This window comes from Pantherophis guttatus, chromosome 11 (genome assembly GCF_059756535.1).
Source record: "Pantherophis guttatus breed Tessera chromosome 11, ASM5975653v1, whole genome shotgun sequence".
Lineage (NCBI taxonomy): Eukaryota > Metazoa > Chordata > Lepidosauria > Squamata > Colubridae > Pantherophis > Pantherophis guttatus.
The window spans coordinates 23,640,412-23,771,246 of NC_142073.1; the positions used below are offsets into that span (position 1 = coordinate 23,640,412).

At 45.6% G+C, this 130,835-nt stretch overlaps 2 protein-coding genes and 1 long non-coding RNA gene across 5 annotated transcripts; 2 read left to right on the forward strand and 1 right to left on the reverse strand.

The window, feature by feature from the left end:
- The first annotated feature begins 4,315 nt into the window (after positions 1–4,315).
- WDR59 (WD repeat domain 59) lies at positions 4,316–82,700 on the forward strand. Of its 3 annotated transcripts, none has more exons than XM_034425539.2 (26): positions 4,316–4,433; positions 14,448–14,497; positions 20,124–20,259; positions 21,312–21,397; positions 22,704–22,784; positions 24,492–24,529; positions 26,985–27,073; positions 30,079–30,195; positions 31,701–31,778; positions 35,061–35,217; positions 37,789–37,868; positions 40,503–40,635; positions 43,211–43,335; positions 45,398–45,562; positions 47,027–47,122; positions 48,480–48,636; positions 50,330–50,399; positions 52,872–53,025; positions 67,041–67,174; positions 69,152–69,233; positions 70,969–71,081; positions 73,043–73,184; positions 73,287–73,359; positions 73,846–73,969; positions 77,422–77,564; positions 81,444–82,700. In XM_034425539.2, the coding sequence occupies exons 1-26, from the start codon at positions 4,380–4,382 to the stop codon at positions 81,677–81,679; spliced, it is 2,913 nt and encodes a 970-aa protein (XP_034281430.1). In that variant the 5' UTR covers positions 4,316–4,379; the 3' UTR covers positions 81,680–82,700. The 3 variants fall into 3 exon arrangements, with proteins under 3 accessions (XP_034281430.1, XP_034281432.1, XP_087733233.1); XM_087877107.1 differs by having other exon boundaries at positions 4,344–4,433; positions 14,455–14,497; XM_034425541.2 differs by lacking the exon at positions 14,448–14,497 and having other exon boundaries at positions 4,341–4,433.
- Positions 82,701–82,913: 213 nt separating this feature from the next.
- LOC148112307 (uncharacterized) lies at positions 82,914–85,886 on the forward strand. The gene is made up of 2 exons (XR_015729576.1): positions 82,914–83,429; positions 83,532–85,886. It is a non-coding gene; the product is annotated as an uncharacterized LOC148112307 (long non-coding RNA).
- An 8,569-nt stretch (positions 85,887–94,455) lies between these two features.
- Positions 94,456–98,997, reverse strand: LOC148112308 (uncharacterized). Its single transcript, XM_087877401.1, has 3 exons — positions 98,980–98,997; positions 96,300–96,517; positions 94,456–94,656 (listed from the first exon to the last, which is right to left on the reverse strand). Exons 1-3 carry the CDS (start codon positions 98,995–98,997, stop codon positions 94,554–94,556), a joined length of 339 nt encoding a protein of 112 aa, XP_087733527.1. The 3' UTR covers positions 94,456–94,553.
- Between the last annotated feature and the right edge of the window lie 31,838 nt (positions 98,998–130,835).

The window sequence follows — 130,835 nt, forward strand, 5'->3', positions numbered from 1 at the left end:
GCAGGGATTTCTTTATTTCTTTATTTATTGGTTCGATTTATATGCCGCCCTTCTCCGGAAACTCAATAGCCTTCATACTTTTGTATATTTTTATTTATTTATTTTTTATTTTTATTTATTTTTATATGCCACCCTTCTCTGGAGACTCAGGGCGGCTTACACTGCGTTAAGCAATATATACCTGCTTAGTAGGGCTTTTTGGCCCTCCCAAGCGGTGTTCTTTTTTATACAAAGTCAGCTTATTGCCCCCACAATCCGGGTCCTCATTTCACCTACCTCGAAAGGATGGAAGGCTGAGTCAACCTTGAGCCTGGTGAGATTTGAACTCGCAGTAATTGCAGGCAGCTGGTGTTACTTAACAGTGCTTTAGTCTGCTGCGCCACCAATGTGCACCACATTGCACATCTTGGCTTGTGGGGTGGAAACTAGGGTCTGTCTGGGGCTGGAGGGAATGGGGGCATGCAGGCCCCATGGCTAATCGGGGTTTATGGATTAGCACGTTGCGCCCTCTCATAGTGGGAGTCCTCGATTTACAACACTTTGTTTAGGGACCGTTCAAAGTTAACAAGCAGACTGGAAAAAGTGACCTGCAAATGTTTTTCACACTTAATGACCGTTGCAACATGCCCGTGGTCGCGTGATCAACATTCTGGTGCTCAGCAACGGACTCATTTTTATGACGGTTGCAGTGTCGGGGGATCCTGTGTTCATATTTTGCGACCTTCCGACTGACAAGTCAACGGGGAAGCCAAATTCACTTAACAACCGTGTTACTCATTTAACAACCCCAGTGATTCACTTAACAGCTGTGGCAGGGAAGGTCGTAAAATGGGGCAAAATTCGCTTAAATGTTTCACTTAACAACAACAATTTAGGGCTCAATTGTAGTCGTAAGTCGAGGACTATCTGTACAGGCTCCATTACAGGATGCATCAAATGAAGCCCTAATAGAGAGAACATAGTGAAACTTAGTTTTGGATCAAAGATGTATTGAATAACCTTGAAAACTGTTAGGGTTACATGACGTGTATGTCTTCAGCACATTTACGTTCTGCTGCGAAGAGCAATATTTCTTCATCTCACACTTGATTTTATCTTTACAACAACCTCAGGAGATACATTTTTGGAAAGAGGACAAACCACAATTACAGGTTTTCTACTTTGTGGCTTGCATGATTTATCAATTTCATCAATGACTTGCCATTTGTAGTTTAATAAACCATGGTTAACAGATTTTGATTTGGCACAAAATATGAATCGGCTCTTGTTCCATTTTTATCATCGGTTATGTTAAAATCTCATCTTAAAAATGTCGCTGCCTCCTGATGCATGAATCTCACAGCTTGAGTACATACATTTCCAGAGACAACTGCCAACGATCAGTTGATACCCATAAAATGGGTTAGGCCCTAACCCCTGGGGGAGAGAAGAATATGAGACAGGCTAAAGAAGCAGATATAATCCATTGGTGCAGAGGACTCTTTGGCAGGCAAAAACAGAAGCCTACAAAAGACCTCTCTGGAGGTCTTTAAGAAGAGACTGGACCGACACTTGTCTGAAATGGTATAGGGCAGTGATTGCTAACCTTTTGGCTGTCGTGTGCCAAAAGCGGGGGGAATGGGGGGGTCGCGTGCGTGCACATGCCCACACCCATAATTCAATGTTCCCCATGCCCGTGCATGCGACCCCCCGCGGTCCCCCCACTTTTGGCACGCGACGGCAAAAAGGTTACCAGTGGGCCTGGTAGGCCCGTTTTACGCCCTCCCCAGGCTCCAGAGGCTTTCTTGGAGCCTGGGGAAGGAGAAAACAGCCTTCCCCCCCGACACCCTCCAGAGGCCAGAAACGACTCATTTCCCAACTTCCAGTGGGACCGGAAAGCCTGTTTTTCGCCCTCCCCAGGCTCCAGAGGCTTTCTTGGAGCCTGGGGAGGGTGAAAATGGCCTTCCCCACCCCTCCAGAGGCCGGAAACGGCCCATTTCCCAACTTCCGGTGGGCCCAGAAGGCCCGAAAATCAGCTAGCCAGCACGCATATGCACGCTGGAGCTGAGCTAGGGCAACGCTCGTGTGCCCACAGATAATGGCTCCACATGCCACCTGTGGCATGCGTGCCATAGGTTCGCCATCACTGGTATAGGGTCTTCTGCTTGAGCATGGGGTTGGACTAGAAGACCTCCAAGGTCCCTTCCAGCTCTATTCTGATTGAAACCTTTTTTTCTTGCTAATGTTCAACATGCACACAAATACAATAAACTAGCACTTTATTCTTTTATACACTAAAATTGAGATATGTTGCCTGTTGATGAATAACACCTAAAGGGGTGTCTTCCTTTGTCCAAGGGTGTTTGAAGTGGAAACATTTGTGCATAATGAATCCTGACTTTGCTCCAGATACTTTGCATTCTGTTTGGTGTTCTGTTATCTTCTGGACAGGTGGCCATCACTCCCTACTTCTGAAATAAGAATCTTATTCTAGGTTCCATTCTTTTCAAGATTTTGCACCAGGCTAGTATGTTAATTCACCCAATGTAATTCCTTTGCACTCCTAAAAAAAACCCCACTATCAAGATAAATCATACTTCCACATTTTGAGGGTGTGATGCCAAGTCAGACTTTGACAATACAGTCTGGGGAGTTCTGGGATTGTAAAAGAAAGACAAAAATGGACAAAAAACGGTAGAAAACGGTAGAAAACAGAACCAGTTTTCAACCAATTTTTTACAGTGGGCTGCACAAGCCTTAACACCAATTTCAGGTAAGGGGTTCTAAAATTTTGAGCACTGTCCGCCGAGAAGAGAATATGCTTGCATCCATTTTATTTGTGCTCTTTCAGACAATTCCAGACATAGGAGCTTTTGAAATGTGATGGTACAAACTCCAGGAACTCCTTGGGATGGGACACTTGCTGATCAGTAGGCAGCCAGGAGAGTTTTTTCCCAACTTGTAAGAACCTGATTTTATTTAGGAGTAGGCCCAGGGATATTTGTTTGGAATAAAGCTCCTGGAGACATGTCATTTACAACACCCTTCATCTTTTGTGTGATTAACTTGGGTGATGTAATTGAGGTGGCAGTTGTGAACTTTCAGCCAAAGTTATACTGTGCTATCTAATCAGGAATGGAAAGAGATTCATATCTCACATAGGTAAAGATTGACTAAAATCCTTATTCTAAACTTGAATAGAGGGTTGACAGATCCCTTCCCAGTCTTTGTATGAGTAGAGATATGCATCATTAGGAAACATGTCCAGAAGAATTGTGCAAAAACACAGCAGTGGCGTGGATAAGTTCCTTCCAGAGATGGAAACAACACAGTTGGTATAGCTTAATTCAGATCCACTTCTGAAACTCAAAGGTGATCCAGGTGACTCACTGCCTCCAATGTCTATTTTGGATTGATTGATTGATTTGGAGTCTGTCTACATAGAAATAATAAGAGTTGGAAAGGATCCTGGATGTCTTCTAGTCCAACCAGTGGTGGGATTCAGCCAGTTCGCACCACTTTAGGAGAACCGGTTGTTATTTTTTTGAGCAGTTTGGCAAACTGGTTGTTGAAAGAAATCATTAGGGCACAGAACCGGTTGTTAAATTACTTGAATCCCACCACTGAGTCCAACCCCCTGCTCAAGGAGGAAACCCCATTTCAGATAAATGGCTGTCCTGTCTCTATAATGTAAATACGTATTAGTAAATATGCATATACTAAATAGTGATATAGATTAACGAAAACAGCCACTTTGCAGTCCTCTAATCTAATCCTTTGAACAGGTATATACAAAAGTATGAAGGCTATCGCTTAACGCATTATAAGCCGTCCTGAGTCTCCGGAGAAGGGCGGCATATAAATCGAACTAATAAATAAATAAATGAATGAATGAATGAATGAATGAATGAATGAATGAATGAATAAATAAATAAATCTCCCCCTCCTTCAACATTATGTTCACACAAAGTTGCATAACTCAGGCAAGAATACAGTGTGTGCACTCATAAGCACGGTAAGCTTTGTTTCAATTTACAAGAGAGGGATTTGTGTGTGTGTGTATGTGTGTGTGACTTAGCCTGTTGTGCAAACCCAATGACAAAGGTATGCAAGGAAAGAAAGAAAAAGAAGAAGAGGGTGGGGGGGGGGCAACTGGGAGGCACGCTGCCTTAAGAGAGATCAAAACAAACCGACGTCGCACCACGACTCCCAGGGTTCCTAGCCAGGCGAGGGGCGAGTCTGGGAGTTGAAGTCCAACCCTGATGGAAGAAACGGAGGTCGGCCTCTTACGTAGCTCCGGCTCCTTTAAGCGTCGAGAACTACGTCTCCCGGCAGGCCCTGCGCTCCGAGCGCGACGACTTCCTGCCCGCCGTCGCGCCGCCGCCTCCAGGGCAGCCAAGATGGCGGCGCGCTGGAGTAGCGAGAATGTGGTGGTGGAATTCAGGGACTCTCAGGTATCCGGGGCCGTTTTTGGGGCCGCGCGGTCGCCGTTCCCCGGGCGGGCGGGCGGGCTGCCTACCTGCCTTGCCGGCAGAGTTCTCTCTCTCTCTCCCTCTCCCGCCCCCTCCCGTTCCTTGACACTCGGGGTGGTGGGAGGCATCCCTGCCGCGCCTCCCTCTTGGGAGATGCGGGGAGCCGCTGAGGGGATGGGAAGGCTGCCTGGCGTCGCACGAAGGGCCGCTGCCCCGCGCCGACTGGCCTGGATCTCGCCCCGGCAGTCTTCGGGAGCGCTGGACTACAGCCCCCATCATCCCCAGCAGCAGGAGGGGAGGAGCAATAGCACTTAGACGTATATACCGCTTCACATTAGCCCTCTCTAAGCGGTTGACAGAATCAGCCTCTCGCCCCCAACAATCTGGGTCCTCATTTTACCCACCTCGGGAGGATGGAAGGCTGAGTCAACCTCTTGAGCCAGTGAGAATTGAACTGGCAAGGAAGGGAGGGAGGGGAGGGGAGGAAGGAAGGAAGGAATAGCACTTAGACTTATATACCACTTCACAGTGCTTTTACAGCCCTTTCTAAACGGTTTACAGAGTCAGCCTCTTGCTCCCAACAATCTGGGTCCTCATTTTACCCACCTCGGAAGGATGGAAGGATGAGTCAACAACCGCTTGAGCCATTGAGAATCGAACTCTTGGCAGTGGGCAGAGTTAGCCTGCAATATTGCATTCTAACAGGAAGGAAGGGAGGAAGGAAGGACACGTAGACTTACATACTGCTTCATGTGGGAAAGAATATCAATATCGATATCACTTAGATTTAAATACTGTTTTATGAGGGAAAGAATAGCAATAGCAGTAGCACTTAGACTTATATATCGCTTCATGTGAGAAAGAATAGCAGTAGTAATAGCACTTAAATACCGCTTTAAGAGGGAAAGAATAGCAATAGCACTTAGACTTATATACCGCTTTATGAGGGAAAAAATAGCAATAGAAATAGTACTTAGACTTATATACTGCTTCAGATGGGAAAGAATGTGGGAAAGGATAACAATAGCACTTAAACTTATATACTGCTTTACAGTGCTTTGCAACCCTCTCTAAGTGGTTGACAGATTCAGCCTATTGCCCCCCAAAATCTGGGTCCTCATTTTACCCATCTCAGAAGGATGGAAGGCTGAGTCTACCTCTTGAGCCATTGAGAATCGAACTCTTGGCAGTGGGCAGAGTTAGCCTGCAATACTGTATTCTAACAGGAAGGAAGGAAGGAAGGAAGGAAGGAAGGAAGGAAGGAAGGACACTTAGACTTATATACTGCTTTACAGTGCTTTTACAGCCTTCTCTAAGCGGTTTACAGAGTCAGCCTATTTGCCCCCAACAATCTGGGTCCTCATTTTACCCACTTCAGAAGGAGGGAAGACTGAAGGAGGGAGGGAGGGAGGAAGCGCGATAGCAATACCATTTAGACTTATCTACCGCTTCACAGTGCTTTATAGCTCTCTCTAAGCGGTTTACAAAGTCAGCCTCTTGCCCCCAACAATCTGGGTCCTCAGTTTACTTGGAAGGGTGGAAGGCTGAGGAAGGGAGGATGGAGGAAGGAAGGAAAGGAGGGCAATAGCACTTAGATTTATATACCACTTCACAGTACTTTACAGCCCTCTCAAAGAGATTTACAGCCTTATTGTCCCCAACAATCTGGGTCCTTATTTTACCCACCTCGGAAGGATGGAAGGCTGAGCCAACCAGCTGTTATGACTGATTTTTCTCTTGACTGAGGCAATCATAATAGTTTTACTAATGCAACCTCCCATTCCAGCGACCTCTGAGAGGCTTACAAAATATACTCATTAAAACAATAGTAACAATACATTAAATATAATGCGGCTGACCTCTCTGTTAGACTGGGTGGCATGGAAAATATAAAATGAATTTAAACAAATGAAAACAAAAATAAAATGGGCCTGGCCACTGCTTCCAATCTTTTTTCTTCTCCTTCACCACCGTCTCTCTTCCTGGCATTATTATCAAAATTACTTATGTTCTGAGCTTTATTATAAAGAACCTTCCCCCACCTTCCCAAGGAGCTTGGGAAGCAAGCAGTGTAAACAATTGTAAGCAAAGGTTACTTAAAAACAGCCAGACAAACCTGGGATATTTGCTCTAGTCTGGAGCATATCCTGTGAGTAATGGAGCCTCTGTGAGGAACATGGGTGGTTTTAAAAACTGGATAAATAACTTTTGAAATGGCTGTTTTGGGTTTAGGCTGTAGAGGATCTGGTTCAGTGGTGGGTTCCTCCCAGTTCGGCCCGGTTCTGCCGAGCCGGTAGCGGTGACAATATGATGTCACCGAACTGGTTCTGCCAACCCCCACCCCCGCGTTATTCTTACCTTTTATTTGGCCCCCACCCCCAATCTATTGCTGCCTCCTGAGTCCCAGCTGATGGCTAGAGGGATAAAAACTGTTTAAACTCTTGCCTGGGGCTTCAAAGGGCCGCCCTACAGCTGATCAGTGTTAAAAGCAAACAAATGAGTAGACCGGTGCCTGCAAAAATAAATGGGTAGACCAGCGCCTGCAAAAATACATGAGTAGATCAGTGCCTGCAAAAATAAATGGGTAGATCGCTACAGCTCTGCAAGCAGTTAAAAGCCTGGTAGACCAGGACCTCTGCTAAATCCTAAATAATTGTCACATGACCATCAATCCACACCCACAAAATAAGCCACACCCACAGAACCGGTACTAAAAAATGTAGAACCCTCCTCTGATCTGGTTGGGGGCAGCTGCTGTTGTGACACTTGTGTAAAACAACAAAATATTTGTGTATGGATGGGTGGGTTAACAACATTATTGAAGACCAGGAAAAGGACTAGAGGTAGTCCTCGACTTACAACCATCTCGAAGTTACAACAGCACTGAAAAAAAGAGTCTTACGGCCATTTTTCACCTATTGCAGCACCTCCATGATCAAAATTTGGACGTTTGGCAACTGGCATGTATTTATGACGGTTGCAGTGTCCCAGAGTCATTTGATCACCTTTTGCGACCTTCTGACAAGCAAAGTCAATGGGGAAGCCAGATTCGCTTAACAGCTGTTTTACTAACTTTACAACTGCCGTGATTCATGTAACAACTGTGGCAAGAAAGCTCCTAAAATGGGGTAAAACTCACTTAACTGTCATGCTTCACAACAGAAATGTTGTGGTTGTAAGTCAAGGACTACCTGTAATTGTGTTAAACCAGTGTTTCTCAACCTTCGTAGCTTGAAGATGGGTGGACTTCAACTCCCAGAATCGCCCAGCCAGCACTGCTGGCTGGGGGATTCTGGGATTCTGGGAAGTCCACCCATCTTCAAGCTTCCAAGGTTGAGAAACACTGTGTTAAAAACACTTTAAGAACAGTGCTCCAGAGGCTTCTGCAATGACCTGGGGGAGTTAAATTGGGGCAGATTTCTGCTGAGATGATCATTTGCTTTCCCCCCTTTTAGCTACAGCTAAAAGTTTAACAACTGACCCATGTTAAAAAGCTGCCTTGCTGTTCTGTTATAAATTGGACATTTTGAATTTTGGCAAGATTGCTACAGCAGACATTTTATAAGTCCGATCTGGGTTAATTGGATTGTTAGTTGATTGATTCCAACAGGTACATAACAAATGTTATTAAGGGTTTTTCTATTATTATTTTAAAACAAAACATAAAACATAAATCCATCAACCATTACAATTGCAAACAGTGTGTTGGTCGGTTACAAGTCTTTTGTGCTTCCTCACCATATTCCTAACTTATTCCTAACATATTCCTAACATATTCCTAATTTAACTAAATTATCCAATTTCTCATATTATCATAAACAATACTATAAGATATGGGATTTATTTTACCAATGGCTAGATAATAAAACATGGAAATGAATGTTATAATATTTCAAAATAATTTTTACAAAACGAGAAAGCCATAGATGGATAACTAATGAGGATAATATCACAAAGATATTTTTTAGACTGATAACATGAGTTATTAAGGTATTTTTATTGTTCTTTATATTCCTTCTCCTGTACTGTACATTTTTTCCTACCCAATTATGCTAATTATTAGCACCCAATTATGCTAATGTTACAATATCTTATGAACTGCGGTCTTGTCTACAAAACAAATTTGTGCTATGAGGTATTCAGAAGTTTCTGACAGCTAGAATAAGGTTAATAGTTAAAATAATCCATACTAATGCACACAGATTTCTAGATGTATAATATCTTCATAAACACGCCTATAAATCAGTCATCAAAGAAGATATTTATTGGCTGGATTTTGCACATTGCACTTTGGCTCTTTGTGTTTCACATGAACCAACTATTCTAGTTAATAAAATCATATTTATGGTTTAATGCAGTGAAGAAACTTAGCTAATTCTGGTTTAGTGAACAAATTGTCATATAGTGTGATATGTGAACATACATGGGCTGAACTCACAGTTATGCTAAGCTGTGTGTTCTATTATTTACAAGCTTCCACAGGGAAACAAATAAAAATATGATTTAGCATGGTATGTGAATTAGGTTTCTATATTATTTCTTTGAGAATATACTGAGGAGCCTGGATAGCTCAGCAGACTAATGCATTGTAATTAACATCCAGCTGTCTGCAATTACTGTAAGTTTGAATCTTACCATGCTCAAGGTTGACTCAGCCTTCCATCCTTTCTAAGGTAAGTAAACTGAGGACCCAGTTTGTGGGGGCAATAAGCTGACGTTGTATAAATATACAAAAGTATAAAGGCTGTTGCTTAACTCATTGTAAGCCACCCTGAGTCTCCGGAGAAGGGCGGCATATAAATCAAATTAAAACTCTCTTTAAGGATCTTTGAATGCTGGGTGCCAGTGTCATCAAATGGTAATTGCCATCACTCCTGCCTCTTGTTTCCTTCAAAAGACCATGGTGGCAAGGGGAAGTTGAGAAGTAAATATTCTAAAAGGGAAAATTTCATCACTGTTGAAACTTTGCTCATACCAACCAGAAATTCATAAGAAAGAATAACACTATCATTATTCTGGACAGATGGAATCTGTACATTGTTACAACTGGATGTATTCAGTTTGATAAATCCTTTATTTTCCAGTCTTTTTGCTGATAACAATGACATAAGATACTCAAGAGGGTTACAAGACTTAGTAGTTGTGTGTGCAAACTATACTAAGCCTGGTTAATTTTACATGCAGTCTACCTGTTCATTTATGGTTTATGGATATCAAGAAAATGGGTGTGTTTAATAACCAATTTAACCGTATGTAAATCTAGCTATTATTTCATCAATTCCCATGGCAGTGCCCTTGGAAGAAATACCAGCTCTGATCTTACGCTTAGCAATCAGATGTTGTTTTGTTGTTAGGAAAAGAGGTCTTTATTCTTCCCCTTTTGAATAAGGGAGGAAAAATCATATTTTGATAGCTTTTTAAAGAGACCTATAAGAGCCAATGCTTCTTAAATACTGTATATTATAAAACTATGAGAAATTAAGATTTTCTAAATACAATGGGAAGTAATACGTAGTACTATTTTTTAGCCAATTTGCATGAATGTAGTTTATTTATATATATTGTATAACACACATACATACATACGTACGTACCCTGGCTAGGTGGCTCAGTGGCTAAGACACTGAGCTTGTCGATCAGAAAGGTCGGCAATTTGAATCCCTAGTATAGGTCTCCTGCGTGAGCAGGGGGTTGGACTAGATGACCTCCAAGGTCCCTTCCAACTCTTACTGTTACATGCAAACATCATACATGCATACATACATACGCTACATACATACACACACACACACACACAATTCATGCAAATTGGCTATAAAGTACTACTGTGTATTACTATGCCACCCATCTCACCAAGGCGTCTCTAGGTGGTTTACAGTCATTCCATAAAAATACCATATAAAACATTAAAACAATAAACAAAGACCATGAATTTAAAATTTAGTTAAAATTCAGTTGCCCAAGATGGAGAGGAAGGAAGCAAAATGCATAAGTGGAGTAGGTGGGGAACTAACTAATCCATTAACCATCTCTGGGATTTCACTTCCCTATTGTGGCCCTGGGCTAGTTGGCAGAGCCAAGTCTTCAAGGATGTGGCTCTGACCTGGGGGGGGAGGGGGACAGGATGCTCCAGAGGGCCCACACCATGCCAGAATAGGCTCTCCTGGACCCCCGCCAGCTGGAATTTCTTGATTGACAGGGTCCACTGCATGTCTCTTCTACCAGCACAGGTGGGACAGGCTAATCCCATCAAGTTGAGATGGTTCCTAAGATTCGTGCACATAAGTAAGAGTCCCCTTTTAAAATAATGTTTACTAGTGTATTTTTGTTTACGGCTTTTTGTACAGACCCTCACCCAGGAACCTTGTTGGAAATATATCATTACCAACACAGATATTCCTTATTTGAGAATATTACGCTTGTATTTGTTGTTGTTAGTTGCGAAGTCGCAACCCCGTGGACAACGTTCCTCCAGGCCTTCCTGTCCTCTACCATCCTCTGGAGTCCATTTAAGCTCAGGCCGACTGCTTCAGTGACTCCATCCAGCCACCTCGTTCTCTGTCGTCCCCTTCTTCTTTTGCCCTCAATTGTTCACGATTGTATAAATGGATTCATTTCCCAAACTGGGAGCATCTAAAAAAGACAGAATCTCCTCCCAAATGTATTATAAAGTTCAGCATTGAGATAAACCTGTGGGAAAATAGGATGTGTGACAAGTAAATTCTCAAATAAAGGGGTGGGGGTGTTGCCTGCCCATTGATTGCTCTCTTGCAAATTGATCATTATGGTGAAAAATGCAAGAATGCCAATCTTTTTAATTGCCTGGCTGCTGTCTGATAATGAAGACAAGAGAGAGAATTCTTGTTCCCATTCCCATAGGGCTGTGGAGAGAAGGAGGTGCCTGCCTGCCTGAGACATACACTGTATAGAAATGTAAGGGAATGTGCTCTGTATGGTTTCTATATATTTTGCAAAATGGAGAACTGAAAAAGAACAACTTTTCAATATGCCAGTATTTATTTTTACTTCTGTAGCAGCTGTATAAGGGTGATGAGAATGATTTCCTTGGTTCTATAAAATAAACATTTTAAAACTGATTGTATTTGTCAGATCCAGAATGGGGGTGATGATGATGCATCCATCCTTCTGCTCCTTCATCTTTCGGCAGATTTTGATAATGTTGACCATTCTATCTTTCTGGACCTCCAGCGGGGATTAAAAGCGGGGGATGCTATTGAAGGAGTTAGCCTCTTTCTTTAGGGGTTGTTGATGCGGGAGGGGGAGAGATTGTGCCTCAAGGTGATGTGGCACTAAAGAGCCAGGGTGGGATGGAGTACCTAGAACAGTGATGGCTAACCTTTCTGCCATCACGTGCCCAAAGTGGGGGGAGCAGGGGGGGGTCGGGTGCATGCATGCCCGCACCCATTATTCTATGCGCCCTACCCCCACGCATGTGTGTGTGACACACACACACACACACACACCCGTGCTTCCCCTGCTTTTGCCATGCGATGACACGGTGGGCCCGGTAGGCTCATTTTTCGCCCTCCCTAGGCTCCAGAGCCTTTCTAGGAGCCTGGGAAGGGTGAAAACTTCCTTCCCTACCCCTTCAGAGGCCCTCCAGAGGCCGGAAACGGACTGTTTGCCGACTTCCAGTGGGCCCAGAATGCCCGAAAATCAGCTGACCGGCGTGCGCATGTGCACCAGAGCTGGGCTTGCGTGCCCACCGATATGGGTCTGCGTGCCACCTGTGGCACACGTGCCAGAGGTTCGCCATCACGGACCTAGAACCATGTTCATCCTTCTGGCATCTGGTTTTGTACAGGTACAGGCAGGATTATTCCTGTACAGGTAGAACTCGACTTACAATCATTCCTTTAGTCACCGTTCAAAGTTACAGCGGCACAGAAAAAAAGTGACTTATGACCTATTTTCACACTTGTGGCCGTTGCAGCATCCCCATGGTCACATGATCAAATTTTGGGCCCTTGGCGTGTATTAATGACAGTTGTACTATCCTGGGGTCACATGATTCCCCCTTTTGCAACTTTCCAACAAGCAAAGTCATTGGGGAAGCTGGATTCACCTAATGACTGTGTGATTCATTTAACAACAGCAGTGATTGGCTTAATTGTGGCAAGATCGTGAAAAGAGGTGCAACTCACTTAACCCCTGCCTTGCTTAGCAGTGGAAATCCCTTGTGGTCGTAAAGTCAAGGATTACCTGTAAAATGGCTTTAAGCTGCTGGGAGGCTCGCTGCATCCAAGACGAGGGGCAGTGATTCAGAACAAACACGGGTCACAGACACACCTAGGCCTGTTTCCCAAAAGCTCAGGCCTGCCCAGACTGACTGGCTTCTTGAAGCAGGGAACGTGTGAAAGTGGCTCTTGTGGGGAGATTTGGAGGAAAACCTGAACCTGTTCCTGGAGCTCCCGAAACCATATTTTATCTTGTAGCACACTTGAAGCACCCTAACAGGAACCAGCTCTCCCTCACCCATTTAAATTCATTTAGGGGAGGCTTGAGGTGGAGCCCCCTGCAGAGCCTGGCAAGTTTAGCACCGGCTTTTGATTGCTCAAGTCAATAATACTCTGCTTGCCAGACTGGCGTGTGACAGGGAGAGCCAGATGTTGCTGAAAGCAACGGTTTGGCTTGAGAATGTGCAGGTGTTGCAATATGGATTGTGGAGAATCAGCATCATAGAGCCGTGGTAGTGCAGTGGTTAGAGTGCGGTACTGCAGGCTCCTTCTGCTGACTGCCATTTGGCGGTTCGATTCTCACCGGCTCAAGGTTGGCTCAGCCTCCCATCCTTCCGAGGTGGGTAAAATAAGGACTCAGATTGTTGGGGGCAAGAGGCTGACTCTGTAAACTGCTTAGAGAAGGCTGGAAAGCATTATGGAGCGGTATATAAGTCTAAGTGCCATTGCTATAGTCCTTTGAGCCCACAATTTCGGTTGCTAAGTGAAACATTTGTTAAGTGAATTTTGCCTTATTTTACGACCTTTCTTGCCACAGTTGTTAAGTGAGTCCCTACAGTTGTTAAGTGAATCTGACTTCCTCATTGACTTTGCTTAACAGGAGGCTGCAAAAGATGATTGATCACATGACCCCAGGCGTCTGAATTTTGAACAAGTGACCCTGGGGATGCTGCAAAGGTCATAAGTGTGAAAAATGGTCACAAGTCACTTTTTTCAGTGCCGTTGTAACTTGGAATGGTCACTGAACAAACTGTTGTAAATCGAGGATCACTTGCGTTCAATAGTGAAGGCTTAAACAGAACTGGAGATGGAAACCAAAGATTATTAAGAGAGGAGGAGCTGCTGCCCCTCAAGAATTAAAATTTGAAGTGAGGTGTGCATAGATTTCAGACTCCTTGAATGTGAAAATTACTTTGCGTTTGAAATAGGCTGTTTTGAAGCGTTTCGAACACGAGTTGTGAAGGAGAAAAGGCCGTCTCAAAAAAAGGTGCTTCGTGAAACTATGAAGATTTCCGGTCGCTATTCGGAGGGCTTCAGTTAGAACACTTTGAGGAAGTAATTTTAATTCTGCATGACTCAGAAGCAGATGATTTATATATTGGCAGCCATGGGTTTCTGTTCTCTATTTTGTGCTCCAAAACAGCTTGCAGTAGACTTCTATTTATATTTAGCGAAAGGCAATTTCTGTTGATATCACTGAGACCTTTTCCCAAGGAGATGGGGGGAGAAAAATTAGCGCCCCAATCATCCTTTTAGCAAGTCTGTTGTTGTTGGATTGACTTTAATGGTTTAGCCTCATATCCTCCCATCAAATAGGCTGATTTAATAGCGTGTGGCCTCTGATTATCAGATGTATTATTTACAGTTGGAAGGAAGGCAGTGTCAACCCTTTTTCTGTATTGTTGTCAATAACACTACACATCCATATAGCCAGTTGAGTGCTACCCGTGGGCATTTTTGCTACTTTTAATGTATTATTGATAAGCTGGGGAAATTCATTTCTCTCTTATTTTCACAGGCAACAGCAATGTCCGTAGACTGTCTTGGGCAGCATGCGGTGCTTTCTGGGTGAGTGCTAAAACATTCCGGGTGAAATTGCAGTTACTGTTGGCAACACCTGGACTGGTACCTGATGATAGGTACAGAGGGAAGAAGTAAACCTTGTCTTCACATTTCCCAGAACTTTGTCTTCTCAGTGAAGTGGAGGGAAAGGAGATTGAAACACAAGCAGTAGTTGACGAAGAGTGATCCAAAATCAGACTCCATGACCCTAATACAGGGGTCCCAACCCTTGGGCCACAGCCCACTTCCAGGCCTTGAGCCATTTGGAACTGGGCCATGGAAGTGGCGGGCGAGCGTGCGCACATTCACATCCACACTTGTGCGAGCAGCAGGCAAGCACACTGTTCTGACCCAGCTCCCCCCAAAACAACAAACCCTCTGTAATTAAATCAATGATTCCTTTATTAGGAGCGCCAGCAGCCCTGGCAAAAAATCTCTCTCACACAGCAGGCTAACAAGTCTGTCCGGCAGGGAGATAAATAGTTGTCTGCAGGGTGGATTTGATTTAAATCGAGTTGATTTAAATCATGATTTAAATCATGATTTAAATCACTAGAAAGAAGGCTTGATTTAAATCAACTCGATTTAAATCATAATTTTTAAAGAGCCACTGTCATCTCTGCTACTCCTTTGACCCACTGTTGACTCACTGATAGTCCCAGTGTTGCAGAATATACAGCCTCACGCTACATAACTAAGCTCCATTTCATGCTGAATAAACTGAATTATTTATGTATCTTAAATAGAAAACTATCTTACGATAGATTTTTACTCCAAAAGTTTTTTATTAAAATAAATTCGATAAAAATAAAAAAATCCAATTTAAATAAAAAAAATCCAATTTAAATTTAAAAAATCTGATTTTTTTTATTTTTTTTAGAAAAAATCATTGATTTTTATCCACCCTGGTTGTCTGCCATATCTATTCATCTCTGCCCTCTGCCTTTTAGCCCCAGAGCCAGGGTGGGGCTTCGTTAGCAGTGATGGCTCTTCTGTCCCAAGGACCGGCCCATAGATTTCCATTGCTCTCCTCTCATCTGCCTTCTGCGCATCCACGTGTCAGCACTGGACCAAGCTGTTCCTCCTCTTCCTCATCAGCCACCTCCAGACCTGGGGGCTGTTGACTCTCCATCTGAAGGCTGACGGACGGCCCAGGCTCCGCTTCTGTCTCTCTCTCTCTTTCTCTGTGCCAGCTCCATTCCCTCTTCCCCCTCGGAGCTCTCAGATTGCCTTGATGCTGACCCTGTCTCCCATGCCTCCTCCTCTTCCTCCTCTGATTCAGCTGCTTGAGGGCTTGGTTGGCCAACAGGTCACAACACGTGTGCTCCATTTGCACAAGTAGCATGTGCGTGTGCCTGCTGCTCACGCAAATGGAGTTGCATGCACGGTCTTGCCCACCACTCACACAGAATCATCCTCTTCCACACACACTCCAGCCAGTCCACAAAGGGAACACTGGGGAACTCTGCCCCAATAGATCAGTGATCTCTTTGCAGGAAAAACCAGAAGGAATCTGGTAGCAGTTTTTCAGACTGACTCATTTAATAAAATAGCTCATAAAGGTTTACGCCTTTGAATGAAATGTGTGAATTTAACTTTGGTATGAAAGTCAAAAGTTGCTATCATGCTCCTGATTTTTGACTCCCATAGACTAACCTGTTTCTCCTCCTTCAATTTCTAGCAGGAAATATTGCTAGAAATATTTGGCACTAAATATTCCTCATTGTCTGCTCATGCTCTGCCTCTGAAGATTTAGCCTTCATGCCAAGTAGGACAAATCTTCCTTGAATTTATGTGACATTTCCTCTACAAATCTTCTGAAGCCATCTCCGTCATTTCTTTATGGGACTTTTGTTTTGTTTTGGGTGAAGAAACACCTGCCCTTCTTTACATGAAACCTGCGCCATCTTCCCATTGAAGATTCCTCAGTTCCTCTCCTTTTGAACAAGCGTGTGAGAGTAGAGTTGCCAATAAACCACAGGCAACCCCTCTTTTTTGTACCCCACAAATTTTGCCACTGACATTTTCCAGCAAAGCCCCCTTTTAACTCCTCCACAGAAGCTTAATAACCTTTTTTTTTTCAGTTAAGACCACCACAAGCTCCCCCCCAATAAGATAGGTTGAGAATTTTTCATCATACCCTGGTTACATCGGTGTATTGCATCGGCACATCACTATACTCCTTGATCTCTTGTCAAATCATTATTAAAAGTCGAAGTGTGGTTCCCGACTGGATAAAAGTTGCTTCCCCCCCCCCAACTCCACGCCCAGGCAATGATGGAGCAAAGATAGAATTCAGACGTACCATTTAGATCCAACATTGAATGGTACTCTGTGAAGGGATAAGATAAGATTTTTTTTCCTAGCTTCTAGCCGAAACCTCTTCTTTTTTGATAAAGGTTGCCTTTGCTCATCGGCTACAGTAATTGTCTACGCTTTGTCCTTCTCATTCTAGGCCTGCTGGCTTTTTAATAGCACTATTAGTGCCCTGCAGGAGATGGCTTGTTATCAGCATGTAAGAGGAAACCGGGTTATTATCAGCCCGCCTAACAAGACCTGCTTTAGATCGCCCACTGAACTTGGGTCTTCCTTCCAGAGTCCTAGCTCTGTGCTGGGTGGCAGCTGTGATTTCACAGATGTGCAAAAAAAAGTTGAAGAAAGTAGCACTGCAGGTAGTCCTCGACTCACAACAGTTCATTTAGTGACCATTCAAAGTTACAACGTCACTGGAAAAAGTGACTTATGACCATCGTAGCGTCTCCAAGGTCACGTGCTCAAAATTCAGACGCTTGGCAACTGGTTCATAGTTATGACAGTTGCAGCATCCTGAGGTCACATGATCCCCTTTTGCGACCTTCTGACAAGCAAAGTCAATGGGGAAGCCAGATTCATTCAACGACCGTGTTACTAACCTACCAACTGCACTTAACAACTGTGGCCAGAAAAACCGTAAAATGAGGCAAAACTCACTTAACAAATATTTCACTTAGCAACAGAAATGTTGGGCTCAATTGTGGTTATAAGTTGAGGACTATCTATATGCAGGTTTTTGCTTTCTTAGGACACTCTTTTTAAATGAGTAGGTTTCTAATCCTCGTAGCTGTACAGATATTTGACAGTCCTGCGCTAGTGATAATGATGATTAAAACGAAGCTATTCAAAATTCTTTCTTTCAAATATACAGCAAAAGCAGAGCAACAGATGCAAAATTTCTTAATTTTTGTCTAGAAACATTGGTTTCTAGAATGGATTCTTAGGAGAGAATTCAAATGTACTTCATGCAGGAACATGCATCAAATTTCCTCATGGCTGACTTTAAACCAGTTCCGGAACATTAATTATTCTTTCGCAGGAGTTTTTTTATACACACACACACACACACACACACACACACACACACATCACACACACACACACATATATATATCATTGCAACACTTTAATTCAGTAGTAACACTATTTTAAACAATTCAAATATGCCTCTCTCGTAAATACCGCACGTTAAATTCAAATGCAATAATTATTGAGCAACTTTCCCGTGATCAAAAATAGCCCGATAAGCTGTCTCAGAAGCTCAAATCCGGAAGCAACTAAATTGTGGCCTAGATTTGCCAAGTGCAGAAGAGGTGGCGAATCTTTGATCTCTAGTTCTGATGACAATGTGACCGAGTACTCCTCCCTAAACACATTCTTTCTCGTAGGAGAAGAATGCGCCTTGCAAAAGAAAGATTGGCTGAATATTTCTGCCTCGTCTGCTGGATTTTATGAATGAAAGTTGTTGTTTTTTTAATGGAAGAAGACACAATCACTCCTGGGAACGCCACTTGTGATCTGAAAAAGTTATTTCAGAAACTTTCCATAGTCAACTGCTTTTTGCAGGAGCTACGTAAGAAGCTAGATAAATTCTGGTTTATAGTTTCCGTGGAAGACTTCCTGTAATTATAATCCAACATTTGGTGGCACAGAAATGTGCAGCTGAGCCCTATGGCGATCTCTTGCTGGAACAGTACCTGCAGCTGGGCCTAAGTAGCCTTACATTTTGGTAGGACGGGTAGTCCTCAACTTACAACCACAATTGAGCCCAGCATGTCTGTTGTTAAGTGAGACATTTGTTAAGTGAGTTTGTCCCACGTTACGATCTTTCTTGCCACGGTTGTTTAAGTGAATCACTGCAATTGATAAATTAGTAATAGTTTTTAAGTGAATCTGGCAACCCCGTTGGCCTTGCTTGTCAGAAGGACGCAAAAGGGGATCACGTAACCCCGGGATACTGCAACCATCATAAATGTGAACCAGATGCCAAGCGTCTGAATTTTGATCACATGACCAAGGGGGGGGTCTACAAAAGTTGTAACTGTGAAAAACAGTCATCAGTCAGTTTTTTCAGTGCCATTGTAACTTTGAATAGTCACTAAATGAACTGTGGTAAAATGACGACTACCTGTAATCTGAATTTCTGTTCGTTCAGCAGCTCAATCGGTTTCATGGTTGGCATATTTGGGGTCAGTTTAGCCTGAGACACTACTTTACGCAGGTACTCTGCAGTTAGGCAGTTCCAGGGCTTGCTGCATTGGTCACATATGCAAATCCTTGCTTTAAATAACGGTCTCCAAACTTGGCAACTTTAAGACGTGTGTAGTTGTGGAAGTCCACAAGTCTTAAATTTGCCAAATTTGGAGACCCCTCCTATAAACCATGGGTATCCAACCTTTTGGCTAGCCTGAACCGCCCTGAAAAGGAATTGTCTTGGGCCTCATCAAAAATATATAATACCGTTAATGTATATAAATCACATGATAATGTTAAAGGTTTAGAATCTTAGGGGGCTACATTACTGGGTGTCAGGCTCAGAATGGGGCAACTCGGGGCAGTTGTCTCACCGTGGGACAACTCGCAGCGGGACAGTTCAAGTATTTAAAATAATTTAAAAGTTATTTTAATTTTTGTCATTCACATTTCATTTTGTCCCTCCTTTTGCATCCTTTCTTTAATGATTCTGTTCCATTATTTCTTCGATATTAATGTAACTCTTTTGTCTATGGAGATTCTCAGTCATCCGGGTCATTGGCCCAAAGGTGCCTTTTTTTCAAGAGGCAACCGGACTTTCTGGGTTTTCTTTGAAGACGTTTTGCTTCTCATCCAAGAAGCTTCTTCCGTTCTGATTGGATGGTGAGGAACGGAAGAAGCTTCTTGGATGAGAAGCGAAACCTCTTCAAAGAAAAACCAGAAAGTCCGGTTGCCTCTTGATAAGCACCTTTGGGACATAGTATAACTCTTGTCCTACAGCAAGTTGTGTCACAAAGAGTTTTAACACACGCACACACTGCAATATGTGATCATATTTTGGGTGCTTGTGAACCAGCCTGCATTTATAGCTGTTTGTGGAGAAAGGATTCTCTTAATGACCACAGGGTTCATTTAATGTCCAAAGTGATTCACTTAACAACTGCCATATAAAGGCTGTAAAACCAGGCATGGTCATGTAGTGACTCGCTTAGCAACTAGCATGACTTACGACCATAATTCCAGTCTCAATTACCTACCTCAGGATAAGAGTTGCCCCTCATGGTAGTAAATCATTTTGGATCTACTGTAGTAAGGTTCCTTCCTGTGTTTGTGGGCCTTTTCCCAGGCGCCGTTTCCTCTACATTGTGAACCTGGATGCACCAACTGATGGCCACCGCAAGATTTCCCGTCAGAGCAAGTGGGACATTGGAGCCGTGCAGTGGAATCCCCACGAGAGCCACGCACACTTCTTTGCTGCATCGGTAAGCTCTGGGATGGAGGGTGGGAAGTGTTCCTTCCCAACATCCGAAGTACCCAAAATCACATTCTCTTGTTCTGCATTTATTCTGTAAAAGCTATCGCATGGATATCTCATCCAAGTTTTGGATATTTGCTTGTTTGTTTGTCCCGCCTTTATTGTTTTTACAAATAACTCAAGCCGGCAAACATATCCCAACATGTTTTCCTCCTCTTATTTGCCCCCATAACAACAATCCTGTTGTCAGCACTTCAAGCTGCATTTACTCTAGTGCTGACATAAGAAGGAGAAGCGGAGGCGTCTGGAAAGGGACGTTTGTCTTTTCACCTACTTATTTTCCCTGGAGATAATATCCTCTAGGAAATGGGATGGGAGGGGGGAAATTCCTTTGAGTTGGAGCAGTAGATTAGGGGTAGAGTGACTTGGAAGATGGCCAATGAGTGCAGAGGAGCGGGGAAAGGAAAGGGAGGGTTTTGGATCAGGAAATCAGTGTTGGCTGCAATGGAGTCAGAGTTAGAATGTCGTGCTTAATAAATGGGAGTTTTTCATCAAAGACTTTGTTTGAAATGCAATTTATTTGAGACGACCTCGAAACCTGACACCTGTGAGGTGTGTTGGGCTGAGAGAACGACTGACTCAAAGTCACCCATCTGGTTTTCATGCTTAAGGTGGGACTAGAACTCACATTCTCCCAGTTTCTAGCCTGGTGCCTTAACCACTAGACAAAACTGGCTGATATAATCAGAAGAAGCCAGGTAGCACCTGTGAGGAAATTTTCTAACCCAAATATTGGGGAACATATTTCTCTTGGGGATAGGATTCCCCCCTCCCCTCATTTTAAAAGCTATAGGAATGCTCCCATTCTCGAACATTGTTTCTCAACCTTAAGAACTTGCAGATGTGCGACTTCAACTCCCAGAATTCTCCAACCACCCATGCTGGCTGGGGAATCCTGGGAGATGAAGTCCACACATCTTCAAGCTGCCAAACACCGTTTTTGGAAAATGACTCTGTGGTTTTGTTTGTGGCTCCTGATGCTTTCTGTCTTAATTTCAGAGCAACCAACGTGTTGACCTGTATAAGTGGAAGGACGGTAATGGGGAAATCGGCACTTCCTTGCAAGGACACACACGTGTCATCAGGTATGGCTGCCCCAGGGAGCCCCGTGCATTATGAGCCAGGAATACAGTGGTGTGGTAGCTGTGAGGCCTCCTTTCTATCAGACCTCCTGCTGCTCCTTCTTGTTTGCAAGCTCATCGCTAGAAGAGACATGAAAATATCACAAAGAGTTTAGCTTTATAATCTCTAAACTATAACTCTTGTGTTGTCTTCACTGGAGGCCAGGCTGGGATTTCTCAACCTTGGCCACTTGAAGATCTGTGGACTTCAGCTCCCTAGCAACTTGGCTGCACATCTCCAAGAACTCCCAAAATATCACGATCCACATTTCTGCTTTTCACTGCTCAAGGGCATTGGAGTTGCAGAAGCCGGATTCCATAGGGCAAGCTATTTTGCAGTATTTTTATTGGGGAAAAAACTCCTGATTATCTCTGAAAAACTTTGCTGAGTTCTCCTAGAAATCAGCCTTGGCTAAACTGTAGGACCAGAATGACCCGATGTAGGAAGCATAGACTGCATAGTTGTTATTGGTTTTTTTAAAAATTGTTATAGTCTCCCATGAAGATTCCGTTGAGGTAGCCCTGTGCGAAAAGAGCAGCCTAGGAAGGGAGAAGCCAAACGGGGCAGGTTTCCAGATTTTCTTGCAAAATACCGGTATGGTTTTTCCTGACAGTGAAGAAGGTGGTGGCAAGTGACTGCACAAAGCCTTATCATTATAAGCTGTCACTGTTGAGCTCTCCTGTTCATCTATGTCAGGGGTGAACCTAGAATGATTGATTGATTGGTTCGATTTATATGCCGCCCTTCTCCGGAGACTCAGGGCGGCTTACAATGCGTTAAGCAATAGCCTTCATACTTTTGTATATACCTGCTTAGTAGGGCTTTTTTGCCCCCCCCCCCAGTGGTGTTCTTTTTTATACAAAGTCAGCTTATTGCCCCCACAATCCGGGTCCTCATTTTATCTACCTCGAAAGGATGGAAGGCTGAGTCAATCTTGAGCCTGGTGAGATTTGAACTTGCAGTAATTGCAGGTAGCTGGTGCTACTTAACAGCACTTTAGTCTGCTGCGCCACCAAGGCTCCTGAAATAATAGAGTTGGAAGGGACCTTCTGTCCCTCTACCTTCTGCAAAGTTCTCTTCTCCTTCTATATAGTGGTATGCCTTTATGACCTGTGGACTTCAACTCCCAGAATCCCTGTGCCAGCCAAGCTCAGGAATTGCCATGGTTGTGCTGGCTCAGGAATTGTGGGAGTTGAAGTCCACGGGCCATAAAGGGGGGCCATACTTACCCACCCCTGATCTCTTTTTCTCTCTCTCTGCCTTTTCTAGTGATTTGGACTGGGCGGTGTTCGAGTCAGATCTACTGGTTACCAGTTCGGTTGACACATACATCTACATCTGGGACATCAAGTAAGAGTTTTGGTGGTCTGTAAGAAGACAGACATGGTCACGAAGTGTTTGTGGGGAGAGTGGAAGTACCTGTAGGGCAGTGGCCCCCAACCTTTTGGGCACCAGGGACCGCTTTTCCATGGACTGGAGGGGGCATGGTTTCGTGTGTTGCCTGCATCCCGTGGATGGGGCTTTGCTTCTTCACGTGGACCAGTTTCTGGCCTGCCATGAACCGGTGTCAGTCCATGGATTGGGGACCCCTGCTGTAGGGGTATTAAAAAACAGTGGCTGCTGTTTTTAAGTGGGGTGCTTCCATAAGACCTAGGGTATTATTAATGTCGTCTTCTCCTATTATAGCTTAGCGAGTAGGGTTTGCCTTTGCTATGGTGCAAAGAGGTGTTAAATTTCTACCCAAGTTTTTGTTTTTTGGTGTGTGGTGTATGTGTGTAGTTGAGGTGGAGGAGAAATCTGTGAAATTGAATTACAGGTTGTCCTCAACTTATTACCACAATTAGGACCAGAATTTTCCATTTTTAAGCAACGTGGTTGTTAAGTGAGACGCCCCCAATTCTACTACCTTTTTGTCCCGGTTGTTAAGTCAATCACTGCAGTTGTTAAGTGAATCACAGTCATTCAGCAGATCCAGCTTCCCACATTGACTTTGCTGGTTGGAAAAGTTGCCGATGGCAATCACATGACACCCCCCACCCCCCCAAGATGTTGCAACCCTCTTAAATCCATGCCGGATTTACCAAGCGCCTAAATTTTGATCAGGTGACTTGGGGGAATGCTGCAACAGTTGTTAGTGTGAGTATCAGTTGTGAGTCACATTCCAATACGTGCCATAAACCTTCCTTCAGGGTCCTCATGCCAGCAGTGTCCAGGTGGGCCTCGGCTCACAGCCATTTATTTGTTACACAGCCATTCAAGGTTACACTGAAAGGCCCACCTGGACCTTGCTAGCCTGAGGACCCTTCAGGTTTCCGGCATATTTTGGAATAATGTGATCGCTGGAACCAGTTGTTTCCCAGCAGTTTGCCACAAAGGTTGTCCCATGTCCTGTGGACCAACCAAAGAACCCCAGTTGCCTGCTTAATCTCGGCAGTACATGCCAGAGATTTTCATTTTCCGCACTCGAGGCAAATGGTTTTGCTGTGACTCTGGTGCAGATCAACAGGAAGATGGCTGGTCTCTCAGGAGTAGCTCCTGCAGCTGCATCTGTGTGTGAATCACAGCTTCGGGCCTGCCTCTTTTCAAGCAGGGTCTGCCTTGATCAGTGACTCACGCAGAAATAGCAAGGGTGATCTGTGTAGGTGGGTTTATTTTAATCCAGTGCATATGCTATGAAAGTAACTCCCTCCCCCACCCCGGGTTTTAGAGCAACGTATGCATAGAATTCTAATTAGAGTGGTGCGGTGGCCTAGAGATGGGGATCTCACCTCACATTCAGGAGGCTGTGAGTTCGATCCTAGGTAGAGGCAGATATTTCTCTCTCTGGGCACAATGAGAATATATCTGCTGAATATAACACTGCATTGGCGACAGGAAGGGCATCCGGCCATTAAAACGCTCTGCTAGCTCCATTCAGTTGCCCAGACTCCACCCTGCAAGGGATTATGGGGGTCATTAAATGATGATGTATGCATAGAATTCCAATTATTTGGTTGTAGGCATTTAGGAGAGCGTCGTTAAGCTGTATGTTCTTATGGCAGCTTTGTTGTCTTTCAGAGATACCCGAAAACCTACTGTCTCTCTCTCCGCGGTTGGTAAGTACCGGTGGGTGACAAGCCTGGTTGGAAATATTCACTGCTTGCCTTTCATGGGGCTTCTGCACAGGTCATGGACGTGACTCCCATAGATCGTCATTTGGGTTTTCCTCCCCCGGCACCATGAAACCCCTGTCCGAAATTTTTCCATTGCTGCTCTTTCCTTCACCCAAGTTGTGATTGTTTCATTTACTGCTGCAGTATTGTAATAACAGGACACGGTAATATGGTGAACCAGACAGCCCATAGGGGCAGTTGGTGTCTAAATGCCATTACGGTGCTGGATATGCCAGTCATGAGTGGGTACATAGAGCATAGAATTACAGATTGGAAGGGACCTTGTAGGTCATCTAGTCTAGGGGTCACCAACCTTTCGGACTTCAGGGACCACTAAATTCATAATTTTAAATCCCGCGGACCACTAATATGATCTGCCTAATGACTGGCTGGGTGGGCATGGTTAGGTGGTCATGTGACTGGGTGGGCGTGGCCAACTCAATATCACTCATGTCAAGGGGCGCCTCTACTTGCCCCTCCACTCCCAGCCACTCCTCACCTGCCCGCCCGGGCTCCTTAGGGCCCCAACAGGAAGCAGTTGTTGGAGCTAAGCAGCCCCCATGAAAAAGAGTTGGCAAAACAGCTGGCTCAGTTCAAATTGGATCTGGCCGAGAAGGAGGCTCAGCAGAAGCACCTCACTGAGGACTAGGAGCATAGGCTTTCCAAGCAGAGGGAAGACCTGCGGGAGTGCAAGGCCAGGTACCGGCACCTGGAGGCTCAGAGGGCTGAGATGGTCAGCCAGTTCCAGGCCATGATGCAGTCCCACTGGAACGAGGCTCTCCGGCTCTTCGCCACCAGCGGCGCTTCCCTCCAGCCTTCGCCCAAAGCCCCACACCAGGAGGCTGAAGCAGACCCCAAGTCGGAATTTCTGCCCCCCTCCGACCTACACAAAAAGACCCCGAAGGGGGAGATTCTTTGCAGCAACACCAACGTTCATTGCATGTATCCGGCCCAGTGACCGTAGTTTGAGGACCCCTGATTTAGTGCAAAATAAAAAATGCAAATAATTTTTCTGCGGACCACCAAAATTTTCTCACAGACCCACCAGTGGTCCACAGACAACATTTGGTGACCGCTGATCTAGGCCAATCCCCGACCCAAGCAGAAGACCCTACACCATTTCTGACAGATGGCAGTCCTGTCTCTTCTTGAAAGCTTCCACTGATGAAGCTCCCACAACTTCTGAAGGCAACTTCTGTTCCACTAGTTGGTTGCTCTCAGTGTCATTGTATCATAGGCTCACTGAATTTTAGGGCTAGAAGGGAACTCGGAGGTCTTCTAGTCCAGCCCCTGGTCAAGACCTTATACCATCCTGGTCCAATGGTTGTCCAGTCTGTTTTTGAGAACCTCCAGTGATGGAGCATTCACAAATCCGGAAGGCAAGCTATTCCATTAAGTGTTCTCACTGTTTGAAAATTTCTCCTGATTTCTATGTTCACCTTTTTAACAAGCTTCCACCTACTACTTCCGCCTATTTGTCCTGCCCTCTGGTGCTTTGGAGAAGTACTTGGAAGTACCTTGTTTCTTGTGTAAATTAGCTAGTAGCCCATGGCAGCACCTGGCTTATAAGGCCTCAGGAATGTGGTAGACACACATGCAATTCTAGCTAGAGCAGGGGTCAGCAACCTGCAGCTGTGGAGCCGCATGTGGCTCTTTAACCCCTCTGCTGCAGCACCCTGTCACTCAAAATATGGGTCACAACCATCAGTGTGTGACCTGCGGGCACGCAATTTATTGAGCTTTTCAACCCCCGGTAGGCCAACCATGGATAAATCTAAGAAAAGAAAAGTTTCAGAAGAAAACAGAACGTTGAATTCAACTACATTTGCTAGTTTTGTGGCCGCTCAAGAAATAGTCAGGCACGGGAAGGGTTTTGTGGCTCCCAGTGTTTTCTTTTCTGTGGGAAATGGGTCCAAATGTATCTTTATGAGTGTTTAAGGTTGCAGACCCCTGAGCATGAAGTCCGTTCCATATTCCTGGAGACCAAACTTCCATCATGGCACAAAGGAGGGCAGGACAGTGAGAAGGTTGCTTGAGCTTGGAGCAGCAACATGAGCTGATTCCCCTGCAGTGCTCCATGTCAGGGGTCTCCAACCTTGGCAACTTTAAGACTTGTGGACTTCAACTCCCAGACTTGTGGACTTCAACTCCCAGAGTTAAAGTCCACAAGTCTTAAAGTTGCCAAGGTTGGAGACCCCTGCTCCGTGTTATAACTCTGGGCTCTATTCCTTTCTTGGAAACTTCTCAAGTCTACACTAACCATAATCACCATTTGTGCTAGACAGAGCCCAATACTCCCTTGTGCTTTGAATGAGCCGGAGAGGTTAGCTCTATCGTAGTGACCATGTTTCTTTCTGAAAGGCGCTCGTTGACTCCTAGTCCTCTGCTCTTTCTGCAGCTGGAGCCTCCCAGGTAAAGTGGAATAAGAAAAATGCCAACTGCTTGGCAACCAGCCATGATGGGAATGTGCGCATTTGGGACAAAAGGGTGAGTCCTTGTTCCTTTCCTTTCCCTGCTTCTGTCTAAGGAGTGTGTGTGTGAAAGAGAGACAGACAGACAGACAGACAGACAGACAGACAGACAGACAGACAGACCGTGGATATTGCAAACTGGTTAGACCCTTTTGCTCACTGAAGCCTACTTCACAAGCAATACGTTCGATCCATGGTTTGCCTACGGAGATTCTCAGTCCTCCAGGTCATGGTTGTCCCAAAGGTGCTTTTTCAAGAGGCAACCGGACTTTCTGGTTTTTCTTTAAGACATTTCACTTCTCATCCAAGAAGCTCCTTCAGTTCTTAATGGATAGAATATAATGAGAAGTGAAACGTCTTCAAAGAAAAACCAGAAAGTCCAGTTGCCTCTTGAAAAAAAACACCTTTGGGAGATCCATGGTTTGTGGTAAATAGCAATGATGAATGATGGCTTATGGTTTAGACAAACCACAGTGGCTGGGTTCACACAATACAATTGCCCAAATCAAAGAAATAGCATTAAGATTTAGTGGAAAGAATATGGTAACAGATATGTTCTGAGAGATTCCCTGTGCAGGAAATAACTTGTCCCTTAGGAGGGAAATTTGATCATCCTACCATTGCTGTGAAAATTCTTTAGATTCTTACAGCACAGAAATAACCCAATTATCTTTTTTTAAAAAAATCTTACTTCCTGGATCTTGCCATTGGACCCTGGGCCATAACCTCCACACTGTATCCGCAAGAAATGCGAACATGGGCATTTCCTGTTTTGTGCCTCCAAGTTGTCTTGCAATTCCAGCACCGCCTGCATCTCAGGCTTCTTCCATCTGTTGAAGCGGGAGTTGTGGTCTTGTGTGAATCCAGATGGTGGCACCAGTCAGCATTCATGTGTCTCTTGTAATGCAAGAACATCCCTGATATAAGAGGGTAGGGCTTCAGCTAGAACTAATAAACACGCCATTAAGAAGGATAAATCAGTTCACATTAAGTTTTTCTTTGGAATATCTTCAATTGCTCAATCAGAATAGAGCTGGAAGGGACATTGGAGGTCTTCCAGTCCAACCCTCTGCTCAAGCAGGAGATCTTATACCATTTCGGGCAAGTGGCTGCCCAGTCTCTTCTTAAAAACCACCAGTCATGGAGCACCCACAACTTCTGGTGGCAAGCTGTTCCACTGGTGAATTGTCCTCACTGTTAGGAAGTTTCTCCTTAATTCCAGGTTGCTTCTCTCCTTGATTAGTTTCCATCCATTGGTTCTTGTCCTGCCTTCTGGTGCTTTGGAAAATAAGTTGACTCCCTCTTCTTTATGGCAGCCTCTTCAATACTGGAATCCTGCTATCATGTTATCCCTAGTCCTTCTGTCTAGACTAGCCATACCCAAATTCTGCAACCAGTCTTGTTTTAGACTCCAGCCCCCTGATCATCTTAATTGCTCTTCTCCGCTGGGTCTCTTACCAATGGATTTCTGCTAAGTCACAATTCTGGCACCCAGAAAGGAAAGGGAGGGGAAAGAAGAGTAGGAGAGAGGGTTAGAAAGAGAGGAAGAAGAGAGGAGTGGGGAAAGGAGAGAGGAAGTAGAAAAGGGAAGGAGAGGAGTTATGAGGAAAGTAGAAAGAGATAGAAGAAGGAAGGGAAGGGAAGAAAGAGGAAGAGGAAAGGTTGTGGTAAAATAAAGGAGAGGAAATGGTAAAAGAGCAGTCCCGAATAATTAACAAAAGGAAGTAAAACAATAAGATGAATGATTAATGATGAATAAGAGACTGTACATTTAAATATGTTTATGAAAAATAAAAATAAAAAACTTTTTTTAAAAAAAGAATTATGGCACCAGCTAAAGCTGGTTGGCTACACAGGAGAAGCCAGGAATTTCAGGCAGTTTCCCTTGGACAGGAGAAGCTCTGTGACTGAGTTCCAGATATATCTGATATGCGCTATTTTGTAGCCAATGGCAATTATAGCTTGTAGAAGCGCGTGAGATGTTTTGTTCTCAAAACAGCACTTCGGGCATTCTTCGATAAAGTTTCTGGCAGCTGTGTTTTTCAACATCAGGACAAACTCCTCCCCAGAACAGAGCCCTTTCGAGCACTGATATTCGGAGAGTTCCAGTCATTGGAAGCCATCTCCAAGCAGGCTGTTCCAACCCTGGCTGGGGGATTCTGGGAGTTGAAGTCCACCCATCTTCAAGCTACCAAGGTTGAGAAACACTTCTCTACATTAAAAAGAGTTTTGTTTGAGTATTGGAACAGAATCCTCAACATGTTTTGAGTTGTGTTCCAAGAAGATCCATCGGGAATGTTCTGAGGGAACATTTCAGTTTTGCTCCCAGCTCATATTTCTTTTTCCTGTAGATTCCTTACTTCTAATTCCTGCAGAAACATACCTGCCCCAGTATTCCTTTTCTTTTTCAATTAATGTTTCCCCAAAAATAAGACCCAACAGGAAAATAAGTCCTAGCATGATTTTTCAGGATGCTCGTAATATAAGCCGTACCCCCAAAATAAGCCCCAGTTAAAATTGTCAGCCAGATGGATGTATTTGGTACCGTATTTTCCCCAAAATAAGACCTAACCAGAAAATAAGCCCTAATACGTCTTTTGGAGCAAAAATTAATATAAGACCCGGTCTTATTTTCGGGGAAACACGGTACTGGATGCCAGACATGTTCTGTGTGTAGGGCTTTTCAACTTGAATCCATTGTGATCATTTCCCAACTGTGCTCTGGGGAAGACCAGTAAAAGATACCTGTAGGTTTCTTTGAAAGATTCTTGACTTATTTTCTATCACCGTTCTTCTCCATGACTGAAATCCTCTCTTCAAAGGCCTTGATATGCTTTGTGAGTCTTGCTTTCCATTAACACACGGCAGAGAACAGAACACTGTCCTGTGGCTCCGCACCCCGGAATTTGCCGCCGAAGAGAAGCCAAGATGCTTCTCCTGAAGGCAGCCCGTGACCTGCCAGTGGGATTGCTGTGGCCCCTTCTGGAAACTTTCCAACCCAATCGTTCTCTCTGCTTTCAGAAACCAAGCACCGCTGTAGAGTATCTGGCTGCGCACCTCTCTAAAATCCACGGCCTGGATTGGCACCCAGACAACGAAAATATTTTGGCCACCTCCAGTCAGGACAATTCAGTCAGGGTAAGTTAGGGGACTGGGTTGGCTGGGCTAGGATCTGGCCTTTGCAGGGATATCCTGGCAGAGTGGAAGCCATTGGGTGGGTTGGATACTTGCTTAGGCTGGACAGAAAATCTATGGCACCCCAGCAGTGTCAGTCTCTACTGGCCTTCACTTGTTATGAGGACCACCAGAAAATGAATAAGGAGTGCAGTGAGACTGAATCCTGTTTCCTGACTTGAACGACCGGGGGTGGGTGGGTATCCCTGGTGAATGAGGGGTCTGTTTTCTCTGGATCCCTGCCAGAATTCGTTATTGTGTGTTTCAGTGACACACTTAATGCTGTAGGCAAAAGCATCAGACCATTGCAGCCCAGCGATCTTTATATTTGTCTTATACGTGTATTCATTTATCAGCGTTTAGCTGAGGCTTTTTGTTCCTCTGGGAAGCTCAGCAAATCCTGGAAAGTCCACTAATGCAGTGATAATATTCCTACAAATAAAGATGTCATTGTAATGTTTGCTATCCACTGTAAGTACTCAAATGGTGTGTGGTATTTTTTTTTTAAAAAAAAAAACTCTGCAAGCTGACATGAATAGTTCTCCTGAAAACACAGATCATCCTCAACTGATGACCATTTCATTTAATGATCATTTGCAGTTATGATGGCACTGAAAAAAGTGACAGTGGGTCCTCACATTTAGGATTATTGCAGTGTCCCTGTGATCATGTGATAAAAATATGAGTGCCTGGTAACCAGCATATATTTACAATGATTGCAGTATCCAGGGCAGGGGTAAAATCCAGCAGATTCTGACAGGTTCTGGAGAACCAGTAAATACCACCTCTGGCTGGCCCCAGAGTGGGGTGGGAATGGAGATTTTGCAGTATCCTTCCCCTGCCACGCCTACCAAGCCACGCCCACAGAACCAGTAGAAAAAAATTTGGATTTCACCACTCATCCAGGGTCACATGATCACTGTTTATATCTTCCAGAGAGCTTCCAAGAAACAAAGTCAGTGGGGAAAGCCGGCTTCATTTAACTGTGTGATCTGCTTAATGACCACTGCAAAAAATCGAGTGCAACTCGCTTAAATAACCCTATTGCTTAGCAACAAACATTCCAGTCCCAATTTGGGTCATAAGTCAAAAGACAGCTGGAATTTCTAAGCCACATTGTCATAGCCATGAGAGGAGAAATCATCTACTCATTTTAGGAGTACTGGAGATATGCAGGAAATGATCTCTACAGACAAATATCTGCCAATAGGGGAAAAAATGCTGTTCTTCAGATGAGTAATGGGAGGTTTTGCTCTGTGGAATCCTTTTGATACCCGATCCCGCAAATGGAAAGCCAAAGATTTTCACAAACCTTCAATCCTTCCCTCTCCCCCACAACAGCTGCTGGAATTCTCCCTTCACAAATCTTTTAGGGCCTTTTAATTTGTTTTTAACACGGTGGTGGTTTTCTTCTGTTACGCCGGTTAAGCATCTTTCACTTTAGTGGCCTTTTCTCTCTTTTTTTGAAGTTTTGGGACTACCGACAACCTCGAAAATACCTCAACATTTTGGCCTGTCAAGTTCCGGTCTGGAAAGCCAGATATACGGTAAGGAGAGCTTCAGTGGAGCCCAGCTGAGCTGAAAGAAAGGCTGGCCACGGCAATCACTCCCCCATGGGGCACTGGAGGGGCTGTTGGCAGTGGCCAGGTATGAAGAGAGCAACTACATGAGCCGTGGTGGCGCAGTAGTTAGAACGCAGTACTGCAGGCTACTTCTGCTGCCTGCCGGCTGCTGCAATTTGGCAGTTTGAATCTCACCAGGCTCAAGGTTGACTCAGCCTTCCATCCATTCGAGGTGGGTAAAACGAGGACCCAGATTGTTGGGGGCAAGAGGCTGGCTCTGTAAACTGCTTAGAGAGGGCTGCAAAGCACTGCGAAGATGTATATGAGTCTAAGGACTATTGCTATCTTCCTTCCTTCCTTCCCTCCCTCCCTCCCTCCCTCCATCCCTCCCTCCTTCCCATCCATCCATCCATCCATCCTTTGCAATGGTCAGAATGTAGCATTGCAGGCTGACTACCCAATGCCAGGAGTTCAATTCTCGCCAGGCTCAAGGTTGACTCATCCTTCCCTCCTTCCGAGGTGGGTAAAATGAGGACCCAGATTGTTGGGGGCAAGAGGCTGACTCTGTAAACCGCTTAGAGAGGGCTGTGAAGCACTGTGAAGCGGTATACAAGTCTAAGCGCTATAGCTACATGTTTTTTGGCCAGGAGCCACTTATGCTGTGGGGGAGGTGGCAGTTACATGGTGACTTCACTGGAAGGGAAGGGGTGAAGGTTTGGGCCCCATCTGTTTTACTTTTGAGGTGTTTGATGGAGCGGAAGGAAAATTTCAAAAAACAAAATAAGTTTTTTGAGGCTGTTAGCAGCATAGTCCACTTCCTTTATTTTTTTTTTTATTTTTTTTTTTAAAAAAATGTTTTTTTCCCCCAAAATTATTTGCAGTTGCCTTTTGTTGGCTTACACTAAATTTTGGTAGTGTGATCTGGGGCATGTTCTGGGAGCTGCGAAAAGTGATCCGTGGACCCAGATGGTCCCAATTGCCCACCCTTTGCTTGGAGGAGGGATGGCAGCTCACAGTAGATCACCCACATATACACAACCCTTCCCATACCCAACACCGGAGGTTCATTCTCCTGGCAAGGTTGGGAAAGACACAGTTTGTGGCCCGAAACCTGTTGTCAGTTGACGTAACTCCAACTCCTGTGTTTAACTGCAATTCCTGTCATCCTTGGTTGCCCTGGAGAAGAAAGTTGCAGTCCAGATCTGGGAGATACTACGTTGAAGGCTTGCACAAATGGTGACAAGCTACACAAACTGAAAAAATGGATGGGCCCGGTGGCCGCTTCCACTATTCCTTGGCTGGGATAAGCTGGGCAGGGGAAGCCTTAAATATAATTTATTTTATTTTATTTATTTCCAATTTATATACCGCCCTTCTCCCTAAGGACTCAGGGCTGTGTACAGCCAGAGTTAAAAACATGCAATATAAATATTAAAAAACAATTAAAAATATATGTAAATTTGGCCCAAAAATTAAAAATCCCAAAACCAATTAAAACATTTAAAAATTTCTTCTTAAGCCAGCCCGGCTTGCTGGAAAAAGTGGGTTTTAAGGGCACGACGGAAGGCACTGAGGTCTTGGATTCTCCTTATCTCTGGGGGCAGTTGGTTCCAGAGGGTAGGTGCCCCCACAGAGAAGGCCCTCCCCCTGGGGGTCACCAGTCTACATTGATTGGCTGATGGCACCCCGAGGAGGCCCTCTCTGTGTGGGAGCGCACGGGTCGATGGGAGGCGTCGGTAGCAGCAGGCGGTCTCGGAGATAGCTAGGCCCTATGCCATGGAGCGCTTTAAAGGTGATGACCAACACCTTGAAGTGCACCCGGAAGACCACTGGGAGCCAGTGCAGCTCGCGCAGGAGCGGTGTTGTCTTCTGGATCATGTCTCTTGTTTGTGTTCCTATGAGCAAGAAAGGTCCGCAAGAGGTACATCATGGTGGTATGAGATGCCCACTGATGTGGCCTCTAGCGTTGCTTACTATTATACTCACCGTAATTCCACACATGTTTTTGCCTTAAACTTCATAATCTTCAATCTCTGCCTGCTGACCAAAGGTAGAATTGCAAGCTCATGGGCGCCACTGATAGGATGCTTGAAGGAGGCTCCCAGCTACCGAGAAGCAGATTGAGGATGCGAAGGAAAAAATTGTGGAGGAAACCCATAGCTTGCTTTAATTACTGCCCACTTGCTGTGAGAGGTTAGAAAGCTTGTAAACACACTGTCAGCCTCATGATGCCTGCTTGCTTTCGGCTGCCATTGTAATGGGAGGAGGGAGGTATTGCAGGTATTTGGGGGTGGGGTGGAGAAGTGAGCTGGTGGAGATGTCTCGGAAAAGGGAGGAAAATTCTCACTGTCTTCATAGCAGCTGCAGAGAGAGCTGATAGCTGTCAAGGTCAACCGTCCCGGCATATCAGATAGATGGGACCATTTTTTATTTTTTTTAAATTTGATTTATATGCCGCCCTTCTCCGGAGACTCAGGGCAGCTTACAGTGCATTAAGCAATAACCTTCATACTTTTGTATATTTTATACAAAGTCAGCTTATTGCCCCCACAAACTGGGTCCTCAATTTACCTACCTTAGAAAGGATGGAAGGCTGAGTCAACCTTGAGCCTGGCGAGATTCGAACTTACTTTAATTGCAGACAGCTGGTGTTAAATTACAGTGCTTAGTCTGCAGAGCTATCCAGGCTCTTGAAGAAGTACCCTACATGACACCTTGGGGAGATGTGGATTGGACACTCAACCTGGGTCCTTGGGGGGAGGGATTTAGGGATGCTTTCAATATGTAATTTTCGTGCGAATTGCCTCAGACTTTGCTTTTCTTTCACTGCATTCAGTTCATACTCAGCAAAAGTACCTTTTTCTACCAAAATGGAGTCGAGGGTTTTCTTTCTTGAGTTTTGAACGGAGGCAAGCCTGACACACTGTCCTGCAGGATCCCAATCTGGGTCGGTCACCGAGACCAGAGGTTTTGTCTTCCGAGCTTTTGGACTCGTGCTGGAGCCCATCCTCAGGGGACTTCTCTGCATGCTTTGTGCTGTTTTGTTTGTGGTACAGCACAAAGGACACACGGAAGTTCTCTGAGGATGGGTTCCAGCACGAGTCTGAAAACCCGGAAGACAAAACCTCAAATTGGATCCTGCAACATTATCCTGGGACACGGATACACACTACACACTATTCTGCCCAGCAGTCCTGTACAGCTGTAGACCTCCTTGAAAAGCGAAGCGGAAGTGAGCCACTAACCTCCCTTCTTTCCCCTTTCTAGCCTTTTAGCAACGGGCTGGTAACAGTGATGGTGCCCCAGCTTCGAAGAGAGAACAGCCTCCTTCTTTGGGATGTCTGCGATCTCAACACGCCGGTTCACACCTTTGTGGGACATGATGATGTTGTGCTAGAATTCCAGTGGAGGAAACAGAAGGAAGGTGTGTGATTGGGGACTGGGGTGGCCATTCTCTTTCCTTTTTATTGGAGCAGTGGACTCATCTGAACAGATTCCCACTAGATATATATTTTCTGAGGTTTTCGCGGGTATTTGTATGTAGGTCTTTGGTTATTCGGGTTTTCTCCCGCGTAAAACTTCGTCGAAACATTGCCAAGACACTTCCAATTTTACGTGGGAGAAAACCCGAATAACCAAAGACCTACATATATATATATATATGTATATATCCATATTGTTTTTATTCAATGTCACCCATGCCACTTAAGTTAGTTAGCAAAGAAAGTCTCCTGGCCCAGGGGTGAAATTCAGCCGGTTCTCTCCGCCTCGGGCAAACTGGTAGTGGCAGCTGCGGGAGGCTCCACCCACAAGCGCGGATATCATGACGTCACTTTTTTGCGACAATTTTAAGCCTGCGCATGCGCAGACAACGGTGCGAGTGAGCAAAGCGTGCGGGGCGCACGCACATTTGCGAACCGGTAGGGAAGGTAAGTGAATTTCACCCCTGCTCCTGGCCCATTGCTTTCCATTGTTTTTACTGAAAACAAAAGTGGTTACAGAAGTAAGCAAAGCCGATATCTGCCAGTTTGATGTGCAAAGGATACAATTATCTTTCCCTTTCTCCCCTGACCACCCCCTGTTATCAGTCAATATCCAATTAAAAATTCTCGTGTTGTTTAGGGAACGGACCCTCAGTTCGCACCTTCTCCCATTTCCGCATTCTTTTTCTGGATTGGTGTGTTTCACTTTTTAGGCCGGCACAGCTTAGCCCCCAACCTCCCCACCCCCCACCCCCATTGTCCTCCTGCATTCTAATCTCTCTCCCCCCTCCCCCTCCCCAAAATTGCTGTTGTCAGGCTGGCCAGATGCGATGCGAAGCTAGCAGAATGGCAGCCATGACATTAAAACTCAAGGTAGCGCACATACCTAACAGTCCTTCATAGCCTCCTTTTGGACCTCCAGGTTTCTTCTTATCTGTCAATGTCTTTCTGCCAATGATGTTCAGGACGGTACACAGGACTTGTGGTGCTGAGTAATGGCTGAAGTAGAGCTCAAGTCAGAGTAGAAAGCACAAGCCCAAAGAACCGGATCCTTCAGTTCGGCATTGCCTGATTCACGTGGCATTTGTGGTTGGTTGGATCCATCTGTAATGGCCTGAAGGAGTAAGGAGCCGCAGACTGATGCTAGGATGACAAAATGCATCATCATGATTGAAAATGAATATGTACAGCTTTTCTCTTGTGTACCATTTCTCAGGTTTGTGTCTATAGAAATTCTAAGTCATCCAGGTCATGGTTGTCCCAAAAGAGGTAACTGGACTTTCTGGTTTTTCTTTGAATACATTTCGCTTCTCATCCAAGAAGCTTCTTCAGTTCTGACTGGAAGGCGGAGAATGGAAGGATTTATGCTCCTTGCAGACAGCTGGTCATTTGCATGCTTTGAGAGAGTCGTTGAGGCCGCTTGGAGGTTTGTCTCTGTCCTCAGAGTCACCTGAGTGGTGCAAATGGGTGTGGAGCCTTCTTGGAACTGTTGAAAGGACAGTGTTATGTAGCTGTACTTTCTGCAGAAAGCACATATACATTCTTCCATTTCCCACCATCCAGTCAGAGCTGAAGAAGATTTTTGGATAAGAAGCGAAACACCTTCAAAGAAAAACAAGAAAGTCCAGTTGCCTCTTCAAAAAAACACCTTTGGGAGTTTTCTCGGGTTTAGTTCTGCTTTATACTGGGAAACCCTTCCATTTGACAAAAATAAAATGAGAATGTAATACATCCTTTACTAGTTAGAATGGTTAGAGTGGCATTTGGGCAACCCAGATTTGTTTCCACTTAACCCAAGAAAACATAAGGATGTCCTTTGGTGCTGTGGTGGTGCAGTGGTTAGAATGCAGCATTGCAAGCTAATTTTGCTGACTGCCAGCAGTTCGATCCTGACCGGTTCAAGGTTGACTCGGCCTTCCAGCCTTCTGAGATCAGTAAAATGAGGACCCAGATTGTTGGGGGCGATAGGCTGACTCTGTAAACCACTTAGAGAGGAGTGTAAAGCACTGTGAAGTGGTATGTGCTATGGCTATTGTCCTTCCTTCCTTCTTTTCTTCCTTCCATCCACCCATCATTAACAGTGGTTAGAATGCAGTATTGCAGGCTGACTCTGCCCACTGCCAGCAGTTCTATCCTGACCGGCTCAAGATTGACTCAGCCTTCCATCCTTCCGAAGTTGGTAAAATGAGGACCCAGATTGTTGGGGGAAGAGGCTGACTTTGTAAACCATTTAGAGAGGGCTGCAAAGCACTGTGAAGCAGTATATAAGCTTAAGTGCTATTGCTATTGGGCCAACCCTTTTCTCTCAGAATTTTGTGGCAGATTGAGAGGCCCTTCCTGTGTGCTTTGCTCCAAGGCTAAAAGGTGGAAGATCTGTGCAATATTATATACGCAAATATATTGCTGACTCTTTCCTGGTTCATTTTCTATCGATTCTGACTTTCTCCTGCCTTTGCATTCAAAAACAAGGCCTAAGTAGCGTATGACAGGCATTTCCTCTCTTCCTTTATAAGGGTCAAAGGACTATCAGCTGGTCACCTGGTCTCGAGATCAGACCCTTCGGATGTGGCGAGTGGATTGTCAGCTACAGCGGGTAAGTCCTAAGCATTCAGAATTCTTTCCTGGCCCCGGCTTGAAAATGTAAGAGCTCTGTCCATGCAACTGCCTGGGCTGCTCTCTCCCACTGTAGGTCTGACAGGTTACTTCTCCTATGTTGTTGTTAGTTGCGAAGTCATGTCCAATCCATTGCAACCCTATGGACAATGTTCCTCCAGGCCTTCCTGTCCTCTACCATCCCCCGAAGTCCATTTAAGCTCACACCAACTGCTTCAGTGACTCCATCCAGCCACCTCCTTCTCTGCTGTCCCCTTCTTCTTCTTTTGCCCTCAATCTTTCCCAGCATTAGGCTCTTCTCCAGGGAGTCCTTCCTTCTCATTAGGTGGCCAAAGGATTTGAGTTTCCTCTTCAGGATCTGGCCTTCTCAAGAGCAGTCAGGGTTGATCTCCTCTAGGACTGACCGGTTGGATCGCCTTGCAATCCAAGGGACTCGCAGGAGTCTTCTCCAGCACCAGAGTTCAAAGGCCTCAATTCTTCGGCGCTCAGCCTTTCTTATGGTCCAACTTTCACAGCCATACATTGCAACTGGGAAAACCATAGCCGTGGCTATACACACTTTTGTTGGCAGGATGATGTCTTTGCTTTTTAGTATGCAGCCTAGATTTGCTGTAGCTTTCCTCCCCAGGAGCAAGCGTCTTTTAATTTCTTGGCTGCAGTCCCCATCTGCGGTGATCTTGGAGCCCAGGGGTTTCCTAGATATTTCCGTAAATGTGTTTTCCCTGCAGTTGATTTATGGCAGATTCAGGGTCAGAAGTCAAGTAACTGGGGAAGGTAATCTGGGTCAAACCTTTGCAGTGGAAGAAAATGAAAGGAAGGCACCTGTGGAAGATTGCTGTATAGCAGGGGTGTCAAACTCAAGGCCCACAGGCCGGATTTGGCCTGTAGGGTGCTTGGATGTGGCCCGCGAGCTCACCTTGGGAACAGTGGAGGACTGGCCTGTGGTGCCTCTGCCAGCAAAAACAGAGCTTGGGAGGGCCACATATGGGCCTCCCAGGTTCCATTTTTGGCTGCAACGGCCTCCTGCAGCCGTCTGCGGCCCTCCCAGGCTCCGTTTTCACTGGCAGACGGCTGCAGGAGGCCATCGCGGCCAAAAATGGAGCCTTGCTGAGTGACAACGGGCTGGCCACACCCACCCTGGCTACGCCACGCCCCCCCCCATCCCACGAGGTCAACCACAACCCTGATGCAGCCCTCAATGAAATCGAGTTTGACCCCCCTGCTGCATAGTGTTTTTGGACAAACGTCCTTATCATCCTCTGTAGTGTGTTGGCTTTGTGTCCTGGTCACAGCGAGGAGGACAAATGATGGCAAAACGTGGCGTGACGGTTTTGGGAATGTTAGATAGGGAACCGCATCTTAACCTGAAAGACAGGCGAATAAGGAAGGAGAAGGTGAACAAAAGGAACCTTTAATATCTCCAGACCAGTTTTGTGATGTTGCAGAGCAATTAATCAGCTGACAAAGAGGTCGATGCCGTTTCATCTCAGTAGAGCAAGTAGGTAGAGGCAGCCATGAAGATGACCTTGGGGAAAATATTCAGAGGCTGTTGGACAGAAGCATGGCTGGGAAAGGAGGTGGGAACAGATTGAGCTGCATCCTCCTTATTTATTTATTTGTTCAACTTGTATGCCGCCTTTCTCTAAAGACTCAAGGTGGCTTACAATGCATTTAAAAACCATATATAAAACATGAAAAATTAAACCATTAAAAACAATTAAAACCCATTCACACCATTCATGGCCGGATCTCGCCAGATCGCAGCAGCAAGATCAACGGCCCCAGGCCTGCCGGAAGAGCCAGGTCTTCACCGTTTTCCGGAAGGCCAATAGGGTGGGGATGGTCCGGACCTCAGGAGGTAACTGGTTCCAGAGAGCTGGGGCAGCCACAGAGAAGGCCCTCCCCTGCGGGCCCGCCAGCCGGCATTGTTTAGCTGACGGGACCCGGAGGAGACCAACTCTGTGGGATCTTACCGGTTGTTGGGAGCTATGCGGTAGAAGGCGGTCTCCTTGACTCAGTGGGGAACATCAAGAGGGGAGGAAAACATAAGTAGGCTTGCCAAGATCCTGAGCCTGTCTCAGAACATAGTTCTAGTCTTCTTGTAAAGTCTTTTTCCTGTTCCGGACCGACTCAAAGGGGTGAGAGTACAGGGAGTCCTCGACTTTCGACCACAATTGGGCCCAAAATTTCTGTTGCTAAGCGAGACATTTGTGAAGTGAGTTTTGCCCCCATTTCTTTTCATAGTTAAGTGAATCACTGCCCTCGTTAAATTAGCAACACAATTGTCAGAAGGTCGCGAAAGGGGATCGCGCGACCCTGGGACTCGGCAACCGTCATAAATACGAGTCAGTTGGCCAAGCATCCTGAATTTAGATCACAGGACCCTGGGGATGCTGCAACAGCTGTTAAGTGTGAAAAAGGGGTCATAAAGACACTTTTTCGGTGCTATTGTAACTTCAAACCATCACTAAACAAACTCTACCGTAAGCCACAGGCTCTGATTTTCCTTCCAGACTCCTTAGCTGGGGCATGCCTCATTCACTCGCATGGTGTTGGCTTACCTTTGGCTTCGCTTGGCTGCCTTACAAGCTACCTTCACTGCCTCTTATTCCAGTTATGCTCCAGCGACCTCTTGGAGGGAGTGGAGGAGCTGATTGATGGGATTTCCCTCCTGCCAGAGGCAGACAAGGCCCTGCCAGTCCAAGAGACGGAGCCTCAGCAGAACTTCACCCACGGAGAGGAGGAAAGTGAGTCCTGGTATCTGGGGGGGTGGCGTGAGCGGGTGGTGGTGGCAAATGATCAATTCATTTTAGGGTGGGGTGGGAAATTGGAATAGAATGGAATGGAATGGACAGAACGGAACGGAATGGAACGGAATAGAATAGAATAGGGAATGGAAGAGAAGAGAGGAGAGGAGAGGAGAGGAGAGGAGAGGAGAAAATGGAATGGAATGGAATGGAATGGAATGGAATAGAATAGGGAAGGGAAGGGAAGGGAAGGGAAGGGAAGGGAAGGGAAGGGAGAATGGAATGGAATGGAATGGAATAGAATAGAATAGAATAGGGAATGGAATGGAATGGAATGGAATGGAATGGAATGGAATGGAATGGAAGAGAAGAGAGAATGGAATGGAATGGAATAGAGTAGGGTAGGGTAGGGTAGGGAAGGGAAGGGAAAGGAATGGAATGGAATGGAATGGAAGAGAAAATGGAATGGAAGAGAAGAGAAGAGAAAAGAAGAGAAGAGAAGAGAAAGAATGGAATGGAATGGAAGAGAAAAGAGAAGAGAAGAGAAGAGAAGAGAAGAGAAGAGAAGAGAAGAGAAGAGAAGAGAAGAGAAGAGAGAATGGAATGGAATGGAATAGAATAGAATAGAATTTTTATTGGCCAAGTGTGATTGGACACACAAGGAATTTGTCTTGGTGCATATGCTCTCAGTGTACATAAAATAAAAAAACACATTCATCAAGAATCATAAGGTACAACACTTAATGATAGTCATAGGCTACAAATAAGCAATCAGGAAACAATATCAATATAAATCTTAAGGATACCAGCAACAAGGTTACAGTCATGCAGTCATAAGTGGGAGGAGATGGGTGATGGGAACGATGAGAAGATTAATAGTAGTGCAGATTTAGTAACTTGTTTGACAGTGTTGTGGGAATTAGTTGTTTAGCAGAGTGATGGAGTTTGGGAAAAAACTGTCCTTGTGTCTAGTTGTTCTGGTGTGCAGTGCTCTATAGCGTCGTTTTGAGGGTAGGAGTTGAAACCGTTTATGTCCAGGATGCGAGGGGTCTGTAAATATTTTCCCAGCCCTCTTTTTGACTCTTGCAGCATACAGGTCCTCAATGGAAGGCAGGTTGGTAGCCATGGTTTTTTCTGCAGAATCTTTGGACTCCACATGTGTATTTAAAAAAAAAAAAAAAGATGGAACTTTGATCGTACCATCGCTGCCCAAGACAAAAATGTATTTATTTATGTATGAGATTTTGTAATCTAGTCTTTATTATTTTTAAAAAAATAACTCAAGGCTACAGACATACCTGATTCTCCCTCCCTCCCTCTTGTTTTCCCCTCAACAACAACCCTGTGAGGTGGGTTGAGCTGAGAGAGTGACTGATCCAAAGTCATCCAGCTGGCTTGCATGCCTAAGGCAGGACTGGAACTCCCAGTCTCCTGGTGATTGGCCCAAAGTCACCCAGCCAGTTTTCATGCCTAAGAAGGCACTAGAACTCACCGTCTCCTGGTCTCTAGTCCAGCGCCTTAACCACTATCCCAGAGTGGCTGTCTTGTAAAAGACACGTTCAAATTATGCTTGACTCCTGGATATGCCCAAGTGATTTTTATGGCAGTAGGTTGTCAACATGGCTTATTGTTGCTAACTTTCACAGTTGTTGTTCTTAACTTCCTGGGTTAGCCCATTAAATTCTCCGATAATTCCCTGGCAACATTATGAATGGAATGGAATGGAAAATATGGAATGGAATAGAATGGAAAATATGGAATGGAATAGAATAGAATAATGGAATGTAGAGTAGAGTAGAGTATAGAGTAGAGTAGAGTAGAGTAGAACAGAACAGAACAGAACAGAACAGAACAGAAAATAGAATAGAATAGAATAGAGATTGGAATAAATAGAGAATAGAACAGAACAGAACAGAACAACTTTATTGTCACTTTGAATGTACACTAATCGGCATACATTAAAATGAAATTTCATTGCACACAGCTCTCAATATACACTATATGAACATGACTAAATAAATAAATATGCATATGCCCATCTATATTATATGACACAGAGAAACAATTAGAGTCTAGTTTAGATGTGTACATGTCCATGGCAAGAAAAACGAATCTTGCGAGTTTACCAGACGGATGGCTGGCTTAGGGGACAAAGCTGTTCCAGAATCTGGCAGTCCTGCTACTTTGAAACCTCTTTCCAGAGGGGGACAACAGAAACCGACCATGAAGTGGGTGTGTGGGGTCTCTAACAATGCTTTGAGCTCTAAGCACACAGTGTTTAGGAGCAGCATCCTGAATGACAGGAAACGAGCTTCTAACTTCGTCCAGCCCTGCTTAGCAAAGTCAGCCTGGTGCTACGACCTGTAAGCCTAATATGACGATGCTAAGATTCCTTCACAGTTTAGGAAGGAGCCAGTCCCGTTTACCTGGAATGTTTCTTTTTCCTCTGCCGTATTTTGCAGAGCCTGGGCCTGCTCCCCAAACAATCCATTTCCCTTTCTCCCCAATGTTTATGCCGCCTTCTATGCCCAAAGCTCTCCTGCCCTTTCCAAAGATTCTCGTCCCTCTTTTACAGTTTTTAAAGAAGATTCCCAGAAAAGCTTTCTGGTAGGAAAGAAGCTGGACCAGCTGGGGCTGCCTCAAACCTTACAACAGGAGTTCTCTCTGATCAACGTGCAAATCCGCAACGTAAATATGGAGGTGAGAAAAACAAACTTTTATCTGGTTACTGGATAGAACACAAGATTTTGGAATTGCCTATTAATTCCTGGGGATGCAGTGGCTCAGTGGTTAAGACGCTGAGCTTGTCGATCGAAAGGTCGGCAGTTCAGCGGTTCGAATCCCTAGTGCTGCGTAACAGGGTGAGCTCCCCTTCTTTGTCCCAGCTTCTGCCAACCTAGCAGTTCAAAAGCAGGTAAAAAAAAATGCAAGTAGAAAAATAGGGACCAACTTTGGCGGGAAGGTAACAGCGTTCCGTGCGCCTTTGGTGTTTAGCCATGCCGGCCACATAACTACGGAGACGTCTTCAGACAGCACTGGCTCTTCGGCTTTGAAACGGAGATCAGCACCGCCCCCTAGAGTCGGGAACGACTAGCACATACATACGAGGAGAACCTTTACCGTTACCTATTAATTCCTGGAGATCGTTCACCTTTGTCCTTATCGTCCCTGTTTTTCTTTCATTGTGTCTGTCCTCCAGCCACCCTCCATACTAGGGACGTGCAAAACATGTTCTGATTGGCAGCATTGGTTGCCTGTTCGTAGCCTGAGGGATACATGCTGTCCTTGGTGCTGCCTGAGCTTGGTGTTTTTCCTTACAGACGTTTCATTACCCATCTAGGGAACAAAATCAACACTTGAAGAGAGTGGGGTTTACTTTCTGTTTATATGCAACTGACTCATCCTGTGTCGGTGTCTGTGGGAGTGTTCTTGGTGGTTCTTTGATTAGGCTCTGGCTTACTGTTTGTTTGTCTGAGTTGGGCCTTCCTTCATTGGGGGTATTGTTTACTTCTTGATTGTTGGTTTAATATTAATCTTGGTGTTACTCTCCAAGATAAACAGAGGGAAAAGCCCACTCCCTTCTAGCACTGAAGATGTTACCAGGTTGGGTAAAGAAAAGTCTGCAAACGAACCACCAGACTGCGAGAACGTCAAGGGCTCCACAGTTCAACCCTGAGCAATAAATATTCTCTTTTATCGAGGCATACGTGCTTCCACTGTGCATGGATCTGGAGGACGCTTTTTAGTCCTTGAGCTGTATATGTCTTCTGCAGGGGCTTTCTGTGGTAGAAATCAGTAGGGCAAAGCACAGGTGGCTCTTTGGGTTGGCACATGGCAGCAGGGACCCAGACTTGCCATAAGTGCCCCCTGAGACTTCTCTGGATTTCCCTTGGCCAGAACCTGGATCAACCCAAACAATTTGGGTTGCACTTCAGCTCATCCAGGGCCTGTCCAGAATACAGGCAGTCCTCGACCTACGGCCACAACTGACTTCATCCTTCCAGATAATGTCTCATTTCCTTAACTTCGTGTATGTTGTGGCTCCGTTAGTCACAACATACACGATGAGCCTGTGTCATCGGCAGGAGAGGACTCCGAGAGTGAAGGAGAGGAGTTGGCAAGGCCTTCCTCTCCAGGACCCTCCTCTCTGGCAATGCCTTCGGTGTCCGCCGAAGGTCAAGAGATAGGCCCGGGGCCAAGCACGTCCACACAGCCACAGATGGACAGTGATGAGGGAAATGAGTCTTGGCTGGATCCTCGGCAGCGTCGCAGAGATAAGCGCGCGCAACAGAAGAAAAGGCGTGCCAGAGATTAGGCTGAGTCACTGGACCACACCCCACCGGGTATAAAAGGGGGTGAGGTGGCCATTCAGACTCTGTGACGGACAAAACTAACTACTATCGAGTCACATTGCATCTTTGGAAACAACATTATCTGCCTTGGATTTAATTACGGACTGGACTTGACAATTCTTGAACTGTGTGTATTTTGTTTATGAGTAAAGTCTTGGCAAGCAGCTACTGGGTTGCTGCCAATCCTCTTATCGAAAGAATTGGTTGTCTGCCAGTTTATTTAACCCCCGGCTGTCTGTTTGTGTGTGTGTGTGAGATGGGGACAGACAGTGTGTGATCAGTTTGCCCTGCCAGGGACACCTTTGCTCTCCTTTTCTAGCCACCAATCCTTGTAGGGAAATGCCAGCAGAAGGCAGTGTGGACCCAACGTTAGCCTCTCCTAACATTTCTTTCTTGCTTGGCTCTGGCAGATGGATGCCGTCAATCGGAACTGCACGGTCTCTGTGCACTGCAGCAACCACAGGGTGAAGATGTTGGTGATGTTCCCGGCACAGTATCCTAACAACGCCGCCCCCTCCTTCCAGTTTGTCAACCAGACCACGATCCCTTCTACCATGAAGGCCAAGTTGTTGAAGGTAGGTCTGTGCCTAAGCAGCTTTCCTTGAGAGAAGGTTGTTAGCAAGAGCTGGGGGTGGGGGGTGGGAGGCATATGCCAGGGGTAAGGGCCTTATTTTAAAAGCCGTGGTGGCGCAGTGGTTAGAGTGCAGTATTGCAAGCTAATTCTGCCCTCTGCCAGCAGTTCAGCAGTTCGAGTCTCACTGGTTCAAGGTTGGCTCAGCCTTCCGTCCTTCCGAGGCAGGTAAAATGAGGACCCAGATTGTTGGGGGCAATATGCAGGCTCTATAAACCGCTTAGAGAGGACTGTGAAGCAGTATATAAGTCTAAGGGCTATTGCTATTGTCAACAAGCATGTGGTTTGTCTGCCTAGCCATTTTATGGCCCCCAGGCCACATCGGGGTCCCTGTCCAGCCAAATGGATGGCTTTCATTTTGAAGATACCACTAATTTTTTTTTTCAATTTACATATATGTGCATGCACACCTATGCATCTTCACACTTTGGTTCGGCCTTTCACAACAGTCCCAGTTTCTCATCTGTCTGTCTGTCTGTCTGTCTGTCTGTCTGTCTGTCTGTCTGCCTATTGATTGATTGTTGAATGAATAAACGAATGAATGAATGAATGAATGAATGAATGAATGAATGAATGAATGAATGAATTTATATGCTGTCCATCTTGTGATGAATGACTCTGAATGACTCCACAACAGTCCCAGTTTTTGCCTGCCTGCCTATCTATCATCTTATCTATATCCATCCATCCATCCATCCATCCATCCATCCATCCATCCATCCATTGTATCTAATTTATATGCTGCCCATCTTTTAGTGAACACCTCTGGGCAACTTCCATCATTAAAACATTAAAATCTTAACAAACATATTTAAAAGGATAAAAATTGAAATCCCAGTCAAAATAAAATATAGTTAAAAGATCGGTCGGGAGGGAACAGGAAGTGGGGGGGCGGAGATGGGATTGCCTCTTTATTCAACAACCATCTCCAATGTGATTCTCCCCACTAGAGCCCCAGGCCATCCAGCAGAGCCAGGTTTTCAGGCTACTGCAGGAGGACAGAAGGATGGGAGCTAATCCCTTTGCTTGAGCAAGGGGTTGGACTAGAAGATCTCCAAGGTCCCTTCCTATTCTATTCTATTCTATTCTATTCTATTCTATTCTATTCTATTCTATTCTATTCTATTCTATTCTATTCTATTCTATTCTATTCTATTCTATTCTATTCTATTCTAATTTTCTATTCATCTCAGGGGGCAAGGTGTTCCAAAGGGCAGGAGCCACGGCAGAGAAGGCCCTTCTCCTGAACCCACCAGCCAGAGTTCCTTGACCGATGGGGCCCGCAGCAGGCCTCCTCGTGTGGCCCTTTGGGGAAATTAATTGCCCACCCGTGACAGTTCCACAGCTTTGAATTATGGTGTGCAGACTCGGGAAAAACAACTTAGCCCACATCTGGGATCTCTTTCAGATCTTGAAGGACACTTCCATGCAGAAAGTGAAGCGCAATCAGTGCTGCCTGGAGCCATGTCTACGCCAGCTGGTCTCCTGCCTGGAGTCTGTTGTGGTAGGAAGTGTTTGCCCCAAAAGTGCTCTGCCCATATCAATCAAGTGGAAAGCATTAATGACGTTGTGGTTCTTAAAAGGGCAGGGAAGGTTCTGGACAGGCTTTCTAGGTAGGGGAGTCCTCAATTTATGACTGGTTGCTTAGTGACTGTTTAAAGCAGGGGCATCCACTCTTGGCCACTTTAAGACTTTAACACCTGTGGACCTCAGCTCCCAGATTTCTCCACCCTCCAAAAAGTATTTATAACTAAATTTCAAAGTGATGATCCATGCACACTCGCAATGTGAGCTGCTTGTCCATCCTGCTGCCTCTTTTTTCCAGCCCACAGTTTTGTCACAGAGTGGGACAAAACAAAAAACTCCTGATCAGAGTTGAAGACTCTTTTTTCTGGTAGAAGGAACATTAAAATTCTTCTGCTGCTCAAGTGAAACGGACGTCAGGCAATTTGTTTCGTAAAAGAGTTGCATTTCTCTCTTTTTTTTAACCCCCTGAAGGCCTGCATAACAAAATTGCTTAAGCTTGTCTGGGCTTATATCTTTGGCAGGAGTAGGAAACATTTTCTGGTACCCAAAATAAATGGGTTAAGCCTCACAAAGGCTTGGCACTCTTGTCTTAAACTTTAAATGGTTATTGGAGCGGGTGAGAAGTACCACTCCATCACACCACATGACATCATAATTATTTATTTGTATCCTGGTTTTATTATTTTTACAAATAACTCAAGGTGGCAAACATACCCAACGTGCCTTTCTCCACCTATTTTCCCCACAACGAAAACTCTTTGAGAAATGGGTGTGGCCAAGAGAGAGACGGACTGGCCCAAACTCAGCCAGCTGGCTTTCATGGCTAAGGCGGGACTAGAACTGCTGATTTCTAGGCTGATCCCTTAACCACTAGATCAAACCGACTCTCAAATGTTGTGTCTGGATTGTGGAGCTTTGCAGAGATGGCGAAGATTTCAGCATATCTAAAAGATCGCTCACAAGAGACTTATGAATGGGAGTGGAAAAAGTGGATAGATTATGTGCAGAATAAATATCAAACTAGGAAATATCAGATAGCTTTTAACTGAAAGTATTATATAAAGATAGAAATATTTGAATTTTGTGAAGATGTGAAAAATATACAGGGGGTGGAGGGGTTCAAGTTTTATAAAAAGGGGATTTTGATTTGGATTATATTCTGTGGAAGTCCGGGGGGGAGGGGTGGGTTAGGGGGGGTTAGGGAGGTTAGGGAGGGTTGGGGGGGGAAACTGGGGAGAAAATGTAATTGTAAAACTTTTTCAATAAAAAAAAAAAAGGTTGCTGTTAAGTGGGGGGAAAGACCCCCTGAGTGTCTTAATTCCATGTCATTTCAGAACCAGGAAGACAGCTCCTCCACTGATCCCTATGCGCTCCCGAATTCCGTAACGCCGGCTTTGCCAACCTTTCCGAGGGTCTCCAATGCCTACGGCTCCTATCAGGATTCCAATATTCCCTTTCCTCGAACCTCTGGAGCGAGGTTCTGTGGGGCAGGTGAGTTGAATCTTAGCTCTAGGAAGATAGAAAAGAGAAGGACAGTGGCCGGAAGTCCTGTCTCAACTTTTCTATCAGAAAGAGGGAGCTGTCCGTTGCTGGGTTGTTACAGCTTCTCTACAACCAGCGATTGTTCTAATGCAGGGGGTCAAACTCACGGCCGGCAGGCCGAATGCATCATGTGGTGGCCTCGCCCCTGCCCGGTTTAATGAAGGGGGAAAAAGTCCTGATACGTCACGTGAGGACACGAGTTTGACACCCTGCTCTAATGCTACAAGTTCAGAAATCCAGAAATTTGCCTTCTTCCACAAAATAAAACATTCCTGAGTCAGCCTGAATTCTGATTACTGCATCCTGTAGTTTCTTTGGCAGTATTACAGAAATAGCAATAGCACTTAGACTTATATACCGCTTCATAGTGCTTTTAGAGCCCTCTCTAAGCAGTTTACAGAGTCAGCCCAACAATCTGGATCCTCATTTTACCCACCTTGGAAGGCTGGAAGGCTGAGGGAGGAAAGGAAGGAAGGGAGGGCAATAGCAATAGCACTTATATACTGCTTCACAGTGCTTTGCAGCCCTCTCTAAGCAGTTTACAGAGTCAGCCTATTGCCCTCAACAATCTGGGTCCTCATTTTAGCCACCTCAGAAGGATGGAAGGCTGAGTCAACCTTGAGCCTGGTGAGAATCGAACTCCTGGCAGTGGGCAGAGTCAGCCTACAATACTGTATTCTAGCCACTGCCCATCATGGATGGATGGATGGAAGGAAGATAGGAAGGAAGGAAGGAAGGAAGGAAGGAAGGGCAATAGCAATAGCCATAGCACATACCACTTCACAGTGTTTTCCAGCCCTCTCTAAGCGGTTTACAGAGTCAGCCCAACAATCTGGATCCTCATTTTACCCACCTTGGAAGGCTGGAAGGCTGAGGGAGGAAAGGAAGGAAGGGAGGGCAATAGCAATAGCACTTATATACTGCTTCACAGTGCTTTGCAGCCCTCTCTAAGCAGTTTACAGAGTCAGCCTATCGCCCCCAACAATCTGGGTCCTCATTTGACCCACCTCGGAAGGACAGAAGGCTGAGTCAACCTTGAGCCGGTGAGCCTGGAACTGCTGGCAGTCAGCAGAGTTAGCCTGCAGTACTGCATTCTAACTACTGCGCCACCAATGTTTGACCAGCACCATTTTCTGGAATATTCTTCCTCCTCCTCTCCCCCCACTTTGGAAGATCCCCCTTGTAAAAGGATTTATGACCCAGTTTCAAGTTCCAACATTGCCCCCCCCCCATGGTCACATGATCATATTCTGGGCACTCGGCCACTGTCCCTAATTGTAGTGTCCTACAGACAAATGACTGTGATTTACGATGGTTTTGCTGGAAACCGAGAGATCTGGCAAAAACCAACACACAGCAAACAATGGGTTTGTTGCGTTAGCATAGCAACCTCCACAAAAAAACATCATAAACCTTAGCTCCAACCTACTTTACAGTGGTCCTGACCTATGACCATAATTGCCAGGCACAATTACTGTTGTAAATCAAGAACTACCTTTACTGTTGATGAACAAACCTGGTTCCTTTAAAATAGTAAATGAATCATACATTTCTGAAATTTGTGCATGGAATAATGGCTGTTGGGTCTCTCTTTCCATTCAAGGCAAACTTTTTCAGTGTAGGTTTCTCTTGATTCTTTCAGGGTACCTGGTATACTTCACCAGACCAATGACGATGCACCGTACGGCCTCACCTACTGAACCAACACCGCGGTAAGCATCAAGTATTGGCAGACAGCAGCCTTCACAGACCTTCCCAGCTGTAAGAAGGCAGAACTAACTTCAGTGGAAGAGTCTGGTTGCATCTTTTCCAACCCACCAATTTAATTAAAAGGCATGAGCGTTTGTGAGCTGCAGCTCATAAAAGCTTAGGCTTTTTAATTAAATTGGTTCATTAGGGGGGGAAAAAATGCGACCGGATTTGCAACCCTAACTCTTGTCAAAATTTTCTCTGGCAATGTATGAAATCCAGACCCTTTTTATTGCGTGTGTAGTCATAAGCTTTTGCATGGAACGAGATAAAATAGCTAAGTTCAACCTTCAAACTTCAACCCATTAATAACAACTTGCCTCCAGAAGTGAATGCTCCAACACTGGAAGTTTTTAAGAAGAGATTGGACAACCATTTGTCTGAAATGGGATAGGGTTTCCTGCCTGGGCAGGGGGTTGGACTAGAAGACCTCCAAGGGCCCTTCCAATTCTGTTCTGTTCTGTTCTGTTCTGTTCTATTCTATTCTATTCTATTCTATTCTATTCTATTCTATTCTATTCTATTCTATTCTATTCTATTCTATTCAACAGTATTCAACACAAAAAGGGACTGCCCTTCACAATCAGTTGCCATGGCCTTCAAACAATTGGTGCATAACTGTTGTTGCAAAAGCAGCCATGCATTGGGAAATTTGACACAGCAGTGGAAAGAGCCTTGGTAGTACAGGGGCTTAAGGCACCCTGTTATTAAGCTGGTTATTAAGACCAGCTGCCTGCAATTACTGCAGGGTTCGAATCTCGCCAAGGCTCAAGGTTGACTCAGCCTTCCATCCTTTCTAAGGTAGGTGAAATGAGGACCCAGTTTGTGGGAGCAATAAGCTGACTTTGTATAAATATACAAAAGGATGAAGGCTATTGCTTAACGCACTGTAAGCCGCCCTGAGTCTTCGGAGAAGGGCGGCATATAAATCAAATTAAAAAAAAAAAAAAAAAAAAAAAACCACCCTGTTCTTACCAGAAATACCCTAAGGAATTTTTCTTCCCTTTGTAAAGAATATCTTCCTGCACCAAAGACTATTCAAACCATGAAATGGGGACAGCTAGTTCTCAACTTACAACCGATCACTTAGCAACTGTTAGAAGGTACAACAGACCTCCCAAGGGCTTCTCATGACTCAGGTTTGAATTTTTGATGACCAGTCTTCCCTCCCCCCCCCCCCATCTGCCCCACTCCTATGATTGCATTTTGGGCACTTTTTTTTTTTAATTTGATTTATATGCTGCCCCTTCTCCGGAGACTCAGGGCGGCTTACAATGAGTTAAGCAATAGCCTTCATACTTTTGTATATTTATACAAAGTCAGCTTATTGCCCCCACAATCTAAGTCCTCAATTTACCTACCTTAGAAAGGATGGAAGGCTGAGTCGACCTTGAGCCTGGTGAGATTTGAACTTGCAGTAATTGCAGGCAGCAGATGTAAGTGGATGTTAATTAGTCTGCTGAGCCACCAGAGCTCCACTTAGCAAGCAACCCACAAATTTAGGGCCGTTTGCAGCGTCCAGTGTTCACAAGACCATGATTGGCCAGCAATTACTGTGATGCCAATAAAAAAAAGTTGTGAAATCAGTCATGTACTAATCCATTTAGCAAGTAGCATAACTTAGGACCATAATTCTGGGCTCAGTTACGGTTGTAAGTCAAGGACTACCTGTAATGCACAAGTCTTCACCATTTGAATAGCCACAAAAGAGAACAGGGCTGATGTCTTTAATGGCATAATATCTTCAGGCCATCACAGCTGTTGGCCTAGTTGGAATAGAATAGAATAAGCTGGAAGGGACCTTGGAGGTCTTGTAGTCCAACCATGGAAGTCCCAAAGGTGCTTTTTCAGGAGGCAACTGCATTTTCTTGCTTTTTCTTTGAAGACGTTTTGCTTCTCATCCAAGAAGCTTCTTCAGACTCTGACTGAATGGTGGGGAATGGAAGGATTGATATTCCTTGCAGACAGCTGGTCATTTGCATCCTTTTAGAGGGTCCTTGAAGGACTTGGAGGTTTATCTGTGTCCTCGGGGTCACCTGAGTAGTGCTCCTGGTTCCTGTAGTCTGCAATTTTTCCCTCTGGAAATCCTTCCATTCCCCACCCTCCAGTCAGAGCTGAAGAAGCTTCTTGGATGAGAAGCGAAACATCTTCAAAAAAAACCAAGAAAGTCCAGTTGCCTCCTGAAAAAGCACCTTTGGGGCAACCATGACCTGGAGGACTGAGAATCTCTACAGACTTATACCATGGATGCCGACTGTAATGCCATGAAGGATCTCAATGTGGGGAAGGCTGAAATACTCCATCAAGGAAAGATACTCTGGGTGGATATTCATATCTGCGGCATTCTGTGCATTCAGGATAGTTCAAACCTTTTTTTCTGCAAAGGAGGGTGCATCTGACTGAAGAATGACCAGTACTTCTTCCCTTCTATTCAGATCCTTGTCAGCCCTGTCGGCCTACCACAGTGGCCTCATCACGCCCATGAAGATCCGTACAGAGAACCCTGGCAACCTGCGGTTGTACGGTGGGAGTCCCACGCGTAGTGAAAAGGAGCAGGTCTCCATCAGTTCCTTCTACTACAAGGAGAGGGTAAGCCCACAGCCGATGGATACTCCTTGCCCGATACTCCGGCTGGTTCAGCAAAGCCTATTGGAATCCCTTACTCTTCTAGCAGCTCTTGAGGAGTGGCCAGGGGCTTCCCCTGTGATCCTGAAGGATTCTACTTCAATAAGCTGGATTGGTCAGACAGACAGCAGGCTGCTACAGGTAGTCCTCGACTTACAACAGTTCGCTTAGTGAGCGTTCAAAGTTACAACGGCACTGAAAAAAAGTGGCTCACGACCGTTTTTCGAACCATTGCAGCATCCCCAAGGTCACGTGATCAAAATTCAAACAACTGGCAACTGGCTCACATTTATGACAGATGCACGATGCCCAGGGCCAGGTGATTTCCCCTTTGGTGACTTTCTGATGAACAAAGTCAATGGGGAAGCCAGATTCAGTTAATGACCGTGTGACCAACTGAACAACTGTCGTGATTCACTTAACAACTGTGGCAACAAAGGTCGTAAAAAAGCTCGCTTAATAAATGTCTCACTTAACAACAGAAATGTTGGGCTCCATTGTGGTTGTAAGTCGAGGACCACCTGTAGTTCTCGTTGAAGTGCTAATTCAGTGCAGTGGCGCTTCCTTATTGGGGTCCAGTTGTTAGGTTTTTATTTGCTAGGAAAATTCCATTGTGTGGAGGTCTTGTCCGTGTTTTTCCAGGGTGGGCAGTGCCCGCACTTCTATAGTGATCCCTGTCAACTATGGATTTTGTGGGTGTTGGTCAGGAGGATATACACACACACCTGGCAGGTTTCTCAGCATTGGTCCTGCTGGATCCTAATGGCTGGAGAATGCCCTCCATTTTGGATTGCAGGCACTTCAGACCGTCTCAGTTGCAAAGTCTGAAACACCTTTCTTGAATAGGTAGAAAATTGCACCTTTTGACTTCTTAGACTGAACAGCTCCATTTACTGTCATTATTGTTTAGGTGTCCCTAGACAGTTATTTAGGGCAAACATTCAGAGAAAATTACCTGAAGGTCATTTGTGCAGCAAAGATTCCAGCAATAGCTAGGAAGTTATAGCCACATTGTCTTAGGAGCTGCAGGACCCTCCTTTAACAGGACTCTTTGTGATAGGACAGAGAGAAGGTCACCTCTCGTGGCCGGAAAAAAAACCGGCCTTGAAGCTGAATGTTTATGGAGATTTGCAATCATCCAGGTTATGGTGCTTTTTCCAAAAGGCAACTGGACTTCCTTGTTTTTTGTTTTTTTTTTTAATATTTTGCTTCTCATCCAAGACGTTTTTCAATTCTAACCAACTGGTGGGGAATGGAAGTTAGTTAGAACTGAAGAAGCTTCTTGGATGAGAAGTGACATGTTTTCAGGGAAGAGAAAAACCCCAAAGAAAATCCAATTGTGTCATGTCTGTCCCAGCTTGGGCGTTTAGGAAAGAAAGACCCTCGACTCCATTTGTGGCAAAAGGTATATTTTATACTAAAGCCAAGTGGTCACAGCATAAGCAAAGCCGGATCTGAATATTCCCGCGTAAACCCAGTGCTTCTCCCTTTTCCCAGGCCCTTCTCCCTTTGGTCATCTTGTGAATATGTAACGATATTCAAACAAGGTGTTTTGGTAACCGTTTTAAAGTTTGTCTCCTCTTTGGTGGGTGTTTGTATTGTTCCCATGCCTGTGTCCTTGGGTCTTTCAACCATTGTCTCTGGTTGGCACATCTGGTTCCCGACGTCTCTGCTCCCTGTATCCCCCCCCCCATTCCCCCTCAGAGCCATCAAAGTGAAGCAGGCCTGGAGTGGTTACGATGGCAGATCTGACAAGTTGCCTTTTAGGGAGAAAAAGCACCTTTGGGACACCTTGAAGCTGAGCTGTCCTAAGACAAATGAGGTCAAAAAGGGAAATTTGCAGAAATTTCTTTAGAGTTCTGATTTGGGGTTTGCTTCAGTTCAGGGGTGGAGAACTATGGGCCTTTTTATGGCTTGTGGGCTTCAACTCACAAGGAGCCTGTATAGCTCAACAGACAGAAGCACTGTTATTAAGACCAGCTGCCTGCAATTACTGCAGGTTCGAATCTCGCCAGGCTCAAGGTTGACTCAGCCTTCCATCCTTTCTAAGGTAGGTAAATTGAGGACCCAGTTTGTGGGGGCAATAAGCTGACTTTGTATAAATATACAACTTTGTATAAATATACAACGCACTGTAAGCTGCCCTGAGTCTCCGGAGAAGGGCGGAATATAAATCAAATTAAAACAAAAACAAAAAAACTCGCAGAATTCATGGCTGGCTGAGGAATTCTGGGAGTTGAAGTCCACAAGTCACGAAAGGGCCATAATTCCCTACCTCTGCTTTAGCTGATAATGCAAGGGCATGTTGAAGACATGGAAGGCATTGCTGAAAGCTGGCAGCTAAAGAGCAACAGCTTTGGCCAGATGCCATCTTCTGCAAGAGAAATGTCTCGGGGGGCGGAGTGGGGGGGTAGTAGTATTTGAGACAATTTTCTATACTCCTGTAATCACTGTAGTGTGTTGAGCATCTGCTGAATGCTGAAGGAAACCTTCAGCTCTACATTCAGCCCTTGACTTCAGCCCTGGCACCTCGGCTGCCACTCAGAAAGGCCACCTTGTGCCCAAGGGGTGTCATCTTACCTACTTAGCTTAAAGTGGTATTCTGTTGACAAGCCCCTGTGCCTTACCCAAGGCTGGTCTGGGTTGCACGAGGCCTTCGTTCTTGAAGCGGCTTGGGAGAATACTCCACCATGGCCTCCACAGCCTCCCAAAACTGTATAAAAGCACACCTGTTCTCAAAGGATGTTTGGATGCTCTGGAGGAATGCAAAGGTGCATCCTCTTCTCACGTGGCCTCCGCAGCCTCCAAAAATCATGCAAAAGCAGAGTCTGTTCTCACACTTATTTTCAGGGGGCCCAGAGGCCATGTGAGCACAATGGATCTCTTGCACAACTGCACAAAACCAGGATGAGGATAGTGGTAGAGTGTCTGGTGAACATAGGTGTGTCTCCCAAAACATTGTGGTATGTCAGCTTTGATACGCAGGTCATAGGTTCGAAATGACTACCCCAGGCAGCCATAAAATGTAGAGAATGGCAGGAGCTGAGGATCACCTGCAGTTCTACCCATATGATCCTAAGAGCCAAGGTAGCGCAGTGGTTAGAGTGCAGTACTGCAGGCTACTTCAGCTGACTGCTAGCTGAAGTTCGAATCTCACCAGACTCAAGGTTGACCTCAGCCTTCCCTCCTTCCGAGGTTGGTAAAATGAGGAGCCAGATTATTGGGGACAAGAGGCTAACTCTAAACCGCTTAGAGAGGGCTGTAAAAAGCACTATGAAGCGGTATATAAATTTAAGTGCTATTGCTGTAAGATCTTCAGTTAACGAGTTTACTCCTAATGCAAACTTGCTCATTTACCACTTGAAGAGGTGTGAACTTCCAATTCTCATCATTCGGTGGGTTGGTTGACACCTCTTCAAGTTGCCAAGGTTGAGAAACACTGGCCTAATCTGTAAGTCAGGGGGAGATCTGTCAAAAATGGTGTAGGGTCTGGTGGGCGGGGGGTTGGACTAGATGATGTACAGGGTCCCTTCCAACTCTGTTAATCTGTATCTGTATCTGAACTCCATTTAGGCATGGAAAGGAAGATAGTAGCTCATCCTTTAATTTATTTATCTATCTATCTAATCATTGCTTCTGTTGCCTGAAGTCAATAAAATGGTCTGGAAAGATAACTTTCTTTGCTTCTGACTGTATCTGCCTTCTAAGATGGCTTGGCTGGGAACACAAAGCACTGGAACCTGGGGGGGGGGAAGGGGGGGCTCCATCCTGAGCTGAGTTGTGGCCCAGTGGGCAAATTCAGAGCCACAGTGATTAGCGAGCAGGACTACTAACTCCGAACTCCGTTGAGAACGAACCCTGTGCATGTTTTTCTTAACTCTGTGGAAGCAGCTCCGAATGGCCCGTCATTAAGTTCTGAATTCCTTGGTCCGACTAAAAAGGAATGCAAGGAGGTCACAGATGAACTTGCAGGAAAAGGGGGTTTAATCTTAGCAGCTCCTCTTTCTCGAATTCCCTGCAAAGGGAAAACTAAGCCACCCAAAACAGATGCCCTCCAAACAGTTGGGTGGATTGCAGTTCCCTCCTTTCCATCCATCGGTAGGTCTAGTCCTGGGACAATGGACCATCAAAGGGTGCCTTTTTGGGGGGGTCAACCCTGTCCGTTTTTGCTTCCTTGAAAAGGAACAGCAGCGGGGGGAATGTCTCCAGCCGGGTCATGCTTTACTTCTCTGCAGCTTTGGGGCCTCCCAAGTCCTTTAAAAACCAGAGTTTCTCAGCTGCATGTTCTTTTCTTCCTTTCTCTTGTTTTCTCCACGGCTCTCCTCCTCCTTCCCTTCTTCCGGGCGTAACATTCTCATGCACAGATGTCTCCTTGCTCTGCCAGACGGCGTTGGTCCATACAAGCGATTAACGACTTCCCGGTACTGTGTGCTGTGTTCCTGCCGCCCTTGGCTAACTGTCTGCTCCTCCTCACAGGCCCAAGAATAACCCGCCACTTGGTTGGCTTTGTATAACCTGGGATTGAAGTACAGGGCAGAAGCTCGGCTTGGCTTGGCTTGGCTTGGGGCTGGATGGGCTGGAAAACCATATTTTCCTAGCTATCCAGGAGCCTGGATAGCTCTGCAGACTAAGCACTGTAATTTAACACCAGCTGTCTGCAATTAAAGTAAGTTCGAATCTCGCCAGGCTCAAGGTTGACTCAGCCTTCCATCCTTTCTAAGGTAGGTAAAATGAGGACCCAGTTTGTGGGGGCAATAAGCTGACTTTGTATAAAATATACAAAAGTATGAAGGCTGTTGCTTAACGCACTGTAAGCCGCCCTGAGTCTCCGGAGAAGGGCGGCATATAAATCAATTTTTTAAAAAAAATAAATAATTGCGTAATTCTGGACTTGGATAGGAAGGCGAGTCTTCTAAGGCTCTGTTTCTCAACCTCAACAACTGTGAGATATACCATATGGACTTCAACTCCTAGAATTCCTTAGCCAGAAATACTTTAGGATGTATAGACTTCAATTCCCAGAATCCCTTAGCTACACATCCTGTAGAACGGGTGTCAAACTTGACCTCGGGAGGGGGGGGCTGGGGGTGTGTGTGACCAGGGTGGGCGTGGCCAGCTCGACGTCACTCATGTCAGGGGTGCCTGTGGCGGCCTGAGGGCTCTGCCAGTGAAAACAGGCTCCCGAACTCCGTTTTCAGCTGCAACGGCCTCCTGCAACCGTCTGCCAGCAAAAACGGAGCTCGTGTGCAGCCCTCGCAAGCTCTGTTTTTGATGGCAGAGGCACCACAGGCCGGTCCTTCACTGTTTCCAGGATGGCCCTGTGGGCCAGATTGAAGCACTCTGCGGACCACATCTGGCCTTGAGTTTGACACCCCTGCTGTATGAACTTCAACTCCCAAAATTCCCTAGCCAGACATGCAGGTGACGGAATTCTGGGAGTTGACTCCACACATTCTAAAGTTGCTGAAGTTGAGAAGCAATTGGTTTAGGGGCAGTAAGCATCCTTAAACAATAAAAATGACCAGTGCTTTACTTGGAACTGCATCCATCAAGCTAGAAAGTTGAGGTAACCTGTGAGGTTAAAGGATGAAGGGGGAGCATTTATCATCTTCTGACAGTTTCATGCCTGGTTGCACCTGCTGTGGCAAGGGAAGCATTTTGTGCAAATGTTCAGAACAGGCCTTCCAGTATTCCAAATCTGGGACAAAATGTTTGCTCTTGATTTAAGGGTTGGCAGTACAGGTAGTCCTCGACGTACGACCACAATGGAGCCCCAACATTTCTGTTGTTAAGCGAGACATTGGTTAAGTGAGTTTTTGCCCCATTTTACGACCTTTCTTGCCACAGTTGTTAAGTGAATCACTGCAGTTGATAAGTTAGCAGCCCCGTTGTTAAGTGAATCTGGCTTCCCCCTTGATTTTGCTTGTCGCAAAAAGGGGATCACGTGACCCTGGAAAACAGCAAAGGTCATAAGTATGAACTGGTTGCCAAGCAGCTGACTTTTGATCACATGATCATGGGGATGCTGCAAAGGTCATAAGTATGAAAAATGGTCATACCTCACATTTTTCAGTGCCATTGTAACTTTGAACAGTCACTAAATGAACCGTTGTAAATCGAGGACTTCTTATAATTGGAAACAACAGTGGAGAACCATGAGTCTGAAGAAGGGCTTCCTTCTCTCCAGAGTATGTATGTATGTAATTTATTTATTGAATTTATTTATTTATTGAATTCATATTGCCGCCTCTTCGCCCATGGCAACTCAAGGTGGCTTACAGACTATAAAACCTCATTTAAAACAATAAAACGAATAAAAGAATCAAATAAGTTAATATAATATAATATAATATAATATAATAATATAATATAATATAATATAATATAATATAATATAATATAATATAATATAATATAATATAATATAATATAATAATACCCTGTTTCCCCCAAATAAGACATCCCCTGATAATAAGCCTAATCAGGCTTTTGAGCGCATGCACTAAAATAAGTCTTCCCCGAAAATAAGCCCTCTCCGAAAATATTTAACTGCATTCACAGCTGGTCCCCGCCATTTCCTCTGGCTAGGGTTAGGGAAATAGAGCTGGAAATCAGGTAAGACGGCAAGAGGAGCCCTGTCTTGTTCCACGCGCCCCAAAATAATAAGACCTCCCTGAAAATAAGGCCAAGCGCTTATTTCAGGGTTCAAAAAAATATGACAGTCTTATTTTTGGGGAAACACGGTATAATAATTATAATATAATATAATATAATATAATATAATATAATATAATATAATATAATATAATATAATATAATATATAATTAATATAATATAATATAATATAATATAATATAATATAATATAATATAATATAATATAATATATAATTAATATAATAAATATAATATATAATTAATATAATATAATATAATAAGTATGGTATTACAGGTAGTCCTTGACTTATAACCATTCATTTAGTGTCCGTTCAAAGTTGCAATGACACTGAAAAAAGTGACTGATGACCATTTTTCACACGTATGACTGCTGAAGCATTCACATGGTCACGTGATCCACGTTCAGATGCTTGGCAACTGGCATGTGACTATGACGGTTGCAGTGTCCCGTGGTCACGTGATCCCCTTTGGCGACCTTCTGGCAAGCAAAGTCAATGGGCGACCTAGATTCACTTAACAACCATGTTCCTAACAACAATTGCAGTGATTCGCTTAACAGCTGTGACCCCAAAGGTCATAATGTGGGGCAAAACTCTCAACAGCTGTGTCGCTTAGCAACAGGAATTTCGGACTCAATTGTGGCCATAAGTCAAAGACTACCTATATGCAACTTTTTTTAAAAAAAAAAAAATTAGGCTGGTAAAGATTTAGGCTAACCAAGAGATAGAATGGTGGCCTAGGAACTCCCTGGGTGGAATCTTAACTGATCAAATTCAAGAGAAGGTAATATGAGCGTTGCCTTTCCTGCTCAACTTTCCTCTGAGGTCCCGATTCTGCCATACTTGATTTAATCGTTGTCCTGGTTGTAATTGCAATTCCTCATGAGGAGATACCTGATGCAAGTTAGAAGTTCCAGGTGTGGCCTAACAGGATCTTTGGCTATTTTAAGAGTGGGTCTCCAGTGCCTTTGGACTTCCTCACCTCTCCCTCTGAGAATACACTTTGCAAAGTCTGCAAACTTGAGTCATTCACATGGAACCCTAAATCCAGAAAATGGTGATTTTACAGCGGGCCTAAATGTGAAATCAATGACGTCCACTTTCTTGAAAGGGGGAGCCGTTTTCCATGCCGAGTGGAGTCTGTGGATTTTATTTTGCTAATAGTTTTCAGTGTAGCTGAGGCACCCAAGTTAATATCCTCCTTATAATTTTATTGGGTGTATTTCTTAATCTTGTGTGAGGTCCTCTCTGTAACATATATGTAGGATCCACACGACACCCTTAACTCCACTTTTCGGGGTTTTCTAAAGCATAATTCATGCAATATGGTTGACTCCAGGGGTCCCAAACCCCCCCCCCCGACCATGGCCCACTACTAGGCCTTCAGCCGTTCAGAACCGGAACACATGCATCCAGACGAATGCACGCAATGCATGCATTCAGGACGCATGCATCCCTATTTGCACGAGCAGTGGGCATTTACACGCACAAGAACTCCATTTGCACAAGCAGCGGGCACATGCGCTCTCCCCTTGCACAAATGGAGCTGTGTGCGTGCTTGCCTGCCTGCCTCTCGAACGGAACCAAACCCCCACCCACCCCACAAAATCTGAAAGGTTGGAGAACTCTGGTATACCTAAACAACTAAACAGCATGTTGAAGCACAAAGTGTCCCTTTGTGCTTCTACCCCTCTCCCCACATTTCTGGTCCCCAGATAGATCATCATCTTCTTCTTCTTTTAAAGACCTCTTAACCCCTTGTGGGGTGGAGTCTTGGGCAACTGAATGGAGCTGAGGGTCTCCGGCCAGATGTCCTTCTTGTCACCAATGCGGAGTTGTATTCAGCAGATATATTCTCAAGCGCTCAGCCTCCTGATTGTGAGACAAGAGCTCCACTTCTAGGCCACTGCACCACTCTGGCCCCCAGACAGATGATGGCCTTGAAATCTAGGTCATCTTCCTCTGAGATGTTCCTCATGCAAGGTATGGTATCTCGGGGTGCAGAATTAGTGCTTCCACCGAAAAGCGGTTTGCCATACCTGAAGGCCATCAGCAGGCTCAACATGAACAAACAACTATCCAAACTGAGAATAACTTAAATCACTTTCCTGTGGAAAACTGGGTGAAAGAGAAGATGGATTATATTATCCTGTGGTCAGTCCTGCAGGAATCTTCTGGAAACATCTTCCTTCCCATCTGAAGTGGGACAATCTTAGCATCGTAATCCTTGTCTGTCCCTCTTGCTGCTGTTGACCTGTGACCTATCCTAAGTAGCTAGGAGGCAGTGGTGAAATGTAAAATTTGTTACTACCGGTTCTGTGGGCGTGGCGAGGGGGGTAATGTAATTGGGTGGGCATGGTCAACTTTTTTTTTTTTTTTTACTTTTAAAAGCATTTTTTCGGCTGAAGAGGTTGTAGAAAAAATGCTTTGAAAAGTAAAAAAAAAAAAGCCTCTGAGGATCGCGCTGCTCAGTTGGGCATGGGGGGGGGGCAGGGATTTTTGCTACCGGTTCTCCGAACCTTCCGCTGCCATCGCTACCAGATCGAGCGATCAGGTCCAAACCGGGAGCATTTCACCCCTGCTAGGAGGGCAGTTAATAGTTGGGGTCCTATTTAGCAGAGGGGGCTCAGCAGGACTAAGGGGTCATTAGCCAGAACTGGGAACGAGAGGGTGGGCTGTGTCTTTTTTGTTGTGTCAATCATTCTGATTTTGGAGGAAGTGGCTAAGCCCTTAAACATTGGTTTATGCATCTCTCTCCTTGTTTTGGGGTCTTCCACCTGGTAAAAATTGAAGTCACTCATTGCACTCTTAAAAGCCTTTTTTTTCCTTGGGCCAAAGTTGTTTCCTTAAAGCCCCTTCCGGAAACTTCTCAATCACAAATGCACTCCAGTCCAGAAAAGGTAGCATAGATCTTTAACACCAATTTCCTTCCCCATCCAAACTGGCTAAGGGGCATCCTAGTGTTTTCACCTCTTGCTTGCTCCTCCAAGAAGTTGTAGGCAGCGGGATGAACCTGGTATGTGACCTGCTCTGCTGATTGTGTGAAGATCCTCACGGGTGCTACAAAAACCCCCAGTGGCTTATTCTTGGGCTGGCTCCTTGTCTCAATCCGTAATTCTGTCGCTTTGGCTGTCTCTTTCCGTGAACGGTGGCCTGGTTTTGCGGAATGCAGCCCCTACTTGCATCCCTCTCCTGGCGTCCCTTTTCCGATGCTAGCAATCCCAAGGAGTCTGGTAGCATTTTTTCCGCCTAACTGTTTTTCTAAAAAGGTATGATCTTCTAAAATAAAATTGGTTGGTTAGAGAAGGGACTACCAGGTGCCTGATATTCGCCTACCTAAGTTAACACAGCTCTTTTCCTGCAACCTCTTCCTGATTCTAGAAGACGAGGCACTCCAGTTTGCTGATGTTCGTCCTTCCCCTGTGCCTTTACATCCTTTAGACATTAGTGCCCTTGCCCGTCTTGTAATATCTGCCCTCCATGGTTCCATGCCAGGCTAGATCATTGCTGGCCAATGAGGTCTGGGCTCTGCCAAAAACATATTTGCTGGAAAATGGATGTTTCTGGCTGCATTAGGGGTTACTAGCTTCCCACCTTTAATTGCGACAACTCTTGTCTGCAGAGCAGCTAAAAGTGCTAAATGTTGTTCTGTAGAACACAAACAGTTTTTGGATTTCAAGAGATGTTATTTTAATTTTTAAGAAACACTTGGAGAAGGAATTTTAGGGTATAAATAGGAGGAGCAATCTACTCCCACCATGGCTGCCTCGTGGTTTTTATTTTTTTTTAAAGATAAATATCTCCAATTGCAAGCTCCCAATTAAATATGCGTTAATAGGCTCCGTTGCGTTGATTTCTTTTCACTTTTAACTAAAGGTGAAAGTTTGTATGTGATACCTCATGAAATTCCGAGTGTGGATTTATACTCTGTGGAGCTGTGAGGCCACTTTAACCACCAAGTGATTTATTTTTGAAACGTAGAGGATTGTGTTAGATTGGCTGAGAATACAGTAAAAGTACGGATTTTCTTTTCTGATCTTCCCTGTCAACTTCCTGTCAATTAAGTATGGAAGGACTTGTCAGGCAGAACAAGAATTCAGAATTACAAATCTAACGCAAGCATACGTGATTTGCAAAAGAAGGGATAAATTGCAAATTTTGCTTCATGCTCTCTCTCTCTTTTAAGCACAGAACACATACCAATCTGCACGTTCAGAAACCAAGGGGGCATAGATGACAGGACTGCAGTAGCAGCTAACAAATTCCTGCCATTGTCCATAAGGTGCGCGTGAGAATTTCAGCTGCATAAATGCACAGGGGGAGGCATGAACTCTGACCACAGCATCACTTCATGTGACTTCCTCCTGTGAGGTCATACTTATAACTTTTCACAGCAGGAAACTTCTCCAAAGACCACATATCCCAAATATTTCAACACTCTTCTATATCTAGCCAGATGTTGGAAGTTGCTTGGTGATGGTGGCACCGGCAGTTTGACCTTTGATACACTCTTTACCTTTTTGGAAACGAGCTTTGCATGCTTTTCTGTGCATGGATGCATTCTTAACCCCTGCAGCAAACATTGGCACATCACAGAGGAAACTGGGAAATGTACCAAGTCCTCACCTTGAATGTAAATCCTTTTCACAGACAGGAAATGAATCTAAAGGGTTTTATTCCAAGTCTTATAACAAGACTTTAGAGTGCAGCACCCTAAAGGTAGGAGTAAAAGGCTCCTGGCATCCTGTTTGCAACTCCTTCAGTACCCACAAAACTACACCGCCAAAATTTGCTGGCAAAGCAACCAAATCTACGGAATAGGGTTGCAGGTCTCCTCACTCCAATATGACCTGGAATCACCATATAGGGATTTTTGTTCTGAGCCACATTTTGCTGACTTTTTGCAGATTTTTAAAGGTGGCTGGTCACCATTGTTATTCCCCTTCTTGCCTACCGCCCTGGAAAATTTATTTATTTATTTATTTATTTATTATTCAAATTTCTATACCGCCCTTCTCCTTTCGGACTCAGGGCGGTGAACAGCCAAAATAAAACATTTATACATAAAGTACGATTAAAAATAGATTTAAAATAATTAAATTTGGCCCATAGTTTAAAATTTATCAATTTAAAATCCATATCAAAATTTAAAATCAACCATAAAATCATAAAATCAAGAGAGACCGGCTAACTGAAAGAGATGAGTTTTTAGGGCCCGACGAAAAGTCCGGAGGTCGGAGATCACTCGTATCTCTGGAGGTAGATCGTTCCAGAGGGTAGGTGCCACCACAAAGAAGGCTCTCCCCCTGGGGGTCGCCGGCCGACATTGTCTAGCCGACGGCACTCTGAGGAGGCCCTCTCTGTGGGAGCGAACCGGCCGGTGGGAGGCTATTGGTGGCAGAAGGCGGTCCCGTAAATACCCCGGCCCTAAGCCATGGAGCGCTTTAAAGGTGATCACCAACACCTTGAAGCGCACCCGGAAGTCCACCGGAAGCCAATGCAGCTCGCGCAGGAGAGGAGTCACATGGGAGCGCCCCGTCGCTCCCATAATCCCACGCGCAGCCGCATTCTGCACCAGTTGGAGCCTCCGGGTGCACCCCAAGGGGAGCCCCATGTAGAGAGCGTTACAATAGTCCAGACGAGAGGTGATGAGTGCTTGAGTGACTGTGCGTAGGGAGTCCCGATCCAGAAAGGGGCGCAACTGGCGTATCAGGCGAACCTGATAAAATAAGTAACTTTTTGTCATTGGGAAATATGTTAACTCTTTTGGGAAATTTATCCTGTTATAAGGCATTTATCTACCTTCTCCTACAAATTAGATGGCAAAACTAGGAGATCCCACAGAGCACGTGGCTAAATTGCTACCATTCCTCCTATTCTGCCTGCATTCCCTTCCTCCTTAGGGGCACTTGGAACTGATCTGATGATATGGAAAATCTACAGTAGTGGCCAAAATTGTGGAAACCTTTTGGGAAAAATGTATTTTCTCAAACTAGCTAATAACACCACTTTTTTTTTGCAGTAATACCATAAAATTATATATTGATGGAAAGATAATTGAATCAAGAATGTAATGCAATCACTTTTATGAAGGATTTGTTATTAGAATAGCAGCTACAGTATAAAGAAAAGTGAAACACGTAGAAAAAAATGAAATATACAAAAATTATCACCATAGAAAAAATGAGATATACAAAAATTATCACCATGTCAGTTAATAGTTGGGTAACCTGAATTTAGCATGAATTACGGCCTTACAACGTCTTCCCATGGAGTGAACCAAGTCTTTTAGTTCTGTAGTTGTTCTACTGTGAAACCAAGATTGAAGGATGGCTTCTATTAACTGGGTTTTATTGCTGGGTCGCTTCTGACTAACAAATTTCTTTAGTCGGCTCCATAAATTTTCAATTGGGTTAAGATCTGGGCTATTCCCAGGCCATTCCAGCAGTGGAATATAATTATCTTGAAACTCCAAAAAAAAGTAGTGTTATTAGCGATCAAACCTCAAAAATAGACTTTCCTCAAAAGGTTTCCACCATTTTGGCCACTACTGTAGCCAATAGATGAGATGAGTAAAATGACCAGCAGATCCCATCTTTGAAACTCTTAACTGTAAGGAGTTACTTGCAACCCCAGATAAATAAGCCGGCTTGTTCTTGTGCGATGCTGCTTCTCATTTCTCCTGCCAGCTTTGTGTTGCTGTAGCCTTTGTATTCCCAGAAAGCCTCTTTCTTTCCATTCTCTTTCTAATGCACGCAATAGACCAGCCTTTCCCTGCTCAGTAGGAATTCTGGGAGTTACAATCCCTGCACAGTTAACTATTCCAAGTCAGGAAAGGTTGCATTGGTGTCTTCCTTGGAGAAACCCACCTTTGGCCACTGGAAGGTTGTCCTTTCCTGCAGTCTCTCCAGAGATAATCTTGTTGTAGCTTGATGGCACAGCACGTGCTTTGCATGGAGAAGGTCAGTCCTGAATTTATGCGTGTTGTGTTTCTTTTTAGGGGTGTGTGTGTGAAAAACCCATCTTGGGCAACCTGCTGCTAACTGGACTGTGGTGTGATTCAGTTTATGGTTCTTGTGTTCCTGCTTTAGCTCCTTCCGTAGGCCTCCCTCCTCCCCAAAATACCACAGCCTTTCCCTCTGTTTTCCGAAGCCTCGGTATAGTAGCTGTTCTTTTGTGGGCTAAGTAGAGCAGAGTCTGGAGGGATCATTTGGTTCCCAAAGCTTTCCCATCCTTGACGATGTTGCATTTGGGTTGCTCTCCATCCTCCCCCATTCCTGACAGACATCTCTCCTCCTGCAGAAGTCCAGGAGATGGAAGAGCAAACGCGAGGGGACCGAGGCCAGCAGCCGGCCCATCAAAGCAGCTGGCAAAGTCATCATTCAGGATATCTCCTGCCTGCTCCCCGTCCATAAATCATTAGGGGAGATGTATATGTGAGTACCTGTACAGTTTTGTCTCGTACCATGGTGGCGCGGCGGTTCGAATGCAGTATTGCAGCCTGACTCTGCTCACTGCAAGGAGTTCGAATCTCACCAGGCTCAAGGTTGACTCAGGCTTCCATCCTTCCGAGGTCAATAAAAGGAGGACCCAGATTGTTGGGGGCAAGACGCTGACCCTGTAAACTGCTTAGAGCTGGCTGGAAAGCAGTACGAAGCAGTATATAAAAGTACTATCGCTATTACTATTGCTACCTTTGGAGAGAGGCAGGCCGGCCACCTCATCCTAGTGGGAAGAAGAGGGGAATCACAGGAGGATTGTATTCTGAAATTTAGGGGTGCCAAGAGCTTATCTACCTGAGGACCAGGCATTTGGCTTCTTAAAGCGCCCCATCGTCCCCAAAAAGTGAAGGCCCAGGGAAGAACAGAACGCCACAGAGTTCCCCAGAATGCTCCCTTCTTGGATTGGCACTTGTTGCCCATCCCGATAGAAATCCTTTCCCCTTTTCATTTTATTATAAATTTTCAAGAAACAGCTTGCCTGGCAGTCCCTGATGTTACCGATTGGGGTTGTGCATGCATGATGCAATCCGTAACGCACCTTGCATAAACCAGAATTGGCTGGACTTGCTCAGAACATGTCCTCAAAGGCTGCTTGCAAACCGCATTGACTGGTTTCACACAGCCTTGTTAAGCCAAAGCCCTAAAATATATTTCTGGGCCATCCTGCTATGTAAATCCAACTAATAGGTTCGGTTATGCCACGTGGAATGCACAAGACCTGTAGGGAAACACCCAGCCAGGGAAGGGAGAGGCCTCAACCTGAGAATTTAGCCTTGAGACATACCCAATTGCAAGAGATCCAGAACTGACCCACCCCTGGGTTCCTTGGAACCATATTTATTTATTTTATTTATTTATTTATTTTTCAAACTTCTATTCCGCCCTTCTCCTTTCGGACTCAGGGCGGTGAACAGCCAAGATAAAAAACATTTATACATAAAGTTAAAAATAGATTTAAAATAATTAAATAAATTTGGCCCGTAATTTAAAACTTATCAATTTAAAATCCGTATCGAATTTTAAAACCAACCATAAAATCAGGACATATCCAATTGTTCCCGAGAGAAGGCTGTCAAACTGGGGAGATTCCATATAATAGGCAGACTGTATAACAAAGTAGTTAACTTGAACTCTACACATGTGGATCTGGTTGTTTGCACAGTTTTCAGCACTTTGCTTAATGTAAGCCAGGGGTTCCCAACTTTTTCTATACCCCACGTCCCTAGAATGCTTCTGATATATTCTCACAACCCTTAAAAAAATAAATAATTATATGCATATATATGCACTATAACCGTGATGGCGAACCTATGGCACGCGTGCCAGAGGTGGTGCGCAGAGCCCTCTCTGTGGGCACGCACGCCATCGCCAGCCACTCTTCTGGTTTCTGGCGTGTGCATGTGTGCTGGCCAGCTCGTCTTTGCGCATGCCGGAGCACTGGAAACCTGAAGACCAGTTGGCTGCTGCATATGCGCCGGACACCTTGTCTTTGGGTTTCCGGCGCTCTGGCGCGCACAAAGACCAGGTGGCTGGCGCGCATATGTGCACTGTAAACCCAAAGAGCAGGTGGCCAGTGCATGCATGTGCATTGACCAGCTGGTTTTTGGGTTTTCGGTGCTCTGGCACACATGCACACATACACATGTTCTGGTTTGGGCACTTGGTGCCGAAAAGGCTCGCCATCACCGCACTATAATTTTGAAACTTCTAAACCCAAGTTTTCGCACCCCCTGGAATATCATCTCCCACCCCCAGTTGGGAACCCCTGATGTAAGCTCTCCCCTAGGTTGGTTTTGTTGTTGTTTTTCAATAGACTAGGTGCTGGGAAATTAAAGTTCTCCACCTGGCAGCTGGAGGTCCTGCAAAGGAGAGCAGGCTGTGCATCCCTCAGCAACCCCTCTTCTCTTTCAGACTAAACGTGGTGGATATTCAGGAGACCTGCCAGAAGAACGCCGCCTCAGCCTTGACAGTGGGACGCCGAGACCTCTTGCAGGTGCTGCTCCTTCTCCATCACTCTACAGCAGCTGTCCCCAATCCCTGGGTCACAGCCGGGCACTGGGCTGAGGCCCATTTGGAACCGAGCCACATAAGAGGCAGGTGAACGCGTACAGCTCCATTTTCGCGAGTGGCGGGGACTCAAACACGCACGTGAAGCTTCACAAACAGAGCTTCACGTATACACACGAGTCCCCACCGCTCACAAAAACAGAGCTGCAAGCGCACACATCTGCCACTCACACGGAACCGCTTCCTCTCCCCTCCCCACCGGTCCGCAAAGCCAGAAAGGTTGGGGACCACTGCTCTACAGGACGGTCTGGAGACCCTCTTGAGCTGAGAGGGGGAGATGTCACTGGAGACCCTTGTTTTTTAAGGAAAAATCCACATCTCCCTCCTGCCTCCCGCAGACAGACCTCACCTACTGGATTTTTTGCTCTTCGCAGAGTCCCCTGCCTCCCCGCCCCAGCTTCCTTTTGCAAGGGTCTTGTCCAATTCAGGGATTTGAGGATAGAGATGGATAGAACATTTACTTCCTTTTTTCCCCGCCGTGGTTCTTAAGTGAAACACTGCAATTGTTCAGTGAATCATGCAGTCGTTAATTGAATCCAGCTTCCCCATTGACTGCATATCGGAAGCCAGCTGGGATGGTCGCAAGTGATGATCTTAACAATTGTAAACACCCACCGATTGCCGATTCCCCCAAGTTTTGATCGCGTGACTGGCAACGCTGCGATGGTTGCAAGCATGAGGACTGATTGTAACTTGGAACAATTGCTAAATGAATAGTTGTAAGTCGAGGACTGCCGTGTATAACCCAACCCCCAGACAACAAAGGCTCAACCATCACCCTATCTTGGGGCCTGGGAGAGCAGCCTGGTCTCCAGTGGCCTCCTGAGTATCATTTGAGAGGGATCCCTCTGGATCATGCAGGGTCATCTCCAAGTAGAGAACTCCCTCTGGAAATGAGAGAGATCGAGATGCCCTGTTTGTCCCGTGGTTTCGTTTCTGGAAAGCAATCAAGACAGTGCTCTTTTGCTGAGTTTGACGGCATCGTGGTCATTTTTAGGCTGGTTTTATTTGGGGGGGGGGAATCTTAATTAATTAGATGGATTGTGATTTGACTGAATAAGCCGTGGTGGCGCAGTGGTTAGAGTGCAGTACTGCAGGCTACTTCTGCTGACTGCCGGCTGCCTGCAATTTGGCAGTTCAAATCTCACCAGGCTCAAGGTTGACTCAGCCTTCCATCCTTCCAAGGTGGATAAAATGAGGACCCAAATTGTTGGGGGCAATTTGCCGACTGTATAAACTGCTTAGAGAAAGCTGTGAAGCACTATGAAGTTGTATATAAGTCTTACGTATTATTGCTACTTACCTTCCTTCCTTCCTTCCTTCCTTCCTTCCTTCCTTCCTTCCTTCCTTCCTTCCTTCCTTCCTTCCTTCCTTCCTTCCTTCCTGTTAGAATGCAATATTGCAGGCTAACTTAGCCCACTGCCAAGAGTTTGATTCTCAATGGCTCAAGAGGTTGACTCAGCCTTCCATCCTTCCAAGGTGGATAAAATGAGGACCCAGATTGTTGAGGGCGATAGGCTGACTCTGTAAACCGCTTAGAGAGGCCTGTAAAAGCACTGTGAAGTGGTAAATAAGTCTAAGTGCTTGTGCTATTGACTGGCGAATCATATCTGAGGTTTTCACCTATAACAGCATGTCTCTGATGTGGTCTTCTTTTCCAGGTTTGGTCCCTGGCCACGGTGGCGACCGATCTCTGCCTGGATCCCAACGCCGACCCAGACTTGGAGACCCCCTGGGCCCAGCACCCTTTCGGCCGCCAGCTCCTGGAGTCTCTGTAAGGAGGCAGGGGGAAGGGGAACATTTGAGGGCAGCCCAGCAGCGGCTGCTCTGTTTGCTTGTTGTGGAGATCTGCAGGATGTTGGTTTCTTGGGTCACTGCCTAGGAAGCTTGGGTTGGCACTCACACTGAAAAGGGAAAAAGGGGCATTCCGAGATTGTGTAACTGTAACCGTATTAACCTATTTGGAAATGCCAAACGGTGGCCTTTTATTACATTATGGGATTCTTTACAGCGGAGGTTTCCAAACTTTTTCAAGCTGTGAAATATGTCCATGAATACAGGTAGTCCTTGACTTGCAACTGTTCATTTAGTGACCGTTCGAAGTTACAATGGCACTGAAAAAATAGACTTATTCACTGTTTTTCACACTTTGAATTGTTGCTGCTTTTCCCGTGGTCACATGATAGAAATTCAGGCGCTTGGCAACTGACTCGAATTTATGACGGTTGCAGTGTCCCGGGGGTCACGTTTTGCGACTTTCTGACAAGCAAAGCCAATGGGGAAGCCGGATTCACTTAACAACCTTGTCATAATTTAGCAACTGCAGTGATTCACTTAACAACTGTGACAAGGAAGATCGTAAAATGGAGCAAAAGTCGCTTAACAAATCTCTCGTTGAACAACAGAAATGTTGGGCTCAAGTGTCGTCGTAAATCAAGGACTACCTGTATGTCCTAGATTAAGAGGCGGACCTCATGATAGGAGGTTGGCTACACTGAAGTGAACTTCAGTTTAGTCTCTCACAGAACCCCTAAAACCATGTATCCCACCCCCCTCCATAACACAGAGTTTCATCTAAGCTCTCCTTTAGAGCCTGGCCTCCGGGCAAGCAGCCAAACTGGATCTGCTGGGCATTTTTCTTCATGATTTGACCTGTGTCCTCCCAGACTCTTTAACCTGACCTGATGCACTTGAGGCCTACCTTGCCGTACTTAGAAAATACTTAACTTTGGTCCATTTTGTGGACAAAACCGTAGAAGAAAACTGCTATTAGGCATAGAAATGTAGCTTCTTGGAACTCTTTGGGTTAACACCAAGCTTTTAAAAATGAGTGAAAAATTTCCAAGTGCTGTGAGGGATAATAATGGACAAGAATTCTGATTATTATAGTAACAATGGTAACTAGTAATAACAGGAGAAGACTGTTTCCTTTCTTCCCCACAATATTGTACCCTTAAACCAAGAGGCCAGGTTTAGATTCACTGAGAAATGTGGTAGTAGAAGTAATTACTAGTGTTACATTTACATTTTTTTTCTGTTTTACGGAAGTTGCCCAGAGTAGCCCCACAGCAAGAAGGGGCAAATAAATGAGATGGAGGGAGAGAAGGAGGGAGGGAGGGAGGGACAGATAGAGAGAAATAGATAGATAGATAGATAGATAGATAGATAGATAGATAGATAGATAGATAGATAGATAGATAGATAGATAGATAGATAGATAGATAGATAGAAAGACAGACAGACAGACAGACAATAGCTATATAGAAAGAAAAGGAGAAAGAAAGAAAAGGAAGGAAGGAAGGGAAGAGAGAGAGATAGACGGATGGATAGACAGACAGACAGACAGACAATAGCTATATAGAAAGAAAGGGAGAAAGAAAGAGAAGGAAGGAAAAAGAGACAGACAGACAGACAGATAGATAGATGATATAGAAAGGCAGATAGATGATACTGTAGGTAGGTAAGTAGGTAAAGGTTTACATATCCAGCCTTCCTCTTCTGGGGAGCGATCAAGTTAGATCCATCTTCCTTCCTGCCCTAAATATGAGCTGAAATATAGTAAATTACAGGCAGAAAGCTGCTGTGTGAGAGCAGGCAATACTCTCCGCTGTTAACATTTAGCAGTTGGGTTTGTCATCAGCAGATCAGAAAAGCCAGCCTCTCTCTTCCAAATTTTAACCTGTAATTAGCTGAGGGCTGTTTTTTTTTTCTTCTTCTTCTTCTTTCCCTCTGCAGGTTGGCACATTACTGCCAGCTCCACGATGTGCAGACCTTGGCTATGCTGTGCAGCGTCTTTGAGACCCAATCCAGACCGCAGGGAATTCCAAACCCCTCCTCAGGCCTGGCTCCTCAGCACCCCTCCAGCCACAGTCGATACGTACGAGCCGATTTGCGTTCTTGCTCTTTTCCCTCTCAGCCCAGGGTCTGCCCTTTGGGGGAGACATTCTGATGTGATTTCCTCTTGTTTTGCCCTCAACAGCCCAGCTTTACCTCCTCTGGCTCTTGTTCCAGCATGTCAGATCCTGGACTGAGCACCAGCAGTTGGAACACAGGTAGGCACACTTCTGCCACCTGGGCGGTATCCTGGAGGGCTTCGCCTTTCTGATTTTTGGGATCACAAAGATTCACCACCTTTGGGGGTGCTGTAACTGCTTTGAGTACCTCTATTGTCTTATGACTGGCATTTTTGAAAAGGAGAGATGGCATTCTGTTAAAGGCATTCCAGTTTAATTTAGCTGAAGGATTCATTAGTCTCATTATCCCAAAGGTGCTTTTTCAGGAGGCAACTGAAAAAAAGGGAAGTCCAGTTTGGGACGGTGGATGGCTGAGAATCTCTACAGACTTTTAGCCATACAATTTGGGATGAACACCCTTGGAATGGGGTGAGAATAGGAATGGATTTCAGGGGGGAAAATGTAAATTTCTTGTAAGCAAGAAAGGTTCTTTGGAAGAAATGTTTGTTGCTGGGCTGGGAGGGGGATTCTCTTGCTGGATACCACCCTCACTAGGATCAGCTAATCAGCTTTTGACTTTTGTAGCCAACAAAGACATGGAACACACGCTAGGCTGGGCCGAATCTTCGCCTGACGACTTTCGCCTTGGGAACTTGGCGTATGCTGATCCCCGGGACCGAGAGAGAGACCAGCATGACAGGAACAAAAGGTGGGAGGGGCCAGTCACCAACCACTTCCTGGCTGGGTGGAGACAAGGGGCCATGATGGAGAGCCCTCCCCCCTCCCCCAACCTCTTTGGGATGTTGTAAAGAGCTGCAGTTTCAAATATGATTTGTGGACTCTTTAGGCTGGGGTGGGCAACTATGGTAACCTTATGACCTATGGCCTATGACTTTGAAAGCCTATGGGCTTTAACTCCCAGAATTCTGGGAGTTGAAGTCCATAGGTCCATAAGTTGCCATAGTTACCCATCCCTGCTTTAGGCCAGGAGTCAGCAACCTGCGGCTCTGGAGCCACATGTGACTCTTTCACCCCTCTGCTGCGGCTCTCTCACTCAAAATATGTGTCACCACTGTCAATGTGCGACACCCGCCAGTGCGCGATTTATTGAGCTTTTCAACCCCTGGTAGGCCAACCATGGATAAATCCAAGAAAAGAAAAGTTTCAGAAGAAAATAAAACATTTAATTCAACTACATATGCTAGTTTTGAGGCTGCTAAAGAAATAGTCAGGCACGGGAAGAGTTTTGTGGCTCCCGGTGTTTTCTTTTCTGTGGGAAACGGGTCCAAATGGCTCTTTGAGCATTTAAGGTTGCAGACCCCTGCACTAGGCTGTCTCGTGCCTTCAGATAAGTGTTGGGTTTCATGAGATGCTTGGATGACTTATGGGAACCTCTTAAGCTGCTTAGGAACCAGAGCTGGAGCTTAATTTTGCTTTCTTTGAAGATAGATACTCTAGAAGGAGCCTGTCTTGCTTTCCTGATCCTCTTCTCCATGTAATTCACATTTTTAGATATCATTACTTTGGGTGCTCTTGTGCAGAGGTATTCACACAAAAAGATTTTCAGTCGTCAAAGAAAGGATTGAAGTACTAGGCTTCGTAGCTGGCAACTGGTAGATCCTTTAGCTTTGCACTGCGTCTACATTTTGGCAAACTAATCAGATAAAAATTGCCCACTTTGTTGACACAATGACGGTAACCCAGATCTCACCCCAGTCCAGTTTTTGCTTTAATTACACGAGAAGATTCTCAATTCAAAACTGTTCCTTATAAAAAGCATGAAAGACCAGATGACTGAAGAGGCCGAGCTTCCTCCTGTCAAACCTGCCTCAACTTAAACTTCTAAATAAAAACTATCCTTGGCTCCATTTGTCGAGAATAGAAGATACTGGAAAAAAATAATTAAAAAACAGATGTGTGAACATCTAGAAACAGTTATAACTAGTAGCCAGCACGGGTTTGTTAAAAACAGACCGTGTCAAACCAATCTTATTTCATTCTTTATTTTATTTTATTTTATTTTATTTATTGAATTTCTATACCGCCCTACTCCCGAAGGACTCAGGGCGGTGCACAGCCATGAAATAAAACACATAGATATACAAAATTTAAAATTGAATAAAATGAATTAAATAAATTTGGCTGAATTAATACCCATAATTTAAAATACCCATATTTTAAAATACAGTAAAAATTTAAAATTTACACTTAAAAGGGAGAAGATTTAGGCGAGGCCAGCTTGATGAAATAAAAGCGTCTTCAGCTCGCGGCGGAAGGTGCGCAGGTCCGGAATCCTCCGTATCTCTGGGGGGAGCTCATTCCAGATCGTCGGTGCCCCCACAGAGAAGGCTCTCCCCCTAGGGGCCGACAGCCGACATTGTTTGGCCGACGGCACCTGGAGGAGCCCCTCTCTGTGGGAGCGTACTGGTCGGTGGGAGGCTATTGATGGTAGTAGGCGGTCCCATAAGTAACCAGGTCCTAAGCCATGGAGCGCTTTAAAGGTGGTAACCAGAACCTTGAAGCGCACCCAGAAGACCACCGGGAGCCAGTGCAGCTCGCGCAGGAGAGGTGTTACATGGAAGCTCCACGTTGCTCCCATAACCACCCGCGCGGCCGCACTCTGCGCCAGTTGGAGCCTCCGAGTGCACCTCAAGGGGAGCCCCATGTAGAGAGCGTTACAGTAGTCGTGACGAGGGCATGAGTGACCGTGCGTAACGAGTCCCGATCCAGAAAGGGACGCAACTGGCGAATCAGGCGAACCTGATGAAAAATCCTCCCGGTCACGGCCATCAAGTGCTCTTCTAAAGACAGCCGTGAATCCAGGAGGACGCCGAAGTTACGAACCCTTTCCGTGGGGGCCAATGATTCGCCCCCAATAGCCAGCGATGGCACCAGCTGACTATATCGGGACGTCGGAAACCACAGCCATTCGGTCTTGGATGGGTTTATCCTGAGCCCGTTTCTCCCCATCCAGATCCGTACGGCCTCCAGGCACCGGGACATCATTTCAAGGGCATCGTTGGGGTGGTCCGGGGTGGAGATGTACAGCTGAGTGTCGTCAGTGTACAGATGGTACTTCACCCCGAAACCACGGATGATCTCGCCCAGCGGCTTTACATAAATGTTGAACAAAAGGGGCGAGAGAACCGATCCCTGCGGCACCCCGCATATAAGGGGCCTCGGGGTCGATCTCTGCCCCCCTGTCAACACAGACTGCGACCGGTCAGAGAGAAAGGAGGAGAACCACCGTAAAACGGTGCCTCCCACCCCCAACCCTTCCAGCCGGTGCAGCATGATACCATGGTCGATGGTATCAAAAGCCGCTGAGAGGTCTAACAGGACCAGGACAGAGGAACAACCCCTGTCCCGAGCCCTCCAGAGATCATCAACCAACGCGACCAATGCCGTTTCCGTGCTGTACCCAGGCCTGAAGCCGGACTGGAACGGATCTAGATACGACGCTTCATCCAGGTACTGGGGAAGCTGTCGCTCAACCACACTCTCAACAACCTTCGCAACGAAGCAAAGGTTGGAGACTGGACGATAATTAGCCAATACTGCCGGGTCCAGGGAAGGCTTCTTGAGGAGGGGCCTCACCACCGCCTCCTTAAGGGCGGCGGGGAAGACACCCTCACCCAACGAAGCATTTATAATCCCCTGGAGCCAGCCTCGCGTCACCTCCCGGGAAGCCAGCACTAACCAGGAGGGGCACGGGTCCAACAAACATGTGGTCGCGTTCAATCTACCCAGAATCCTGTCCATGTCATCTGGGGCCACAGGATCAAACTCATCCCAAATAACAGTCTCAAGACCTGCCTCTGTCACCCTCGCTGGATCTATCCAGTCAGAGTCCAGACCTGCCCGAATCTGAGTGATTTTGTTATGCAGATACTGAACAAAATCCTCGGCTCTTCCCTCCATTCTTTGGCAAAGTGACTAAATTAGTAGGCCAGCGAAATGCTGTGACTACAAAGTAGACCACAGCCTACTTCTTGGTAAGCTAGGAAATGTGGAGTAGACAGGTATAGTTTTATTAGAGAGCAAGCATATTGCAATAATGCAAAGCCAGAACTGAAAATCGTGAGCCAAAGAAAATTAGCCAGGCAAGGGTAGAAACCCGATCAGGGACCTAAAGGCCCGTTTGTGGATTCCGTCCTTCAGGCTTCTGGATCCTGCCAACACGCAGCAGTTTGACGACTTTAAAAAGTGCTACGGAGAAATCCTGTATCGCTGGGGCCTGCGAGAGAAACGTGCCGAAGTCCTCAAGTTTGTTTCCTGCCCCCCCGAGCCTCATAAAGGAATTGGTGAGTTGAAGCCTCTGGGTCCCCAGTAGGTAGTCCTTGTTCTGAGTAGTCCCATTCATTCACAGCTGAGTCCCAATTAGTTGCAAAAAATCCTTCCGGAGAAGTCCTTCGAGATGAATCACCAACCTTTATCTCCCTTGACACGCTGCCAAAGACCTACTTGGCAAAGCCACATGGAGTCCAAAATCAAAAAGAGATGCCGACTGGGAACTGAATTAACAATGTTGCTTTCATGCAAAGGGCTCACGTGCCTTTGCTCCTCTTTTAAGCCTTCTGGGCCAATCATCTCCTGGCCTTACTCCCGAGTCGTCCCTTTTCTTTTAACCGTTCTTGCCTTCTGGCAGCTCTTCGCATGCATGCACTAGGAACAGGCTCCTCCTGTTCCTCTGCCTCTCTGCTGTCTGCCTCTGGAGACTCCGGAGTCCGTACATCACTCCCAGATGGCCCTGGCCCCATCTCTGCCTCCGACGCAGAGCCCTCGTCCGAGCCTTCCCCAGACTCCAGAACTGGGCCATGTTTCTCCCCAGCCTCCTCACTGTTTGACTCCGCTGCCAGTGCCACAGGTTGCTGGTGGACCACAACAGTCCTCTTCTTGTGAGAGGTCTTGGCCCCCTGGAAGGACCTGCCCTCCTCAAGGGAAAAGAAGGCCCGGCAGTTCCAGTTCAGCGGCTCCCCATCCAGTCAACTGTTCTACTCTTCCATCTCTTCCCTTTTAGACTCTGCTGAACAGGGATGCTTATGGAGGGAGCCATTCAAATAAGAGAGAGCATCAGTCCCAAGGATCCTAGGGGAAGAGATATTTCAGAGTAGTAGCTTTATTGACAGGAATCTTGCCAGGTTAACACACAAATCTGCAAACTTACTATATCTCCCATGTGAACTTAGTAAAACCACACCTAGAGTCCTGCATCCAGTTTTGGTCACCACACTATAAAAAAGAGGTTGAGACTCTAAAAAAAGTGCAGAGAAGAGCAACCAGGATGATTAGGGGACTGGAGGCTCAAACATATGAAGAACGGTTGCAGGAACTGGGGCTGGCTAGTCTAGTGAAGAGAAGGACCAGGGGAGACACGAGAGCAGTCTTCCAATATTTGAGGGGCTGCCTGTTTTCCAAAGCACCTGAAGGTCAGACAAGGAATAATGGATGGAAACTGATCCAGGAGAGAGTCAATGTGGAAATAATGTCGGAAACAGGTGATTAATTCATCACAGCTATTTTACACAATTAATGCATCAAATTCTCTTGCACTTTAGTATCTAATGACTACGGGCCTCACAGTGTGATATTCTATTATACAGTAGTTAGGCCATGCTGGGTTTTTATTTTGGTGTGCAACTGACCGATTGGATGCCAAATTGTGATTTTAATATAGATTTTATTTGTTATTTATTATTTTATTCAGGAATATTTTTAACTGGATAATCCTTGAGTGTTTTGAACTTGCTCTGGTCTTTCACTGTAATCAAGGTGGATAAAAATCCATGATTTTTTTTTTAAAAAAATTAAATAATCTATTTTTAAAAAAATTAAATTGGACTTTTTAAATTTAAATTGGATTTTTTTTTATTTTTATCAAATTTATTTTAATAAAATGCTTTTGGAATAAAACTCTATCTAAAGAGAGTTTTCTATTTAAGATACATTAACAATTTAGTTTATTCAGCAAGAACTGGAGCTTAGTTATGTAGCACAAGGCTGTATATTCTGCAATATTTACATTTTTGGTAAACTCATTCAATGAATCCAAGCTCTGGAAGCTGAGATAACATGCACTGCATTGATGCATTCACACAATTTCACAGCAGAGATGACAGTTGCTGTTTAAAAATTATGATTTAAATCGAGTCGATTTAAATCAAGCCTTTTTACTAGTGATTTAAATTGTGATTTAAATCGATGTGATTTAAATCAAATCCACCCTGACCATAATAAACACTGACTTGATTTGAACCCAGCTACAGTATTTCCTGTTGTTGGAGAGCCTCTGGCCTGGTGAGATGCTTCCTTTTTGTCGGGGGAGCCGAGGATTGGTGGATTCAGTTAGGCCAAAAGGGTGTCCTGAGAGCCCATCCCTCAAACCGGAATGGGAAGCGGGCACTGAGCTCCAGGGATGCATCGAGCAACCTCTGGCCTTCCTGAGAGTGGAAGACAAAACAAGCGGTTTCCTTTTCCAGATGTTGGAATGTGTGAGCTGTTTCCCTACATGCTGATCCTCTCCAAAGCCCCGTCCTGCCCTTTTTCAAGATCAGGGAAAAATCACGGAGATGCCTTGTGGGTGGGGGATCTCTGACTGAAGCCCCCTGAGTGACCCTTTCCACAAGCCTTAAACCCACAGGGACCCCCATTCCCAATTGTGGAAATTGGAGAAGCTTTGTTCATTTGTTCAGCCTTGCGTAACAATTTTTGCAACAAGGCACTCCCTGTTTTGTCTGCTTGTCAAGCGCTGGGAAAATCAGGAGATCCGGGCAGTTCAAACAAATATAAAGTTTTATTGCAAGCTTAAACTGTTGACAAGAGCCTGAACTACCAACAGCCAAGGGAAATGAGTGGGAGATAAGAGAGGCATTCAAGGTGGGCTGGACCGTAGATCTCTTGCAAGCTGATGCGTTTGCCCCCTCCCTCGGGCTCAGCTTGGTCACCTCCAACGCTTCTACCTGTAAGGCTGAGTCTGGGAAGAAAGACCTTGTCTCCTTTAGCTTCGTGTCCCAGACATGGTTGTATTGCTGAAAAGGGCATCTGTTGTTGAGGAGAGTATGTGCAGCGTCAGAATGGGCCAACTCGCCACAGGACATCATGCCGTGGAACAATTCAACAATTCAATTTCATTATTTAGAATAATTAGAAATTATTTTAATTTTTGACATTCACATTTCATTTTGTCCCTCCTTTGGCATCCTTTCTTTAATGATTCCATTCCACCATTTCTTCGATATTAGTGAACTCTGGTTCTGCAGCAGATTGAGTTGGCCATGGCTAGCTGTCCTGTGGTGAATTGTGTTTTGTCCCGCAGCAAGTTGTCTGTGGCGAGTTGTCCTAGACCCTGCGCAGTTGCTGGGTGTGAGTTGGGCAGCTATATACAGATTAACAGAGCTGGAAGGGACCTTGTAGGTCATCTAGTCCAACCCCCCGCCCAAGCAGGAGACTCTACACCATTTCTGACAGAGGGCAGTCCAGTCTCTTCTTGGAAGCCTCCAGTGATGAAGCTCCCACAACTTCCGAAGGCAACTTCTGTTCCATGGGTTGATTGTTCTCACTGTCAGGAAATTTCTCCTTATTTCCAGGCTGAATCTCTCCTTGTTCAGTTTCCATACATTATTCCTTGTCTGGCCTTCGGGTGCTTTGGAGAATAGCTTGATCCCTTCCTCTCTGTGGCAGCCCCATAAATATTGGAAGACTGCTCTCATGTCTCCCCTGGTCCTTCTCTTCACTAGACTGACCATGCCCAGTTCCTCAGCCGTTCATATTTTTTAGCCTCCAGTCCCCTCATTATCTTTGTTGCTCTTCTCTGCACTTTTTCTAGAGTCTCAACCTCTTTTTTCATAGTGTGGTGACCAAAACTGGATGCAGTATTCTAGGTGTGGTCTTACTAAGGCTTTAAAGAGTGGTATGAGTACCTCCCTTGATCTTGATTGTATTCCTCTGTTAATGCAATTTAGGATTGCATTGGCTTTTTTGGCTTCTGCCGCACACGGCTGGCTCATATAAATACTGTTTCAGAAGGGAAAGGAGGGATTGTTAGTGGTTGTTTTCAAAGCCCATTTGTATCATTTCTCCTTTAAGTGTTTGGGCCTTACTGTGCCCCCCCCCCCATTTTACTAGGGCTTAATTGTGACACCCCCTCCAATCAACCCCCCCCTTCTCTCTTGCTCCCCTGGCAGAGTTTGGCGTCTTCTGCAGCTACTGCCGCAGCGAAGTGCGCGGCATTCAGTGCGCCATCTGCAAAGGCTTTGCCTTCCAGTGTGCCATCTGCCACGTGGCCGTGCGGGGCTCTTCCAACTTCTGCCTGACCTGCGGCCACGGGGGGCACACCAGCCACATGATGGAATGGTTCCGTAGCCAGGAAGTCTGTCCCACGGGCTGCGGCTGCCACTGCTTGCTGGAGAGCACTTTCTGACCAGCCATCTTCGGCGCCCGACTTGGATCATTCCCAGGCCAGATGATCTCCAGCTGACCGGCAAGGAAGGCCCCAGGTGACTTCTGACACAGATGGCCAGTCTCCTTGAGGGCACTCTTGACAGAAGTGAAATGCGGTGGCTGGTGGTTGCCTAACTTTTTGAGGCTGTTCTGTGCTAACCGAGCGGAAGAGAAGAGAGAACGGAAGCTGAAGAGCAACTTGGTATGATGAAAAGTTCACAACGGGGGCGGGTGGGGGCAGCGTCTTCCCCCCCTCCAAAACATGTACTTCTGGAAGGCCTTCTGTCCAGTAACATTGCAACAGCAGTTGCTTTTTTCGACGGACCTCTAAAGTCTTGAGATTATACGAGGAGATCAGAGTGAACAAATAATTTTTACCAAGACACGGAAAAAGTCTTCAATCTTTGCAGGGTAGGAGGCTTGAATGAATCAGCGTGTCCTTTGGGAGGAAGGGAGTGCCCAACTGCAGCACAGACCCTGGAGAAATTGGAGAGGCTTACCTATCCTGTGGCAGGTATTTACTTTCTTCCTCACCTCACCTGCCACTGGAAAATTGCCCTTTTTTCAAAGATGCTGAGCTGTAATTGCTTCCCTGGAATTGACTCATTTGACAAATGTAGGAGCAGATTCTTTTATTTTATTTTTTTTTAAAGGGGGCTTGGATTCTGAAACAACAGGGCCAATATTTGGCTTTAGATTAACAATTTCAGGACTGAACTATCTGTGTTTTTGGTGCTGAAATGCACTTGAATCTGATGGAAACGATGGTTTCTGGCAGGGAGCCAGAAACCCTATAAATTCTTTGTGGTACCAACAGGAATCTGGACTGAGCCCTCCCGCTTTGGATTAGATCCTTCGGTGCCTGGATTTCGGTTTGCCGACCATCTCTGAAGCATAGAGACCATGTCAGAGTTTCCTTCAAGCCACGAAGCTGAAGAAGTGTATTTTTGTATATTCACTGAATAATTAAGAAAGTTTTATAAAAAATTTCGTGTTCTGCAGCCGTTGAAGTTATTGGCAAATTTGGGGGAAGATTTAAACCCCGTCCTCCCTCCCTCCCTCAACATGACTCCAAGATTAGCTGCCTTCGTTGCATGTATTTATTATTTTATTATATATGATCTTTTAAAGCAGTGTTTCTCAACTTTGGAAGCTTGAAGATGGGTGGACTTCAACTCCCAGAATCCCCCAGCCAGCAGCGCTGGCTGGGGGATTCTGGGAGTTGAAGTCCACCCATCTTCAAATTTCCAAGGTTGAGAAACACTGTTTTAAAGTCTATTACTGCTCCTTTCAGCAAACTGGTCCACGGGGTTCTTTCTGTATAGTAAGAGATACACAAAGAAGTGAGAGATGGCTTATTCTTACCAATAGATGGCAGCAGCTGCTTGTGCCTGGAGTTGTGGACTCACAGTAAACTTTGCACAGTGCCAGGAGATGCACACCTGTGTGGACACGCACAGTTTTCCTGCAGTAAGGAGTAAGGAGTGAGACTGATTTGAAATAAAGCCTGGTTCCAGGGCCCCATCAAATAAATTGTGCCTTGCATAGAATTTTGTAGGATGTCCAGGAAAAAGCCTCTTCTTGCACCCTTGTTTCCAAGGAGGAACTGAGGAGTACAGGGAATCCTCAACTTACAACCACAATGGAGCCCAAAATTTCCACTGCTAAGCAAGGCTGCTGTTAAGTGAGTTTTGCTCCATTTTACAACCTTTTTTTGCTGCAGTTGTCAGGTGAATCACTGTACATGTTAAATGAACCACTGCAGTTGTCAGGAAAATCACTGCAGTTAAGCAAATCACTACAGGTGTTAAATGAACCACTGCAGTTGTCAGGAAAATCAGTGCAGTTAAGCAAATCACTACAGGTGTTAAGTGAATCACTGCAGTTAAGTGAATCACTGTACATGTTAAATGAACCACTGCAGTTGTCAGGAAAATCACTGCAGTTAAGCAAATCACTACAGGTGTTAAGTGAATCACTGCAGTTAAGTGAATCACTGTACATGTTAAATGAACCACTGCAGTTGTCAGGAGAATCACTGCAGTTAAGCAAATCACTGCAGGTGTTAAGTAAATCACTGCAGTTAAGTAAATCACTGTACATGTTAAATGAACCACTGCAGTTGTCAGGAGAATCACTGCAGTTAAGCAAATCACTGCAGGTGTTAAGTGAATCGCTTCAGTTAAGCGAATCACTGCAATGTCAATTGAATCACTGCAGATGTTAAATGAATCGCTGCAGCTGTTAAGCGAAACACTGCAGTTGTCAGGCAAATCACGGCGATTGTCAGGTGAAGCACTGCAGTTGTTAAGTGAATCACTGCCATTTTCAAGCCAATCACTGCCGTTTTTGTGAAGTCAATTTGTCTGCTGCCCATCTTGCTCCTGGGGCTCCCTGGCTTTCATGGGCCGGAGTGGTTGAATGGGTTGCGGAGTCCTCTCCGGCTGTTTGTCCAGGGGGCCCCAGAGAAACATGGGGCCACGTCGGTCTCTTTCCTTCCTGGGAGGGGAGCCTCCCTTGGACCCTTGCAGTGCTCCAGGCCTTTGAAGCTGCCTTCCTGTCCCCGTGCTTTACCTTGTGGGCTGCTGGTAGAGCAAAGGGAGCTTGCAGCAAAGCGATGGCCTTCCTGGGGGCTCCCTTTTGTTTATCGCCCAGAAACATGGGTAGAAGCTGAAGGACTCCAGGCTCAGCTGGAGACACGGGAGCCTTCCTTCGTGTCCAGAGTCAGCCGGTTTGTTCGCTTCCACTGAACTAGGTTGCATGCTCACAAGGTGACAATCGCAACTGCAAAGCAGGGCAGTTGTTACGTGACTCGCACCTGACTCCACAACCGTTGTTGCCACAGTTGTTAAACGAATCACACGGTCATTCAGCAAATCCAACTTTCCCCACTGACTCTGTCTGTCGGATGCCGGCTGCCGAGGTCACGAACCCAGGAACCCAGGAGGCTGCAATTGCGGTAAATATTTGCTGATTGCAAATTTTGATCACGTGTCCAAAACAGCAGTTGTAAGTGCAAGGACTGGTCACCAGTCTCTTTCCCCTCCCCCCCCCCAGTTCCTAGGTAGTGCCTGGGTTGTGAGGAAGGGCCACAAGTGAATCAGAACCCCCAGTTGAAGCTATAGGTGTCCTCGACTTAACGACCACAATCGAGCCCAAAATTTATGTCGTTCAGTGAGACGCTTGTTAAGCGAGTGTTGCCCCACCATACGACCTTTCTTGCCACCGTTGTTAAGTGAATCACTGCAGTTGATAAGTTAAGTCACCTGGTTGTTTTAAGTGAATCTGGCTTCCCCCTTGCCCCAGGAAGTCACAAAATGGGGATCGCTTGACCTCGGGACGCGGCAACGGTCATAAGTATGAATCCGCTGCCAAGCATCTGAATTTTGATCACGCTGAGCAGGTGGTAACTGCGAAAAACAGTCACGAGTCACTTTTTTCAGTGCCTTTGTAACTTTGAATGGGGGGGCTTTTTATCAGGTTCGCCCAATCCACCAGTTGCAGCCCTTTCTGGACCGGGACGCCTTGCGCACGGTCACTCACGCCCTCATCACCTCCCGTCTGGACTATTGTAACGCTCTCTACATGGGGCTCCCCTTGAAGAGCACCCGGAGGCTCCAACTGGTCCAGAATGCGGCCGCGCGGGTGGTTATGGGCACACTTCGTTACACCCATGTAACACCCCTCCTGCGCGAGCTGCACTGGCTCCCAGTGATCTTCCGAGTTGGTCACCACCTTTAAAGCGCTCCATGGCATAAGACCAGGATATCTACGGGACCGCCTTCTGCCACCAACAGCCTCCCACCAACCAGTTCGCTCCCACAGAGAGGGACTCCTCAGGGTGCCGTCGGCCAAGTTATGTCGGCTGGCGACACCCAGGAAGAGAGCCTTCTCTGTCGGAGCTCCTGCCCTTTGGAATGAATTGCCCCCGGATATTCGTAACATCTCTGACCTCCGGGTGTTTCGCTGTGCCCTCAAGACCCTACTGTTCCGACAGGCGGGGCTGTCTAAACTGAATGATTTTAAATTGGGTTTTAATTTTGGGTTTTAAAACTCGGCCAAAACTATTTAATGATTTTAATTAATTTTAACTATGACATTGTATATTTATATTTTAATCCTGGCTGTACACCACCCCGAGTCCTTCGGGAGAAGGGCGGTATATAAATAAAATTATTATTATTATTTATTATTATTATTTGAATGGTTACTAAATGAACCGTTGTAAGTTGAGGACTTCCTATATTGTATTCGTTGGTACTCTGGGGCAGGGGTCTCCAACCTTGGCAACTTTAAGACTTGTGGACTTCAACTCCCAGAGTTCCTCAGCCAGCTTTGCTTTGCTGGCTGAGGAACTCTGGGAGTTGAAGTCCACAAGTCTTAAAGTTGCCAAGGTTGGAGACCCCTGCTCTGGGGAAACCACCAGAATCCCATATTCAAAAAGGGACTTTTATTTCGTTGTTCTTTTATTATTTAACATGGCATTCTTGACGCTTCGGAACAGGGATGCATGCATTTGTCCAATGCTGGGACCTTTTCATAGAATTGCAGCAAAAGGGTGTCAGGCTTTCCCAATTGCCAAACCAACCTTCCCATTACACACCCAGTGCCAGCCAAAGCACTCGGGTTGCCCAAACGCTGCCTGCCAGGCCTGCCTCTCCCATTTGTACAGTTTGCATCCAGTTTCCTCCCTTTTTTTCTTTGATCTCTCTTTCCCTTGTCTGATGGGCAGCCTGGCAGAGCCTCCAGGGCAACCACATGCGAGCTTGGGTTTTGTAAGGAACTCCACGGGCACCCCAATGCGCCCCTGGCAACAAATGACTTGGCTTGATATCTCTCCATTTTTTAAGCAATGGAAATAATAGTGTCAAAATCTAAAGCGGCAGGGTGGAGAAAAAACCCAAACATGATTGTGATGGGTAGGATAGATTATAAAAAGAAGAGAATTACCATAGAGGCCGAGATTGATTTATAATCGTACTTAAAATTCCTGTAAAGGAGATCGGAAGCCACTTCTTTCTCCTTTTTTTTTCTTCCTTTTCTATTTTTCGTTCGCTTTCCCCCTTTCTTGCATCTTTAATTTTATCTTTGATTTCCCACCCCCCTTTCCTACCACTTTATCTTAGTTTGTATTAATTTTATCTTCTTTTTTAAAATCTTTAATAGAACTTACATGGTTTTCAAAATAAAACGGCAAGTGGGAAAAGAAACCAGGAGAATTCCAAGGAGGGTGCAGGGGTTCCCCAACCTTGGCAGCTTGGTGGCCCGGCTGGGAGAGGGGAACTGGGCAGCCCTGGAGTGAGTGGCAGGCCATCGCACATGCGTGTAAGTGCCTGCCGGCTCGCTGCTCAGGCAGTTTGAGTGCATGCATGCTCACCCACTCTGCCTAACCGCTCATGCAGCCCAATTCTGAATAGGCTGTGGCCCATGGATTGGGGACCCCTGTCCTAAATGACTGTTGGAACGAGCTTGGTTTAATTTAAAGTCATTAGCAAAAAAGTTGCCTCCGCTCTGAAAGATACGCAAGCAAAATCTGGTTTGGAGTAGTTGAGATGATTCGGCTCTGGGCTTACACTTGAAGGAACATTGGAGCTGGTGAAATGAAAATGTCGTATTTGCAAAGCTCAAGTGGTTCATGCTGCTACTGGTAAGTGAAGCCCCGAAACAGGATCCTAAGAATGGGATTCCCACCAATGGGATCTCCTGCTTGAGCAGGGGGTTGGACTAGAAGACCTCCAAGGTCCCTTCCAACTCTGTTATCCTGTTGTTCTTCCTTTCCCCAATGCAGAATTGGAAAGGAGTCTTCTAGCCCAACCCTTTCCTCAAGCAGGAGACTCTGTACCAGGTGGGGTGTCCAACCTTGGGAACTTTTAAGACTTGTGGCTTCAACTCCCAGAATTAGCTGGCTGGAGAATTCTGGGAGTTGAAATCCACAAGTTGCCCAACTTGGCCATGCCTGCCAGTGGTGAAATGTAAAATTTGTTACTACCGGTTCTGTAGCCGTGGCTTGGTGTGTGTGTGTGGGGGGGGGGTTTAATGTGACTGGATGGGCATGTCCAACTTTTTTTTTTTTTACCTTTAAAAGCATTTTTTCAGCTGAAGAGGTTGTAGAAAAAAATGCTCTTAAACATAATTTTAAAAAGCCTCTGATGATTGTGCGGTTCAGCTGGGCATGGAGGGTGGGCAGGGATTTTTGCTACCGGTTGTCCGAACCACCTGCCACCATCGCTACCGGATCGGGTGTTCTGGTCCGAACCGGGAGCATTTCACCCCTGATGCCTGCCCTATGCCATTCCAGACAAATGGCTGTCCAATCTAAGACCTCCAGGGATGGAGCAACCACAATCTCTGGAGCAGGGGTGAAATGCTCCCAGTCTGGACCGGATCACCCGATCCGGTAGCGATGGCGGTGGGTGGTTCGGAAAACCGGTAGCAAAAATCCCTGAAGCCCCCCCCCCCCCCATGCCCAGCTGAGCAGCATGATCATCAGAGGCTTTTTTTTTTTTACTTTTAAAAGCATTTTTTCTACAACCTCTTCCGACGAAAAAATGCTTTTAAAAGTAAAAAAAAAAGCCTCTGATGATCGCGTGGCTCAGCTGGGATCGTCAGAGGCTTTTCAAAGCATTTATTCGGCAACCTCTTGGCTGAAGAGGTGTTTAAAAAATGCTTTGAAAAGCCTCTGACGATCCCAGCTGAGTTGCCTGATCGTCAGAGGCTTTTCAAAGCATTAAAAAAAATGCTTTGAAGTTTTTTTTAAAAAAAGTTGGCCACGCCCACCCAGTCACATTACCCCCACACACACACCAAGCCACGCCCACAGAACCAGTAGTAACAAATTTTACATTTCACCCCTGTTCTGGAGGCAAACCCTTCCACTGTTGAATTATTCCCACTGACTGGAACGTTCTCCTTACTTTTAGGTTACACTCTATTCTTTCATCACTTTTCCATCCTTTCCTTCTTGTTTTGCCCTCAGGGGCTTTGGGGAATAGGTCAACCCCCTCTTCTCTGTGACTGACAGCCCCTCAAATATCGAAAGATGGCTGTCCACAGAGGAAGCTATTTCAAATGTACTCCTGGAGCAGCCTTTCCCAAGAGCAACCCCAGAAGGATTCCGCACCATGCAGATGGTGGATGGAGTGGGGTGATGTGGCAATACTCTACTCTTTGGGACACCCATCGTCGTATATCAAGGAGCCTTGGTACAGTGGTCTAAAGCACCCTGTTATTAAGACCAGCTGCCTGCAATTTCTGCTGGTTCGAATCTCCCCAGGCTCAAGGTCGACTCAGCCTTCCATCCTTTCTAAGGTAGGTGAAATGAGGATCCAGTTTGTGGGGGCAATAAGCTGACTTTGTATAAATATACAAAAGGATGAAGGCTATTGCTTAACTCATTGTAAGCCGCCCTGAGTCTCCGGAGAAGGGCGGCATATAAATCAAATTTAAAATATATATATATATATCCAAGGACGGGGCCTACCCCATGATGCTTCATCTCCCATCCCTGCCGAAATTGACTCTCCCTCGAGAAGGCAGCTGGCCTTTTCTAAACAGGCTCCAACTACGGGTATTGGACCAGGGGCGGGTTTCAAAAGCCGTTGCTACTGGTTTGTTTGTGGGCGTGCACGCACTGGGCAGGTGGGCGGAGCCTTCCGCCACCACTGCTACCGTTTTGCCCGAACCGGGGTGAACCAGTAGCGACCCACCACTGTATTGGACTACCCAAAATGTCTACCCCGCATGGCCAAAGACCTCAGCAAAGCTGGCTGAGGAATTCTGGGATTGAAGTCCACAAGTCTTAAAGTTGCCAAGGTTGGACATCCTGTTCTAGTCCAACTCCTGGATCAAGCAGGAGACCCTGTACCAGCGATGGCTAACCTTTTTGCCGTTGCTTGCCAAAAGTGGGGGGAGCGCATGGAGGTCACCCACGTCAGGGGTGGGTTCTAAATTTTTTTACTACCGGTTCTGTGGGCGTGGCTTATTTTGTGGGTGTGGCTTGGAGGTCATGTGACTAGGTGGGCGTGGCTAGCTGGTCAGAGTCATTTCTGGAAGGTCCTCGCACTTACGACCCGACTCATTTGTTTTCTTTTAACACTGATCAGCTGTAGGACGGCCCTTTGAAGCCCCGCGGCAAGAGTTTAAACAGTTTTTTTCCCTCTAGTCATCAGCTGGGACTCAGGAGGCAGCAATAGATTGGGGGTGGGACCAAATAAAAGGTAAGAATAACGTGGGAGGGCGGGGGGGGAGAACCAGTTCGGTGATGTCATATCGTCACCGCTACCGGTTTGGCCGAACCAGACCGAACCGGGAGGAACCCACCACTGACCCACGTGCGTGCCCACACCCATAATTCAATGCGCCCTGCCCCCACTTTTAGCATGTGATGGCACAGTGGGCCCAGTAGGCCTGTTTTTCCCCCACCCCAGGCTCCAGAGGCTTTCTAGAAGCCTGGGGAGGGCAAAAACAGCCTTCCTCACTCCCCCTGGAGGCCCTCCAGAGGATTGAAACAGCCAATTTCCCAACTTCCAGTGGCACCGTAAGGCCCAGAAATCAGCTGGCCGGCGCACTGGAGCTGAGCTATGGCAACGTTCACATGCCCACTGATATGGCTCCATGTGACACTTGTGGCACCCGTGCCATAGGTTCGCCATCACAGACCTATACCATGCTCCATTGGGAAGACTCGGTTTTTTCAAGCCAAATTGCATCTTGCACCATAACTGGACCTGAAAAGATCTCCTCATACAGAAATTCACACTCTCCAATCTGGTAGCAGAACCATGGGATGAATTTCCCTCGGAGAGCAGCTACAAGCCCCAGGTCATGGCTGAGCCTGGTTCTTATGGCAGGTGGCCCTGTGTGTCCAGCTGATTTCAGAGCAGCTCGGCCCAAAGCCCCCGGGGGGGGCTTCCTACTACAGATGCAAAACTAGGGAGCTTCGTGGTAGCTATCAGGCAGAGACTGTCTGTTGTGACTCCGACTCACGATCCTGTCCTAACAGAGGAAGAGGACTCAGAAGGTGATGGGGAGGAACTGATAAGGCCTCCCTCTCCAGGACCCTCCTCTCTGGTAATGCCTCAGGTTCCATCCAAAGGCCAAGAGGAACAGCCTGGGATATGCCAGGAGGAAAGCATATCGGAACAACAACAGATAGGGAGCGAGGATGATGAATCCTGGCTTGATCCCAGGCAGCGTCGGAGGGAGAAGCATGCGCAGCAACGAAAGAGGCGTGGGAGGGCCAGAGATTGAGCTGAGTCACTGAGCCACACCCCACAAGGAATAAAAGTGGGTCTCGGCTTGTCACCCAGAAAGGTCATGTGGACCTTTCGAACAGCTGGTAACCTCCTTCCCTCCAGTCCCATGAGTGGCAAGACCCGGCTGGGGCTCGACAGTCGGTGTGATCGCTCTTCAGGCTTTGTGACGGTCAAAGTTAATCTGAGAGTCGCATCGCGTTACCTGAAATCTGGATTGGACCTTGGCCAATTCTGGCTTCATGGATTACTTTTTGCCACTGAATCAGACTGAGGAGAAACTTGCTGACTGTGAGTGAAAACTGACTTGGCAGGCATTTCGCAGTTTACTGCCAAAACTCTTATCTGCAAGGGTTTCTAGTCTGATTGCTTAATAAAATCTTGGCAGGCGTGCCTGGTTGTGTGTTTGCCTGTGTGGGGAAGGGGGACTGTCTCCTGCAACAGTTCACTCCACTGTTTTCATGACAGAAAAGAGCTTTTTGCCTTCCTTTCAAAGGAGGAGAGGGTTTTGGAGACATTCTCGTGCGTTTGGGATGCAGTTCCATGGGAATCCGATTTGAGAGTTTTGTGCTCATCCAGGGATGTAAATCCAAGTGCGGCATGTGTGTTTAACCCCCATTCCTCCAAGAGTCAGGAAATTCTCTTGTTTTCGTTAAATGCCAAAATAAGACATCAAGGTAACCTCCACGAGGCCTCCTTTTTAATAGCGTGGCTAAGGTCATCACAAAGGGCTCATCTTTTTTTTTTTTTACAAATTTTAGTCTCTTTCGCAAAGGCTTCTCAAACTAAGTGACAATGTATAAATGCAGACAAGGCTTCCTCTCTGCCTCGGAAAACCGGCTAATTTTTTTCCCCTTTTGGGGAAAAATGCCCTTTGGGACTCTATTCTAAATTGTTCACAACATCCAGAGTGATTCCGGCCCACAGTTTGAGATCCTGGGATTATTAGGCAGCAGTTATTTCATTTGAAGAAGAAGAGGAGACTGGACAGTCGCTGTAGATTCTCCTGTTTGAGCAGAGGGCTGGACTAGAAGACCTCCAAGGTCCCTTCCAGCTCTAGTCTCTTCTACATTCTACATTTTGCTTGCCTGTTTTGTTTTTTTTTCCAATCTGCCAAACATTTCTTGGAATTACTGAAAAACCCTACTAGCTTCAGCCCAGACAGGATTCTTTTAAAAAGTCCAGCATACTTAGAGAAGAAAAGTCTGTCTCACCAGCCATTCCTGGATTGCTAAAGGGTTTCTGAACTGCTAAAATGTTTCTTTCTTTCTTTCTTTCTTTCTTTCTTTCTTTCTTTCTTTCTTTCTTTCTTTCTTTCTTTCTTTCTTTCTTTCTTTCTTTCTTTCTTTCTTTCTTTAATTTCTATACCGCCCTTCTCCTGCAGGACTCAGGGCGGTGTACAGCCGAGATAAAACATTGCATATAAAATTTAAAAACAGTTTAAAAAACAATTAAATAATTTCGGCCCAAGATTTAAAAACAACCCAATTAAAACCAAATTCAATTAAAACTGAGAGGATGGGATCAAGCCAGCCCGGCTAGATGGAATAGGTGTGTTTTCAGGGCCCGAAGAAAAGTCCGGAGGTCTGATATCGTGCGTATCTCAGGGGGCAGGTCATTCCAGAGGGCGGGTGCTGCCACAGAGAAGGCTCTCCCCCTGGGGGTCGCCAGCCGGCACTGTCTGGCCAATGGCACCCTGAGGAGGCCCTCTCTGTGCGAGCGAACCGGTCGGTGGGAGGCTATTGGTGGCAGAAGGCGGTCTCGCAGATACCCCAGCCCTAAGCCATGGAGCGCTTTAAAGGTGGTCACCAACACCTTGAAGCGCACCTGGAAGACCACAGGAAGCCAGTGCAGCTCGCGCAGGAGAGGTATCATATGTGAGCGCCCCGTTGCTCCCATAATCCCCCGCGCGGCCACTTTCTGGACTAACTGCCGCCTCCGGGTGCACCCCAAGGGGAGCCCCATGTAGAGAGCATTGCAGTAGTTGAAAGGTTGGAGGGGGGGACAGTCTCAGCTACCCCGTAAAATTTAAAGAATAAGTGGAATTCAACCCTAAAGAGTGAAAGCTAACCATGGTAGCAATATGGAATGGATATCCTAGAACAGAGGTCTTCAAAGTTAGCAGCTTTAAGACTTGTGGACTTTAACTCCCAGAATTCTCCAGCCAGCATAGCTGGCTGGAGAATTCTGGGAGTTGAAGTCCACAAGTCTTAAAGCTGCCAAGTTTGAGGATCCCTGCATTAGACTCATATTGGCTCAGGAATTCTGGGAGTTGAAGTCCACAAGTCTTAAAGCTGCCAAGTTTGGGTACCTGTGTCTTAGAACAAAGTTTCTAAATCAGGGGTCCTCAAACTTTTTAAACAGGGGGGCCAATTCATGGTCCCTCAGACTGTTGGGGGGCCCGGACCGGCTGGGTGGGCGTGGCTGGGTGGTCATGCGATTGGCTGGGCGTGGCCAATTTAGCAGTCCATTAAACAATACACACAAATTAAACTTTAATTTTTTATGCTCCTGGGGGTGGAAAGCAGGTTAGTGAAGGGATGCGGCTGCCTTGGGGGGTAAGGGACTTCTGTTTGTGTGTGCGTGCGTCTCTCTCTTTCTCTCTCTCTCCCTCCTAAATTAACTCGGCCTCCCCCCACCCCAACTCTGAATACATGGCAGAATTTGTTTAAATCCTTCCTCCAGCTGCTCTAAGACTTCAGCTTCCCTAATCCTCCTCTGCATTTGGAGGGCACCTGGTTGGGGCAGGGCAGTGCTGATATTAAGGCCTTTTCCTGAATTGTGGGGAATTCTTAAGAGCCTGGTGGCTCAGCAGACTAAAAGCATTGTGATTAATACCAGCTGCTTGCAATTAGTGTAAGTTCGAATCTCCCCAGGCTCAAGGTTGACTCAGCCTTCCATCCTTTCTAAGGTAGGTAAAAATGAGGACCCAGATTGTGGGGGCAATAAGATGACTTTGTATAAATATACAAAAGTATGAAGGCTATTGCTTAACGCATTGTAAGCCGCCCTGAGTCTCCGGAGAAGGGCGGCATATAAATCGAACCAATAAATAAATAATAAATAAATAAATAAATAAATAAACTCGAGGACTCCCTGTAGTCCTTCCCCTGCTCAGAGGCAGCCCTCTTTTCTTAGCCCAAAACTGGGGCCGAGATAAGGCAGGCCGGGGACCCCACTGGCTTCCCTACCCCTTGCTCGTGAGGCCAGAGCTTGGTGGCTCAGCAGACTAAAAGCATTGTGATTAACACCAGCTGCCTGCAATTACTGTAAGTTCGAATCTCACCAGGCTCAAGGTTGACTCAGCCTTCCATCCTTTCTAAGGTAGGTGAAATGAGGACCCAGTTTGTGGGGGCAATAAGCTGACTTTGTATAAATATACAAAAGTATGAAGGCTATTGCTTAACGCACTGTAAGCCGCCCTGAGTCTCCGGAGAAGGGCGGCATATAAATCAAATTTTAAAAAAACAAAACCTGCATCTCTGCTTGGGAGCTAAGCCTGGGCTTCCCTGAAACGGTGGGAGGGGAATCGGAGGGAGCCAAATAGGGGGGAACGGGGGCCACGCTAAGCTTTTCTTGCTCGGCCTCTTGGTTTCTGGGGCTTTATCCCACGCAGGGAGGGTCGGAAGTACGTTTCAGCTGGAAGCAGAAGAGGCAGTGCTGGTCCGAAGTTTGGGATTCTGTGGAAGAACTGCTTGAACGACTCCTAGAAGATAAAGGGGAGAGGGGTGCCAAGATAAATCAAGTCATCAGATAATCACGACAATCTCTATCAGATAAGAAACCTGATACAGCCCGCCCTGCGTTACAAACCTTTCTCCATCCCAAACTGAAATCTGGTATGCTGCAAGCTGTCTTTAATAAGGCAGTTTAGAATTATAATAAGAAAAACAAGAGTTGGAAGGGACCTTAGAGGTCTTCTAGTCCAACACCCTACTCAGACAGGAAACCCTATCCCTTTTCAGACAAATGGTTATCCAATCTCTTCTTAAAAACTTCCAGTGTTGGAGCACCCACAACTTCTGGAGGCAAATTGTTCCTCTGATTCATTGTTCTCACTGTCAGGAAATTCCTCCTTAGTTCTAAGCTGCTTCTCTCCTTGGTTAGTTTCCATCCATTTTCTCCTGGTCCTGCCTTTAGGTGCTTTGGAGAAGAGCTTGATTCCCTCTTCTTCAGGGCAGATGCTTAGATATTGGACAACTGCTATCATGTCACCTCTAGTCCTTCTTTACACTAAACTAGACATACCCAGTTCCTGCAACCATTCTTTATATGAGTTTTGATATGGCCATGGAGTATATAGTTTTAATTACTTTTGTATCTAAAATCCTGCTTAATGTGGTGCAATGGACTAAACTACTGTTAAAGTGGTACTTAGCTGCCAGCTGCCTGCAATTACTGCAAGTTCAATTCTCACCAGGCTCAAGGTTGACTCAGCCTTCCATCCTTCCGAGGTAGGTAAAATGAGGACCCGGTTTGTGGGGGCAATAAGCTGACTTTGTATAAAAAGAACACCGCTTGGGGGGGGGGCGAAAGCCCTACTAAGCAGGTATATACAAAAGTATGAAGGCTATTGCTTAACGCATTGTAAGCCGCCCTGAGTCTCTGGAGAAGGGTGGCATATAAATCAAACTAATAAAATAAATATATAAAATAATGTGGAAAATATGGACGGGACGTTTTTTCCCTTCACCTCAGAATTTTGGAAATTGAAGATGATCCACTGAAATTAAAAGAGGGATTCTGAGCATACAGAAGGAAGGGCTTTGTGCTTCCTGCAACTGATTTTTCTGCCATCAGATGTTTTGCATTTTGCACTATCGTTCCCCTGAAGTGGGGAAGGAATGGGGATTTTGCAGTATCCTTCCCCTGCCACGCCCACCAAGCCATGGCTACAGAACCTGTGGGGAAAATATTTGAATTCTACCACTGCCCAAAATGGAGTAAGCGCCCCCCTGCCCCCCCCCCGCCCCCGTCTCCCAGATGCATAAATTCCACTCCTTTGGGCTACTGTTTCCCTATTTTGCTCCCTTCTCCTCGTGGGTTGGGTGGCAGAGATGGATCGATGACAACTCGCCACGGGACAAGACTTACACTAATATCAAAGGAATAGTGGAATAGAATCATTAAAGACAGGATGCAAAAGGAGGGGCAGAATGAAATGTGAATGGCAAAAACTAAAATATTTTTAAAAATTTAATTTAAATAATGAAATTGAATTGTTAAATTGTTCTGTAGCGAGTTGCCCGATGGCGAGTTGGCCATGGAGAGTTGTCCCACTCCGGGCAGAGACTGCCTATGCTCCCCGTCAGGATGCAATGGTCATTTTGGGGGGGGGGGGGGGCTCACCTTTGTTGACCAGGAAGTTGCTTCTTCTTGGCATCCCGCAGGTTCAGCTGCCTTAAGATGCAAATCAGCTGGTTGATCTGCCGTAGTGTCATTTCTGGAGCCTGGCACGCCAGCCGCTGACGGTGGCTGATCAGGCACGGAGGATTGGCAAAGAGGGAGAAGTAGCTGTTTCTGCCCAGAAGCTGCACGGCTTGCTTGTTCTTGTAGCAGGAGGCATACTGTGCACCACGGAAGAAAGTCAGAGTGTCAACTTGCAAAGCTTTCAAGTTGCCATGAGCAGGAGGGAGGGAGAACTGAAGTGAATTCCATACATTCTTTCTGACCGCAGTCAGAAGGAGGGTGTTAGGTTTCACAGCCAGCCAAAGTGGTTAATTGGAGAATGCGATTTATGACATGGCCAGAGAGGAGGGGAGAGACAGGGTCATAGGGGAACGTAAATCTACGTAGGATCAGTCCTAACTGCATCCGAGTATTACCGGAATGTTGCTCCTAATAAATGAATATATTTCCTTTGAAGTTTGGATCATGGCTCATGAATTAATTAGGGCATCTTTCGGAAACTTGACACAGAGGAGTTTAAGGTTAGGGCTGGGGGAATCTGTCAGCTTCTTTTTGCCTCTAATTTACACTTGTGTATTGCAAATTGTTGCTTTCCCATTCCTCATTTCAAATTTTCTTTTGAATTCGATGCATGCATCTCCAAACAAGGATTTTCGCACTTTTACACAATATACAGTTTTTGCAAATACCTACATCTAAGAGTACTTTTTTTCTAAACACACTTAGTGTACGGAACTTTTTTTCCTCCGAAAAACACTTTTAAACTGGACAGGTAGTCCTCAGCTTACAACAGTCCATTTAGGGACCATTCAAAGTTACAACAGCACTGAAAAAACTTGAGTTATGACCGTTTTTCACATTTACGACCATGGCAGCCTCCCCGTGGTCATGTGATTTACATTCAGATGCTTAACAACTGACATTTATGACGGTTGCAGTGTCCCAGGGTCATGTGATCCCCTTTTGTGACCTTCTGGCAAGCAAAGAATGGGCAAGCCACAGTCTCTTAACGGTATTACAGCTGCAACGATTCATTTAATGACTCTGCCAAGACAGGTGGTAAATTGGGACAAAATTCATTTAACCAGTGTCTTCCTTAGCAATTTTGGGCTCAATTGTGGTCATAAAGCCAAGGATTACCTGTACTGAAAGTGCATTGCAGAATTTGGGAGTTGCATATTTTGTGGGTTGTGGTCTGAGTTTGAGATGCAGAATTAGCTACGTTTGTAGTCAGACGAGAACCAGATGTACTCCCCTCTCTAGTTAGAGCAGCCAAGGACCTACTTAAGATCCAAGGAGTATAGCTGGAGGTTGTATCTTTCATTCGTCCCTGTTCCCTAATTCTCAGCACCAGGAGACCGGGGCGGGGGGCTGAGTCTGCAAAACGCCCCCCCCCCCATTTAAATTTTTCTCCAATAGGTTAGCCCCTTGGAGGACAAGAGGATGCTGTCTGGAGCAGGGTGTCAGCACTTCAACCTGCATTTACTCTAGTGCTGACATAAGAAGGAAAAGGGGGCAGCTGGCAAGAGGACACTTGACTTCTCACCTACTTATTTTTCCTGAAGATAATATCCCCTAGGAGATGAGATGGGAGGCGGGACATTCCTGGGAGCTGAAGTACCAGATATGGGGAGAGTGATTTGGAAGAGGGCCAATGAGACGCAGAGAATTGGGGAACGGAAGGGGAAGGTTTGGGGTCAGGAAGTCAGTGTTGGCTATGCCACAATCGGGGACAGGTTGTCGTGCGTAATAAAATGAAAGATTTCTTCAAAGACTATTTGTTTGGAAATGCAATTTATTTTATTTGAGACGACATCGAAACCTGACACAGGGGTCTCCAACCTTGGCAACTTTAAGACTTGTGGACTTCAACTCCCAGAGCTCCTCCGCTGGCTGAGGAATTCTGGGAGTTGAAGTCCACAAGTCTTAAAGTTGCCAAGGTTGGAGCCCCCTGGTCTGGAAGACTCAAGGAGCTGCAGTCCCAAGTGGATTAGGAAAGCTGCCCTTCCCAGAGCCACAAAAGGCAGCTGTGTTGCAGAAGTTTTGTCTGGGGATGGTAGAAGGTTTTCTGCCTTGATCAGGGGGTTGGAATAGAAGACCTTGGAGGCCCCTTTAATCTCTATGATTCTAAGATCCTTGCTCTGGGCCAAGCTCCAAAGTCTTTTTCCAACAGCCTCTCCCAAGTGCCTTCCAGTTTCCCTTGCAGCCTTCCTAACTTGGATTAAAAAATAAAAAAATAAACAACATCCAATCGAAGTTAGATGGTTTTCATTCATTGTCCATATTAGGATTGTGAAAAACGGAATATTCAAAGTTCATGAGACCTATTACCTGCAATTTTGCATTTCCATACAACAGAGGGCTGGGTACATAGACGTTCGAAAGGACAATTGTTTTGTCTGCGTGCATTGCCCAAATTCTTGGATCTTAGCCACGAGAAAAGAAGGGTACCTAGGCAGATCCCCAAATCCTGGACGGCTCTCATGGTGCATTTTAAAGTAAGGGGGGGAAGGCTGTAAACAGGTAACATTACTTAGCTAGAGGACAAATGGCAGAAATATTTGGTCACATTTCACTGATGGAGAATACAAAATACAGAAGGGAAAAAATAGCTTCTTACCGGAACAAATGTGGCCATTCTTCCTTGTAGCAGGAACGATCTGAAGGGTTGGTGGGTTGATAGCTGAAGCCTTGAGAGAATCAGGGCTTTATAGGCTCACACCAGCACTGTGCAGCAGATCCAGAGAGGATCTAACTGCTCTGCGCTGCTGCCCTCCCTCCCTTCCCCTCTCACGTTCCAGGTGATTTCTTCCTTCATCAGGTTTCTGCAAGATAGGTCTTTGGCCACCTAGGCTGGCTCCGATTACTCAGGGAGGGGAGGGGAAATATGAATTAATTATGGGCTTCCATAATTAATCAATTCAGAGCAATCTGGCAAGCAAGGGATCTTTCGGGCCAACAGGAGAAGAGAGAGAAGAGATCCCAGGAGCCATTTTCATCTCTGCTTTAAATTCCGCTTCCAAATGTAATTAGTTATGTGTCATGCAAAACATCACTCTGGTTTGTTGGTTTGTTTGTTTTGGTGTGGGAACTTCTGAATTGGAAGTGCTACCATTAAGAGAAGGGGGAAGATGTGTCAATCTGGTTTCACTTTCTTAGATTAATGGATTAACAAATGAACAGAGTTGGAAGGGACCTTGTGGGTCATCTAGTCCAACCCCCCGCCCAAGCAGGAGACCCTACACCATTTCTGACAGATGGCAGTCCAGTCACTTCTTGAAAGCCTCCAGGGATGAAGCTCCCACAACTTCCGAAGGCAACTGCTGTTCCATTGGTTGATGGTTTTCACTGTTCAAATTTAGGGTCGGGGTGACTTCTCTGGTTATGCCTCCATTTTGGTGGCGCAGCGGACTAAAGTGTTGTTAATTAGCACTTAGCTGATTATTATTGCGCAATTATTATTGCGCAATTATTATTGCTCCGCAACAATAATTGCAGAGTGCAAGATTGAACATCTTGCCGGATTGTTCCCGTAATCTCTAATTAATTAATTAAAAGCTTAGCTTGCACCTGATGGAAGCTCACAGCGTTCACGATAATCCTAACCTGGATTCCAGTTTAAAGTTTTCACTCATGGCATCCTTCACCCGCTGGCTGCCAGCCACGTGCTGAAACCTCACCAAGATCTAAAGATTTTTTTTTTTTGCATAGGAATTAGCCAAATTTATGACAGAGTAAATGGAAAATTACCTTCCCCACCCAGTAACACTGGAGGTTTTTAAGAAGAGATTAGATAACCGTTTGTCTGAAGTGGTGTAGGGTTTCCTGCCTAAGCAGGGGGCTGGACTAGAAGACCTCCAAGGTCCCTTCCAACTCTGTTATTCTATTCAGGGGTGGGATTGAAAAATTTTAGCAACCCGTTCGCTGCCTGATTGTTGGGTGGGCGTGGCCATGGAGGCGTGGCCTACTCGGCCTCCTGCACGACGGCGGGGTGGGGGGACGGGGACGTTTTCACCCTCCCCAGGCGCCGGAGACTTTTCTCAAGCTCCAGGAGAGTGAAAACAGCCTTCCCCGGGCTCCAGAGGCCTTCTGGACGCTAGTAATAGGCCCATTTCCAGAGTTCTGGAACTTCCAGGAGGCCTGTTTTTTGCCCACCCAGAGCCTCCATGCATCCAAAACAGGCCACGTGGAGACTCCTGGGAGGAGCGGACGGGGTCAGCCAGTCCTTGCAACTACTGGTTCAGTGAACCAGATTAAAATTAACATCCGGTTCACACAAACCTGTCTGAACCGGCTGAATCCCACCCCAATTCTATTCTATTCTAACTGGACAAGCAGGAGGGATCCTGCTGCTTGGGCTGTGGCTTTTTTCTTACTGATAAATAAAGGTAGTCCTCGATTTATGACCAATTTCCCCACAGTTACAACCTTTGCAGCATTCCCATGATTGTGTGATTAACGTTCAGATGCTTAACAACGGGTTCAGTTTTAGGATCTTTGCTATGTCCAAGGACCATGTGATCCCCCTTTGCGATCCTCTGACAAGCGAAGCCAATGGAAAAGCCAGTTTCACTTAACAACTGTGGCTTCACAAGTGTCACTTAGCAACAGAAATTATGGGCTCCATTGTGGTTGTAAGCCAAGGATTACCTGTAGTGGCAACAAACGTCGTAAAATCACGTACAACTCACTCAACCACCACCCTCGCTTAGCAATGAGGATAGTCGTCATTGTTAAGCGAGGGTGGTGGTTGAGTGAGTTGTACCTGATTTTACGACGTTTGTTGCCACTATTGTTAAGTGGATCACTGCAGTCATTAAATGAATCACATAGTTGTTAAGTGAATCCAGCTTCCCCAATTGACTTTACTTGTTGGAACCCAGCTGGGAAAGTCACAAATGGCAATTCCAAATTTTGATCATGTGACCAGGAGGATGCTGTAACTTCAAATAGTCACTAAATGAATGGTTGTAAGTCCAGGACTACCTGTCCCACTCAGACTTCCACCTTTTTCTACATAAATGTTTAATTTTTAATTTTGATTTATATGCCGCCCTTCTCCGGAGACTCAGGGCGGCTTACAATGCGTTAAGCAATAGCCTTCATACTTTTGTATATTTTATACAAAGTCAGCTTATTGCCCCCACAATCCAGGTCCTCATTTTACCTACCTTAGAAAGGATGGAAGGCTGAGTCCACCTTGAGCCTGGGGAGATTCGAACTTACAGTAACTGCAGGCAGCTGGAAGCTAAATACTACCTTTTAACAGTAGCATTAGTCTGCTGCACCACTCAGGCTCTTTTTTCCTCTCCATTTATCACACTTAAATTGAATTGTTTGTCTGGGACGGTATAGGAAGTCCTCGAGTTACGGCCACAATGGAGCTCAACATTTATGTTGCTAAGTAAAACATTGGTTAAGTGAGTTTGCCCCATTTTATGACTTTTCTTGCCATGGTTGCTAAGTGAATCATTGCATGTGTTACGTTAGTAACAGGGTTGTTAGGTGAATCTGGCTTCCCCATTGACTTTGCTTGTCAGAAGGTCGCAAAAAGGGAAGCACCTGACCCCAGGACACTGCAACCGCCATAACTATGAGTCAGTGGCCAAGCGTCTGAATTTGGATCAAGTGACCATGGGGATGCTGAAATGGTTATAAGTGGGAAAATTGGACATAAGTCTCTTTTTTTCAGCGCCTTGTGACTTTGAAAATTCCTCCTTATTTCCAGGTTGAATCTGTCCTGGATCAGTTTCCATTCATTGTTCCTTGTCTGGCCTTCAGGTGCCTTGGAAAAGAGCTTGAACCCCTTCCTCCTCTCTCTGGCAGCCCCTCAAATATTGGAAGGCTGCCATCATGTCGTTCGAATCCCTACTACAGGTCTCTTACATGAGCAGGGGGTTGGACTAGATGACCTCCAAGGTCCCTTCCAACTTTGTTACTGTTACTGTCTCCCCTGGTCCTTCTCTTCACTAGACTAGCCAAGCCCAGCTCCTGCAACTGTCTCATGGTATGTTTTAGCCTCCAGTCCCCTAATCATGTTTTTTGCCATTCTCTGCACTCTTTCTAGAGTCTCAACATCTTTTTTATAGTGTGGTGCAGGGGTGGGTTCTAATTTTTTTTACTACTGGTTCTGTGGGCGTGGCTTATTTTGTGGGCATGGCTTGATGGTCATGTGACAATTCTTTAGGATTTAGCAGAGGTACTGGTCTACCAGGCTTTTAACTGCTTGCAGAGCTGTACCAATCTACCCATTTATTTTTGCAGGCACTGATCTACTCATGTATTTTTGCAGGCACTGGTCTACCCATGTATTTTTTCAGGCACTGGTCTACTCATGTATTTTTGTAGGCACTGATCTACCCATTTATTTTTGCAGGCACTGATCTACTCATGTATTTTTGCAGGCACTGGTCTACCCATGTATTTTTTCAGGCACTGGTCTACTCATGTATTTTTGTAGGCACTGATCTACCCATTTATTTTTGCAGGCACTGGTCTACTCATTTGTTTGCTTTTAACACTGATCAGCTGTAGGGCGGCCCTTTGAAGCCCCAGGCAGGAGTTTAAACAGTTTTTATCCCTCTAGCCATCAGCTGGGACTCAGGAGGCAGCAATAGATTGGGGGTGGGGGCCAAATAAAAGGTAAGAATAATGCGGGGGTGGGGGGGCACGGGGGGGGGCAGAACCGGTTCGGTGACGTCATATCGTCACCGCTATCGGCTCAGGAGAACCGGGCCGAACCAGGAGGAACCCACCACTGATGTGGTGACCAAAACTGGATGCAGTACGCTAGGTGTGGCCTTACTAAGGCTTTACAGAGTGGTATTAGTACCTCCCTTGATCTTGATTGTATCCCCGTTAATGCAATTTAGTATTGCGTTGGCTTTTTTAGCTTCCGCTGCACATGGCTCATATTTAACTGGTTGTCCGCTAAGACTCCCAGATCCCTCTCACAGTGGCTGCTATTAAACTTGGTTCCACCCAGTCTATATATGTACTTGTGGTTTTTCTTCCCTAAGTGTAAGACTTTACTTTTCTCTACGTTGAATTTCATTTTGTTCGATAGGGTCCCGTGTTCGAGTCTGTCAAGATAGTTGATGTTCTGTGTTTTATACAGTTCCCTCTTCGTCCATCCTCGGCTGCACTCTCTTTCTGGACCTGCTGTTCAAAAGGCAGAGATCCTGGAAAGCCACTGCAGGAGGGGAGCTCAGGTGCTTGGAGAAGAATCTCTTCCCAGAACAAATCGAGCCGCAGACCGGCGGTGTGTCAACCATCCGACTTGGGACCGAAGAAGATCCTCTCGGCGCATGGCTTATTCATGCCATGACAAAGGCTCCGGTGACGGAGATGCTCCGTTAACAAGACGTCAGGCTGAAGTGGGGATAATGGGCTATCAGGTTCTTCCTCTACAGTCGTGCGAAACAGGAAAGCGGTTTGTCCTTCTGATGAAAATAGCTAGCACCCTTTTGAATGTGGGGCTGCCCGCCCCGCCACCCCCCACAAGGGATTCACGAGCGCAGCAGTTACAGGTAGTCCTCGACTTACGACCACAATTGAGAATCCAAAGTTTCTGTGGCTAAGCGAGACAGCTTTGTAAGTGAGTTTTGCCCCATTTTACAACCTTGCTTGCCAAGGTTGTTAAATGAATTCACGGTAGCTGCTAAGTTAGTAACACGGTTGTTAAGTGAATCTGGCTTCCTTACACATCCTTTTCACCACCTGTTTTCCTTGGTACCTTCTGGGAGGAAGGAGGCTCTGTGGTATCCGAAGCAGAACTTCCAGATTCAGTCACAGTTTTGTTCCATATAACATCAACATTGTGAACTCTCAAGTTTCCGCTATGTATTCAAGATGGACAGTGATTAATATTCATATGTATTTATATGTTAAGGTGAAGGTATATACTGCATATGTACAGTATGTCTATAGTATATCTATATGTTTGTTAATGTATGTGTACACTTTTGAGAGCAGGCAATAGAATTTAGTTTTTAATGTGTGCCAGAGTGCCCACAGTAAAAAATGACAATAAAGGTTGTCTGTCTTTCTATCTATCTATCTATCTATCTATCTAGCTATCTAGCTATCTAGTCATCTATCATCTCTCTCTCTCTCTCTCATCTATCTATCTCTATCTATCTATCTATCTATCTTCTATCATCTATGTATATCCATCCATCCATTCATCCTTCCATCTATCATCTATCATCTATCTATCTATCTATCTATCTATCTATCTATCTATCTATCTATCTATCTATCTATCATCTATCTATATTTATCCATCCATCATCCACCTATCTTTCTATCTATCTATCTATCATCTATCTATATCTATCCATCCATCATCTATGTCTCAACTTCATCTCCCCAAATCCCGAAAGCCACATCTTAAAAGTTGTCAAAGTTGAGAAAGATCAATTGAAGACAAATGGAAGGAAAGTAAATACCTATATACTTGAGTATAAACCGAGTTTTTCAACATATTTTTTATACCGAAAAAAGTCCCCCTCGGCTTATACTCAAGTGAGGAAAAAATCCCTTTTTTCCTGCAACCCGTTTTGGCTCCCAGGGGCTGCAGGAGGCTTGCTAAGGCCAAAATGGGGCATGAGGGGGGGGTGCCTAGCAAGATTCCCTGCAGCCTGGGGGGTGGGGGGGTGGGGGGGGTTTCAAGGGAGAAAGAAACAAAGAAATCCTCGCTGTTTAGGGAGATCCCCAGGTGCACTGAGCTTGAGTTGAGAGCTTATTGTAAGTCCTGCACTAGCTATCTTTGTTCAGGCTAAGCTACAAAATGTTTTTCTTCACTGTTTGGGGATCTCCAAGTGCACTGAGCTTGAGTTGAGAGCTTATTGTTAAGTGGCTGCTAGCTATCCTTGTTACATGTAAATGCCCAACACTGTGTACCCATGGCAGGGCAAGGGTTAACACTATCCATCCCACCTAATCCTTCCCTTGACCCCTCCTCACCTTGACTCCACCTCCCACGTGTATAAGGTATTGTCCAAGAGTCCAGTGCCATTCCAGATGTTCACCTGCAAGAGATAAGTAAGATATAAATAAATGCTTTTGAATCAAACCTAACTTGTGTTGGAGTTATTGGGCTAGATCCTTGGAAACACGTAACAATCCTTGCTCAGGCTAAGCTAATCAATTGTGGCGCTCTAAGAATGCCAGATGATCAATGGGCATGTTCTGAGTTTCCAAACGTCTGACTTTTTCTTCCTCCTACCAAAGATCTTCTAGGGTTCTTCACAGGAAGGGAGAAAGGAGAAAGAAAGAGAGAGGGTGGGGAGGGAGGGAGGGAGGGAAGGGTAAATCCTTTTACTCACACTTCATCCTCACTGTTTGGGGATCCCTATGTGCACTGAGCTTGAGTTGAGAGTTTATTGTAAGTGCCTGCACTAGCTATCCTTGCTCAGGGTAAGCTACAAAACGTTTTCTTCCTCCTACCAAAGACCTTCTGGGCTTCTTCACAGAAAGGGAGAAAGGAGAAAGGGAGGGAGGAAGAAAGAAAGAGAGAGAGAGAAGAAGAAAGAAAGAGGCAAAGAAAAGAAAAAGAAAAGAAAAGAAAAGGGAAGGAAGAGAGAGAGAGAATGCAGGTATCTCTTAAGAGAGGTTTGAACTTGCCTGAAATTAGATCAATAACTTTTAAAGTTATTGTTGATTCCATAGTGTTTTTGCTGACCCTTTTTACCGCTTACAGAAGTTAGTTTACTGTTTTTCTTTGAAATAAATATTCAAAAACATTTAACCTACTGATGCCTCAATTAATGTAATTTTATTGGTATCTATTTTTATTTCTGAAATTTACCGGTAGCTGCTGCATTTCCCACCCTAGGCTTATACTCGAGTCAATAAGTTTTCCCAGTTTCTTGTGGTAAAATTAGGGGCCTCGATTTATATTCGGGTCGGTTTATACTCGAGTATATATGGTAATCTGAGAGATAAGGGTCCAGTCCACACAGGATTTTGAAGCAGGCTAATTTCATCCCTCTAACCCTCAAAAGGAGTTCCTTGCGGTTCTCTTGACTACGGAAAAGAAAGGCCCGGTGAAAGATACGTTGGCAGAATATTACACAAGCATTAAGCCGCCCCAAAGGGACAAGGAAGCAATTTGTGAGCTTAAAATGAGCACATCGTGATCCGCCAACGGCTGCAGAAAAGTTCCTCTTCAACGCCATGAGGAGATTCCTGTTCGGTCGAGAATCCCGCTCTGCTCATCTCTTCATCCTCGCTCTGTCACTCAGCTGACTGAAGAGGTTCTAAGACTGCAATCTACAACTCAGTGGTGAAATCCACATTTTTTTACTACTGGTTCTGTGGGCGTGGCTTGGTGGGCGTGGCATGGGAAGGATACTGCAAAATCTCCATTCCCACCCCACTCCAGGGGAAGGATACTGCAAAATCTCCATTCCCACCCCACTCCAGGGGAAGGATACTGCAAAATCTCCATTCCCACCCCGCTCCAGGGGAAGGATACTGCAAAATCTCCATTCCCACCCCACTCCAGGGGAAGGATACTGCAAAATCTCCATTCCCACCCCACTCCAGGGGAAGGATACTGCAAAATCTCCATTCCCACCCCACTTCAGGGGAAGGATACTGCAAAATCCCAATTCCCTCCCTGCTCCAGGGGAAGGATATTGCAAAATCTCCATACCCTCCCTGCTCCAGGGGAAGGATATTGCAAAATCTCCATTCCCACCCTACTCGAGGGGAAGGATACTGCACAATCTCCATTCCCTCCCCACTCCAGGAGAAGGATACTGCAAAATCTCCATTCCCACCCTACTCGAAGGGAAGGATACTGCACAATCTCCATTCCCTCCCCACTCCAGGGGAAGGATACTGCAAAATCTCCATTCCCACCCCACTCCAGGGGAGGGATACTGCAAAATCTCCATTCCCTCCCCACTCTGGGCCAGCCAGAGGTGGTATTTGCCGGTTCTCCAAACTGCTCAAACTTTCTGCTACCGGTTCTCCAGAACCTGTCAGACCCTGCTGGATTTCACCCCTGCTGCAACTGTATTCTCCAAAAATGTAAGGAAGAGGAAATAGGAAGAAGGGATATCTTGGATAAGTGAGAAGATACAAGGGGACACTTGCAAGATTGCTGCCTTTTACACTTGCATGCCTCGACTTACGACCACAATTGAGCCCAACATTTCTGTTGTTAAGTGAGACATGTCTTAAGTGAGTTTTGCCCCATTTTACGACCTTTCTTGCCTCAGTTGTTAAGTATATCACTGCAGTTGATAAGTTAGTAACCCGATTGTTAAGTGAATCTTGCTTGTCAGAAGGTCACAAAGGAGATCACACAACCCCAAGACACTGCAACCGTCATAAATATGAGTCAGTTGCCAAGCATCTGAATTTTAATCCCGTGATCTCTGGGATGCTGCAAAGGCCGTAACTGCGAAAAATGGCCATAAGTCCCTTTTTTCAGTGCCATTGTAACTTTGAACGGTCACTAAATGAACCATTGTAAGTCGAGGGCTACCTGTACTGATATTGCCAACAGAAGAGAATATATGTAGCTCAGGGTTGAGCTGTGGGTTCTTTGGTATGCTCTGAGGGAGCTGGGTTGTTTTCTTGCAGACGTTTCGTGACCCAGCTAGGCAACATCATCAGGGAACAGTTATGGAGATTTTCAAGAAAAGATCAGGCATCCATTTATCTGGGATGGTATAAAGCAGTGATGGCGAATCTATGGCACGCGTGCCACAGGTGGCACCCGGAGCCATGTCTCCTGGCACGCCAGCTCAGCTCTGGCGCTAGGAGTCTGGAGGCTGGGGACAGCAAAAAAGTCACTTCCTGTCCAACCAGAAGTTGGGAAATGGGCCGTTTCGGGCCTCCGGAGGGTCTCCAAGGGGGTGGGGAAGGCTGTTTTTGCCCTCCCCAGATGCATAGAGAGGATCTGGAGCCAGGTGAGAAAGAAAAATGGGCTTACCAGGCCATCACGTGGCAGGAGCAGGGGGGAGGGAGGGGTCACGCTCACATGCGCGGGGCGGGGCGCATAGAATTATGGGTGTGGGCACACACGTGCGCGAACCACCCCCATCCCCCCTTCCTAGCACATGATGGCAAAAAGGTTAGCCATCACTGGTATAAAGCAAAGCTGGGCATTTTTGGCCCTTTGACTGTCCCTGTCCAACCTGTGCTGGCAGCAACAAGGACGGCGGAGGCTGCAATGGTGGCAGTGGTACAGCCCTCTTGCTTCGGCCCTCCACAACAGTCCCAGTTTCATATGTGGCCCCTTTGGAAAATTAATTAATTGCCAGCCTCCAGTATAAGGACTCCTACCTTGGGCAGGGGGAGGGACTAAAAGACCTCCAGTGCAGAGGTGCTATTCAGCAGGTTCTGACAGGTTCTAGAGAACCAGTAGCGGAAATTTTGAGTAGTTTGGAGAACCAGCAAATATCACCTCTGGCTGGCCCCAGAGTGGGGAGAGAGTGGAGATTTTGCAACATCCTTCCCCCAGGAATGGGGAGGGAATGGGGATTTTGCAATATCCTTCCCCTGCCATGCCTACCAAGCCACACCCACCAAGCCACACCCGCTACAGAACTGGTAGTAAAAAAAATTCAATTCCACCACTGCTCCAGTGTCTCTTCCAGAGCTTGGATTCTGTTACCTAGTTGGGTCATGAAATGTCTGCAAAAAAAAACCACACTCAACTTCAGAAAGCATCAAGGGCCCCACCCTCCTCCTCCTCCCACTGCTTTGGAAAATAGTTTGATACCCCTCGTCTTTGTAGGAGCCCCTCAAACTTTGGAAGACTGCTATCATGTCTCCCTGAGTTCTTATTTTCATCAGACTAGACATACCCAATTCCTTCATATGTTTTAGCCAGGGATGGTATTGACTTACCTTTGTTACCGATTTGCATATGTGAGTGCATGTGCGCTCGCTTCGCTCATGCGTAACACCTCTGCACGCAGAACCTTCTGCACATGCCAGAGCGTGAAAAATGGGATGTGATGATGTCCGGGCAGGTGGGCGGCTCCCACAGCCGCCGCTACCAGTTTGCCCAAACCGGATAGAACTGGCTGAATGCCATCACTGGTTTTAGCCTCCAGTCCCCTAATCATTTGTATTGCTCTTCTCTGCATGCTTCCCATCATCTTTTTTATATTGTGGTGGCCAGAACTGGATGCAGCCAAGACTGGAGAATCCTGTTCTAGAGGTTGTGAATAAAGCCCATTTCTTTTAATTCCAACCTGCTCTGTACAGTTACAACCTATATATTTATTTTTTTTCTTTCTTCCCTTTATTTGATTTCTGGATTCCAGGGCACTAATTTTCATTTATTTGCTGAGTAATTTCACAATTTCCCCAAGAGGTTCAAGACAGCACACGCATGAGCCCTGACACACGCAAAGTGCTTTCACATTGTTCTCCATTTCCTCTTGCCACAGCACATTTTAAGGCTAGGTGTCTGTAGCAAGCATTAGAAATTCAAACACACAGTAACAGACATATCACTGTACAATGATGCAGTGATGTTATAGCATCTGATGCAAATCTATTATTTGCATCCTGACATCCTGATGCATAGTGCTACGCTCAGGTTTCCATGATATGAAGGTGACCAATCGTCCTCCTTTAGGGAGGACGGTCCTTCTTTTGTAAGTTCTGTCCTCTCTCGAAAAGTGTCCTCCTACATGTCCTCCTTTTCGATATTTGAAGACTAATCTGTAAATCTCCGTATTCAATCGATGCCGATCCGATCCGTTGCATGTGATGTGACATATTTGTATTTGACATGACGATTCATCAAGGCTCGGTACAGTGCAATGAGACGCGATTATGAGACGCCTGCGCTCCGCACAGGAGAATTGTTTTGAGAGAGTGCGCCACGCGCAAGTGGCTTTGTCTACTTCTTACCAAAACACGACATGGCAGACAGGCATGCATTAGACTCATTGTTGCAATGAGTAAAATGTTTCTTTTATTTACGATATTTTTTTTCTTCAATTTATTTGTGTCCTCCTTCTCATTGTAAAAAAGTTGGTCACCTTAATGATGCAGCATTCTATACTGATTTATCCTCCCTCCTAATCCCTCCCACCCTGTCAGCATTGCAATGCTCTCTACATGGGGCTCCCCATGAGGAGCACCCGGAGGCTCCAGCTGGTCCAGAATGCGGCTGCGTGGGTGGTTATGGGAGCGACGGGGCACTCCCATGTGACCCCCCTCCTGCCCGAGCTGCACTGGCTCCCGGTGGTCTTCCAGGTGCGCTTCAAGGTTTTGGTTACCATCTTTAGAGCGCTCCATGGCTCAGGACCGGGGTATTTACGAGACTGCCTTCTGCCACCAGTAGCCTCTCACCGACCAATCCGCTCCCACAGAGAGGGGCTCCTCAGGGTGCCGTCAGCCAAACAATGTTGACTGGCGGCCCCCAGGGGAGAAGCCTTCTCTGTGGGGGCACCCGCCATCTGGAACGAGCTCCCCCCAGAGATACGGAGGATCCCGGACCTGCGTGCTTTCCGCCATGCCATCAAAACATTTCTTTTCCAGCAGGCCGGCCTGGCCTAACCTCTCTTTTAAACTGTTTTTTTTTAAACTTTTAAAAATTTTAAATTCTAAATTTGTCTTATGAATTTGGGGTGTTTTAAATTTCGTTTTCCGGGCCAATTATTTAATTGTATTAATGGTTTTTCAACATTTGTATTATATGTATTTTATTTGGCTGTTCACCGCCCTGAGTCCTTCGGGAGTAGGGAGGTATACAAATTCAATAAATAAATAAATAAATAAAATAAAATAAATAAGGTAGACCAGATCAGGAAATGGCTTCCACAAGCCATGCTAGAATCCTGTTTTAACTGGAGGCTAAAACATATGAAGAACGGTTGCAGGAACAGGCTATGTCTAGTTTAATGAAAAGAAGAACTAGGGGAGACATGATAGCAGTCTTCCAATATCTCAGGGGTTGCCACAAAGAAGAGGGAGTCAAACTATTCTCCTGAGGGTAGAACAAGAAGCAATAGGTAGAAATTAATCAATGAGAGAAGCAACTTAGAACTAAGGAGAAATTTCCTGACAGTGAGAACAATTAATCAGTGGAACAACTTGCCTCCAGAAGTTATAAATGCTCCAACACTGGAAGTTTTTAAAAAGAGGTTGGATAATAATTTGTCTGAAATGCTATAGGGTTTCCTGCCTAAGCAGGGGGCTGGACTAGAAGACCTCCAAGGTCCCTTCCAACTCTGTTATTCTATTCTATTCTATTCTATTCTATTCTATTCTATTCTATTCTATTCTATTCTATTCTATTCTATTCTATTCTATTCTTACAGTGCCTTGTAAGGCACAACCAGAAAAATCTTTGCTGACAAACGAGTTAGTGCTATTTCAGAAGCTCTACAAAAAGGTGCAAATCCACAATCCTTGAATGACAGGGGCAAACACTTCACAACATACAAGTAGTCTTCGACTTATGACCACAATTGAGCTCAAACTTTCTGTTGGTAAGTGAAACATTCGTTAAATGTTGTTAAATGAATCACTGCAGTTGTTTGGTTGTTAAGTGAATCTGGTTTCTCCATTGACTTTGCTTGTCAGAGGATTGCAAAAGGGGATCGCGTGACCCCAGGACATGGCAATCGTCATAAATATGAGTCAGTGGCCAAGCATCTGAATTTTGATCACATAACCCGGGAATGCTGCAACAGTTGTAAGTGTGAAAAACAGTCATAAATCACTTTTTTCCGTGCCGTTGTAACTTTGAATGGTCACTAAACGAAATGTTATAAGTTGAGGACTACCTGTATTTGTTGCGCAGTACCCAAACCAACAAAGTATTTTATTTAGTATCGTTAAATGTACAAAGTTCTACCTAGTTCTTTGGGGCATTTAAAAAGCATTCTTGGGAAAAAAAATAACCTCATTCATTCATATTCAGAGTTAGGGGTGGGGGGCACCGTGTTGCGGTGGTTCTCCTCCTTTCTCTCTGATCGGTCGCAGTCTGTGTTGACAGGGGGGCAGAGGTCGACCCCGAGGCCCCTTGTATGTGGGGTGCCACAGGGGTCGGTCCTCTCGCCCCTTCTGTTCAACATTTATGTGAAGCCGCTGGGTGAGATCATCCGTGGTTTGGGGGTGAAGTATCATCAGTATGCTGATGATACTCAGCTATACATCTCCACCCCGGACCACCCCAATGATGCTCTTGAAATGATGTCCCGGTGCCTGGAGGCCGTACGGATCTGGATGGGGAGGAACAGACTCAGGCTCAACTCATCCAAGACCGAGTGGCTGTGGTTTCCGACGTCCCGATATAGTCAGTTGGTGCCATCACTGACTATTGGGGGCGAGTCACTGGCCCCCACGGAGAGGGTTCGCAACTTAGGCGTCCTCTTGGACTCACGGCTGTCTTTAGAAGAACACTTGACGGCTGTGGCCGGGAGGTCTTTTTATCAGGTTCGCCTGATTCGCCAGTTGCGTCCCTTTCTGGATCGGGACTCGTTAAATACGGTCACTCATGCCCTCGTCACTTCACGCCTGGACTACTGTAATGCTCTCTACATGGGGCTCCCCTTGAGGAGCACCCGGAGGCTCCAGCTGGTCCAGAATGCGGCTGCGCGGGTAGTTATGGGAGCAGCATGGCGCTCCCATGTGGCTCCCCTCCTGCGCGAGCTGCACTGGCTCCCTGTGGTCTTCCGGGTGTGCTTCAAGGTCTTAGTTACCACCTTTAGAGTGCTCCATGGCATTGGACTGGGGTATTTACGAGACTGCCTTCTGCCACCAATAGCCTCTCACCGCCCAGTGCGCTCCCATAGAGCGGGACTCCTCAGGGTGCCGTTGGCCAAACAATGTCGACTGGCGGCCCCCAGGGGGAGAGCCTTCTCTGTGGGGGCACCTACTATCTGGAACGAGCTCCCCCCAGAGATACAGAAGATTCCGGATCTGCGCGCTTTCCCCTGTTCCCTCATAACATTCCTGTTTCAGCAGGCCGGCCTGGCCTAACTTTCCCTTTATATTGCTTTTGATTTTATTTTAAACTGGGATGTCTTGAATTATCTAGGACCAGAGTGTTTAGTATATTTTAATTGGTTTTTTTTTTTTTAACATTTGTATTACATGTATTTTTATCATTCGCTGTTCACCGCCCTGAGTCCCTCAGGAATAGGGCGGTATATAAATTTAATAAATAAAATAAATAAATAAATAAAATAAATATTCCAGAAAAAAAATGAAGATTCTGGGGAAAACTTGCATCACCGTTCCTCTGTAGCTTTTTTTCAATTGGACTGAAATTCATCGATTAAAATAAGGGGGGGCAGGCCAATTTGCACCCCGATGAGCTTCAATCTGGGCACGTGAGAAGAAGAGGAAACCCGTCTGCTCACTGGCATTGCCACCAAGCCCAGGCCAATTCGTGATGCAATGGCTGGTTTTGCATAGCTGCATTCTCAGCACACACATAACTGCAAATTGCCTAATCTTATTTTAACTTAGCGGTGTATCCACCTCATCAAGACATTTTCATTCCTGTCTGATTATATTCCGATTGTTTCCACTGATAAGAGTTTGCAGTCTATTGTTGACTTCCAATGCCTTGTCCAGGGTTTCACAATGAAAAACAGGGAGCATAATGCCTTTGCCATCTCACTAGCTCATGTCAGAGTTCCAAGTTCTCTTTTATTAGAGATATCACATTGGCACACCTGGGAAAACCCGACTCTGAAAGCCTCCAGGTTTTCCCCACCAAAAGGAAGGTTCAAGTCCCTGCCTAACACCCACATGTCCATCACATGGTCCAATCCAAGCACCATCCCAATTGGAGATGCCTCCTAGTTCCAGCCCTCCAGGTGCAGGGCAAGATGTCCTTGACTCTCTGAGAAAGGAATGTTATTATGACTATATCAGGGGTCAAAATTTTTCCCTACCGGTTCTGTGGGCGTGGCTTGGTGGGTGTGGCTTGGTCATGTGACTGGGTGGGTGTGGCTTGGCCAACTCAATGTTACTCCCACCCAGTCACATGACACCCTCCCCCCAGCCACACCTGCTCAGGTTTTGTGGCTCCTGGTGTTTTCTGTGAAAAATGGGTCATGTGACTGGGTGGGCGTGGCCAACCTGATTGGTCTCACCCTCAGGGAAATTCTCCTTAGTCCAACTCACAATAAAATAGCACTGTTCCAATATTTAGAATAGAATAGAATAACAGAATTGGAAGCGACCTTAGAGGTCTTCTAGTCCAACCTCCTGCTTAGGCAGGAAACCCTACACCACTTCAGTTAAATGGTTATCCAACATCTTCTTAAAAACTTCCAGTGTTGGAGCATTTACAACTTCTTGTTCCACTGATTAATTGTTCTGTCAGGAAATTTGAGTGGCTCCTACAAAAATGAGGGAGTCAATCTATTTTCCAAAGCACTGTTGGAAGAAACATCCTTCTGGGTTCTGCTCCAAGTGGGGAAAAAGACACTGGAGACATGGAGACTGCTTGGAAAGATGGTTTAATGGTGGACAGGATCACATGGCTTGAGCTCCTGAACAGAAAGGAAGGAGCAGATACAGCGAGTTTCCGGGTTTTATGCTCTCCCTGGCTCTGAACTTCCTGGGGCCCAGAAAGAGTATCCTGATTGGTTGTCAGACTCCCAGGGGGTGGGGGGTCTTAGCTAGCCGATGGTCACATGTGCTTCCCAGGTCACATGTGGTGAGTTTCTGCTGATATTGTGTAGAGAGCTAATCCTATCTTTGTTGGATCTTTGGCAATTCCTACTATGGCTCTGCCTGAAGGAGGTAGATCTTTGTTATGTAGAATAGACTGGCCCAGGCCTTAATGGCCCATTGACAAAGGGTGGGGGGCAGGAAGGTGGGAGCTGCTTTGTCTGTAAAATATGCTTCTCCATTTCTCATCCAGGGAAATATAATATTCTGCCTTTTTCATATTTCCTAAAATATTTCTTTCTTCCAGGAAAGGGGTGGGTGCTAACTTCCTACAGCACCAATAGGAATAACAAGAAACAATGGATGGAAACTAACCAAAGAGAGAAGCAACCTAGGACTAAGGAGAAATTTCCTAAGGGTGAGACCAGTCAACCAATCGAATAGCTTGTCTTCAGAAGTTGTGGGTGCTCCATCACTAGAGGTTTTCAAAAGGAGTGAGGGAAGTACACCCCAAAAGGACAGGGCCAGGAACCACTAAAACAATGCAGAAAACTTAAAACAGCCATTCCCCTTTTTTAAAAAAGTCAACCCCAAAGCAAATGCAGCAGCTGAGAGGGAAACTAAGAGCAGTTGCTCAGGCTAATTGAAAGCCTGGGCGTGCTGCCAAAAGCTATTAACCCTTCCAATTCTATTATTCTATGTTCTAAATTGGGTGCTTCACAGCAGAAGCAATAAGCTGGTTGGACCACACTTGCATTAAATTCAAGCTGCCTCATTGTCCCCTCCTGTAGCTTTTCCCTCAGAGAGAAACAAGAAGCAGCCAGCTATAAAAGGTCTTGGGAAACTCCACGGAATATCAGCTGATTATTAAGTGTTACTTAATAATCTTTATAAGGCTCATGGCTGCTACCGGGCTGCCCCAGTCCCTATCGTGGCTCCAACAGCGGCGGCTTCGGGAGATGCTGGTAGCACGGAGGCGTGGGCAAAGGCTGGGAGGGGGGGTGCAACATGTGGAGGACCAAGTCCTCTCCCCTTCCCCTCCCCACACTTGTTTACCCGTCCCAGAGAGCTCGGGCTATGCCTCTCTCCGACCTAGCCGCCTTCCTTGCTGGCGTCGCTCTTGAGCGAACTCTTCCGTCCTCGGCTATTGCGAAGAAGAGGCAGCTCTGGGTGCGCCACGCCCGCTTCTTTCTCTTTGAGAGCCGCTTTGCACCTTGGAGCTTTGTTTGCAAAGCGGCTCTCAAAGAGAAAGAAGCAGGCGTGGCACACCCAGAGCTACCGCTTCTTCGCAACATTCGAGGACCTCTTCCACTTGGAGCTCCAAGCTGTGGGGAGGGGGGGCAGCTGCAACATCAGCAGCTTTGGTGGGCTCCTTCCCTCAGTGGTTCGTTTTCTTTTACCTCGTCTAGGCGACTTTGTCATTAAAGGCTGCTGATCTTTCTCGGGCGCAGAGAAAAGTGACCCTGTGTGAAGGGACTGAGCCGGCTTCTTTTCCACCCAGCCACTGGCGCACAATGCCAGAAAGACCTCTGGTCGCTGCCACCATCTTCGCGCATGCGCAGCTTTCTTCTCACCGGCTGAAGGACTTTTCGGCACCCTGTGGCCAGGCGGCTAAAAGGCTTCTTTGCTCCGGTCAGCTTCAGGTGGGCGAGCAAGCAGCGACCAGGGAACCAGTTCGGGGGCGTGGCTTGGCTGCCGTTACTACCGGTTCGGAGAACTACTTCCTAAAGTTACTACCTATTTGGTAGAACCGGGCTGAACCGGTAGCAACCCACCATTGGGGACGATGTATTTTCCAAAGCACCAGAAGGCAAAACAAGAAGCAACGGATGGAAACTGAACAAAGAGAGAAGCAACCTAAAACTAAGGAGAAACTTCCTGACAGTGAGCACAATTGACCAGTGGAACTGCTTCACTAGAAAGGGCTTTCTTTTGCTCCAGGAGAAAATCAGAATAAAGAACTGGAAAAGCCTTCACAGGAAGAGGCTTTTTTGTTCTGCTGTGGAAGAAAAATAGAAGACACAGAGAAATCTACCCTGGAGGAGGCTCTCTGCTTTTGCTCCAGAGGAAGCAAAAGGCAGTTTCTTTTGAGGCAGTTTCTCAATTCAGGCAAGGTGATTTGCAATTTCACAACATTTTAAGGAGGGGATAATTGCTCTTGGCTAAAGCTAGTATTCCTTTCCCTGCTTGGGGGGGGGAAGAAAAAAAAGCGGTGTCCCTTTATTGTTCTAGCTGAGGGCAAATGAGACTAAGACTGATTTGCTGTTTCTTAGCTCAGCTGAGGTGGCAATCGCTCTGCCGCGTGAATCAGCTGAGCTAATAAACAACAGAATATAGGACAGGTGAGAGGACAGGGAGGGCAGAGCCAATCAAAATTATCCCTACCGGTTCTCCGAACCAGTCAAAATTTTCCCTACCCGGACTGCAGAACCGGTGTTTTGGCCCGTACGCGGCCTGTGCAGCTAGTAGCTGATTCCGACAGCGAGGAGGCCGGTGTGGTGCTGCGCCAGCAGCCTGTGCAGCTGGTGCTCGAGTCGGACAGTGAGGAGGCTGGAGAAGATGTGGTGCCAGAGGCAGGGATTCAGCCAGGGCCTTCAGAACCTCCAGAAGCTCCCATAAGTGAAGAGGACGAAGAGGAGGAGCCTCTTCTCGATGCACGTGCGCGCAGAGCTGCCAAAAGGCAGGAATGGGTCCTCAGGAGGAGGTCTCCTCGAGAGTAGGGCTTGGAGCTAATTGGACACTCCCTTAGCCTATTTAACGAGGAACGCCGCTTGCAGCAAGCTGTAGGGAACAACTTTGGTTAAGGTGACCAGACGTCCCGCTTTTGGCGGGACAGTCCCGCTTTTTAGCAATTTGTCCCGCGTCCCGTGGCGTTTCAAAAAAGTCCCGATTTTTCATTCTGCCTCCTGAGTCCCGCTGCCTCTTGAGCCCCAGCTGATGGCTAGAAGAAAAAAAAACTGTTTAAACTCTTGCCCGGGGCTTCAAAGGGCCGCCCTACAGGCAATCAGTGTAAAGAGTTTTTTTTCCCCCTAGCTAAGCTGCAGAAACGAAACCGAAACCAGGATCTTTGGTGCAACGTGACAAAATGAGGCAGAGAGATTTATTTTTATTTTTATTTTTCCTCCCCAAAAAAGGTAGGTGAAAAACTGCAAACAATGGGAAATTTAGGAGGAGAGTTCAAGATTTTAAAACACAAAAGAAAAAAAAGCTGTATTTAACTAGGGAATTGTAATAATTGAGATACTATTAATTGTATATTGTGTTGAAAGCAGAAATGGTTAAGTTGTGGTTCAGAGGAATATATGGGAGAAATTATTTGGTTTATTATTATTGGTAAATATAATTAATTGATTTGTAAGAAATTGGATTGCATGGAAATAATTGGAATATTCATGTTCATATTGATTAATATACAAAAAGATAGTTTTATAACTAATTGATTTATATTAAAATGTTGAATTTGTATTAAACAACTGTATTACATAATTACATAATTAAACAATGTGAGGATGGATATAAAAATAGATGACAATGGGAAGGGGTATAATATAGAATAGAAGGGAAAAATTGAATTTGATTAAGATTAGAGATGAGGATGAAGGGTAATATTGTTTTTTTAAAAAAATAGATGAATAAATATGGCAAAAAGGAAATATAGAAATTGTAAATTTAATTGAAATGACTAAACACTGTTTAAATTTGTGAACCAGCCAAATATTCTGTTCAAAGAAAATACATTGTATGTTTGTATATGTGTTTCTAATTATTGCTATTTATTCATATTTGTTCTCTTTTATTCTTTAAAGTTTAACAATTCATTCTTTATCTTAATATCTTTATATTTGCTTGGGGTTGGCTTTCTTCCCTTTCATCTTTTTTATTGTACAGCAATCTTTCTCCTCAAACCTACCACCTCTCTCTTTTCTTTCCTTCTTACTTTCTCTTCCCCCCACCCTCTTTTTCTCCTCCCTACTTCCTCTTCCTTTCTCCTTCTCCTCCTCTCTTCCTCCCTCTCTTACCCTCACTCCTACTCTAATTTCCATTCCTTCATCCCTCTCTATTGCTGTATCCTTTAATGCATATGGACTACTCAGAGGGCTGAAAAAGTTATTTTTGACTGGTCCTCACACTTTTGACCAGTCCTCGAACTTACGACTGTCCTCACATTTTACATTTTTGCCCTATCTTGTCATCATGGTGAAGAGAAGCAGTTGTGAAATGAGTGACATGGTTGTTAAGAATGCTGCATGGGCATAAATGTGAGGATGGTCATAAGTGTGAGGACCAGTCAAAAGTGCGAGGACCTGTCAGAAATGACTTTTTTCAGCCCTCTGGTTAGTCCTTTTGTGCATATGGACTACTTGGAGGGCTGAAAAAGTTATTTTTGACTGGTCCTCGCACTTTTGACCAGTCCTCGAACTTATGACTGTCCTCACATTTTACGTTTTTGCCCTATCTTGTCACCATGGTGAAGAGAAGCAGTTGTGAAATGAGTGACATGGTTGTTAAGAATGCTGCACGGGCATAAATGTGAGGATGGTCATAAGTGTGAGGACCAGTCAAAAGTGCGAGGACCTGTCAGAAATGACTTTTTTCAGCCCTCTGGTTAGTCCTTTTGTGCATATGGACTACTTGGAGGGCTGAAAAAGTTATTTTTGACTGGTCCTCGCACTTTTGACCAGTCCTCGAACTTATGACTGTCCTCACATTTTACGTTTTTGCCCTATCTTGTCACCATGGTGAAGAGAAGCAGTTGTGAAATGAGTGACATGGTTGTTAAGAATGCTGCACGGGCATAAATGTGAGGATGGTCATAAGTGTGAGGACCAGTCAAAAGTGTGAGGACCTGTCAGAAATGACTTTTCAGCCCTCTGAGTAGTCCCTATACACATAGCCATGGCCACCCAGTCACATGACCAGCTAGCCACGCCTGCCCAGTCACATGGCCTCCAAGCCACGCCCACACAATAAGTCACGCCCACAATGGTGTCCTTCTTACCAATGTTAAAATCTGTTCACCTTACCCTATACACATAGCCATGGCCACCCGGTCACATGACCAGCTAGCCACGCCCACCCAGTCACATGACCAGATAGCCATGCCCACCCAGTCACATGACCAGCTAGCCACACCCACAAAATAAGCCACGCCCACAATGTCCCTCTTTACCAATGTTAAAATCTGGTCACCTTAACTTTGGTTCAATCTCCTTCGTGTCTGGATTCTCTGCAAAATTGTTTCTGGGCTTTCTGCCAACTGTAGTAAGACTGTGATTACTTTATCTTAGAATTCTGGTAGGCTGTTAAGACAGTTTATTAACAGCCTTTGGTTGATAAAGACTAAGTTATTTGAGTAAAATAAGCTTTGTATAAAGTTTGTGTGCGCTGCGTTCTTTGGGGTCCGTAGCTGGGGCAGAACAACCGGTCCGAACTGGTAGCATTTCACTCCTGCACTAATATATATGTGGTCATGTAATATTTCACAGTTTCATTTTTAACCTTCAAGTCATTTAAGAATCTTTGTACAGGGAAGCGTTGCTGATGACCAGAAAACTCTCACTTTTTTGTTTCTTGTTATAATTTTTCTTCCACTCATAATTTCCTAAAGGAGGCTGTGGAAAGTTAGACTTCCTGTATGCTAAATACAGGTAGTCTTTGACTTACAAAAGTTCATTTAGTGACCATTCAAATTTGCAACGGCACAGGAAAAAAGTGACTTATGACCATTTTTCACAGTTACGACCTTTGCAGCATTCCCATGGTCATGTGATCAAAACTCAGATGCTTGGCAACTGGTTCGTATTTATGACGGTTGCAATGTCCCAAGGTCACATGATCCCTTTTTGGGACCTCCTGACAAGCAAGGCTGATGGGGAAGCCAGATTCACTTCACAACCGGGTTACTAATTTATCAACTGCCGTAATTCACTTAACAACTGAGGCAAGAAAGGTCGTAAAATGGGGCAAAACCAATTTAACAAATGTCTCACTTAACAACATAAATTTTGGGCTCAGTTGTGGCCGTAAGCTATCTGTGTAGAGTTCTTAAGTTTTTCTCAGCTGTGAACCAATCTGCATCCAACCAACCAGAAGTCATACTCAATGGAGTATTTCTTTGATTTGATACACCGGGTGCTCCAGATACTAGAGTTTTACTGATTAGTTTTGTTAATAGAATGGGGAATGGGGATTTTGCAGTATCCTTCCCCTGCCATGCCCACCAAGCCACGTCCACAGAACCGGTAGTAAAAAAAATTTTGGATTTCACCACTGAATCAGGGGTGTCAAACTCAAGGGCCGCAGGATGGATCCAGCCCGCAGGGCTGCCCTGAAAACAGCGGAGGACTGGCCTGCGATGCCTCTGCCAGTGAAAATGGAGCTCGGGAGGGCCGCCCACTGCCGAAAATGGAGCTCTATTTTCATTGGCAGAGGGTTGCAGGAGGCCGTTGCAGCTGAAAATGGAGCTCAGGAGCCCGTTTTTACTGGCAGAGCGCTCAGGCCACACAAGTGACCCTGACATGAATGACGTCGAGCTGGCCAGGCCCACCCTCATCATGCCCCCCCCCAACCTCCCCGGGGTCAAACACAACCCTGATGCGTCCCTCAATGAAATTGAGTTTGACACCTCTCCCATTCCCCACCAGTTAGTTAGAAATGAAGAAGCTTCTTGGATGAGAAGCGAAATGTTTTAAAAGGAAAAAAAAAAAAAACCCAAGAAAATCCAGTTGCCTTTTGGGAGAAAAAAAACATCACCTTTGTGATGTCAGGTAACAGAGTTGGAAGGGGCCTTAGAGGTCATCTAGGCCAACCCCCTGCTCATGCAGGAGACCTCTACTAGGGATTCAAACCGCCAAACTGCCAACCTTGGTGCTGCAGCAGACTAAAGTACTGTTAAGTAACACCAGCCGGCTGCAATTACTGCAAGTTCAAATCTCACCAGGCTCAAGGTTGACTCAGCCTTCCATCCTTTCGAGGTAGGTAAAATGAGGACCCGGATTGTGGGGGCAATAAGCTGACTTTGTATAAAATATACAAAAGTATGAAGGCTATTGATTAACGCATTGTAAGCCGCCCTGAGTCTCCGGAGAAGGGCGGCATATAAATTAAACCAATCAATCAATCAATCAATCAACCTTTCTGATCGACAAGCTCAGCGTCTTAGCCACTGAGCCACCTAGCCAGCTCAGAAGGAAGTAAGGTCATGATCCAAGCTCGGGTTTAGCACGAAGGAAGTTGGGCATACTGATTTAGAAGGGAGATATTTTTATTTGAGAGAATGAAGACAACACAGGAAGATAGGCTACAGTTTAAAGTACAGAAGAAATTGGTAATATTTACAGAAGAGATGGCCTTTTATGTATGTGTGAATGTGCCCAGGGTTTAATTTGGCGGACTTGCTGTTGTGATGGGCAAACATTTTATTTTATTTTTATTGAATGTACAAATCTTCTTTGATGTGACTCTAAGGGCCACCTCTGTATGCTCAGGAAAGTTTGTATTGTGTTTACTATTACTCATTTTCAGCCTGACTGTCAGTTATCAGCAGAAGAAATCGTCCAGGAACCTTTCCAACATTATATTGACTCTGATTGATGATCATACAGTATTAATCATTAAATAAAACATCAGAGACAGTGCAGGATTAAATTCAATTTTGATTTAAAGTCTTACCACAGCGAAATTGTAAGTCTTCGGCAGGAACTTATCCGGACTATTTTAAAAGCTAAACCAGGAAGACAGATTTCTGAGCATGTGCAAATTGTACTCGCTGATGAAAATCCTATAATTACAATGGCAACAGCCAGATTTTTAATACTGCTTTTAGTAAAAAAAAAAAAAATAGTAAGTTTTGGTTTTAAGTGTGTAATGCAATGTTTCTCAACCTTGGAAGCTTGAAGATGGGTGGACTTCAACTCCCAGAATCCCCCAGCCAGCAGCACTGGCTGGGGGATTCTGGGAGTTGAAGTCCACCCATCTTCAAGCTACCAAGGTTGAGAAACACTGGTGTAATGTAATATTTATTAGATATTTTGTTAAATTGTTTTTAGTTACATTTTATACTTGCTTCGGGATCTTTTGGTCAAAAATAAAACGGATGGATTGATAGGTCAATTAAGAATGAGGTCAAGAAAGGTTTTTTTAAATTATCTTGCAACAAGAATTCTGGTAGCAAAATACAGGTTGATTGACAAGAGTTTGCCTGGTGACTGTCCAAAGTTACAACAGCACTAAAAAAAAGTGACATGACAAGTTTTTCACACTTACGACTGTTCAGATGCTTGGCAACTGACTCATATTTATGACCGCTGCAGAATCCCGGGGTCATGTGATCCCCTTTTACAACTTCCGGACAAACAAAGTCAAAGGGGAAACCTGTTTCGCTTAACAACTGTGTTACTAATGTCAGCATTCTGATGCTGCCATAAAAAGACGAGGCTTGACTTTTCATCTACTTATTTTCTCTGTAGATAATATCCCCTAAGAGATGGGATGGGAGGGGGGAACATTCCTGTGGGGTGAGTTCAGAAGCTGGGGAGACTGACTTGGAAGATAGCCAATGAGAAGATGAGAATTGGGGAACGGAAAGGGAAGGGTTTGGGGGTCAGAGGGTTAGTATTGGCTACAACGAAGTCGGGGCCAGATCTGTCATACTCAATAAATGGAATATTTCAGCAAAGATTAATTGTTTGGGAGTGCAATTTATTTGAGATGACATCGAAACCTGACAACTAACTTAACAACTGCAGTGGTTCACTTAACAATGGTGGTAAAAAGATCGCAAAATGGGGCAAAACTCACTTAACAAATGTCTCACTCAGCCACAGAAACTTTGGCATCGATTGTGGTCGTAAGTTGAGGACTAACTGGATAGAGAGATGAACTTCATACATTTGATATATTGTGTTACTGCAAAAGGAGAACAGTCCTGAACTTAAGATAATTTTCCCCAGCTCCTCCAAAAAATGAAGAATTGGCAAGGAGGAAAAATGCACCACCGATAAAAATCCTGGAAAATGCCCAGCTACGTATCTTGTCTCCTGCTTGAGCAGAGGGCTGGACTAGAAGACCTCTAAGGTCCCTTCCAACTCTGTTATTCTGTTGGACTGTGAATTCCAGATGAAGCCAATCTCAGAAACATTTCCTTTTCTTAACAAAGGTATGCAGGTGAAAATCATGCCCATATTTTCTAATTGCTGGGCAATAAACCTCCATCGGTAAAAAATTTTAAACATTGCACTGTAAAGTCATATTTGGACCACATCATTTTACACAGAACTGGCCAAAATGAGGAATGTATATTGTTGATCATGACTTCCTGCTTGACAGTGTTTACAAATCAAGCCATGACTGCCCTCCAGAGTTAATTTGGGAAAGTGAAAGAGTCTGATTGCATCTGTTCCAATTAACATGCTGTCTCAAAAGAGGTCAGCTTTTGTGATATTTTTTTGTCACATTAACATGGCTCTCATTCTAAAACATCTACAACCTTGCATAGAACTTACCAACTTTGCACATGAAATTTATCAGGTTCGCCTGATTCGCCAGTTGCGTCCCTTTCTTTTGGGCCAAAGTCATGTAATTCTTTTTTTAAAAAAATTTTAAATTTTGTATTGGTATGTGTTTTAGTTCTGGCTGTGCACTGCCCTGAGTCCACTAGGAGAAGGGCGGTATACAAATTGAATTAAATAAATAAATAAATAAATAAATAAATAAATAAATAAATAAATAAATAAATAAATGATACTCAGCTGGCAGGAATAGTTAACACCGTAGAACAGTGGTTCTCAACCTGTGGGTCGGGACCCCTTTGGGGGTCGAACGACCCTTTCACAGGGGTCGCCTAAGACCATCAGAAAATACATATTTTCAATGGTTTTAGGAATAATTTTATGGTTGGGGGTCACCACAACATGAGGAACTGTATTAAAGGGTCGCAGCATTAGGAAGGTTGAGAACCACTGCCCTAGAAGATAGGCTCAAGAGCCAGATGGATCTTGACAGACTGAACCCTGGGCCCTATCGAACAAAATGAAATCCAATGTAGAGAAAAGTCAAGTCTTACACTTACGCAAGAAAAAACCAAAAGGACACATATAAACTGGGTGAAACCAGGCTTAACAGCAGTGACTGTGAGAGGGATCTTGGAGGCTTAGTGAAAAACAAATTAAATATGAGTCAACAATGTGTGATGGCAGCCAAAAAACCCAATGCAATGCATTAACAGAGGGATACAGTCAAGATCAAGGGAGGTACTAATACCACCCTATAAAGCCTTAGTAAGACCTCACCTAGAGTCCTGCATCCAGTTTTGGTCATCACACTATAAAAAAGATGTGGAGACCCTAGAAAGAGTGCAGAGAGGAGCAACCAAGATGATGAGGGGACTGGAGGCTAAAACATAGGATGAACGGTTGCAGGAACTGGGCATGGCTAGTCTAGTGAAGAGAAGGACCAGGGGAGACAGGAGAGCGTCTTCCAATACTTGAGTGGCTGCCACAGAGAGGAGGAAGAGGGTCAAGCTATTTTCCAAGGCACCCAAAGGGCAGACAAGAAATAATGGATGGAAACTAAACACAGAGAGATTCAACCTGGAAATAAGGAGAAATTGACAGTGAGAACAATCAACCAATGGAACAGAAGTTGCCTTTAGAAGTTGTGGGAGCTTCATCACCGGAAGCTTTCAAGAAGACACTGGACTGTCATCTGTCGGAAATGGTGTAGAGCCGTCATGGCAAACCTATGGCACGGGTGCCAGACGTGGCACACAGAGCCCTTTCTGTGGGCACATGCGCAGTCGACCCAGCCCAGCTCCAATCGTGTTTCTCTATCATGTTTCACTCAATTCCAACTTTTCGCAAAAGAAAAAGATCTCGTGAAGTTGGAATTGATTGAGTGAACTTTTTCACTTGCGCGCTTCACAATGGGGGAGACAGGGTCCCATCCTTGTCCTGAAGCCCACTTTTTTTTATTTTGATTTATATGCCGCCCTTCTCCGGAGAGTCAGGGCGGCTTACAATGCATTAAGCAAGAGCCTTCATACTTTTGTATATTTATACAAAGTCAGCTTATTGCCCCCACAAACTGGGTCCTCATTTCACCTACCTTAGAAAGGATGGAAGGCTGAGTCAACCTTGAGCCTGGCGAGATTTGAACTTGCAGTAATTGCAGGCAGCAGATGTAACTGGATGTTAACAACAATACTTTAGTCTGCTGAGCCACCAGAGCTCCTACAATGCGGAGCCAGAATGCGACCCTGCATCAGCTTGGCTTGGCAAAAAAAAGCAGAGCTGCATCGGCCTAAGGACGTCAGATTCCCACCACCCAGCACCAGTTCAGAGGTTCCCTCCCCTCCAGGGGGGATGGAGAGAGAGAGAAATAGGGGGAGGGAGGGAGAGAGAGAGAAACAGAGAGAGGGGGAGGGAAAGAGAGAGAGGGAGGGAGAGAGAGGGAGGGAAAGAGAAAGACAGAGGGAGGGAAAGAGAGGGGGAGGGAAAGAGAGAGAGAGAGAGGGAGGGAAAGAGAGAGAAACGGAGGGAAAGAGAGAGAGAAACAGAGAGAGAGGGAGGGAGAGGGGGAGGGAAAGAGAGGGGGAGGGAAAGAGAGAGAGGGAGGGAAAGAGATAAATTATATTACAAAAGTTTTCCTTTTTTATTGTTGCTAAATGTAATATTTCAAAAGCAGAAACAAAAATGGAGGGGCATAAAAGTGCATTTTTTCACATTTTTCTTAGAACAATTAGCTGAACTCTGCATTGTTATTCAGGTTAAATTGCCATGTTGGCGCTTTGTGGTAAATAAGTGGGTTTTGGGTTGCAGTTTGGGCACTCAGCCTCTAAAAGGTTCACCATCACCAGTGTAGGATTTCCTGCTTGGGCAGGGAGGGGTTGGACTAGATGATCTACAAGGTCCCTTTGAACTCTGTTAATCTGTCCAAGTGAGCTGTGCATCACTTCCTCTTTGCATTGGGATCAAATCTACATCAATTCAGTGAGGCGGTGGATGTGATGGGCCGGTGCCTGGAGGCCATGAGGGTCTGGATGGGAGTCAACAGGCTCAGACTTAACCCAGACAAGACCGAGTGGCTGTGGGTATTGCCTCCTAAAGACTATGTTGATTGTCCATCCTTGGTTCTGGGGGGCGGGGGAGAAATTGTCCCCCTCAGAACGGGCTCGCAATTTGGGTGTCCTCCTAGACTCACAGCTAAGATTAGAGCAACATCTCTCAACTGTGGCTAGGGGGGCCTTTGCACAGGTTCGCCTGGTGCACCAATTGCGACCCTACTTGGATCAGGAGGCTCTCCCCACAGTCACTCATGCCCTTGTCACCTCATGGTTAGATTATTGCAATGCGCTCTACATGGGGCTACCCTTGAAGAGTGTTCGGAGACTACAGTTGGTCCAGAATGCAGCCGCGTGAGCTGTCGTGGGTGCACCTAGGTACACCCACATTACACCAATTCTCCGCGAGCTGCACTGGCTCCCTATTGTTCTCCGGGCACAATTCAAGGTGTTGGTTATTACCTTTAAAGCCCTACATGGCTCAGGGCCAGGTTCTCTTCGAGACCACCTTCTACCGCATAGCTCCCAACGACCGGTAAGATCCCACAGAGTTGGTCTCCTCCGGGTCCCGTCAGCTAAACAATGCCGACTGGTGGGCCCGCGGGGGAGGGCCTTCTCTGTGGCTGCCCCAGCTCTCTGGAACCAGTTACCTCCTGAGGTCCGGACCATCCCCACCCTACTGGCCTTCCGAAAAGCGGTGAAGACCTGGCTCTTCCAGCAGGCCTGGGGCCGTTGATCTCGCTGCTGCGATCTGGCGAGATCCGGCCATGAATGGTGTGAATGGGTTTTAATTGTTTTTAATGGTTTAATTTTTAAATGTTTTTATAATGGTTTTTTTAAAAAATGCATTGTAAGCCACCCTGAGTCTTTGGAGAAAGGCAGCATATAAATTGAATTAATTAAATTAAATTAAATTAAATTACATTACATTAAATTAAAAGCACAATTTGACCAAGCTTGGGAGTTGCTGTCAGAGCATTTCCTGAAGATTTATCTGCTGGGACTTGAAGTGGCTTCCATTGTTATATAAGCATTGCTACTCTTCACAATTTTTGGGGGAACATGCCTGGGTAAGATCATAGCATGTGTGAGGTGTTGACACCTGCTTATTCCTTCCTTCTGTGACACGCCTGGTTTTCCACAGCCCCCATACAACATTTGTCTTTTGCTCTGAAAAGCTGCAGCAGGCTGAACAGGGTGTCCCCAATTGCTCTGTTTGTCTCCACATTGCACCCTAAATCCTACTTATGGCCCGCAAATGAAATAATAATCCTATAAAATATGAGGCAAGGAGGGACAGATATGGACACGGGAAGTGTGCACAAAGATATTGAATTAATTACAGCTGAGCTCACAATTAATTGCAATTAATTGCTATGCACTGAACTTTAGATGAAGATGGATAAAAGGGTACTTAGGCATGCTTGGGAAGGTGGCCCTGGTTATAAACCTGCTGTGTGAATCAGGGTTATCACATCAGGCCATCACGAAACGGGGCGTTTGGATCTGGCTTGCTGCAGAAACATTGCATTCCTTTCTGCTGCCTGGGACAGGAGTAAAAAGGACGAGGGAGGTCTGTGCTTAGAAGAGAGCCTTGCTTGGCTGGGGCAGCCTCAGGAGGCCTCTTCAAAGCCCAGCAGGAAACCAGCAGGCAAGGTCTGCACTGGGGTGGGGAGGGGAGAGATCCTGAAGGACTCCAGCAGCCGCCCAAGGGTGCCGGGAGGAGGAGGAGGAGGAGGAGGAAGCTCCCTTGATGCCCGCTGGTCACAGAATGCCTGGATTTACACAACCCACTGGATCGTCTGCAAATAGGTTGGGTTCTATACTCTTCAATATGCTGTGGGGACCCCACACTTATAGAGTGAACCAGGCTATCGCCACAAATAGAGTGAACCACAAATAGAGTGAACAAGCCTAAATCAGATATTTATTTATTTATTTATTTATTTATTTATTTATTTATTTATTTAATATAATTTGTATGCCGCCCTATCTCCATAGGACTCAGGGCGGCTCACAACAAATAGATAGAGATAGAGACAGAGATAGATAGATATAGAATGATAGATAGATAGATAGATAGATAGATAGATAGATAGATAGATAGATAGACAGATAGATAGATTCATCTAGATCAGGAGTGTCAAACTCAAGGCCCGCGGGCCAGATCCGGCCTGCGGGGTGCTTAGACCTGGCACAGATAGGTCAATTAAGAATGAGGTGAAGAAAGGTTTTTTAAAATTATCTTGCAACAAGAATTCTGGTAGCAAAATCACCGGTAATCCTTGACTGACAAGAGTTTGTCTGGTGACTGTCCAAAGTTACAACAGCACTAAAAAAAAAACCTTTCTTCACCTCATTCTCAATTGACCTATCAATCCATCCGTTTTATTTTTGACCAAAAGATCCCGAAGCAAGTATAAAATGTAACTAAAAACAATTTAACAAAATATCTAATAAATATTACATAAATATTACATTACACCAGTGTTTCTCAACCTTGGTAGCTTGAAGATGAGTGGACTTCAACTCCCAGAATCCCCCAGCCAGCAGTGCTGGCTGGGGGATTCTGGGAGTTGAAGTCCACCCATCTTCAAGCTTCCAAGGTTGAGAAACTCTGCTGTCATGTCCCCCCTAATTCTTCTTTTCTTTAGACTAGCCTGATCCAAATCCTGCAGCCATTCTTCGTGTGTTTTAGTCTCCAGGGCCCGAAGCCGCGAAGGCAAGGAACCGACAGTCCCGGCCGTGCTGCAACGGCTCAGATGGAGCGAGAAGCGCTGCTGGCTGGGGGATTCTGGGAGTTGAAGTCTACCCATCTTCAAGCTTCCAAGGTTGAGAAACACTGCATAACAGCATAACAGCATTTGAGGAGCTGCCACAAAGAGGAAGGAGTCAAGCGATTCTCCAAAGCCCCCGAGGGCAGGCCAAGAAAACAGTGGATGGAAACTAATTAAGGAGAGAAGCAACCTGTAATTAGGGAGAAACTTCCTAAATAGTGAGGACAATTAACCAGTGGAACGGCTTGCCACTAGAAATCGTGGACGCGCTCCATCCCTGGAGGCTTTGAAGAAGAGACCGGGCAGTCACTTGTGTGAAACGGTGTAGATTCTCCTGCTTGAGCAGGGGGCTGGACTAGAAGACCTCCAGGGTCCCTTCCAGCTCTAATAAAGTAGGAAAAGCGGGTCCAGCTAGATGATCACTGAAGGTCCCTCCTTGTTCATAGTATTGTAGAAGAGAAATTGTGCTTGCAAATGTATCCAGTTGAAATAAAAGGCAGACACGTTCCTTCTTCGATGTAGAACCAGTGAGGAGAGGCCCTCAGTTGTCCCTCAGTTGTCACAGATAAAGACATTTTGGTGATTTACACTTTGAAGGTCAGAGAGACAAGGATGACCATATTGCTATATCAACAAGAGATAATTTGAATCTATGCTTCAGTAATCTACATGAAGAATTATGAATGTTGGCAGAGAATAAAATAAAACAGAAATTAGGAAGTGTCAATTAAAAATGACAAATGTATATGGCCAGATGAATTGCTGAGTTAACAGAATCCTTTGTTGGAAGCTGTTATAAAGTTGGACTCTCGTGTTCATTACTTTGCTCGGATTCTTTAGGTAGCAATACCTGTCTCAACCTTATTGCAATTATAAAGCTGACTCTGTCTGCCCGAAGGGATATCTCTTAATCCCTTCCTTCCTACCATAACACTAGTCTATTCTAAAACACGAGACAAGCGCGCCTGAGGGGAGGGGAAGGACGCGGTCGGGTCTCACGGAGGGTCCGTTTGTATCCTCTCGCCG

Excerpts from the sequence above, each read along its gene's own strand:
- WDR59 (XM_034425539.2), top strand. The coding sequence starts at position 4,380 with ATGGCGGCGCGCTGGAGTAGCGAGAATGTGGTGGTGGAATTCAGGGAC. Across the intron at positions 43,336-45,397 it reads TCCGCAACGTAAATATGGAG|ATGGATGCCGTCAATCGGAA; the intron begins GTGAGAAAAACA and ends TGGCTCTGGCAG. Across the intron at positions 73,970-77,421 it reads CAGCATGACAGGAACAAAAG|GCTTCTGGATCCTGCCAACA; the intron begins GTGGGAGGGGCC and ends TCCGTCCTTCAG.
- LOC148112308 (XM_087877401.1), bottom strand. Across the intron at positions 94,657-96,299 it reads CAACTTCCTGGTCAACAAAG|GAGTCGTTCAAGCAGTTCTT; the intron begins GTGAGCCCCCCC and ends TTTATCTTCTAG.